At 39.8% G+C, this 144,179-nt stretch overlaps 3 protein-coding genes across 6 annotated transcripts; 1 reads left to right on the forward strand and 2 right to left on the reverse strand.

Annotated features, from left to right (window-relative positions):
• Positions 1-20,217: 20,217 nt before the first annotated feature.
• Positions 20,218-28,234, reverse strand: ZCRB1 (zinc finger CCHC-type and RNA binding motif containing 1). Its single transcript, XM_082000167.1, has 7 exons — positions 28,014-28,234; positions 27,811-27,839; positions 23,805-23,916; positions 23,617-23,724; positions 22,655-22,764; positions 22,476-22,551; positions 20,218-21,040 (listed from the first exon to the last, which is right to left on the reverse strand). Exons 1-7 carry the CDS (start codon positions 28,095-28,097, stop codon positions 20,909-20,911), a joined length of 651 nt encoding a protein of 216 aa, XP_081856293.1. The 5' UTR covers positions 28,098-28,234; the 3' UTR covers positions 20,218-20,908.
• A 12,643-nt stretch (positions 28,235-40,877) lies between these two features.
• On the forward strand, positions 40,878-102,271 carry PPHLN1 (periphilin 1; the record flags this gene model as incomplete). Of its 4 annotated transcripts, none has more annotated exons than XM_082011993.1 (8): positions 40,878-40,973; positions 44,228-44,407; positions 45,313-45,374; positions 63,439-63,695; positions 67,812-67,894; positions 72,044-72,163; positions 74,525-74,665; positions 102,062-102,271. In XM_082011993.1, the coding sequence occupies 8 exons, from the start codon at positions 40,902-40,904 to the stop codon at positions 102,269-102,271; spliced, it is 1,125 nt and encodes a 374-aa protein (XP_081868119.1). The 4 variants fall into 4 exon arrangements, with proteins under 4 accessions (XP_081868119.1, XP_081868120.1, XP_081868117.1 ...); XM_082011994.1 differs by having other exon boundaries at positions 63,532-63,695; XM_082011991.1 differs by having other exon boundaries at positions 40,902-40,973; positions 44,228-44,398.
• Positions 102,272-110,071: 7,800 nt separating this feature from the next.
• Positions 110,072-118,307, reverse strand: PRICKLE1 (prickle planar cell polarity protein 1; the record flags this gene model as incomplete). Its single annotated transcript, XM_081997616.1, has 7 exons — positions 110,072-111,019; positions 112,414-113,277; positions 113,418-113,604; positions 114,161-114,364; positions 114,861-114,998; positions 115,842-115,955; positions 118,176-118,307. The coding sequence occupies 7 exons, from the start codon at positions 118,305-118,307 to the stop codon at positions 110,163-110,165; spliced, it is 2,496 nt and encodes an 831-aa protein (XP_081853742.1). The 3' UTR covers positions 110,072-110,162.
• Positions 118,308-144,179: the final 25,872 nt, after the last annotated feature.

Genomic DNA, 144,179 nt, shown 5'->3' on the forward strand with positions numbered 1-144,179 from the left:
CCTTCATCCCCCAGCCTGGATTGATACTGGGAGTTGCCCCAACCCAGGTGCAGGACCCTGCACTTGGCCTTGTTGAACTTCATGAGGTTCACATGGGCCCATTCCTCAAGCTTGTCCAGGTCCCTCTGAATGGCATCCCATCAGGTGTGACAACCGCATCACTCAGCTTGGTGTCATCTGCAAACTTGCTGAGAGTGCCATTGATCCCACTGTCTATGTCATTGATGAAGATACTAAACAGTACTGGTCTCAGTATGGACCCTTGAGGGACACCACTTGTCACTGATCTCCATCTGGACACTGAGCCATTGACCATGCCACATCCCCGGAAACATTCAAGGTCAAGTTGGACAAGGCTCTGAGCAACCTGATGTAGTTGAAGATGTCCCTGCTCATTGCAGGGGGGTTGGACTAGATGACCTTTAAAGGTCCCTTCCAACCCAAACTATTCTATGATTCTATGATTCTGTTAGAATAACTGCACTGCTGTATTGGGGAAAAAAAAGTTCTTCAGCCTGAAAGCCCAGATATTTTACTCCAGGATACTAGTAACTCTGCAAATGTTTGCACTGAGGTCCCTATAAAAAGATTAAATTATGTTTTCAGAAAAAGGTGTTGCTCCTAGCTTTTATGTATCCAGTAACTCACAGTTATTGTAGCCTCTCGGTGCTTTCAGCAAATGAGCTAAGTTACGTAAGTTCTCGGAGGTGGGTTTTGATTTTTTTTTTTTTTTTGAAGGCTGCGCTTGAAACACCTAGATTCCCAGAATCATGGCAATATTCCCCTTTACTCCAGCCTGGCTTCCTGCTTAACTAGCAGCTAAGCACTGGAGCTTAGTATTCAGTACTCCTCCAGTGCCCCAGCTGAAGAACCTTCTTTTGGTAGTTACTGCCTGAATCGATTCACAGACTTTATTTCAAGAGAGCATTATGTGTTTGCACTGAAATAAACAGTAGGCACAAATTCTTCCTTGTTTAAACCTGCTTCCAGGTTGTTTACATATGTTCCTAACTGAGTCTTGTCTTAAGATTTTGAGTTTTTGTCTTGTCTGTCACTGTAAATCTTCAGTGACCGCTTAAATCCAAGCACTCACTCTGGATTTTAGAGAGGTTTAAATGGATGCAGACTTTTCAGTTTTGTCTTGTTTGGGTTTTTCCCCTTTCTTTTCCACCTGGGAAATAAAGTAAGCAGATGGAATCTCGAGTCTTTTGGGAACAACCGCAGGGAGGAAGTTTTCTGTGGGCGTGCAAAAACAAGCTAGAGGACAATTTGTAGTTTATTTCTGCACTGCTGAGTCTGAAGTAATTGTGTCGCTTCTGAGCAGTCTGAGAAGGCTGCGTGAAAGCACACATTAACATGGGAATGTTACTACAAAAAAGTGCGATATCAAACTGGCTAGTTCCCACAAAAATTGCTGATGTGGATATAACAGAAAAATTGATATTTTTCTGGAAGATGTTAAACTATGTATGGATTAAGTTGCATTAAAAATAAATAAATTTACAGCTTTTCTGGTTAGAAACCTGTGTTAATGGATGTGAATATAACATTAAGAATTATTTGTTTATTGCCAGCCAAAGTATTCTGACATAATTAAAGCACTCCATGGTCTTGCTTAATGGATAGTGTTAATTTTGGAGCCTATCTGGGTTTGCAGAAATTACTCACTGTATTAATAGGTGCCAGCTGTGAGATAAGCCACTGGCAGCTTCTTAAAAATACTGTTGTTCTTTCAGACTGACTTCATGTAAAAATACCATTGCAGTTTTGCATTTGTTGCCGAAAGCAAAAAAGAAAACCACTTCACTTTACTATTGTATATATTCAACTGATGAAGTATAAAATATTCTCCGGCTTGCTCTTGTTCTATGCCAGAAGAAACAGTAATTTTAAAATAATAATTCTTTTCTGTTACATTTGTTTGAGGGGAAAAAAAAAAATACCACAGCCAGGTCTCTTTTACTGATTCAGCAGCTTCACGGGGAATTTCTCCCGGAATTTCCAACGTAAAAACACCTGAAGAAAAATTTTACCGCAAGGGCTTATAAATAGCAAAAGGTGGCTGCTCTCGCAGTTGGCCAACCAGGGTACACAAGCGGGCTGCACAGCCGGGGAGCGCTCCCCGCCCTGCCCGGGAGTCCGTCCCTGCCTCCGCCCGCCTTGGCGGCCCGGCGGCGACGGGCAGGGCACGGCGGGCCGGACCAGCCTGCCGGGCCGCCGGTAGCCGCGCTGCTGGGCTCTCTGCAGAGTTCGTTTTCTCTGCTCTGACCTGTGGGCTAGTCCGGCTCAGCCCACGGCTGTTTGCTTGGAAGCAGCGGGAGCTTGTAACCGGAGGCAAGGAGGAGAGAGCTGGACCGTTCTTTCCAGGCTGCGGCTTCATCGCACACATCGCAAGTCAGCGATATAAAACCAGGTAACCTGAGCAATGAGACAGCGTTGGGGGTTGCACTGAAAATCACTCAAAAACCAGAAATGGTCCTAATGTCAAAGAGGACATGAATCTGACCTATGATGAAAAGACAGAAAAGCCTCCAAACAGGCAACTTACTGGGAAGCAGAAAGCTCTTTGTAGGTTATTGCTTATTTAACAGCAGACATGTAAGTGGCACTTCACTGATAGAGGACTTGGTTCCTGGCACTCACAGTCTAAACCCTTGCCCTGTACATTGCAAGATGGAGGCACAGAGACCAGCCTATGTCACGGGGTTGCAGTCCTGAAGGATCAGGCCCTATATTAAATAATTAAACATGGTAGTGGAGGAACTGACCCAGACAGTGACTAGACACATCTGCATTACATGAATAAAAACTGTACTATCACTGCACAGCTTTCTGACACGGGAAGCCAAGGCCCTGCTTTCCCAGGGTTAATCCTGGACGTGTGGCCCCACCTTTTCCCATTTTCTTGCCTCTGGCACTGTCTGACCCAGGGGTGAGCCAGGTCAGGTCATAAACTAGCTTTCTGCCAGCTCAGCCAGCGGATCCAACAAACTGTGGGGCCATGTGAGCAGAAACAAGGAAGCAGAAAGATTGGCAGAGCGGAAACCATCCTTCTGGGGGGCAGCCAGGCATCCGATTGTCTCAGCTGTAATGGGACCCCCCCAACAGTACTCCAACGCGCTAATTATTTGCATTTGGTTTATAGACCTAGTGACAGTAAACCCATCTCTGGTTATTTTTTACTTTAAAAAAATCTTCGGGTCAGGGGATGATTCAGGTTGGAAGGGATCTCAGGAGGTCTCTAGTCCAATCTCATGCTCAAAGCAGGCTCAGCTTTAAAGTCAGACTGGGCTGCTCAGGGCTTTGTCCTTTCCTGCCTTGAAAAAACATCCTCTATATTTGAGGAGTTGCACAGTTTATATAAAGTTTGTGATATTTTCCAGGGGAAATGCCATTCCTCTGTCACAAGAACATCTAGCGTAGCTTTAGCAGAGAACAAAACTATAAAAAGTGACCACTGTCCTTCTCCTGTTCGTGCTGCTCAGGTGTAGGCAGAAGACCATACTGCAAATGCCTCCGTGCGAACGGCACGCTGGCACACTCATAGCCTTCTCTGTCGGGAGGCACCAGTTCTCAGATACCATTCCTTAGGGTCTGCTGAGAGAGTTACCAACTCCCACCCTGGGACCCTTAACTTTCCCCTAACCATTTCAGTCCCAACGAGGGACGCGAGCAAAGCCTCCTGCTCACCCTGTTTAACCTTGGGCGATTTCACCCCAACCTCGGAGGCGGACGGCAGGCTCAGCCGGCAGGTACCAGGGCACAGGAGTTTTTCTTGGGGAAGGGGCAGGTCACTATGAACCTGCAGGGAGGATAACTCTTCACCCCAGCACAGCTGGGTCTGGAAAAAGGGCATCTGTCCAATAGCCTAGGACACACATGACACGGCTGTATTTTCTTCTTTAAATTAAATTTAAGAGTTTTTTGTAAAAAAGAAGGAAGGAAGCTACTTAAGGAGAACATTCTGTGGGTAGCAAAGTCAGCTACCCAAAAGTTAGAAGATGCCAGCTGACTGTACGACCTTGACTCGGTCCCTTGCGCAAAGTGCATTATGCAGTGTCAGCACGTATTGTTCCTCCGTGGGACCTCTGTCTGGTTAGTGCAGAATACAGATGAAAAAAGAGTAATAAGGGGATTTTAAACTTGCCGCTTTCTAATGTTCAAAAGCTTCACCTTGGACCTTCTATCCCAATTAATATTCCTGTAATGTAGAGGGTTACATGCATTATGCATGATGTGTGTAGACACACCTGTATATACTTTGGACCAGGTTCTCACCTGAAAGAAAAGTAAAAATGCCTTTAGAAAGGCTGAAAAATAAAATTATTAATGATGAGATTTGATTTTATCTCCTTTTACAATTCATGTTAACTTTGGACTTACAAGGTCATGTTAAACAATTTATATAGGAAATAATCAGTTTATCATAGTGGATGTAAAACAAATATGACTGAGTTTGGATGTGACCACGTGACAGTCACACGAGGAGAAAATCCAGGCAGCTGCCTCCAAATAACCATTAATCCTCCCAAAGGCGAACAGACAAGAGAATGGCCTGGGGCCTCTAAGAGCCAGACCCCGTGCGTTTCAAGAAAAGCAACACTGATGAAGCTGGGATGAGGCAGAAAGCTGAGAGGAGAGCTCACATATAACGGCACCGTTTGGTACTAATGCTGCCTTTTTTTCAAACTCTTACTTCCTTCAGCTTTTTTCTTATTTTCCTTTTTTTTTCTCTCTCTTTCCAGAGTCTAAAGTAAATTCCAGAAGACAATACATGCGTAGCATCGGCCACATTAAAAATTTTAGATGTTTAGGAATCAGAGCTATTTTGAGGTAAAATTTCTTATCCTCCTGTGATTCTTGTGAAAGGCCAAGAAATCTGTAGAACGGGCTTAATGGTGGGAAATGTCTGCCATATACTGAGTTCAGCAACCCTATTGTCTAGCCCTCTGTCTCTTTACTGCTTCATGTTGCCTTTGTGGATGAAATATAGGGACCTGATATATTGGCTTTTATTTGGTCTCCTAATTCCTATTAAGAAAATGAGGGAGTTATGTTGGTAGCAACACACATTGGATGAAAAAGTACAGCAGGAAGGTGAACAGGAGGTTTCCCATTGATTTGGTGTGATCGAGATTTACACCACTGTTTTTTTAAAAATACATCCATTTCTAAATGTCCATACAATAAAAGGGCCAAAAGGTGCCTGCATTTAATCAGAAAAACACACAAAAAAGAATCATTGTAAAATATAAAAACCCTTCTGACATAAATAAGGTGTCTTTAAAGGTACTATTTTAATTCAAATCAAGTGTTTGTCAATTAAGAGCATTAACTAGGCATACAGTCATCCTAACTGGCATATGCATTCATTCATGGACATAGCCTGGAGGGGTGGTGATCAATTATTTATCAAGGCATTTTATGCTGCCTCCACCTTTCATAGCACATCATCTGCTAGATTGTGATCAGCAGCAAACGAGAAAACAATTAATATTTCTTGGTTGAAGCTAAGTGAGATTTTAATTCCTCAGTAAAAACTCTCCTCAGTCACTAGGTTATGGAAGATGCATGAGTCCGGCTCCTTCTGTTCTCCAAAAAGAGCTGAGATGGTGGTTTCCCATTCTCCAAATATCCCATATGCTTTAGCATTCCAACCCCTCAGAATTCTGCCTCTTCCATCACATTTATTGCCGTCTCCTCCTCCCCCGGATCCTTGCTGTTGGTCCAGCAGCATATTGATAGAGAACAGCTCTCCCTCTGTGCTTTTCCAGTTCTGAGGCTGCCTAAGACTGCAGACAGAAATGTTGCTCTGGCTAAAGCTGATGGAGGTGAAGAGGTCACTGCTCCACACACTCGTCCGTTTCTTCCCCATCCTCCCCATCTACCTCCAGCTCAGTTCTCTCTCCCAAAGCAAACTATCCCACCAAAACCCTGCTTATTTTCTGTGGGAACGGGGAAGCTGATTCACCCTGAAGTTGCATAATCCCTCGATGTGATGCAAGGAAGAGAACAGGGACACATGTGGGAGTGGGGACATGAAGACAGAAAGACTGCATCTTTGGTGGCAGCCCACAGTTGTACCAGATTAAGTGCAGCATGAACCACTCTCAGAGAAGAATATGTTGACTGCAATCTCTCTACTGGGAAAAATACAACATTATAAGGTAACATAAGCTACGTCCCACTTTTTTTGGCTTTTTTTGTTTGGCTTTCCTTGACTTGCCCCCTCCTCAGGAGCTGGAGTCACAGTCTATGCGCTTCAGAAATGAGGTACATGTAAAGATTACTTCAAACTAAGTTTGTTGGGTTTTTTTTCCTTAAACTATCACTAACACATGCCTGGATGAATCCATGCAGGTCTCTTTCTATACTCATTCTCTCACTTTCTAAGTTATTTATACTTCACATCCTTGCCTTTTAGCACCAAGTAGGCTCTACATATTTTTTATGTGTAGCTAATAGCTTTGTTTGCCTCATAACAGGAGAAACATACCAGAGGTCATTATAAAACAATCAAAATCGTTAATCCTATTCTTCTCCCATGGGAGCTGCTTTGTGTTTCTGTTGCTGCAGGGTATCCATTTCCTAGAAGTGCATATTCACCGTTTTCCCCCTTCTATTTCTTGTTGTCATGGGTAATATCAGGTATGGAGTAGGATGCGTGGGTGAAACTGCAGTATCTCTTCATCTCTCTTGCTCACTCCTAGGAGGTGAGGGATAGGAGCAACATGACTTGGGAGGCAGCATTTCGGTTGATCCTTCCTGTGGGCAATTGTTGTATCTGCATTGTCTAGGTGCATTTGCTTAGGATCTTGAAAAAGCCTATGATGATTCTAAACTGAGGTCAATATTTGGAAAATAAAATGATTTCTAATATGAAATTAAAAGGAACTGGTAGCTCTGTAAGGAGCTCAGTAGCTCTGTAAGAAGTAAACTGTGCCGTTCTTACTTTGGAGTGAATCATCAGACCTAAACCTAAACCTAAATAATCAAACCTATTAGGTAACTAAACTATGTTCTGGGTGGAATTAAACACTAAAAGAAGTAATTCACAAGAAAACATCTTGGTCTTGAAGGTGCCTCAGTATGCCTAGTTTTCACCAAAAAACAGTCACCTAATTTCCAGCATCACTTCAGTCAAATACATACAATCATTGAAAACTGGCAAAGGATGGACAGCTAGGCTGGTTCCATGTCCATCCATTGCCAAAACACTTTCTGATTGTAATAAATAGCTCTGGGTTTGTGCAAAATGTGTGAATGTGTCTGCCACCACTTTAAAAATTGCATCTATGCCTGTTCAGTGGGAAAGGTTTTGGGAGAAGGGGCAAGCAAAAACTAAATGCGTAGTCTCCCAGCCAGCGAGACATGGTCTTGATTAAAGCTTCTGAGGTGGGATGGGCCAGAGAAGGGAGTATCTCAGCTGCAGAAAGGTTGGGGTGCGGGATGAGGGGAGACCTTATCGCTCTCTACAACTACCTGAAAGGAGGTTGTAGTGAGGTGGGTGTTGGTCTCTTCTCCCAAGTAACTAGTGATAGGACTAGAGGAGATGGCCTCAAGTTGCACCCAGGAGAGGTTTAGATTAGATATTAGGAAAAATTTCTTTACAGAGAGAGTGGTCAAGCACTGGAACAGGCTTCACAGGGAGGTGGTGGAGTCACCATCACTGGAGGTGTTCAAAAAGCATGTGGACGTGGCACTTGGGGACATGGTTTAGTGGGCATGGTGGTGCTGGGTTGACGGTTGGCCTTGATGATCTTACAGGTCTTTTCCAACCTTAATGATTCTGTGATTCTATAACTGAGAATACTGGACAGCCCTGCTGAAAACCCTGCTATTTGGCAGTGTGCCCAGAAAGTAAGACTTGCCACGAAAAGGAGGCAAAGCACCTGCAAAGGGGGTTGTCCCTCTTGTTTTGAGCCCCTGTTAGTCTGGGACCTTCTCAAGGGTACCTGGGAACTGAGGAATTCTTGCCTACCTACTGTCCCCCCCATCGCTGCTCTCACAATACTCTGATCAGCATTGATGGATGTCCATCTTCAGAGGAGGGGAAATGGCTCCTACAGAAGGGAGGCTTGGGGCTGTACCACCAAATCCCTGCTGTCCTTGGGAGCTGCATACCTGCTCCCACACCAACTGCAGCCAAGTTCATTCTGCTACAAATGACATCCCCTGGCACTGGACCATATATTAGTATTCTCAGACTTTTTATAGCCCTCTTCAAAGCCTTTATTAGATGCTCCACCAGTCCAGCTACTATTGATTCCTCTCCTTAAGCATGCACAAGGCACTGGCACTGTATTCCTTATCCCTGGCCATTTTGCCAGGGAGGGACTGCTGCACAGCAGCTCCTCTGCAGAGCCTCAGCAGGTCTCTTCTCAGATCCACTTTGATAAGGCTGAAAACAAATGACATTTCTATGGCCTTTGATGGGCTCTACGTGGACGATAGTGCCACTGCTGGCCACTATGGCAATGGCGACCTGTGGTGTAAGGCAAGGTCCAAGGTAAAGGCTGTAGAGATCCAGCTGCAGTACCTGCAGGAAAAGGATTGGCAAGGCTGAGGATGAGGAATTTTTGAGGAATCACCTTTGCTCTTGGGCACAACAGTTCTAAGTGGGCAAAGAACTGACCAAGAAAAGACTTGAGGAGAGATATGGGATGTCCAGTAAAACTCTGGTGAGAAAAGAAAATATGTGATCTGTTGTAAGACGCATCAGCAAACACTTAACACCTTTTGGGAACATTTCACCTTTTGGAGTGACTTTATACCCGATCAATATTTTGTGTTAGGTAGCTGCAGTATTTTGATGGCATTCAAAAGTTGGGCTCAGTGCTTTGCCAGGCCGTGGCCCACAGCCCTTCAGCCCACAGGGCTATGACATCTGCCAGTAGACAGCAGGACGCAGGGACGGCGGGTTGGACCCACAGCCCTGCCTCACCTCTCTGTAAACCACCGTTCCGTTTTCTCTCCTGTATCTTCTACAATAAAACTGTAAAGCACCCTTGTGAAAGGGCGTTATTAAATAAATAAAAGCTGGCGATGAACAGCCTCGTTTTAAGCAGGAAACTGTGTGTCATCGCGCTTCTCGCTTATGTCGGGGAAGAGGAGTGAAGGAGAGGTGATAATGACAGGGGCTGCCTCCAGGGAGGGAGGTGGAGACGGCATTGGAGGGGGTGGAGAGCTCAGATTGTGGCGAAGGGAGAACAGGAATACAGCGTACTCAGCCAGGGAAAAAAAGAACAGGGAGGCTTCGATCTTGTCTGTCTCTCTCTCTAATCTAGCCAGCAGTGTGCCCGTGTTCCCATGCAACGTGACTGTAATTATAAGCTGTGTTCTATCAAAGCAAGACCTGGAAATTTTCATCTTATTGCCCTGCAAACATATGGGGAAGGCTGCCAAATTGTTAAAGCGTTGACTCTTCTCATCGAACCACACTGTTATTTAGCACCATGATTCTATACATAATGAGAGTGGCTGGGTTTCCAGTGAGCAGGGCTTGATAGTATCACACAATTAGATAAGAAATGTAATGATCATGACCAACACCTCACCCAGGTTTACTGTCTCTTGTCTAATGGAAATTGCTTGCAGTTGCCTCCTTTTTAAATGATGATCCCACACAAGGCTCTCTTTCCAATTAAGAAAAAGTCTTGAAGAGTAAGAACACATTTAGAGAGCCCTTTTTCCAGTTTTGTCACTTATTTGTGCTCAAGAGTCTGTTTCTCCTTCTTTCCCCCACATGCTGATAAACTTCATGCTGACAGACTGAAGGGGTTGAACTCAACGGAGCTCTGAAAATTTGTATTTCAGCTTTGGCATTTACTACATGGGCAATGGATGCCTCCCCCAACCACTTCACCAGAGCACCAGCCTCCTGCTCTAAAGGAGTACAAACCCAGGCAAAGCCCTCAGTCTTTCCTCAGTCAGTCCTCCAGATTGCCCTCAGTCTAAGAAAATTGAAGTATTTTATAAATGTGGTATTTGACCTTGTTAGTGATGGGAGGTTGTTGATACTTAGAGAAGCATCACAGCTAGAGGCATAACAGAGCTTGTCTGGGGCTGTGGGAAATACGGTCGATGGCCCCAGGCTTCAACACAGCCTTGAAAGACAGAAGACAGTTATTAGCTTTGAAGATCTTACAACTTGCCTCCAAGGAAGAGAGGGTCTTGTTTTGCCAGACAGGAACTTTGAAGATTTAAAAAAAAAAACAAACCCCAAAACCAAAATGCAACCCCCAAAACAAACACCCCTCCTCCCCAAAACACCACCTCCCCCAGCTTTAAGGGATCTCTTCCTGAAATATTAAAGTTCATGTGAACCAAACATTACCAGAACTACCATTCTCTGGGAAACGGATACAGAATCTACTGAACACTTAGATCAGCCAGGAAAAAATGGTCAGGTGTGTGAAACCAGATTTAGGAGTTTCAGTCCTACTTTTATCTGGAAAGCTTTTATTACAACATTCTGCCTTGGAGATGCACTTTGTTACCAATCATCTTGCTATTCTTCTCATGGGATGAAGACATACATCTCGAGCGCAGGTCAGTTTGGCTGGTGACATTGCAGTGATAAGCAGAGGGCAGAAGCCCATGCCAGCATGGAAGAACCATGGGAAGAAGCAAGGGCTGAGCAGAAGGTGCTCGCAGAGGTCATCGGAGGTAACCGATTAGCTCAGGAACAGCCAGGAAAGGAAAAGCTATTCTTATGCCCATTCAATATTCAGCAGTATCAGATGAAAAGACATCTGGTGTCCTACGTGGTGCTCGTTATTCACAAGTTTTACAAGCATATTTTCTATTCCACCATCCAAGGTTTCAAAGAGACTATTGAACGGTATCACATTTGTGACAGATCTCTGCAGAACCCCACTCAGTACATCTCATCAGTTTGTCTGTGAACCACTGAGAGCAGTTTTCCCCCAAAATTGTCACTCAGGTTACAGTAGTAGCATTTAGACCATGTTGTTACTATGTCACAATATAACAAATCTTAATGAAGTCAAGATAAATTATATCTACCACCTCTCTTTTACATGTAAAATATCTACCCTTATACAGAAAGACATCAGATCAATTACAGTCCATATTGACTTTTACTTCTCACCCTTTTGCTCGATAACTTGTTGCAGGATTTTTTTTTTTAGCCATGGGTCTAAAATTCCTCAGCTCCCATTTTTTAAAACCAGAATCTGAGTGTATACTTGTAAATGCAAATTCTTAAAGACAACTCCAGGGTTTCTACGTACTGTGGGAGGCCCAGACATTTTAACAACACCTAACTAATCCAAGCGCTCCCTACCCCTTTCTTTCCCAGTTGCAGCTTGCACTGGTTGCTAGCATTACAGTTGACTTTTTCAGTGAAGATGGATTCTACCAGGGTTGAAACACCTCTGGTGCTGCCCTGAGGACTCCTCCCCATTGAAGTGTGGATCAGCTTGCTCCCTGGTTTCACCCTTCCTATGAACATACTCCTCTTTTCTTGTTTTTTGTACAACACTCATTACTGTTCCTCATTTGATTTGGCTGATTTTTTGATTTTGCCTCTATATCCTTGTGCTAATTACACTTAGCCAACTGACCTAGGTTCCCTCTTTCTTTTTCTGTTTTAACACTGTTGAAGAGTTCATGGTTTAGTTAAATTGGGCTCTTATTTCACTCCTTATTTTATTCCACTTCGGGGTAGTTGGCGATAATGCCTTTATCACAGCCTCTTTAAGGAACTGCCTTTTTTGCTTTTGCTGCTGCTCATGTGCTCCACGTTCTCATCTCCTACTGCTTCCGTACTGTTGTAACACTTACTTGAAAATTAAGGGGATCAATAGTACTTTTACTAAGTCAAACTTGACCCACCGTCTTTGCATGAGAAAAAATAGGTTGGGAAACCAGTAAGAGTGAATGATCAGTAGTGTGGGATTTCTCCTCAGCGAGGTGGCTGGCTTACTTCATATAAGTTTCCTGTTTCTCAACAAATTTTTCATGCCATGTAAATGATAGCTGCCTACTGAGGCTTCTCCAAGCTTCTCAGTTCCCTCCTGTGATTCTCTGAGTTGAAATGCAGTTTTCCTAAACCAGTATTCAGCTGTAGCAGTACTAGTAAGAAATATGAACATTTGGGAACAGCCTGAGTATGGAACTATGGAAATATGAATCAAAATACGGAATAGCCATCTGCTGGTTGGCTTATTCTTAAAAGAGGCAAACAGCTATTTTTTATTTCTAAATGAATTAACATGTAATAAATGAACTGAAAAACATCAAAGAGATTCCCCATGACACTGTTTTCTATTTTAGAAATAAAGATATGTTTCTAAAGTGAGTGTTTTCCACCAAACATCAGCAGATTTCCACAGTGAACTCGTATTAAACTCTTGAAAAGGAGGGGGAAAGGAAGAAAGAAAAAAACCCCAACTGAATAGCTAGTAAGCCTTTTAAGATAGCAACAGCAAAAAATACTGCCTATCATAATACTGTGGCACAAAATACATCTTTTAAAACTAGTTATCAATGAATAATGCACTTATCACTCAGACTGGAGGCGTGTATGAAACTCATACTTGAGTATTCTCCAAAGGAATAAGTCTAGACATTTGAGGTATAGTTTGTTGGCCTCTCTCATCAGCTGAAGCCTAAGTATGATACATCTGTCATCAAACATGGCAGCGAACATTAGCCTGTGTGATTCATTGCTGTTTTTTGCTATAACTCAGTTAATGATGACCACATATATTTTAATCATCTCGGTGAATTCAGTTTAACTCATTCATAGGAACTGTAACTATTGTAATATACTGCAAGAAGAGAGAGAAACAGAGATGGCAGAGGAAAGTTTCCAGGCAGCAAATTTCTTGTTCCTTATTCATTATTAATGCAAGTAATTTTAGAACAAACCAGAGAAGGAACCTTTATTATTAGTTGCTTGATGGGGTTGTGTCCATTTTTAGACATTTATATTTCTCTGATTAATTAAAAATTAAAAAATACATGGACTATCCCCTCACATTATTAGCAGTTTACGGAAGGAAAAAGAACCTGAATGGGTAAAGTTTCCTTCTGTTGTAGACCTAGTCCCTTATTTAGGTATTAAATTAAGTCAATGATAAACAAAGTGGAAAATCAGTTGGACAGAATAACTAAATGCATGGCATAGCTGGAAACCAATTTAAAAAAAAAAAAAAAGCATCTTGCAGGTAAAGTATAGTTACAATGACACGCCCTGAAGCTGGTCTGCAGATTGGATATCAACACATAAAAAAAACACAGAACAGAAACCTCTCTGTCTGAGAGAGTCAGAAATCTAGGGAGGAAACCTTCACCATAGGCAGAAGAACAAACAGCAGGATATGAACGAGGAAAAAACCCTCAGCGTAAGTCATATCCATGGTGAAGTGAATAGAGACAGGAGGACTTTGTCATCCAGACAGTTGGAAAAACTGGAGAAAGCTCTGAACAGTAACAATCCCATGGGGATGGACAGGAGAGCAGGGAAGTGAGTTTAAGAGACAATGGTTTTCAGTAGCATCTTTAGGTCTTAGAAGTTGTTTATTGGCTAAAGAGCTCTTGAACAAAACTGGTGACACAAAGGATAGACTGGGAAGTCATTTGTGGCTCTATTTTTCAAAAAAAGCTGAGTCGCATCCACCTTTGCCATATTGCTGTGAAGTTTAGCACCTGAGAAAATCAGATAACTCAGTTCAGAGTTAAATGTGAAAAACCAACCTTCACTGCAATATGCAAAATCACTAATTTCCTGTAAAAGCCTTCTTTAAATAGAGGAGAATTAACATAACAGACAATTGTGTCTGTTGGCTTTCAGTCGACCTTTTTTGCTCCCTTTTGCCCCTTATTCTAATGCTGGTCTCTGCTCTATCAATATTCTCAGTCTCACTTGCCAATTTTTTTTTCCCCCACTTCTGAAGTTCTCCCTCCTCTCCTCCCAAGCATAATACATCCTCTTAATTTCCACAAAGTCACTGTGCTGTCTGCATTCAAGCCTCTCATGTCAGAATCTATTTAAATATAACACCTATGTAAAAAATAGTTTACAATAAATAGTTCCACTAACATATAGGTGTCATTGTTCCCCAGGAGAAACCTGTTAAAGCACGAAGATAATTTAACGTGAAGATGTAGCGAGTCCCATTTGCACTAATATAATCCATGCAGTGCTTTTGTTATACTTCTGAAAGTTCCACGACTGAAATCAAGTCTTCGCAGTTAGAATTTACACCTGTGTACTTCAGACTGCCACATAAATTTAGTCCTCAAATTCTGACCTAAAGTACTGCTAAGAGGGGAATCTGTAGAAAGAAACCTGAAAATATTTAGCGTAATTGTTAAACACCAATTCTGGATGGACATTTTGCCTGCCTCCTCTCCTCCTCCTCCGGCTCCCAGTCCTTAGAAGCAGTGAAGTTGCATCCAGAGAACACTTATAACAATTACTGATTGCCTTGTCCTCAAAGGAGCAGAGTAATCTGTGTGCAGTGCTCCTACCACATTCAGATCAAGGGAGCTCCGTGCCTTCCCATCAACCAGTTTGCCATTTCAAAGGTTTAAGTAATGCTTGCACTCCTATGAAATCCCAAGAACACCACACCAAATTTGCAGTGAGTTGGCAGAAGTAATAATAACATATTGTAGCTTGTAGGCTTTTAATATTTAGTGGGCATACAACATGCGTGTAAACATGTACAAAATCCGCCACCCTAGCACAAATAACAGAAGAGTGAAAAAAAGGTAAAAGTTTTTCAAGGGCTACTTTGTTCTGAACTCAAGTACTCCATCACTGGCTAGACTCAAATTGTGCAGCAAATGGAGAGGATTCTGGATATTCTCCAGCAGCTTCAGCTAAATTAAATATGAACATGAATAATGCGCTGGGGCCCTGCATTCTCTGGAATGCCACAGGCATGGAACTTGTAGAGAATCCACCCTTGCTGCAGAACTGTGTTCCAGATTTTAATTGAGTTTCCTCTGTTAAGCTTTTCCTGTGAAAGCCTCCCACAGTAAAAACACTTCTTATAAATGTTATGCTGCAGCAGATTAAAATAAACCTAGCTGTTGAATTCTCAAAAACTTCTTTGAAAGAACATGATTTCAAGGACTACAATCATTCATTCCAGATACACGGTTCATGAAGTCAAAATCATCACGTCCAAGCACTGCATGTTCTCATCTTTCCTAACTGCCATATGCTACTAAGTCATTTCATTTTCTATGCACCCTCATGGCTCCAGGCTTCATGGGCAGATGGCTCTCTGCCACCTAATCGAATTCGCACATCAAGGGCATCCCAAGTAAGATCCTTTGCAGAACTGTATCCCCCTTTAGTTCCTCTTCTTTCCTTGAACGTTTGCACATCGGTACAAACTTGTACTACCAAAAGGTTTTTAATTTTCAGATATAAGACAGTCATTCTTCAATTAAGCACAACATAGTACAAGCAGTTCTATCCCATTCACTCTAAAAATACAATTGACTGCCTTGGAACTTCACAGTGTATCCACACAGTCTTTAATACCCCTTTTGGTTCTATTTTGGGTCTCTCCTTCTTCCATAGCCACATCTGTTCATTGGGTAGAAAGTGTCTATGTCCTCTGCCACCACATATGCAATTACAATGCTGCATCTTTACTCCTGCAACCAAGTGACAGTTTTTGCTGTACTGCACCAAAATTGATGCAGTATCTAAATTTGGATGCCTTCTAATTTTCTTTAACTGCATATTGATAAAACTGAATTTTCATGGATCAGCTCATCTTAACATAAACTTGTGACTGTTGCCTTTGATGGACTCATAATCTCAGAGTTGCATTTGATTCTCTGGAGCATCCTATTAATCAGAGAGGAAATCTCTCATGTTAGTAACTGTGGTATTTCTTCAAGCCACTGTGACCTACATTGCCTTGCCAGGCTGGTTAGATTTTTCACAGATGCTTTTATCACATTTTACTGCCACAATTTCTGTAACTCTTTACTTGCTGCATTACCTATCACATCCATTAAATACTTGTACAATCACACATCTTGTCTGCCTGAATGCACAGCAGGGTCAGGGTTAGCCTGGCACTGACAAAACATTATTTCACGAACCTGTACAATTCTTCAACTTAAAAAAAAAAATATTACTTTCTTTTACATACAGAATCTCCTCAGCTTATCCTTTCTAGGATACTTTTTACAGACACCAGGATAGATACAAGAAACAGGGTCTTGTACCTAAACCCTTCACTTGACACCTCTTTCTCTAAAGAAGGAACAGTGTAGTAATTTTTAATATTGCCATCAGCAGCTACAGAAAAAACTCACCCTGTTAAGATCCATAAGATAAACAAAGTTGTTTAGTATGAACATTTTAAGGACACCTAAAACCAGTTTTGTAATCTATACTAAAAAGAAGCAATCAGCTATCCAATACCAGTTATTTTAAGATAACACATCTAGAAGAGCGTTATTTGAAATATTTTTATAGAAGAGCAATGGTGCAATTGTGAGGGTATATATTATCATGTTGCTGCTGCAGATGCCAAATAGAATAGAAAGCGGAAACAAAGGGGTCTTTGTACTAGTTACATCTAAACATTCATAGTAGCACTTAATAAATCCCATTTTTAAATATCATGTTTTACATCTGGCTTTTCCAAGCAGTTCGATCCTTTGTGCCTCGGAAGACTACAACCAAACAGCATGCACGGCTCACCTTACCATGCTACAGTAAGTCATCTCTGCAGATTAAATAAGGGCTATCCCAGAGAACATGGTGACCCAGAAGCCAAAGATAAAGTGTTTACAATTTGTTCCAGACATCACCTATTTAGCTACACATAGTTCTTTATATTTACAGCCCCTTCTATTGCTCTGCTGAGACTAGTAACTTGAATGTGCCAAGAACATAGCGGGAGCCTGCTAAAGACAGACTAAAATTACTCCAGTGTCTCATAGTTGCAATGGTTTAGCAAGTGCTGCACAGGCACAGTATGACTAATACCATTTATAATCAGTTAAGCTAATCATCCTTATCTCCCTTCCATAGCCCCTTCTTCCCCAAGGACAGATAAAAGTCATCTGCTAGTGGCTTCTGAGACGCTACTTGGTTAGCCATTTCAATAGACAAGAGGTCCCATGACCCAGGAAGCATTATTTTGACAATTTTCAAGCCGTTTGAAAATGCAAAAGACAAAAATCTAGTAAGTGGATGTTTGCACAAAGATCCAAGTTTTTGACGTGATTTTAAAAAAATAAAAATGTCTGCCACAATGTCATTTTCTCCATAATCAGAGCCACATTATATACAGTCTAAAGCCAGCATTCAGCTTGCTAGCCTACGTTAGGTCCCAAAGTACTAAAAAAAAGCCCCAAACCAACACAAAACCCCCATCCACAAACCCCTGTGGTTTTTCTAATAACAGGAAGGTGTTCTACAAGGCGGTTTTCATCCTTCTCTCTTTTGATAACATGACTGCATAGCCTCATCTGTCTGGCCCGGAGCCATGCAGCCACCAAAGCTATTTTCTGCTTCCTGAGCTGGTGCTTCATGATACCAAATCCTGACAAAAGCACCACTCTCTCTCATGTTTTGACAACTAATTGCACACTATTGGCCTGATCTAAATTAGGAGCCTAGTTAACACTCCACCTAGCTTCTCAACACTGATCAGACTCAGAAATTTGAAGACGTGCTGCTTGACGTTAGGCACAAACAGGACCAAATTCCCTTGGTGTTCGACGATCAAAAAGGGACTTAGTTGACAAGTTTTGGCCTTTTTTCAGAATGAAGCAGCTGCAATCAGGGGTTGCTACAAACAACAATTCTGGATTTACGGAAGCAGAACAGGTACTCGTGCTCTCTAACTTAATGGTTATCTAATGCTAGTGTGCTGAATTTATCACCTAGGGATGCTTCATTATCTTGCCAACAAAGAATAGAAACTTAACATGATTCAGGAAACCAAAGTGCAAAAATCCTACTCTTCCTAAGTCCCTCTAGGGCCTGTTTTAGGCACTAGGTGCTTTCTTCTTTACCCTGATCCTAAGCCAAAAACTATAAGCACTGCTAATCAATAAAAGTTCAGAGTTAAGAAAACTGTTAAAGGAAGATTATTTAAGGTAAGGAATTATTGATGCCAATTCTGCACAGAAGCAGGCTCATTTTTATCTATTTCTTTCCCAATGTCACCTACCTCAAGTGATGTTACGCTTGGAACGAAGAGCATGGAGGAACACCACTGGGTCAGTTGCAATAGCCTGGACTGTGCTACCACTCCATGCTGACAAAAGAAAATCCTATAGGGAAAGCAGCGAGGCAGAAGCAGCAGAGTAGAAAGATATATCAACATGCTTCAGCTACTGGAACTTTTGGAAAAAGTACTATATTAGGTCGGAATAAAGGTCAATTTTTGTTTTTATTCTTTCTGGCAAGACACCAGTAGCAAATATGAAACAGTAAAGTGCGTAAGAATAAAACATTCCTACTAGACTGTTAATATCTCTGTATCTTTTACAGCTAAAGGTAGTCAGTAATTTAGGATATTTCTGAATGGGGACTGTATTTAAGCTAACATTTTTAAACAATCACATATAAGTCTAATCCTTTTGACCCTATGACCCTGAAAAAAGTCTCATAGCAGTGAGTTCCACTACTGCATTACACAGTGTAATGAAGTAAAAGTTTGAAACTTGCTCCCTCATCACTTCATTGAAATCTTAATTCCTACAAGCTATCAAACATTCCCAAATCAAAGTCATGGACAACGTCAAACTGATCCTCTGTCACATTTAGTTTTCTATCTTTTTTTAATTACAACATTGAACATGGCATTGGAGAAGAAGACAAACCCTGATTTTAAGTAGTGGCATAATATTTTTCTTTGTTTGTTTTGCTATCCATTTCCGTCGTCTTTCCTTTCTTTTCTTTTTTACTGCCACTGTGCCCTAACCTATCATTTGCAGAGAAGCAAGCTGGCAGCAAGATTTTCTTCCTTAGAGTTTAGAACTCAGTCTTCATTTTACACACATGATGTACAGTGATTTGCATTTATTAACACTAAGTTACACCTGGGACCTTAGCACTGGGCTATCCAGTATGAAGAGATCTTTCCGAAATTCAGTAAAGGAGGCTGCAGATTTAACCAGCCTGAAGACATAGTGCTTTCAGAAGAAAGTCACAAAGTAAGTCTTAAAAGCATTCTCTGGATTACTGAGTCCAAGACTTTCCTATGTACAAAGCCCAATATTGCTCCCCATTCTGTTGCTTGAGTAGTTTGTACAGAAAAAATCTTCCACTTTATTACCTTATTCTTGTTTTTGAATTCTTGTGGCAGTAGCAACAGAAGACCCCAGAATGACCTCCTGAAAGTGACTGTTCAGAGCGTGTCTTCTCTTTGCATCCAGTTATATATTTAAATGTAAACTAGTATTAATTAAAAATATGTAATGGTATATTTGGATTTACATTTTCTGTATTTGGAAGAAACCCAAGTTCTGATGAGCAACAGGAAGAGCTGGAAATAGAAACAGAGGCCAGCTGGTCTCTTCTTCCAAGTGTGAAAGCATGAATGTGTTTTATATTGTGCCTCCTAAAAATGAAAAGTTTGACTACACAAAAGGCCAATATAAAAGGGTTATCACCATCACCATATGTCTAAGGTTTGGGGAGTGATCGCTGCTGCAGAGCTTTGCACCGTTGTCCTAATGTGTCTGTGAGGCTTTTTAGGAGAACGTGACTAGAACCGTACAGAGATTTAAGGATGGAGATTCCATTTAAAAGTTCTGAACAGCTTTAGGTGCAAAATAGGCACCAGCACAGTTCCCTCAGAGACCATGACAGTTCCAAGTACACACGAAAGCTGATTTTTAAGCACATAGGAAACTCTGCGTCCTCTGGATTTTGCCAGCAGGTTCAAATGCCTGAGAAGATAGGACTGTGATCCATGTTAGATACAAGCATATTTAAAAACCTGTGCATTACCATAATTACCATGTTAGACATGTAGACTGCTGTTCGGAGAAACAGCACAGTATAGCAAGAGGCTTTCAACAGAAGATTAGAGCACATTAAAACATATGCACATTCCCATTTTTAAAACATATGTCCATTCCCAATTTTAATACAAGAGCAACAGAACTATCACTCTTAAAAAAATATTAAGTATGAAGATTTCAAAATTGAACTAATTACCACAGAACTTTTACCTTGCATCTCCTATGAAGCCTATATTGCATATAACCTATATAATACTACAAAATGTCCAGCAAGTTACTAAGACTGTGCATAAGGCAGAAGATCATCATCTTAATATCCTTTTGGAAAACAGATATGTATGGTTTAGTCTAAAATGATTTCACAGAACAAGCTTATGTGACTTACAAATTTATTATATTACTGCATGAAGAGTTAAAAGGCTAGCACAATGCTTAAGGCTGAAATTCAACACTATGCAGTAGAACTAGTGCAAGACTGATACACTACAAAAGTACTACAAAAAGCACTGCTTCCAAACAGGCAAGAAACAGACCAATACACAAAGCATCAGTGGTGCTAACAGTGATCCTAAGAGGAACTCCTTTTAGGAAAAAAAAAAAAAAAACTTAGGAAATTCTGTATGAAAGATTTCACTGCCAGGGTTTGGGTCTAGATACTAAACACAAGAAGCATTCTCCCAGATTATTTTCCAGGTTTAAGTGTACAAACACATTGTTTTCTTAAGAAGCTGCCTTGAAGGGTGAAGTTTTGAGACAGAGATATCAAAAAAATGGGAGGTCTGAGGGGCAGGACAGAACTACAACATGATTTTCAGTAAGTGTCTTCAACACCAAAACAAACCTGTATTAGATAACTTTGTAGCACTTTACAAAATGTACATTATATATATATTATATATGCATATAAAACAGTATTATTTCAATCACTAAGTTCTTCCTCATCACTGAAATAAGCACTTTTCTTAATCCGTGGACGTTTTGAATCATCTGAAATTGAAGATTCCCCTGCAGTCTGCGTCCATCTTTGTTGCTCTTCCTCAATTTTGGCTTGCTACAATGGGAGAAAGGAAAAGTATTAGTTAGGCTTAAGAAAAATTGAGATGCATTACAAATAATAATGCTAATTATTAATATGCATTGATTTATTTAGTAAGTTAAAAGAATTCAGAGGGTTTATCTCCATTTCCAGATAAACTGTGTGATGAATGCACCAGAAAACATTTCTGAAAGCAGTTCTAATACAAACAGTAAGTCTTCTGCACCAATGCAGGCCAAGTGGAGTACCTTCTATTTTCAAAGACAGAAACTCTGCACCTGGCAAACTTACAGAACTACAGAGCAGCTTAGATCTGAAGCAAACAATGCACTGTGTTTTAAGTTGACATTATTGAATCAGCTTTGTTCCACTACCAAGTCTTCTATCTGTTGTCTTTTGCAGTCATTCAGTCAGGAAATTAATGTCTTCAGGGATATAAAGGTTATTCAGCTACAGGTTTAAATAGATGCTTCCTGGTTTTACTGAGAAACATGCTATCCCAGTTAAAATCTTTGGATGGTGAGAGAAATGGGAATGTTTTCTGGCTTGTTTACATTTATAGGTTTTATTTCTGATTGTGGAGTTCTCTTCGGGGGGGTGGTGGTGGGTGTATAATTGTGCATATTTGCATCTCTTTTTTGACGACATCATGTAAAAGTTTTGCACTCATTACAATCATACTCAGGACAAAGTTATCTCAGAAACTCTGAGGGGTTTTTTTGGGGGGATAAGGGCACACAGGGGACAGCTGAGGACTAGGAAGCCATGAAATTTGAACTAATAGCAAGAGACTTTCAATATAACATTAGAGAGTATTAAAACATAGGCATATTCCCATTTAAAACATACAGCCAGGTCAGGCTTGCTTTGTGCAGCGAAGCAAAAGCCCGTAAAGAAGTATTAAAGACAACAGTAATACAGCTGTCTGACTATCTAACAAAAAATGCATTAAATACATTTTGAGAGAAAAGGTCTACTAGAGACCACGATGGACTATATTAGGCAAAGGAAGTGCTCCAGAAATAGATGTTGTTCAAGGATATTCTAGTGAGTGAGGGCAGAGAATGTACCTGGTCATTTATACATGACTTTTTCTGGCTGCTCATTTAACAAATTGGGATTTGTGGACCAGAAACCTAACAGAATATCACAGCAGAGATGACCGGAAACTAAGCAGCAAAGGAGCTTGAAGGAAAGAAAGAATTGCAATGCACAAAACACAGCAACAGTGAAACAGGAAAAAAAAAAAAAAAAGACTGAACATGCCTGCAGTGTGAAGAAACCAACTACAGTCACCAACTAGTGACAGGCAAGAGCACCCTGAGTGCTACAGAGCGGGCAGACTTACACTGTATCTCGGAGCTTTTGAAAAGCAGCTAAAAAAAAAAATGAAGTAGAGTTGCATTTAAATAACAATAAATAATTAATATGCAATGCTCTAATTTTGTACCTGAAAAGCTATGGCTTGGCTGAGGCTATCTAGAGCAGGGTCTTCTCCTTCCTCTTCGCTTTCTTCTTCCTCCTCACTTCATTGTGCAGAGAGAGAAAAATACATAGATCTTTATTTTATGCGCTCAGTATGAAAAAGCTGCCTGAAAGAAGTATTAACATGTAAATAAATATACATACATTTCTTCTGGCTCAACTATTTTCTTTCTTTTCTTCTTTTCTTTTTTTTTTGGTGGCTCCCGCTCTCCTAGCATATTTTTAGGACAAGCATAACTTAAATGTCCTGCTTCCTTGGAGAAGAAGAAATATTGCTTAACATAAACCATTACAAACAACTATATGTTGAAACATATCATGAGGAAAGTTAATGTAAGACAGCTCACAGGGGGAAAAAAATGGAAGCAATTAGTAAGACAAATGGAATGCTGAATTAGCATACAGAAGACATACTCTTCTGTATAAGCTTGCCATGGAAACGAAGAGATTGGTGGTGATATGCATGTTTAACTACAAATTGAGAAGAAGCTATGAGCAAAGTAGATTTTCTTCAGCTGCTGCAATAGCTGAATACACTACAGCACAGTTTGTGTTCAACACAAGATATAAACCTCAGCATTAACAGTTTAAGAAATAGGAATGAATCAAATTTTTGCTCTCAAAAGTGTTATGAATATAAGTCAAGTATTTGATGTTAAATACTATCGAAATCTCAATCTCCTATATTATCATATTAAGGAAAATGAGTACTTGCCTTAAATGTAAAACACATTTATTCTGTGTAAAAACAGTTGTTTCCAATATATATTTTACTGCCAACTATATCACAAGCTACCAAAGATATAGCAAAAGCAGGCATTTTGAAGCAATAATTAGGAGGCTTTCTTTCTCATGCAGCTTTATACTGATACTTGTCTCTGTCTTCTCATCAGCATGTTAAGCAGTGATTATAAGCACGTATTCCCCCCCGCCAAAATCCCAAATAAAAGACAAAAGGGGTATTATAATTCTTGAAAATGGCAGAACTGCTATGCAAGTTGATACTATCAACAGAAAAAGTTATTTTAACACCACAGGCAGGATTAGCAAAGGCCAAACTGAAGAAAAAAGATGGAATATAGTACTTAATTTTTGGTTTTACTCACCCCACATTCGTAACACTTAGACTTATCAAAGTAGTTACGCCTGCGAATGAATTCTGCTGCTCTTCCATTATCAATGGCAATACTTGCTTTTATTACTCTTCCAAACAACTACAGCAAATTGGAAAAAAAGGTAAATATTTTGGGGCTGTAAATCCAACCCTCCTACCAAAACAACTTCCACAATTTACCTGTTTGTTATTAAGTGCCCGAGAACAGTTTTGAGCAGATTCTTTATCCAAAAACAAAATAAAGGCAACTCCTTTGCTCTTCCTGGTGTCTTTGTCTTTCATAATAGTAACTCTGAAAACATATAACCATGTTATTGATACACTAAAATTACTGCAGAGATACTTTTTCCTTAAAGATCTCAGTGTGATCTTACCTTTGTTATAAAGCAAAAAAGAAATAAAGTATATTTAACAATAAAACAGCTCATTAAACAGAAATTCAAAGAACAGCTAACCAGGCCATGTGCTTACAGGTAGAGTGGAGATGATTTTAAAAAGTACGTGGGATCTTTTTGGGTCCAGTGTCATTCTTTATTCCCTTAGATGACTTTCAGGACAGAGAACATACTCTTCAGATTTGCAGACAACCTAACTGGAGGGAACTACACATGCTGAGGGTGAAATTAAAATTCAGGAGTAATCTTGATGATTGCTATCCTTGCTGAAAAACAGTGTCTTGAACTGCATACAAACTGAGAATTCCATGTTTCTTTAGGACTAACCAGCCAAACAGGTTCATGAGTGCTCCCTCAGTAAGTTTGCAGATGACATCAAGTTGGGCGGAAGTATTGATCTGCTGGAGGGTAGGAGGGCTCTGCAGAGGGATCTAGACAAGCTGGATCGATGGGCCAAGGTCAACTGGATGAGATTCAACAAGGCCAAGTGCCAGGTCCTGCACTTTGGCCACAACAACCCCATGCAACGCTACAGGCTTGGGGAGGAGTGGCTGCAGAGCTGCCCGGCGGAAAAGGACCTGGGGGTGCTGGTTGACAGCCGGCTGAACATGAGCCAGCAGTGTGCCCACGTGGCCAAGAAGGCCAACAGCATCCTGGCCCGTATCAGAAATAGCGTGGCCAACAGGAGTAGAGAAGTGATTGTGGCCCTGTACTCGGCACTGGTGAGGCCACACCTCGAATCCTGTATTCAGTGTTGGGCCCCTCAGTAAAAGAAGGACGTTGAGGTGCTGGAGCATGTCCAGAGAAGGCAACGAAGCTGGTGAGGGGTCTGGAGCACAAGTCTCATGAGGAGCGGCTGAGGGAACTGAGGTTGTTTAGTCTGGAGAAGAAGAGGCTGAGGGGAGACCTTATTGCTCTCTACAACTACCTGAAAGGGGGTTGTGGTGAGGTGGGTGTTGGTCTCCCAAGTAACCAGCGATAGGACGAGAGGAAATGGCCTCAAGTTGCACCAGGGGAGGTTTAGACTAGATATTAGGAAAAATTTCTTTACTGAGAGAGCAGACAAACATTGGAACAGGCTGCCCAGGGAGGTGGTGGAGTCACCATCACTGGAAGTATTCAAAAAACATGTAGACGTGGCACTTCAGGACATGGATTAGTGGTCATGGTGGTGTTGGATTGATGGTTGGACTTGATGATCTTAAAGGTCTTTTCCAACCTTTGTCTTTCATTCTGATCAGAATCAAATCGATTCTGCGATTCTATGATAGGAAATGATAAGTATATGCAGTATTGTTCTACAAATATCTCCAGCTGGAATCCAAGGAGTTCATGGATGCATGTGTTATTTTACATTACATACAAATTAAATCTTCACTCTAACATTGGAATCAACAGCTCCAGTAGCACATCGAGAAATTCAAGAAAGATTTAGACTGTGTAGAACAACAGACAAAGAAAAAGAATTACAAGAGGTGAAGGGGTGGGACGACACACACCCACACAACCTCAGTTCTGTCAATCATCATGTCAATTATATTTAGCCCTAAAAAACAGTGGGAAACAGGATGCCAGCCTGCATGTAGATAAAAATAAAAATACATGCTAAAAAGTAAGGAATAAACTCCTCTCTGTGTCCACCACAGGCAGAACATGGTTCAGCCATAAGGCAAGCGTAAATTCTAAGAAGCAATAGGACCTTTTTCAAAAAAAAAACAACCAACCCCAAACAAACCCTACTTCAATGCAGAAGGCCTGCCAGAGAACCTGGATAAGTAACAGATTACCTACATAGTAAAAAGTGTATAAAATAGAAGCTCAGTAAAGCAAGCTCAATTTCCCCCCAAATACATGCCCAGAAAGATAGAGCTTAGAGCAGTTTTTCTACTGAAGTGTCATGGACAAGGATGTGTCCAATTGAATGTGTTGAGCTGAAGTGTCAATAGAATTGTTCTAAAGTCAGTTTTATTAATACTTTTGCCAAGATACTCTTCCAAGAGTTCCGATGAAACCTTAATATGACTGTCAGGCTTCTAACTGGGATATTGAATGTACCAGTTAATAACACAGCATAGAAAAAAACAAGAGTGAGAAATCTTCAAAAAGTTGGCAACTTCCCAGAGCCTTACAAAATCTGATTTTTCACTGAATGAACTGAGCTAAAATCATAATAGTCAGGATATAATGGGGTAAGAAGTGCAGTATGGAAGAAAAGTCAGCATGATTTTACAGAGTCAAGACACACTTCAAAAAAAAAAGGTCTAGTAAAGCTTATTTAAGTTACAGCTGACCTAGATGATATGCAAAGTGTTTTAAAGTCCCTGAACAAATACTCTACAGAAATCAAGCTAATATTTGAAAAATATTTTTGTTGGAAATTAATAACTAGTTACAAACTGATCCTTGTTACCCTCAGTTTCACAGTGATGGGAATACCAGTAGAATCCTGCAGTATCTGCACTATTTATACTCAGGTGAGCTTGCAGAGGGGTAAACAGAAAACAAATTTTGCTAGCTACAAAAAAAAAAAGTCATGGTAATATTTTTACTCATGGTATTCTGTGACTCCTTGCATTTGATTTAGCTTCTGGCAGTGACTAGACAAAATGCCTTTAAAATAAGCAATGCATCACACAGCCAATACTTCATACAATTCTCATCCTTCTGTCAAACAAGTTCAAAAGCCAAGACAGTAGACCCCTACTCCTAAACACACAGACTATAGGTACATTACCAAATGACAGCAGGCAGGTCAGAAGTGTCAAATTTATGGAGAACAGGCCCCTCAGTGAGTATTAAATACCAGTGTTACTACAATCTTTGCTCAGGATTTTTCTAAATCAGTAGTTCATCAACCAACTAAAACAGGCCATACACCCCACCCTGAAAACAGTAAGGACTGTAGCTGCCCAGTTGTATTGGTCACTGCATGTCTGCTAGAGCCCTACATATGGGTCTTCCTCTTGGTCAATTTAAAAAATATGTTCTTCTAAAGTTGCAGTTTGGCTTTTTCTGCTATTTGTCACCTGAAACACACTCCTTCAAAAACTTTGAATTTAGATCTGTATCTCACAGATTATTACAGCAACTACTAGAAGTTAGAGTAGATATTTTCTGTTGAAAACTGAACTGAACTCATTGTTCTGACCGGTTAAAAAATAAAGAAACAAAACAAAACAGCAAGTTCCTCACTGTGGCATTTATTTCTATCATTTGAACATAGAGGCAGCTACTCACAAGTACTGTTCATGAACACCACACATACTAAGAGCTGTTACTATGCAGCCTTATGTCTAATCTTAAATATAATACTGAGCAGTCACAATAACAAGTCCCTCTAGAACCACCAATAGAGGAATTGTACATTGCAATTGTGTGAACTAGATGTCACAATTCTCACAAACAGTTCCCACAAGTAGAAGCTCCCACTTTTACACTTATCCACTCATGTCCCAGGTGGTGTTTGGGGGAAGGGGAGCAACGCTTACTAGAAGAATATTGGTTCAACTATTTCAGAGAAAAGACCGTTGGTATATAACAACATTCTACTTGCTCTTAAGAAGGAGTCAGCAAAACCTGTCCCCAACACAAATATTCTTACATTATGCGTGTAACTGCAAGAACTTCCAGTTGTTAATTAAATTTATACTTTATTAAAAATGAACAGGACTTAAATACAGTTCCACATTCATACTTAAATTATGAAAAGCACAAGACTTTCAAGTGAAGCAAAGACATTAAATATTTAAAATGAAAGCTACAAAAATAGCAGGCCATATCAGGTCACTTACTTGACAACTTTCCCATACTTCGAAAATATCTGAAATATAAAACAAAATAAAAAGATTTAACAACAGATAACTGATGAATTTATTACTAATGAAACACAAGACAAACTTTTCTAAGTTTCTAAGAGAGATACATCAGTATTATATTTACAATCAAAATCATTGTCAACAAGTTAATCTGCATAATGCAGGTCTTAAAAACTTACCCTGTATAGATCGTTGTTTGTCAAAGCAAAGGGTAAATTGGACACATACACTGTGCTTTTGCTTGGTGCCAACCCACCACTCATTTTTCTGAAGAAAGGAGAAAGAGAGAAGAGTTAAATTGTATTCAACAGAGCAATCAATTATAAAACAGTTGTGAGACTTTTTAAAAGTTCATTTTCAAACCTAACCCATAATAAAGTCATGATGAAGTTGCAGGAGAGCATAGCCTTCATTTCCTTTTCATCATTTTACATGAAATTAGTGTATGCCTTCATGTGCTACAGAAGACATACATTCCTTCCCCCTCCCCTGGATGCAAAGATATTTTTGCTGTATTGAGAGTCAGTTTGTAAGTCATGAAAAAACAGACAAGTTAGTTTACTTAAAATAAACCTCTGCTGATTTGTGCAGTAAAGAAAGGTCTAGGTCCAGAAAGAAACAAGTAATCTCCATTTATTAAACATTTTGGACAATATGTAAAATTAATTACCTTTGTTCAAGTAGCTGCGTATTCTGACTCTTTATACAATTTTCAGTTCAGCTGCATTCAACACAGAATAAACCACATTCAGTTAAGGGAATGGGGTGGCAGCAAGCTTCCCTAAAGCCGAGTCCTAATTAGTAGGGGCGGGGGGTGGGGGTGGGGGGGAGGTACCTTTCAAAGCCAATGCAATATCTCAGCTGCTAAAGCAGCAAGTATTTCCTCTTGTAGCTATTGCTCAAGCTTCTATACTGCTCTGGAACTGCAAGTGTCCAGAGCTGATCACAGACAGCATCTCCCCTAGAGGCACTCCCCCTCATCCTCCTGATTAAGCAGCTCTATACTGGCAGGAACCAGGGAAATCTCAAAGCCATTTTCATTTCCAATCTCTTTTAAACTCTTGAAACTAAGTAGCCAAGAATATGCCTAGAAACAAGGAATCAATTTAAAAAACCTTGTTATAACTGCATACATATCATCCAATACTTGGTAAAAATTAACTGAACTCACTTGAAAAAGAACAGCCTATGTTCTTCCTCATGTTTGGACATTTCCCAAAATTATGTCTGTGCAAAACACTTGTTCCCTCTGATCCATTCTATAGTCATGGCTTGGTCCAAAAGCTAAGTGAGTAAAATTTAAGATCAGAAAAAAGCACAACCCGTATGAGAAGGCACACCAAATAGTACAGTAGAAACATTCCCTACACAGTCCAATTACTACCTACTTATCCATTTTCCTGCAGCCTTATTCCTGCTTCTTGGCACCTCTAGCCAATTCCTAATTGAGAATCAAGCCATTTCTTCACTGAGACCAATTTCATTTTAAGAATGCAGACAAAAACTGATGAAGGGATAAAAGGAACACAGTATTGCAAGTCAACATCCATCTTAATACACACGGTTTCTTAGGGGACTTTTCGGGTAGTGAGTTTGAGCAGATTGCTTGGCCAAGTGCCAACAGAGTAACTAATATCACACTCTAATCCAGCTGTGGTAATTTTCTGGCATTTCATGATTCAGTCATCTGAAGACCTGACACTCCCAGTAGACACTGATTATCCAAGTGTTTTGCTTCTCCTTCCTCACATACTTACTGTATCACAATTTGAGTGGCAGTTTCCCAGTGACTGAATTTCGAGTTCTTCCATGTTCAGAGACTGTGTTTTTTGGCATGAGCAGAAATGGCAACATAAAGGTTAAGCAAATGAAAACAGAATACATTTGCAATAAAGCCCCACATTGCATCTGGTGTTACGCAGACTGGATTCATTATCCCAAATTCCTTGCTGCTTGGCATCAGTATCCTTGACAAGCCTAACCAGACTGACTTGGCAACATGCCACGCGAATAGATGGCCCAAAGTGCAGTTATCCAGATGTACGGTAGATACAAAGGATTCGGTAAGAGCTACTTTAGTGCTGCATTATGGTATGCTGCCAGAGCTAATATATTGCAACAGTGGGAGAGAAAACAGCAGAGGTGAACCTCAGGTGGCTGTAGGCAGCAATTTAACTCAGCCTAAAAGAAAAGAGAAGCTACAGCACCTTGTAACAGGAGAACAAGCAGGCCCCATATTAATGAACAGACACCCGTGAGAATGGCAGGACTGGAGAGCAGCCAGTTTGAGTATTCCACAACGTTGCAGTGCAAACCTCCAAAGAGAAGGGGATATGTCGTGAAGATTACTACAGGCCTAATAGCTCAGTCGATAGGATATTATTAATGAATGCAAGCTGAAGAACTGCCATTTTCATCTGTACACTACTTTTTCCAGAAGCAAGGTGAAAGAGTTGCACCCTGGAGTGCTGGCTGCTAGACAGCTGAGGTTGAGCTTTGTTTCTAGTCCCCTGGATAAATTTAAGTGAAGCAGTCTTGCTGCTCCAATTGCCCAAATATTCTTAGCAACTTGTATTATTTAGGACTATCAAGCCAGGATTTCTTACTTTTAATGTCTGACTTGCCGGAGAGGCACAATTTTAGTAAATGAGGAAGTACAGTAGCTGTGAGGCTACTGCCGTGCTCATGTTCAAGATGGTAAAGGTTCAAATTTACCAAACCAGGAAAGAATATTTCCCCAGATCTGCAGGAGAACTTCCTCTTCTAAATACTAAGGGGTCATTGAAATAGTTTATAAATTTATATTATATATTTAAGCCAGCAGATACACTGACAGGTTTACACAATGGCAACATTTGGGCCATCCGTCTACGTAAAAGCCTCGTTGTCCTTACTAAGTCTTCTGCAGAACACTGAAAAACAATATTCTACCAAAAGCAATCTCTCTAAAAGCTTGAGCATGTTAAAATAAAGATTCTTGGTTATCTATTCTGAATACAGTGGTGTAAATACAGTTTTAGATCCAACTACTGGCACAATTCTTCCTACCCCGATAAACCTTAACAAAACATCATGTGTAATTTTTAAATCTGCTGTAACTAATCCATTAGGTTGGTTTTGTGGTTTTATTGTGTTTTTCTGTTTGGTTTTTTTTGTTTGTTTGTTTTTCTGTTTTGTTTTTAAACCAAGTGCCAACACCATATAAACAATAGCGCTTTTTTTCCTCCCTTCATTTATGGATACCAACCTTGCCATACTAGTTTCACATTTATTGGTCTGATGTTTTCTAGCTGAGTGGGGTGAGTGGTAAAAAAAGTCAAATCCAGCTTTAAGCTAACTCTCTAGATAACCCTCCAGATGAGATGCGTCTCACCCTTACAAGGCTCAGAGTCCTTTTACTTCAGGAACTTTCTAACTTCATAGAAACGTCCAACATAAGTTTAACATTTTTATCACATTCTTTCTCCTTGCCCACCAGTCTCTCTGCTTTATAGGTTTTTACTTCACAGACTGACAGAAAAACAAAAGCCTCCCAAAACCATCTGCGCTTTCTTCTTGCTGCAGGGGACTCGCTTGAGTGTCATGTACAACCTAGCTTCTATATCCTGCTAGATCTCCCCAACAAATCAAAACATTTCTGTTTTATACCGAATGCTTTTATGGGGCTTCCCTGATCTTACCTGGTTACTTAACCTCAAAGCATGAGCTGGAAGCCAGTACATTATCTCCATGGGGTTGAGCACAACTCCCATTAATGTAACAGCCTCTCTGTAATACTAATGCCTTCTTCATTTGTAATTTTCACATATTAACTTTCAGGATGGAGTTGTCTCTCATTACTATGACTTCTTGAATTAAATCTTTTCTTTTTTTTTCCAACAACTTGAACTAAAAGAGGCCATTCTTTGACAAGAGCCATCTGCCAGCAATGGTTAAGTCTCCTGCAAAATGTATCAGGTACACAAGTATGTTTTGCTTGAATACAATATGCTTAATGCAGCACCTGTCACTCATGTTGAGAACACCACAAGAGAAGACAATGATTAATTTCCGCAACCGACTTTTCTACCCTGTCTAAAGACACCACCAAAATAGTTCAGATGCCTCTGAAGCATCAAATGGAGTCTGAATTTACTGGCATTTTCATGACTTAATATCAACATTACAACTTAAGCAAACTTTTCTATTTGTTTTTAAGTATGCAGCAGTAAGGTCAGACTTGTGATTTAATCAATTAAAGGATATATAAATGATCTGTGGATAAGTTACTCAAGACATGCTCACTCAGGCCAACTCATCTGAGTTCTTCTATTTTGATCCTTAAAACACCATATTTTATTTTTTGACTTAACAGTATCAACAGAGTTTAGACACAAATCAACAAACCATTAGTTGTGGTAGGAGCTTGGCTCAAGCTTCTAATCAAAGTCTGTGGTAAAGCAGAAAACAGAACCCATCTTCTCCTTGGTCGCTGACATGGCTGTCAACCACTTGCTACAATTCTGTCCTACACAAGGGGCATGTAATAAGCTACCAGTGCATAAAGTGTTTTATTTCTACATAGTCACTTAAATAGTACAAGGCAAATATTAAACAGGATCAGAATTTGGTGAATAAAGTTGACGCTGTCAGTGGAAAGAGTACAAGAGTCTTTCAATCTGCCCAACCCAAAGACACACATGAAAAGGATCCATTGTTTGAATCACACACTTCTTATGTGCTAAGCTAACTACAAAAACTTTGGGACAATAAGACTGGGCAACCAGACCACCAGCAGGGACTACATCAAGAGCTTTAACAACAGTTTCTTTTTAAAGGGATTTCCACCATAGTCAAGATGGGAGAAGAGCTACTTGGTTCAATCGCATCTAGTCTCACATAGAACTTGACCCAGGAGGGGCAGATCCAGCTAACTCACTTAGTGACGGCCCCTCCTCCTAAAAACCCCATCTGAGATGAGCAATTCCACTCCAGAGCTCCGTACGCGCAAACCAACTTTAAGGCAAGAGAACGACACACTACTCGGAGGCTTCCACACGTTGTATGAAAACCTTCCGCGGTGAGTAACATCATCCTGCGGTTCCTCGGCCACGGCGCGGCCCCGATCAGCTGCTCAGTTCGCTTTGCCCGGCTGCCGCGCGATGCCGAGCGGCCCTTTCCCCGGCACACAAGACCCTTCCCACAACCACGGAAGCCAGAAGCGAGGCGAACCGCCTTCCCGGCTGTAAACAAGCCCTCCAGCCACCCGCGGTGCCCTCGGTCCGGCCGCCACCGAACGACGGCGGGGCCGGGCCGGCGCCGCTCCCCCGCGCCTACTTCCCTCAAGGAGACGCGTTCCGCGGCCTCGCAATGGCCCCCCCAGCCGCCCCGGCCTACCCGTCACGGCGGGGCTCAGCCCACGTGGGTGCCCATGGTGCGACGCGACACCGGACGACGCGCAGACCCCGGCGAGACACGACACACCCCTCCCGCACCGCCACCGCTCCAACCGTCTTCCTAGAGCGGCGGTACTCTTCCGCCGCCGCGCGGTGACCGGCGCGCTTCTCGGCCAATAGACCGTGGCGATGGTGGAAGGAAGGCGGGTGTTTCCGTCAACGTCTGGAGAGCGCCGGAAGCGGCGGGAAGCGGTGAGGCGCGAGGTAGGGGGGCTGACTGTTGCACCGCGGGAGCGGGAAGGGGAGGCGGGTGAGCGGCGGGGCCGGGCCCGGGCCCGGGCCCGGGCCCGACCCGGGCTGGGGGCGCGGGGCGGCGGTGTGTGCTTGCGGGGGGCTGGTGCGGAGATGGTTGCCTGACCTCCTTCTTCCGCGGAGTGAGCATGACACTTCATCGTGTCAGAGCCGATCGCGTGGCCCTCCGCTTCGGCCCGCGGGCTCTGGCGGGCTTTGCCGTGCCGCTCCGTGGTGGGGTGGCGTGGCGTGGAAAGGGGCCTGCCTTCCCTCCCGGCTGCGCCCCGCCGAAGCGTCTGTGAGGCCCGTCCTGGGAGACGGCACCGCCGGAGGCTTTGGGAGCGGGCGTCCACCGTCCTGGGCGCCTGTGGGGAGCCCGTGTCTTGGGACCAGAGCCTTTGTTTCCCCGGGTTTCTCGGAAGTTGGAGTGAATGAAAATGGCGGGGCAGGAGGGATGGAAGGATAGCCTCCTCTGGGCAGGCCGCCGTTGTGTCAGCAGCGAGAGTGGATTTTGTAAACCTTCTCTTTTCGTCCTTTTTAAAACCCATGCGTGACGGAAGGCTTTGATTTTCAGTGTAATTTGTGTTTTTATTTTGAGGGAAGGGTGATACTACTTCTGCATACTTCAGAGAGTTATTTTAAACTTTAATAACTAGTAAGAAATGTTTGCAGGCTATATAAATCCTGTTCTAAACGCTTTCAGTAATGTGTCTTTGTGGGTATGATGGTGCAGCATCAGTATCTTTATGTTTCTAGAGGGATAAATAAGTCATGAGTGTGTCACATGTGATTTCCTTAGAAGTACTAGAATAAATCTTTCTGCTTAACAACAGGATGTCCTGTAATATATATAAAGTCTTTATTAGTATTTAAAGACTTTAACTCTGCTTTCCATGGTTCTTTGTTCTCACTGATACGCCTTAAGTAGGCTCTTTACTATCCATTAGACTTTTCATGGATAGTCTTATAGTAATTCTTTATCTGAGGTGCCTGGGGCTTCAGAGGAACAAAGACTGTCAGAAACACACAAAAAGATGTGGAAACCCCCAGAATCTGTGCAAGCAATGAATAGGGTTTGATATGTTGATTCTCCCTGGGTGAATTGTTCAGAGTTGGTTGGCACTTCGAAGTGTAAGTGTTGAAGGCATTGATGGTTTGACTTGTTAAGATAACAGTATGGTGAGTTGACATATTTTGTTGTCAAAATGTTGGTGCTGCAAGACGGAAAGTCACAGTGGAGGCAATGATCCATACAGTTGTTTGCATTGACGTAGCTAGTGTAGCAGCCCCATCACAGCCTGGTAGAATATTCTTTTCGTAGCATTGACACTGGTGAAGGATGGGGCATTGGTAACTGCAAATGTTGAGGCAAAGATAAGCGCTAGTGCATCAGTCATTGTATTAATACAACCCCCAATGCATTGCCTTCATTTCTCTTGCTCCTAGTGGTTTTTTAGAAAAATGTGGTAAGAAAACTGAACCAGTGGGATTGTAAATCCTCATCAGAATGCTGCTGCTGTTAATAATTTTATTCAGCTTAAACGTTTCTGGTTTTTTTCCCTTTGGAGGTGGGAGTTAATTTGACTGTTGGGGTCAGTGCTCTTTTTTTTTTTTTTTTTTTTTTCAAAATTATTGTGAACAGGTCAGGAAAGACTGGAAGAAAGCCTCTTCCTTCAGGGTATTTGATATCTAGGTTGAATATGCCTAGACTTATTGCAGTCATGCTTCTAATTGCTTTTGAAAATCTTATAGCCTAATATTTGTTATTAGGAAAAGATGGATTCTCTTTGTATCCCTGTTTTTTCTCAATGCCTCCCTCACAGTATTTTTTGTACTGTTGTGGTGAATTTTTCCCTCTGCTCTTACATTTCTGCTTTTTCATCTTACCAATAGAGGACTCTGTCTATTCAGTGTTTTCTGCCTGTCCCAAGTATGGAGGGAGGAGGAGAAAGTTACTTTATTTTTTTTCCCAAACTCAGTTTTACCTGTCTTGCCTCCTGTCTAGGTAGGAGATACGGGGATATCTTTGAAGCACATTCTAATTGTTGGAAGAAAAAGCTGTGTTTTCTATCTTTGTGTCCTCCAACCAACAATTGTTGCAAAATTGGCCATGATATTTCCAATAAGTTACAATTCTCTAAGCATCTTTCCTGGGTTTTCTCTAAGCATCTTTTCCTACTTGTACAAAAGCATCCAAGCTTTTTTTGAGAGCTTTCCAAAGTGGATGAGAGACAGAACTGTTCCACATTTGTCAATCTCTGCTGTTTGTCAAAGTAACAGTATAAAACCAGATAATATCCCAGCAGCAGCAGAGATACTGCATCTGCCTGCCTCTGCATTTACAGCACAGCATTGGTTTTATGCTTTGTTCACATATGGCAAGATGTAGCCATCTGGGTTAAAACACTCTATGTTTCTGAGTCAAAAATGTCGATTCTGCAGAAGGTTGGTAGCACACACCAGGGAATTACAGATCCTGGAGAAGTAGGTATTTCTAGCCAGGATGAAAATTGATGTCTTAAGTAAGTGTAAACAGACAAGAATTGTGTACAAAATACTGGAGTGCTTTTGCCAATGTGTCTGTCTTTTTTTTTTTTTTTTAGTGTATATTGTTCAGAAAGCAAAAAAGAATAAAAAATTAATGATTGATCGATAAAGAAAACCCAGTTGTGCAAAAAATCCAAATTTTAAGTGACCCGTGTAATCTGCTTGATGAAGAAACCCTTTTTGTACTACATCAGTTGTACTAGCGCAGAGCGAGACATAGTGCTGTGATAATTGGAGCAAAGCCATTCTTGGCAGCTGGCCACAGTGGAGCAGCTTGTGCTGCGTTAATAGAATGGCTTCTGCGTACGCTGGAGTGTCTTTATTGGAAAAAAATAAAGACCTTGCTTTAGGGAAAACAGTCACCTCTGATCAAAAATAGGAAAAGGTTGTTTAAATTAATAGAGCAAGTGATTATATGTTATGATATTAAAGAAATATCAACTACCTTTGCTGGATGTGCTAATAGAAAATAGTCATTATGAGTGACTGTGGTGTTAGGTCTGAAACAAAAATAGAATTTTAATTTTTTTTTAATCTTTGTTTTAGCACAACTTTGTATTGAGAGAACAGATGAATCTGAATACAGCACAGTAAACTCGAGGTTTGATCTCTTGATCCTTGTTAATGAAATCTTCTCATATTGATCCTAAGAGTTTAGTCTCTTGATGGTTATTATTAAAGCTGTGTTAGGTGACATCATTAGGTCAAGAAATGGAATTTTTTTTGCTATAGAAACAGATGAAGTATGCTCAGGATGCTGGGAAATGCATTTTCCTCTCTTTAAATTGTTTTTTTTTCTTTCTTTCTGGTATTTTCAAATGCATCCTTACTTTATCTCATTGGTCCCAGGTAAAATTTGTCTGTTCTTCTATGTAAAATTGATCTCCTACTTTTCTTCCTTACCAGCATTTTGAGCAATGTACTTGATGGTTGATTCTATCTGATTAATTTTCTTCATTTTATTCCTCTGAATGCAAAATAGTCTCACTTCTGAGATTTTTCTTCCACCTCCATAATTCTTGTGTGATGTAATCTGGTTTGGTTTTGTTTTTTTCCTGGTCCATTGGCTTTTGTGATAGAATATCTCTACCTTTTTTCCAGCTTGTGTTTTCGCTTTGTCAAAATACTGGTGATGATTTTTGCTAGTTTCAGTGAGATCCATCAACAGTGATAAAAATGGGAGTGTTTTTATCAGCCTTGCTTCTTGATAATATAACAGAGTGTGTATGTGAATGTCGGTGCCTGCTGCCAGTGATGTGTGTTGGGACGTTGGAGGTGGCTTGACTGAGTGTGGCATGATGTGAAAGCTTGCACCTAGCTTCACTGGCACTTACCTGAAATTTGTTGCTTTTTGAACATTGTGTTCAGTTAACAATTCCAGCAACTGCTGCAGGCAGCAGGCTGTGGACACTACTGTATTTGTTAAAATGCAAAAAGAGCCACTTGAAAACCTGATCTGAATCCAGCTTCTGATATTTGCTGTTGGTCTAAAAGCTGAGCGAGGCTCGCCATCAGGTACCAAAGTCTATAAGCTTGTGAGAGGTCAATGGGCTGTGGACGAGCAGGGGCGGGAGCAGGTGCCACAGGAGACTCGGGTGCTCTGCAGTGGGTACAGACAGAAGGAATGGTCCACCCTGGGGCAAGGGCTGGGCATGAGGGACCAGCAGTAAAGTGTTTTGAGAAACAGCGACATGTGCTGTCCTGGCATAATGATTTTGTCTTGCCTCAGCTAATTCTGTCCCTCCTGCTACATGTAAGACACAGGAGTGTTCAGGTGCTGTTCTAGGTACAAAGAAAAGAGGATTGTGGGGACAGTGTAAGAGCAGATAGAGCACCTTCCCGCTGACGTGAGAAGGAAAGGGCACAGGGTTGGCCTAAGACCAGCTAATGCATGTGTAGCCCCTGGTATGAAGTTCTAAGGCTTTAGCAAAAGTCCCTGAAGTAGAGAATGAAGAAAAGTTGAGGCATTTACTGTGGAAGTGCCAGGAAGGTGCTTCCGATGGATATGCTAACCAACGAATACAGCAATATGAGCAGTGGTTTCAGAATTAGCAACTATTACGTAGAGTACTCTGGCGAGGGCAGGGACAACAGACCCTCCAGCTTTTACCCCTGCCAAAACCAGGACCAACCAAACTGTTGGTTTAGTCGGCTTTTGACTCTGTTGGTTTAGTCAACTTTTGATTTCTAATCTGTGGCTACATCAGGCTAGTCCTGTGTCTTGGTTATGGAACGTACTTAAGGTCAAGTCTGTTACAAAATGGCACAAAGTTTTAAGGAGATACTCTGGTTAATTTGTACCAATGGTAGGGTCATAATCTCTGAATATCAAGGCTTATTACAGTTGAGGAAAGAGCTACTTCATCAGGATTTACTGTCTGTTACCAAAGGAAAAGCATTTGTTAAACTTTTCAGTAACCTCTCATCGCGTGCAACTGAGTCTTATTTTTCTCTACTTCATGATATTGAAAGACACTTATATAAGTTAATATATTTAAGATTTTTCTGAATGTTTTTAAGAATGCAGTTACAGTAGTTTCCAAAAGCTTTTGCTAACAAATGGAAGAAACCTTGAGACTTGAAATAGTGAGTAAAAGATGATAAAAGAGAAAGAAAACTCTGGAATTTATTAGGAAACTGTTTTATCTGTAATAATTTGTCACGGGAAGTTTTTTGATATTGAGAATTCAGCTGAGTAGTTCATATTCTTCCTTAATTGAGTGTAGTGGGTTACTCTGTATTAATTCAGACATCATGGGGGATGGGTGGTCAAAAGATTTAGATTTTAAATGTCTTGTTTACTTGAAAGAAAAAAATGTACTTATGAATATAATATATATGCATTTTTTTTCTTATTTCAGTTTCTTTTTTTGTAGGTAATTGAATGGGTCTTCAGAAGCAGAGTTGCTAAACCCGACAAAAGTAAGTATGCGAGTGTTCAAGTTTTTCACTGAAATACATGTCTGATTTAGTGCTACTTCTGTTTACAGTTAATAAACCCTTTTGTCATGTTAATTCTTAACATGTGTAATAATAAATATTTTTACATAGCCTTATAAGTCTATTTCCAGTTAAGTGTTTTTATTTTATGAAAGTAGATACTGTTATCTATTTCTCCTTCTGAATATGTCCTGCTATTTCTTTATATTATTGATTATTTTTAATAGCTAGAACTACCATTGTGAGGGTAAACTTTGAAAAATAGAATTCTAGCAATTTCTTATCTATTTTCAGCTATGTGTAGTATATAATTTGTCACTTTTGTAATCATGAGAAAGGTTTCAGTTCCTCAAGTTTGTGTTGTCTAACGTAGCAACACTAGACTCTCTTATGGTGATGGGTTATGTCAACTTGTATTTAGTTCATAATTTTGACTTTGAAAGTCATCTTTCTCTGGAAAGAGGTATTTTTGTATTCTGCTGGCTCCCAATTTAAAACAGGGAAAATCTGCATGTGAAGAATGCATTTCATTCATGTATTCAAAACGTGGAGCTTTGCACTAACTGAATGATGTGTTGTGTTTTATAGAATCATAGAATCTTTGAGTTGAAAGGAACCTTTTAAGGTAATCTAGCCTAACCCCCCCTGCAATGAGCAGAGACATCTTCAACTAGATCAGGTTGTTCAGAGCCCCATCCAGCCTAACCTTGAAAGTTCCCAGGAATGGGGCATCTACCGCCTCTCTGGGCAACCTGTGCCCGTGTTTCACCACCCTCATTGGGGAAAATGTCTTCCTTGTATCTAGTCTAAATCTACCGTCTTTTACTTTAAAACCATTACCCCTTGTCCTATCACAACAGGCCCTGCTAAAAAGTCTGTCACCATCTTTCTTATAAGCCCCCTTTAAGTACTGGAAGGCTCCAATAAGCTCTTCTCTTCTCCAGGTTGAACAACCCCAACTCTCTCAGCCTGTCCTCACAGGAGAGGTGTTTCATCCCTCTGATCATTTCTGTGGCCTCTTCTGGACCTGCTCCAACAGGTCCATGTCTTTCCTGTGCTGAGGGCTCCAGAGCTGGACGCAGGTCTCCAGGTGGGGTCTCATCAGAGCGGAGTAGAGGCGCAGAATCCCCTCCCTCGACCTGCTGCCCACGCTGCTTTGGATGCAGCCCAGGAAACGTCCTTCTGGGCTGCGAGTGCCCATTGCTGGCTCATGTCCAGCTTGTCATCCCCCGGTACCCCCAAGTCCTTCTCGTCAGGGCTGCTCTCAATCCCTTCATCCCCCAGCCTGCATTGATACTGGGGGTTGCCTAGATCCAGGTGCAGAACTCTGCACTTGGCCTTGTTGAACTTCATGAGGTTCGCATGGGCCCATGCCTCTTATTTAATCTCTTTCAAGATGGTTGAGGTGATGAAATAATTCAGTCAAAGTTATTATATTATATAAAAAAAGTAGAAAATCTTCAGTCTAATAAATCTAATAAATAGGAGCTGAAGTCTTTAAAAATAAGTGCTTTATTTTTAGTAGAGCAATATCAAAATTGCTGTAAGGTATGTGTGTATGAATTTGTATGTACAGCTGGTATTTGCAGTAGGCATATATTTCAATAGTATCTAGAAGTCCTGTAATTATACCGATTATACTGCACTATTTTCCAGTTGTTCAGTCCTTGCACATACTGTGAATTGCTTTTGCTTGAAGTTCATTAATTACTTTCTATAACTAGATAGACTTACTTTTAAAAGGGCTTATTAAAAAAAAAAAGGAATATGTACAGAGCTTGTGGATATACATTATATTGGAAGAAATCAGAGAACCTTTATTTCTGCGCTTACTATGCTTTCATCTATTCATAATGAGTCTGGTTTTGGCTAATTGAATTTTTATTGTCTTTAGTGGCATATCGAAGAGATGAAATGTGGTCTGAAGGGCGATATGACTATGAAAGAGTTCCAAGAGAACGTCTCCCTCCAAGGATTCATCCTGATGTAAGTGTATAGTATGTTTCTTTAGCATTATACCGCTATATTATACCTTTCTACCAAGGCTTGTACCGTAAGGGTTGGATTTTTGTACATATTTAAGTTCCTAGTATACGCCAAATTATGTTCTGTTCTTGTTCATTTAAGCCAGCAATCTAGAGATAATAAGATGCCTATGAAATTAAATCTTGTATTTTATTTTTTTTTCAAATCTATTGAAAGTGTTCTAGAATATTTGTATTTTGATAAATTGATTTTTTTGTGTGTAATTCTGTGTTGTTAAACACAGGATTTTTAATAACTTCTGAAGAACCAAAGGCCATACTGTATTATATTTTTCCCCAGACTTTTTTTTCCATGTTAATACATCTTTGAAGTGCCTCGAGGTGGTAAAATGACTGGTTTTAGTATTGTTCTTGTCACTGATACAGGTTTCTTATTATGATGCTGAAATTATAGAAGGGAGTGTTTATAACAAATATTTGCAAAGATTTTTTTTCAAAGAAATTGTGTTTTGGAACCTTGTAAGGAAAATGCTTATCAAGAAGAGTGTAGATGGAAATCTACTTGGTAGGCATGGAGACTTCTACTGTGTGTTATGCTTGTAAAAGCAAATGGAGAAGCTATGCTTACTCTGATGTAGAATAACTTTAGAATGCTTTTAGAAAATCTCTGTGCCAAAGAGTTGGGAAAATTTTTTTTTGCTTTCCTCCTGTGTCTGAAGTCTCTAAAGAAGAAAGAAAACAGGTTGTAGATTTGTCTTTTGAGCTGTTACACCATAAATAGAACTTTAAGAATACTTTTTGATATTTCTGTTTATATGCTGTGCAATGTACATTTGGCGAAACAGAATTTCAGCTACCTGTGCCTGTTGTCTGGCTTTTCTTTTAATTCTTTTAAAAGTTGGAATAATAGCAGAGGTTTAGCATGCTTCCTGGGTTCCCTCTACCATATTTTCAGCTTGTTGTTTTGGAAGCATACCAGTGTTGGTAACTAGTTATGTACTCTTCTCTATTGAGTAGCGTATTAGTGTTTGGCTGCGCTGTGACCTTTTTAACTCTCTTTACAGGCAACAACAAAATTTCTGCATTTTCAGCAAACTGGAAATCAGATAAGTTTGCACAGGGTATTTAGTCAGCTGCTTCTCAAAAGTATTTATCAGCAACAGGACATGAGGAAAGGCAGAATTTTTGCAGATTTCTTTTTTTTTTTAATCAACGTTTGACTTGATTAACACATTGCTAATTTAATTTAACCATTGCAACAGTGACATTCCTAAATTTTTCTAGTCTCTTAAGCTGTCCAGGAAACAATGCATGGCCTATGCATTATGAAAATTTACTTTACAATTTAGAAGATGTGATGCAAGAATTAACTAGATAGTTCAGTGCTAGCTTTATATTACTTGTGTTTGGAACTGGGGATGAAGGGACTAGCAGAGTACGCTCATTTATCACAATTAATACTACCCATCTGCACCAAAACAACACCCCCCGTAGCTGGGCAAACCAAGACCTGGTGTCTCTCTGCCTTACTGAAAGATGGATACGAAACTCCTTCTCACACAGCTCTGCTGATTCAAGATACTTGTGAGGCAGTTTCTGTCCTAGGAAGCCTGTGCCATTGTATCTGGGTCCACGTATAGAGGTCTGACTTAATTTTGACTAGACAAGTAAACTGGAATTAATTTATTCAATCTATGAACATGCTTAGCGTTTGCTTATGAGTCAGTGCATTGTAACTGAGACATGCTAATGACACATAATGAAGTATCTCTTGTTGGAGAGAACAAGAGACTTGTCCTAATCTAAACCGGGTGCCCGTTATATATCAAGTATAGATTGTAGTACAAAAACATGCTTTCAGATCCTGGTAAACAGCATGAAGTTGCAAGCACTTGGCACAATTAACCATAGGTGGGTACACCTTGAGCTTTCATGTAACTATCCTTCTGTATGTCAGTGTAGTTATGTGATGGAGACTTCTGGGTGAGGTTTAAAGCATGGAGCTGTTTTAGCTTCAGAGCACATCTTCTTTGTAAGAGACCAAACTAAAAAAAAAAAACCACACAAACTTATGGAGGATGTTAATTGAGGTAAGGGTAGATCAAGCGTTGTGGCTGCATATGAATGTGTATGTATTGTCTACTTTGCATCGGTATGGCTGTAGGCTGGCTTTGGATTGCCCTCTAGTGAATTTGCTGGGTGATCTCTGAATTCAGAACTAACTTTTTTTTGCATGACGATATTTAGCAGTTTGTAAATTTAATGTATTTGTCTACAAAAACTATTGGTACATTAAATTGTGACTTCTACTGCTATTAAAAAAAAATAGTTTATCTCCCCCCCCATTGCACATGCTAACTCAAGTTTCTGCATTTATAGCTTGTGTTTTCAAAGTGCATACAAAAAAACCTTGCTGAAGGAAGAAGACTTAAAATACAAGGTCTTTGCATTCACATTTTCGTTTGGTTTTTATTTGGAGTTGGCTTATATAATACTTGGTTCTAGAAAATTGAGTTTATATCTTTTGCAACTGTGCAATTTGCACTTAATAAATAAAGGATTTATTTAATTGGTAAACGTTGTATGACATTTTATTTGAAGGAAATACAATAAATTAATCTTGTATTCTAGAAAAAACTATCCAAAACTTGCATTAGAAGAAAAATGGAGAGTGTTAAAACTCTCTCTTGTCACTTGAATCCTCAGACCACCTGCTGCATTGTATTGAGAAGGTGCTTATCTATTCAGATTATGAAGCAAGGACTGTCTTCACTGTAATTTCCATAGTGTGAAGGATGTTATTGATGTTAAGAAAATTCATAGTATTTTCAAATGGGTTATTTTTTTTACAGGCATTACAGGTATAACTTTCTTTATTGCATTCCTAAGTTAACATAAAAGTCTTTCAGAAATGTATGTAGCTAATGCTTAAAAAAAAAAAAGTAGCTGATGCTTAGAAAGTAGCTAATGCTACTGCTCTAAACTCTCAAAAGAAGTTTAAGCCATGTTGAAAATTTTCCCTCTATAATTAAACTTTAATGCTTAAGGATTGCATCTGAATGGTGTCCGATTAGATTTAATAAGTTATTCCACCATCAGACTGGCATGATTTTTAATGTGCTGTTTCAGCTTTAAGATTATTATAGTCCCTTATTTCTAAATAACTTGTTGGTTTTACTGTTGTAAAATTGTAAAAAAACCCTACAGATTTCCAGTGGTTAAAAACAGTATGATTTTGTTTGTTTTGCGGTTTAGGATGATTACCATAGAGTAGTAAACATTGTGCCCAAGAAACCACCACTGCTCGAAAGACCTGGGGATGGGAATTACAGTCGGTATGATGATTACAGTCATGCTGAGTACAGAGACTATGAAGAGGGTCGCAGTTTTGCCCATGACCGAAGAAGTGGCCCTCCACACCGAGGTGTACGTAAGGTGATTCTCACGTATTTATGAAGTTTATCTTCTCATTGCTACTTGAATATTGAACAATTAAAATAGTATTTGAGACAGAGCATTGATGTTACTGCTGTTCTTGTAAACTGAAATAGAATGAATAGAAAAAACATGCAGGTTTTGTTAATTGGTGCTTTTTTGCAGTTACTGTGCTTCTAAGACTCTTGTGATTATATGGTAATACCTGTTTGCTGCTTCTTATGGCTCCTAGCTACTCTATTGACCTAGAAAAGAGCCCTTGTCCAGCACTGTGTAAAGCTTACAGTCTGAACCGGGAAAACAAAAGTGGCCAAAAGTTCTCTCTTTAATGCAGTGCGAAGTTATCTGGAAGAATATGAGAATGATTGCAAAATCTTTCTGTTAACAAGTCCTTGCACACACAACTTGTTGAATGTTGTCTACCTATCAATCTAATTTGTGCAGTTCACTTACTGAAATCCTGTCATGTTGAATTAATTTTTTCCCCGGTAGCTACACTTAAATACAAAATCGATGGTCCCTTTGAAAGGTCTGTTGCCTCCACCAACCTAAATGTTTGAAATTCTGTAATTTCAAGCTATTGATGATAATTTACATTTCAATGAGGAAAAATTTCTTTTTTTAAGCCAGGGCCTATGTATATAGTTTGGAAATTTTTGTAGTTTTTGTGTTTTGTACAGCATTTCAAAGTTGCTCTCTTTTAGTATTGATAGAGGAAGAAAATAAGAGGATTGGGGTAGAGTGAATAAAATGAGAGGAACCTTGCTGCGAATGATTAATACTTTCTTTTAGCTCATTTAATCCTTTGGTTTTGCAGTAAATAAGTACCATTTGGCGACTAACTGTATCTGACATCTGATGCTGAGATATACATGCAAAACAATTGTGTGATGTGTGTTTTCCAGGATGAATCAGGATACAGATGGCCAAGGGATGATCATCCTATAAGTCGACAGCCTGAATACAGGTATTTTATAAGACTTTACAGTTGTGCCATGCATTGGCGGGGACTATTCAGGACATTTTTCTTTGTTATCAAAACACTTTGTAGAGCAAAGCGGTGAAATGGTGGGGATGTGGGAAAGGACACCTATTGAAGTAAAAGACAATAGTGGAAAAGTGGTTTCTAGTTGTATTGTTTGAAATACAAATTAAATAAATGGTATGACATGAAAGTCTCTATTTTAGTAATTGTTTAGTAAGGACAGGAGGCATAATGATAGCATCTTTAGGGTGTCAGCCTGGGACTGTAAGTAATTTAGTGCATCTCCCTGATCAGTCGTGCTTTTTACGTGACTTCAGAGAATTCCTTGGTCCAATATTTGCTTCTGTGACTGCAGTACAATACAGTGGAAAGATACCTGCATCATTGTAAAGGTTGGTGGGGTGGATAATAGGATTATGAAGCTCACCATAGCCTTGTTCTGACCTCTGTTTTCTCAGCTGGACTGATGAATAGATATTTCCATCATTCATTACATTAATTTCTGTGAGCACTTCCTAATCTGTACCTCAGGTTCCCATCTGTGAAATGTAAGGAATAGTATTAAACAGTAGGTCTGTAGCATACATATGCCTGCAATGATGTTTGATATGGGATTATCTGATATGATAAATAAAGTGCACTGGATAGCGTTGCACTCAAAATTTATGGACCAGGATGAAACTAACCTTAAATATTCTGACAAGAATTGATAGTATAACTGAAATATTAACAGTCTAATTTAAGAATGTCATCTCATGGCTGTACTTTTATATGCCACATCCTGTGTTTCCACTTCTCAGGGTGTCTGCTATTGTGCCAGGCCTGTATTTCTATATACTGCATAATGGTGTTAGTCATAAATATCTCATTCTACATAGAATAACTCTTTGTTACTGCTATCTGTATAAAACTATGGTTGTACCATACAAAGTTCAACAAAAGTAAACCAAGTAATCTACAGACACGTGGTCAGTTAGAAAAATTGCAGTTAAACCTGCACCAAGTTAAAAAAAAAACCAACTTCAGGCAGGTCAGGAAGAGCTCAGACAGGGCAAACCTGACAAGCTTGCTCAAAGCCTCAGTCATGAGGCCTTGCAAACTCGGTACAAAGCTGTTAGTAGGAATGGCAATACAGTGCTGCAGGGCTACACAGTTGCCATAGATATCTATTCCTTTGAATGTGATTATTTAGACATAGCATAACTAGGTTATTACATAACTTCACCATAAAAAAAAATCCTTCATATGCCATAAGGGTCTGCGTGCACTAGACTTCTCTCAAAATTGCATTTTTGGGGCTAGAAGCAACAGTAAAGGGTTTTTAAAACTAGTAAGTGTTTTACAGAAACTTGTGTGAAAATTCTTGCATCTTTTTCTCCTGCTTTAGAAGAATCAGAGTTGTTTAAAGTTGGGAGGAAAAAAAGACTAGGAAGACTGAGTTCGTGCCAGGCAGTTTATTTTACATAGAACAAGAGTGGCACCCAGTGGTCAAAAAGGATTGTCTTAAATGTATCCTGATTTCTTCCATTTTAATTGTGAGGATAAAATGTCAGCTCGTTTTATTGAAGGCTTTAAAAATGTGTTGCGTGGTAGATGATAGTCCCATCTGAGTATTATTTGTTTCAGAATATGTAACTTATACAAGTGCAATAGCACTATGGAAGAACTTCATAAAGATACTTGGTTCTGTTGAGGGTATGGGATTTGCATCTGAATGAAGCTCTGCTGGTTTATTATATAAATACGCATTAGCATGTCAGAAGTCTGATTGTACAGAAGAGCACAGAAATAGTAAATAACCTTGGATGTAAAATCCTGTGATCAGACTGCTAAACACTTGTAGCATTACATGCTTTGTAATAAACTTAATTGTGATTTTTTTCCATATTGCTCACTATTGAGCTGTGTAGTAGATCTCATCAGAGGAAATCAAAGTGCGGTACTTAGTATATGTTGTCTCCTGTGGTGAAAATGCTAGCTACTTTCTATTTCAAAGAAATTTGCATTATAAAACATGAGATTAAAAAATGATTATATGTGAAAATGGTTTCTCTTTAGATATGATGGAAGTTATTTTGGGTCAGTTCTTCTGTAGTACATATAAACAATTTTTTTTCTTTGAAGTAGTAGAAGGAGATTTAAGGTCACTTTAACAAGAAGTACTTTTTTAAAAATTGCATGGAATGTGGCTAAAACACAGTACAAAGTTAGATTTGTGAAGCTAAAGGCACTCAGGAGACTTGTAAAGTTAACAGGTTTTTGTAGTCAGTACAGTGACTACAAATTCTAAAAAGAAAAGCTCTTTTATTGGTATAAATAATCAGTTTTCTTGAGTATTTTTTAAAACTCATTCAGCAGCTAAAATGTGCTGTAAGAAGTTGTTGTCAATATTATGGTTAGCATTTCCTCTTAAGCATTAATCATTCACATTTTCCTGCTTTGATTTTTGGCAACTTAACTGTCAAAAAGTAGTTTCTGATCTCTCACTCTTTCCATTTTTGTTCCCCTTAACTTTCTTTCGAATGCTAAAAAACATTACTTGAGATTCTCCCAAAGTAAAAGCTGCTGCTTATCTGGAATACCAAAATTCCTTAAATGATGCAGGAGTTTTGGGGGTGGAAGTTTCCTATGTTGAAGAAACCAGCTGTTAGGATTTTTGGAGATTTGGCTTTTTTTTGTTGCTGCTGTTTCTTTTGTGGATTTTTTTTTTTTAATCTTCTTGCCTTTTTCTTAAAAATATGGAATTCATGCTTACTCAGCAGTTGCATAGCTGTGGCTTGAGCTGTGATGTGTCCGCTGACCACCAGCAATTCTCCATGAGTGACGAGAGGATTGTTGAGGTTCTACCACTTGGCTTGGATGTCTGTCTTTTTTTTTTTTTTTTTTGTTTTGTTTTGTTATTCTTGCCTCCTTTCTTCTTACAGAATTAAGCTCCAGTTTCCAAGCAGCTGTCATTTGCCAATAGTCTACCATTGGGCAGAGTATTACTAATCCTTCTGCTCTTTCCTGGACCACTCAATTCTTGGGAGTTGTTAGCCCTGTTTTATACTGTGCTCAGTGAACATATCTCACCCTGACTATGACTTCTTTACGGTAATATCATATTTTATATGTAAAAAATAAAGCCATTCGAAGATGTACTGGGCATAGATTTCAAAATGAATTCCCAGCCCTTTTTTTCTTGTTCTGACTGACCTAAGGGATTCTTGCTGGATTTCTGAACTCCAGGAACTGATGTTAATTGTGTAACCTTACAGTCATAGCTAGGTTTGAAGTGCATCTTGATTCAAGCCTAGTTGGCATGTATAAAGCATTGCACATCAAAGCAGAATCTCTTAGTCTGCAGAACAGAAAATTTTCTGCACGTATGATGACGGTTTTAAAGTCTTGGTCGCTGATGCTATGAGAATTGTGAAACTTGGAAATTATGAGAGTAGTAGAGATCAAATAACACATGACTTCTGTGTACATTTATCTTTTACTAATGTTGATCACCTCTGGGCATGTGTTGCTACTTGTCTTTAGTATATAACAAACTCATTTATTCAAAGTACTCAAATTATTTTATGCATGTTAGATTTTTTGAAAAACTGCAGGGAACTATGCTGGTTTATGTTGAAGAACTCCAATTTTACAGTACTTGTGTATGGGCCTCATAGCAATGGATTTTGCATACAAGTTCGTTTTTATAAAGTCAGATGAACTTTTCAGTGTGAAATGCTTTAGAAGATTGTTAGCTGCCGTTCACTTTAGTCATACCAAATTTTAATCCTTTTGAGTGCACAGAGCATTACTTCGTTCTTTTTTCAGCCAAACTGAGTTCATAGGATGTGAAATATGCGAAACTTGGCAACTTAAGATGGGTAAGACTCATCTTCAAAGAGAAATTGCAAAATGACGCACTTCTAAATCCCAGCTATACATGCATTAGCTTTTATCCTGAAAATTATCTGAGGTCCAGATTTTTGTAAAATAGGGATTGCTGTAGATGAAGTACTCTGTGTTAGTAGTAATGTTGGTTTATATAATGTATACTCCTGAGAAGTGGCTAACATAGGACATTTTTGATGTCTCAAGTTGTTGATACGAGTAAGTTTTCCTTTGCTAATGAAGGAAGCTTGCTGCTACTACATGTGTTGTTTTGTTCATTGGTTGTTGGTTGCTTTTTTACCATGTCCTGTGTGAAATTGGGAAGTAGTCTTAGTCCGGTCTTTAATACTAATGCATTTCTCTGTATAAAACAGGTCTGCTTATCTGTGGAGTGCACAGGAAATATTTGTAACAAATAGAAATAATAAAGTAATTTTGGTGCTAGAAATGAAGGAAAACTGGCAAAATGTTGAAACTTAATTTTAAACAACTGGTGATTTCTGAACCACTAAGATTCATTACTGAGGTCTATATTTTGTTTTGGAAATCTTTTAAATCAATGGCACATTGCCTTTCCTCTGAAAATTTGATGTGGCTTTCTGACCATTAAACCTACAGTTACCTCTTTAGGGTGGTAAAGCATAACATACCCCAATTTTTGTAGATGCATAAACCTTCACAGTGAGATTACTGAAGGCCATGGAGAAAACTGGTAGCAAAGTGGGAGATAGAAGCCCAGCAATCCTGGCTTTCTGATCTCTGCTTGAACTACCCTTCCATTTGGTGATTAACCCCTTGCAGGTGCAGTGTGTGATGACAGGATGTTCTAGAGGAGTGATCTGATGATTGTACATTAGGAAGAAAATTGTTCTTTGGCAAGAATGGTTATTTTAAATAAAAACCATTAATGACAGAGACTCCAGATAGAAATTAAGGGTCACTGACTCGTATCTCAATAAAGCGGGATTTAATATTGAGGGTTCAGATGTATCACAGGCCAAGGCAGTTCTTTACATTATCACTGTGCAATCACTTTTGAATTACAGGGTGTAGCTTGTTTCTTACTTTCCCCCTTACCTGTATGTATGCCTTAATGAATGAAAAAGTGAGTTTAAGTATTTTATACTAATTTAAAACAGCATATTATATTGTGGGAGGTCTTTAGGGTTTGGATTTAAACTTTCTTGTAATGTAAACTGATCTTTGTCTTGCTTACAGAAGAGAAACTTAGCCAAAGGGATTTATGAGATGGTGCTAAAAATGTACATAAGTCTGCTGTTCTGTTGCAATATTTGACAGGTCTTAAGGGACACCATACAAGAACCTCATTCTTTATTAAAACACATGTGTGGAGGGAAATAAATATGGCAGTCATCCAAAGAAAATGGTCTTGCTTTTGACAGAGATTGATAAGCACAGTTCTAATCATATTCATTAGCACATGCCTTTTCTAAAAAAGAAATAAATAAAATCTGTGCCAGAACATTGAACCTCTCTGGTATTCACACGAACTACTAGAGTAACTTGTTTATTCATATACAAAATTACAGTTTCCTTATAATAGGTCATTGTGGTAGATTCGTTATACCTGTCTATGACTCCAGGCAAGGACTTGTCTGTTGAAATCTTTAGTTCAGAAGACCCATTGTATTTGGCTGCTAACTAAATTAGTTTACTTTGGCTTATAATATTTTGGTGGGGCGGAGGGGGGAATTAAAACTTTTTGGAACAAGATAATAGGTAATAGATAACTTAAAAGTGGATTCTGGTTTACACTAGATATTTAATGACTTCATATTATACTTCATGTCTTATGTAGCAGTCTTATTGATTCAGGAGTGGCTACTTTTTTTTTTTTTTTTTTTGAGGGCTGTTTTCTTCTCCACCACCTCTTTAGCTCTTTTGTGCTTGGGACAACCAATTTGTTTGCAAGCTGAGATTTATGTTTTATAATTTGATTTTTGTTACTTGGCCAAAATTATAAATGTCTAATTGTATTCCTGATGCTTTGCATTTCTTTGGACCATGGGCTTTTATTTGGAATGGATTTTAAGAACTCAAATCTTGTCATGCAGATACCACTTAACGTTTTAAAACTGCCCTGTACTGAAGGCTACGTATAATTAAGAAAAGTTCAGAACTGTCTGCTATTGCAGGTCAATGCAATCTAAAGTTAAAAAAAAAAAGTTTCAATTAAGACAAGTCTGTGTGTGTTTGTTGCTGTGATGAAGCTCTTTCCTCTATTTAACTTAGAACCCAGAGACTTAAAACTAGGTACGTGAATGATGGCTATTTTCTTACTAAGAATATTCTGTTAAACTGGGTTTCTGCTGTTATTTATGTTGGTGGGACCTGCTTTGTTTACGTTTAGAATTATACTAGAAACTTAATTCAGAGCAATACTGCTGTCACCCCACTTCTGAAATATTTGTAACTTGAGAGAATGGGGAGAAGAGGAGAAACTGGTGGACAGGGTTTAAATTGTAGAATTCTTTTGCCCCCACACTATAATGTGAAAATATGGTGAGGAGGTAAAAATTCCTCTTATTTTCAACTCTATTTTTTTGCATGATTCAGCTAATTATGGGTTATTCTGAAGGTCAATGTAGCTTTCCTGGATAGCTAGCTGTAGTTGTTGAGGGATTGCTTTTAACTTTAAAATATTTTTATTTGCATAACAATTGACTGTGATCTTTCTGCAAGGCTTATTTTCTTTTATTTCTTTGTGGAATTTCTCATTCCAATCCTAAAAAACCATGTCTGCTTTCAAAAATTGCTTACTGAATAATTTTGATCCTTTTAGAGGGTCTTGCAGAAATCTGTTTTAATTGCTTATGCAGTTTCCATCTCAGGTTGAGGGGAAGGAGTTGTTTAAACTTTAAAGTCATAATATATGCTGTATTGATAACTTAATTTCTTTTTCTTATAATCATTTCTCCTGATGAGCTTCTGAGGTCAGTGCCAGTACTCCTGCCATTCAGCTGGAACCCTGGAATCTCCACATAAGGCTGAGCTGCGATTCTCTCTCTCTCTCTTTTTTTTTTTTCCTTCTTCCTAGCGGGTGGGAGACTCCTTTGGCTGTTGTTGGTTATAGAGGGTTCTGGCTGTTCTAATTCATTTCAGAATGTTGTCATGGAAGCTTTGTTTTTCTAATCAAAACATCTCAAAGTTTCTCATATATGGGAATTGTCAAATTAGCAGAACTTCCCACTACCTGATATTTTTAAATTTTTTTTTGCCTTGCTGAGCTTGTAAATATACAGCCTCTTGAAGTAGAGCTTATCCTTTTTATGAAACATAGAACGGTTCTAAATCTTGGTTTTAATTCCTGCTGAGACCCATGAGAGAAAACTGGGTGAGCTTGTTTTTGAAAAGCATCATTACAAATAGGTAATTTCAATCTGGTTCTGTGTATGGTATTTCTTATACTTTGGTCCTTTGAAATGTTTCAGTTACATTTAAATATGGTCTCTATGTTGTGACTCTAAAGGATTGACAAAGTATTCTTTGGACTAAAGATAGGTAGTTATAATCTTCTCAAAGACCATTTTGATATTCTTAATAACCCAGCCTCAATTATTGTTGAATAAGGAGCAGCTAGGTTGTAAGTTGACTTGTAAGTATTTATTTGACAACAATTACAATAAACGCACCAAATTTTGTAACAAAAACCCTAGAAGTTCTCATCTTGGCAGTTCTTAACTGCTTTCATGTGTTTATTCAACTTACTTTTTATCCAAAACTATGTATGTTTTAAGGATCTATGGCTTTTTGTGTGTACAACTGTTTCCCACTGCAGTTTTTGCAAGGTTGTAAGTTGTCATATGAAATGGGTGTTACTGTTGGATTTTTTTAACAGCGGTTATTGCATGAGAACTGTTTACTACAGCTATTCGTATGTTATGATATACATGTAAGGAAAAATTCAGTAGCGTGTGCAAATTCAGTTAAATTTTGTAATAACGCTTTTTTTTTTTGCTTAAAACTAAGTCATGTTTTGGGAAAATGGTTAATTTCTTCTTATCAATGATGTTTACATAATGCTAATAAACCGTAAGTACATCCTCTGTTTAAAATGTATGATAGGGCAACATGCCAAAAGATAAGATTATGTACCTTTACACTGTAACAACTTGGCTAACACCTCACTTTAAAGAAGACTTTAAAAAGCAAGCTCGTCTGGTCCAATTTTATAACTAGCATTATAATCAGGTGGTAGATGGCATCAAACTAGCAAGTTAATGCTGTATTGGGAAATAATGAGACAAACTCCCATGGGTAGCACTTGGTTATTCTGGAAAGGTTTCCTAACAAATATGTTGAAAAACAGCTAGGTACTGAGAGACAATGGGGAGGGGTAGACAAGGGAGTCTCCTTTCGAGTCCAAACAACTACTGTTAAGATGGCATCTAACTCATCTCAACAACCAGCCAATGAATTGGCTTAATGAATGTAGTCATGGCTTTCTCAGGATGGGGAGTATTGTCACAGAGGACTTGTACATAATTTCCCTTAGGAAGATAAATCTTTCATCTCTTAGGTTCCAGGGACTTGTTTGTTATATTTTGAATATACTAAACATCTCGGAGAATTTAATTCCCCTTGAGAGAGGGTGGGAATACTAGGATACAGTAAAGGAGAGGAAAAAGTTTGGTGTTATTGACAGTGTAGGCATCCTTTTGTTAAGCATTGTGCTGCAAAGAGATTTTTGATATGCCATTTCGACTTATTGCTGCATTTGAGTGTCTTATGATCGACATCTGAGGAAAAATTCATAAAGTAATTCCATGATCTCATGCTGCTGGTATTATTTTTAAAAGGTGGTGCTATTTTTGCATACTGATGAATTATTCTTAATGTTAGTTTTGACATTTATTCATTATATATATTTGCATAACCATACAAGGGTCTTTCCCTTGTATACAAAGCTTTGTAGAGTATTAGTTTGTGAGTTGAAAGCAAATGCTTTTGTCTAAGTGGAACTGAATATTGATACCATGACACGCAACAGTGTTGTGTCAGCCAGCTGTGGGAATGTCCTTCTCTTCTGAAATCTGACTTAACTGCATGTGTTAAATTAAGTCCTACCTTACCTAGTCTAATATGCCTAATTATTTTTGGAAATTATGTTTGAGAGTGTGTTTATGCGACCTGGATGTAGAATGGAAAAGGTACTTTAATGTGTTGACTTACAGAATCATAGAATATTTTGGGTTGGAAGGGACCTTTAAAGGCCATCTAGTCCAACACCCCTGCAATGGGCAGGGAAATCTTCAACTAGATCAGGTTGCTTAGAGCCCCATCCAGCCTGACCTTGAAAGTTCGCAGGAATGGGGCATCTACCACCTCTCTGGGCAACCTGTGCCCGTGTTTCACCACCCTCATTGGGGAAAATGTCTTCCTTGTATCTAGTCTAAACCTACCGTCTTTTACTTTAAAACCATTACCCCTTGTCCTATCATAACAGGCCCTGCTAAAAAGTCTGTCACCATCTTTCTTATAAGCCCCTTTTAAGTACTGGAAGGCTCCAATAAGCTCTTCCCTGGAGGCTTCTCTTCTCCGGGTTGAACAACCCCAACTCTCTCAGCCTGTCCTCATAGGAGAGGTGTTTCATCCCGCTGATCATTTCTGTGGCCTCTTCTGGACCTGCTCCAACAGGTCCATGTCTTTCCTGTGCTGAGGGCTCCAGAGCTGGACACAGGACTCCAGGTGGGGTCTCAGCAGGGCAGAGTAGAGGAACGAACCAATTCAGGTTTGATGAGGTAGTAAACTCAGTATGCATTCTATGTTTTTTATCTTACTAGATGCATTTTTGGGAGGAGTTTTGTACAAGTATTATGTAAGTAAGGGAAAGGGTTATGTTAACAGAGGAGCTCGAAGTGACAAGCAACGAATGATCTTCCGAAATTTTCTTCAGCTACTGTTAATTTTATCCTGTACTAAAACTTGTCTCTGTTAAACAATATTCTGTTGAAAAATTTGTCTTTGACTGAGAGTAATAAATGTAGATTCAAAATAGTGTGTTTTCAGTGTTGCTTGGATATGTATGTCTATTCTTTTTAGAAAAAAAACAAAAGCATTACTACTTTGAGTCTTACTGATGCTAGCTTTAACTACTCTAAAACTTTTCCCAAGTTTTTATTTATCATAAATAAAAGTCATGAATGTAGTAAAGAGACTGATCTGTCTACTACTGGAAATACTACTGTTATTTCCACAGCAGTTTAAACCAATCTAAGCTGATTCCTTTCCAGTTCTTTCCTTTCCTGGTACTGTTTCAGGTGTTTGTACCCTTCAGTTAAATACTTATCTACAGTTTGGTTATCAATGCCAGGTTAGGCATGGAGTGGGAATATGGATTCAAGGAAGGTTGAGAAGATTAGGATTGTAGCAGCACCAGTCTGAAATGGTATGACTTGTTGTGGACCTACACTTTGAAGTTAGCTGTCATTAAATCACTGATATAACTGAAGGCATACAGTAGTTGCAAAAGAATTTTTAGTAAGGAATTTACTCAAGTACCATGTCTTTGCCCTGTGTTGAATATGTTCAAGTAAGTGCTATTTGTAATATATAGGGAATGGCCTAAAAAAAAGGGGGCAAGAGACATTAATGTGTATTATAGTGATTGAAACTTTAATCAAAGTGAAAGGAAAAAGCAAACTGGAAAAAAAAATGCAGCTATATGGCTGAATAATTTATAAGACAGGCATTTCTTCTTAACTTGGGGCTTTCTGATTTTGAACAAACTATGTATTTGACAGGAAGGAAAGAGATCAAATAAAGAAAAACCCCATTATGTACAATAAATTTTTTCTTCATATAGTGTCTTTTGTCTTGAGAAATCCAAAAGCAGAGGTGGTTTGCTAGCTTTTATTTAAATTTGCTCTGCACTATTACAAAACTTTGGAGCATAAAGCAAATGAAACGTGTTTGACCTAATTGCTTCAAATCTCACTTCAATCTAAGAATAAAAACTTAGTTATTTGTGGAGCATTTTTCTGATATAGAGAAAAATGGAGTGCTTTTCTGATTTATAGATCTCATTAAGGGATTTGAAAAGAGAAGAAAACTAAATATAATAAAGGTATTGTGTGTCGGTATTACTGACATAAGGTATTACTGTTTACAAACCTGTTCCACAACTTGCTCTTTCCTTTTGCAGCTTTTTATTAATAGGGTAAGAAAGTCAGCCACAATGGTTGCTCAAATCAGCATATACTACTACAGTACACTACTTGTTGCTTTCTCTTAAGTATCAGGGAACTAACGGCGTTCTGCGGCATACTGATGAAAAGCTTTAAGAGCTCCTTTAGCAGGTATTTCATGGTTTCTGGGTTCTTCTATTTAAGAATTTTAAATGTAGCCTTTGGGAAAAAGAGTAATAGCTTGCTGAACATAAAATTCACTTATGTCCCTAAAAATATAGTGCAAAAATATTTCCTTCTTTCTTTCAGGTACTTACAGCATGTATTAGACAACTGCTTGCCTACATTGAATTGCTTGGCAAGCACTGACTGTGAAGTAAAAACCAAAACAAACCCAAAAAACCCCAAAGAAAACCTACAAACAAACAAAACAAAAAATCCCACAAAAAAACCACAAAACACCCCCCCCCCAACAAAACAAAGAACCCCAGCTCTAAACCTTTTTGTTTACAAATTTGGCAATATAAAGTAGTGTGACTCTAAACAGCACGTATTTTTCCTCTGCAGTTTAATGTAATTTCCCACCCTAATTTGGAAGATCATTAAAAAATAAAATTATTTTTAAATTTTCATAGAACTGTTTACTTGTGTTTATAGTACAGTACTGTCCACAGATGCTTGTTCTTCATACCTTTATGCTTGCTTTGGGTGGTACTTGGGGAATTTTTTCCATCTTCTACCCCATCAACTCCACGTTCTTTGGTACCACAGGGAAACTTTTAGAAGTTCTTTCCCATGTGCAGGAAACACAACAGCCAACAGCGTCCTGGCCTGTATCAGAAATAGTGTGGCCAGCAGGAGTAGGGAAGTGATTGTGCCCGTGTACTCGGCGCTGGTGAGGCCGCACCTTGAATACTGTGTTCAGTTTTGGGCCCCTCACTACAAGAAGGATGCTGAGGTGCTGGAGCGTGTCCAGAGAAGGGCAACGAAGCTGGTGCGGGGTCTGGAGCACAAGTCTTATGAGGAGCGGCTGAGGGCACTGGGGTTGTTTAGTCTGGAGAAGAGGAGGCTGAGAGGAGACCTTATTGCTCTCTACAACTACCTGAAAGGGGGTTGTGGTGATGAGGGTGTTGGTCTCTTCTCCCAAGTAACTAGTGATAGGACAAGAGGAAATGGCCTCAAGTTGCGCCAGGGGAGTTTTAGATTGGATATTAGGAAAAATTTCTTCACTGAGAGGGTGGTCAGGCATTGGAACAGGCTGCCCAGGGAGGTGGTGGAGTCGCCATCCCTGGAAGTGTTCAAAAAACGTGTGGATGTGGCGCTTCAGGACATGGTTTAGGGGACATGGTGGTGCTGGATTAATGGTTGGACTTGATGATCTTGAAGGCCCTTTCCAACCTAGTGATTCTGTGATTCTGTGAAATTGCAGGTACTTCCTAAGTCCTTGTTTTTGAAAAGAAGAGAAGCCAAGATCACATGCATTTGAATGCAGTTATTTTGTCTAATTTGCTCTTGATTTGTCTAATGAACATATTTTGTCTTTATTCTGCATAGAGTTGTATAAACCTGTTTGTTCTTAATTCTTTGGAAATTAAATCTGTGTTTTTTCTGGGCTCTAACTCCTTATTTGTTTCTTGTTCCTCTGTCCTTATCTGTATGCTTGACCGTAGTTTCTCTCTGTCAGATAATAGAAAGAGAGTTTGAGTTTAAATATAGTTTTATTGTGTGGGCTTGTCTTCCGGCAAGTTTAATAAAGTACATTATCAATGACAGTAGAGAAGAGAGTACTCTTCACTAAGGATAGATGGAAGTGTAATCTGATTTCCAGTTTCAGCTGAAGTGCATAGCTTCACTATTTAGTTAAAGGACATAGAGGCATTTCTCTCTAATGTTGCTATTATATTCAAGTTGTCTTAGTTTTTATTCCCTGATCTGTCATGACATCCCGAGGTGGAGGGGGCAGATGAATTCAGTAGCTTTGGTATTGAGTGAGGTGGACAAGTGGCATAAGTGTGGGGTTTTGATGTTTGCATATGATGACTTCAGTAGTACTACATGCAGCATAAAAATCCTGAAGCATTTATATTATTTTTAATTTTCTGTTGTACATTTGGTATGTCTAGTTATCCTTCTCTACATAAGATTTTCCACTGTTTTGCAATGCCTATTTCCTTTTACCTTCATGAAAAAGCTGTTAATAAGATTACATTGACTAGCCCTAATTACGTTAATTTCATTTAAAGCAAATGCAAATATCATTTACAAGTACTGCAGTTACTGGCTTAGTCAGAAAACATTGAAAACTAGTTGTCATAAGGAATCTGTCATCATTTCAAATGTTCAAATGAAAGCTGATGAAACCAGATGCAATTACTTATATCTACAAGGGTGTAATTCACTATTGTTTAGGCTTATGATAAATCAGTGTAAAGACCTTTGGACAATAACAAGAGATTATAGGAAGTTTCTAAAGCAGAACTAAAGTAAATTGTTGGTTTGTTGCACAAACATGTACTGCGTACTTTGTAAAGAAAGAGAATGAGTTCTGGGAGAGGATGGTGGCTGGAATCTTCAACCACCTATATGTACTTTGAAGTTGTTAAAAGTAGAGGTGTTCTTGACTCTTTGTTTGTTTTTTGGATGTTTAACACAGCAGATCTTTTGAGAAACTTAGAGGTTGGGGATATAGTATATTTATTAAAAGTTTTCAGCATCATCTGAATCATGTTGGTAGCTCTATTAGCCCCTGCAGTGTCCTGACAAGGAAGGCAAAAGGATTTTTTATTTGTGTTTCACTCTTCCTCCCCCTTCCCCTTGCCTGTGTATTCTGAGACAGAGTAAGTGTATTGACTTAAGCATGGTTGAAGTCTTGTCTGTTTTATCTCTTTGCACTGATTTCTTGTGTCTAAGGAGCTATGTATAATTTATTCAATTTATTTATAAAATTGTGTGAGTTACTTTCAGGCAAGCTTAGTAATCAAAGCCAAGCCTATAAATGGAATGTCTAACCTCTTTGACAATAAAAATAACCTTTCTCAGATGGAAGGGATCACATAAATGTCTCTGACTTTTTTTCTAGGTGATAGACTACACTCACCTGTGAGTTTCTGAAAGAACCTACAACTTTGGCTCCACAGCAATATGCTGTTGAGTTGCCAATCTCCTCAGTGCGGTATCAAAAGTGTTAGTTGTGTCCTCTGTGGCTGGACCACATTATAGGTTAATGTTTTCGTTGAAAAGGTGGACACCTGTATTGGGATGTAGAAGTCCAAGAGAACAGTAAGCATGAAGTATTGTATACAGTTGCCCAGTAGCATGAATTCAACAAGAGCAAACTGAGATTCCTCTTACAGACAAAACCTTTTCCTGTATTGCATGTGATGTGCTTTCATGTACCCAAGCACACCTCATCCCCAGGCATTTCACGTCTAGCAACCGATTGAATTTTGCCTTTATGTACTCTTAAAATATAAAAACTGACACACCAGTTTGTGTTAGTCTTTGTTTCACATAGCTTAAGATGTACTGCTCCCTTTTGTAAACTAGAAGGCTTCCCGTAGCCCCCCAGTTTCCCACAGCATTGCTGCTGAATGTTTTTCTGGGCTTAAAATGGTAAGGAGGGATGAGACCAGGAGTACTCAGTGTGGTAGTGACAGCTTAGGAAAGGTGGTGTCTCTATCCTTTGGCAACCAAAAAGCTGTCCTGTGTTGTATTCCCTTGGTCTCCTGCTATGCAGAAAGCCGTGCCTTTGCCTATTCTGTATTTTTGTTTTTTCCTCCATGATACTGGAACTGATGGTTAACTGAAATAACTCTCAGGCTTGTGCTCTTCCCTCAGCTGCCTTTGGTGGATGGTATATCAGGGTATGGCTGTTTACTTACAAAACTTCAGGCACTCATCTAAGATTATCAGCTTTAGTAAGAATTAAGAGCAGTAGTTCTATTTTAAAGTTACAGCCAAGCGCAAAATTTTGCATCACTATTAAATATTGTCCCTGCTCAATAAACCTTTTGAGTATGTGTTGGAATCTGAAGCATGTGCTTAACTGCTTTGCTGAATTGGGGCCTTCATTACCAAATTGCAGGTGTATGTTAGCTTAAGTATTTAAGGAAAAAAAAAAAGGTAAAACAATGCTTATTTTGTTCCGTTCAGTGTAGTTTGTTACATTAATGGAAAACATCAGAAATGCTGTGCTGTTGCTATGCTGTCTGAAACAGATTTAATATAGTTAATGGCTTGAGTGTTCAGTATTAGATAGGGTCCAGTTAAGAATTAACATGGAGTGATGAAATGAAAATTTAAAAAATGAAAGTGAGATTCTACTTTTTTGTGCATAATATTATTGTAGAATGAGGCTTTTAAATGTTTTCCTGTTTAAAAGTGTGTTTCAATGATATTTTATAAATTCTTATGTGGATATTGGAGCATTTATTATATCCGTGCAATAGCTGGGGCTCTGTAAACATTTCCATAATAAACTTCTCTGTATACTAGGGCTTAATAACTTGCTCATAAAACGTGCTTTGGGCATAAAAGTGGTGTACTGGTCTGCCAGAAAGCTTGTGCTTTAAAAGTAAATAAGTTTATTTAAAGAGAGAATTTTAGACGGAAACTGAAGAAAAAATGTGCTGTACCTAACTCACTCCTGATAAATATTCGATCAATATGCTCTTTAACAAATAAAAAAACCACTTAACTGGACAAACTAGTTCAATGCTGAGCTAGTCTTTCTAGTATTCTTAAAGTCTGGACTTTTATTCTATTCCTACATAAAATGTTCATGCATGTAATTTAAATAAGGCGTTAGTTCCCTATTTTCAGCAATGTCTCATAGGTTTGAGAACTTGCTTGACTTCTTTAGATTTCTTTTTGCTAAATTCAAGTGGACAAAGGGGTTTGAGTATTTCTTCGTTAAACGTGTTTTCTCAGTCTCTGATAATTTCAGAGCTTCTGGAAAAGCTCCCGTTAATCTACACATTTCCTAAAGAGTAGTGTCCAAAGGTGGGCACATTGCTTTTAGGCCTTTGAAGAAAGCAGGAGGGTTATCCTTGTGTGTGTTCTGGGGTCATTCATTCTTTGATGTAAGTATCTATACAATGGCTACTGTATAGAGGATATTAAATAAAGTACTATTTAACAATTCCTTAATTGTTTCTTTTGCTGGCTTGCTTGGGAAGAAGAAAGTGTCACAATAAACAGAAGAAGAAAAGATGTTTAGAAAGGAAATTAATATTGGTTTTTAGCATATCTGTTAGATATAAATTTGTGTAATACTGTCTTGTATCAGTTTTGGTACGCAGACGTGTAAAATATGCTTCTTTGTAAGGTAAGATACCTATAAAAGGCCTGTGATCGGATAACAGTGAAATAATTATTTAACTGTAAAACCTGGCTTACTTCACTGGCGTTTTACTGAAAACCAGGGTGGCTGAGAACTGTTGATTCATATTTTAGTTTTCTATGAAAATTTTCAAAATAAAGATTTGTTTTATTTTCCTGGTACTTCATTCCATCTGGAATTGGAGAAATAAGCTGAGGATTATCTGTATTTTTACTAGCTGTGCCCCCGCCCCCATGATTTTTCTGTTGCAGATTAACCTCAATGTTGCTTGTGGGATGTGTGCTCTCTGAAGCAGAACCACTCATACAGGTTTGCTTTCCATGCAAAAAGCAAATCAGCACTGTATAAAACACATCAGTGTTGCAGGGTTTGTATTGCTGTCATGCTACCTGTGTAGTTTCACTAGTTCAAAACACCTTTGGCACACTGAAGTTCTTTGTTACCTGTTGCAAATGTGGGCCTATAACATGCTATAAGAATCGTACACTAGAGGGCTTTTTTCCTTTGCTCTACCAACATAAAATTAGCTATAGCTACGTTGTGCTAAATGAGACCACCAGATCTTTGCTTGTCTCTGTGAGACATTCCCTTACTTAAAATATTGGGCTATAACAAGAAATAGGAGAGAAAAACAGTGAAATAAGGTACATTCTGGCTTGCTATAAATGCTATGAAATCTTTTTTTTTTTTACTTAGCAATACTGTGGAGGAGCTGAGAGGTTCTTGCTTCTCAAGGCAAATGTCAGAAGCCTAGATTCAGTATGTGTTTGCTTGTATGTTTGTTAGCTTTGAGATTCTTTAGGAAAAGTTCGATTTGATACTGGTTTTTTGACCTTTACATATATATGTATATTAATATAATAGCAGGTAACGAGGACATTTGGAGTATGGTCTGGAGTAACAATATATAAATTTAATAGAAAGTTTTGGTGTTTACTAGATTATGGTTTCAAATCAGTTGGGTTTCATGTAATACTGAGTGTGTTTGTGGCATTTTACAGTGAAGATCAAAATGAATATTGTGTGTTGTGAAAGACATACACTTTTTAGTAGGTATAAATCTTCATACTTTCGTATTGACCTTGGGTGGATAGATAGGCACAAGGATAGATATTCTGCAGTGTTCTTTTTGTCTTTGCTGTATATAAACTGAAATCCCTCAATGATATTTCCCATAGCAAGGTGTGTGAAATCAAATGAGAGACATAGTCCCTTGAAAATAAGGGTAAGAGAAAAACAGAGTTGAAAACCAGCCAAATAGTGTGAGCAATATTTGCATATACATTTTTAGCTATTGTAAATTAAAGCTTAATTTCCAGGTGAAGTGGAGTGAATCTGAAGAAATAAAATGTGAGAGTCCAAATTTCCTGAATATCTCTTTCTCTTATATTTTAGCTGCATTATCGAGAAATAGAAAGCAATTGGCTTCTAGCGATGAAGTAGTTGAATGAAATCTGAAAGAAAATACATATACATTACATGTACATATTTTCTTTCTACTTTCCTACTTTTTTTTTATTCATTACCTAGTACTCTAACAATGCTGAAAATTTCATATGTTCTGCAGATGACCGCGAACCTATTTGTATTTACCAGACATAAAATGTTGCCATTGTATTATTTAGTGGTGTTCCACAAACATTGGAAGAATAACCAAGTAACTTTTCTTTTTCTGTTGTCTTCAAAGGGACATCAGAGATGGCTTCAGAAGAAAAAGCTTCTATCCTTCTCATTATATGAGAGAGCGATCCCCTCATAAGAGGGACTCTCCTTTCTTCAGGGAATCGCCAGGGAGCCGAAGGGATTCTCCACACAGCAGATCTGGCTCTAGTGTCAGCAGCAGGAGCTACTCTCCTGAAAGAAGCAAAGCCTATACTTTCCATCAGTCCCAGCATAGCAGAAGTATGTCATCTTTACATAAAAGAAATATTTCTTCTCAGCAAGGTAATGCTGGATTAATGACGAGAACTGGTTAGTGAGGTGAAACTGCAACTCACTGCATAAGCTCTTTTTCTTTACACGTTGTCTTTTACAATGAGAAAACTAGACATTTGTACCAATTATGTGTTGTCTGCTCTTCGGTTGTTTCACTGTACTTGCTGTTCCCTTATGTATGTCTTGTGGGACATTGTCGGTGTTATTTCAGTAGCAGCTCTAGACTGACTGTAGGAGTTTCAGCTGCACAGCTTTTTCTAGTATCATATGTTATTTTCCTTTTAGCATCAACTGCTTCTGTTACTTTTTTATGTTCTTCATTGGATTCCCTTACAGGAAACTTTGCTGTCATCTATAGCAGATGAAAACTTTTTTTTCTGCAACCAGGGGAAAAAAGGGATTAAAAATATTGGAAAAAGTAAAGTACACACTGCTACTTTTTACATGTTCTGAAAATGTTCTTCGAACTGTATTATCAGGGTTTTGAAGCTGGTTGTTTTTTAGCAATTTCATCTCATCGTTGGGTTCTCTCAAATCTTGCTTTCTTCAAAGAAATGTGAAATATATCTCAGTTAAGTCTATTCTGTGTATGTTCTGCCTTTTAAAGGCTTGGCTGTTAATCTTTCCCAGAAATCTAATGAATCATAGGTTCTGAAAATATTTAAAGTTTTCCTATTTAAATAATTTGCAAAAAAAGGCAAAATTGCTTTTTTTTTAGTATACTACAATTTTAGCCACTACTGTTTGTACAGCTTATGTAGATTAATCCTATTTGATTTCCCTTTCTGCAAATGCTTTCTAGCGAACTATACAAACCTACTGTTGATTTTGGCAGCTTTTAAGAAATTAATCAATTTTTTTTTTTTAATTCACTGATAGGCATATTGTGTGCTTCCAGAGTGGCACACTCAACCATTATGTAGCACTTTTTGCAAAAAAAAAAAAATCTTGTGGAATTTAGTTAACATTGTTTAAATGTAGAGGAATCATTTCCCTCACAACACATTCACTTGTAGAATACAAATTATCTTTCTAGCTCATTATTGCAATTCTTTTAACGTTTTGTGTCAATACACAGTGAATATCAACTCCTATAAGTGTAGGAGAGAAGAGAAAAGTGTGATATTCAGCTAAACTTGTAGATGTGTTGTAGATGTGCAAATCATAATTATCAGGAACAGGAAAAAATTGCTGTGAGAAACCATATAAAATTTTGGAATGTTTCAGGGTTTTCCTAAAATTTTGAGCTGACTTCTGTCACCTTTGTAGTATATATAATTACTCGAACAGTAGTGGAGGTAGTGAAGTAGAAGCAGACATCTTCACAAACCAGAAAAGATGCTTTTGGGATCTTTTTCCAATTTCATGGTTAAACACCTCTGCCAATCATCTTTACATCAGTTTTAAGAGACCAGATGGTTTGTACATCGGACTATTTCTTTATAACTGCCTGTTCGATGGAAAATAGTACTACTGTCCCTCTAGGTGACTGAATTAAAATGGCCTATTTGCAAAGTATAAATGACTTAAATAATACTTTGAGTCGTATTTGAATATGATCTGTCTTAGGTAAGCTCATGTATTACATATTTAAAAGGAACTTAAAGTGGGACATATTTCCTATAGGTAAGCGGTACATTTTAGTCTGTACTTAAATGGATTTACAACATGTGAAGTGTATACTATTTCAAGTGGAACTTATAATACGTCATCTTTTTAAATATCATAATACTGTTTAAAGTCATGCTGTCTGCATGTTTGGCCTCATGACTTCCACTGAAGGAGGAATATCCCATGCTCTCCAGCCCTTCATAAATTAGGATAAATACAGGATTTGAACAAAGAAAACTGGGGGGACGTACAGAAGATGGTAACGGGAGGGAAAGGGCTGATGGGAAGGGACAGGCGTTTGGCCGTGGTGGGAGGGCATGGAGAGAAGCAGCGTGGTATTCCTTCACCAGGCTGGTCGCTAAGGAGTCTGTAGTGTGGTATGCTGAGGAGATGCAAGAAGGCAGGTAGTGGTGCTTGGAAAGCGTCATGTTTGATTGTACAGGTAGGGCTTGTGGGTTCAACATAAACACACACATTCAGAAAAAAATGGCCTAATAATGTCTCCAAATTAAATGGTGGTTTCTCTCTCTGCCTAACTTTGAATAATTTACTGCCTGAAATCAGCTTATTTCATCTATTCAAGTGCAAACATATAATCCACTCAACTGAGATAATCTTTAAGGAATCCACTGTGATGAAGAAGGCATGTAGGAGGCAGAGGTGGAATAGTTTGTAAATTTAAAAGGAGGTGGCTCACCCATGGGGCTGAAAAGCAGGTGTCACAGGAGCTAAACTTCTGTGTTACTTGGTGATGTCGAGACATTCTGTGCTTTGGGGACTGTGGCAGATTAAAGACATGATTATTTCTATCTTCATGTTTTTGGTTTTGTCATATACTTTGTATTTATAGGAACTCTTAATTTTTCACAGTTTTTCTTCTTGCTATTTCTTTTCATTGTTAAAGAGCTTTTTTAGTTAAAGGTGATTTGTAATTCATCTTTTGTTTTGTGACTACTAGAAATTCTTAAATAAGGCTGCTTGCTGTGTTTTTAAGTATGCTCTCCATTTAGTATCATCTTCAAATCGAGGGTTAAGGTGCAATTTGGAACATTTGCTTTTGCCAGAGTAACTTCCCCAAGTATTTTCAATAGCATTTTTGAAAGACCCATCAGTAGCTGTGAAGATTTTTGCATGAATTAGTAGGCCTTCAACATTGTAGCAGTAACTCACTTGCCTTTAACAATGTGGAGAGATGAGCAGGTCTTTGCTTTGCATTAAGTGTACACAGTACATACAGTATGAAAGTGTGGGGAAAGAGTAGAAGTCAAACTTTTCAAATACCTCTTAAACATTTCCTATTGTTAAAAGTATGCATTTTGCGTAGACTTTTCCTTACAGTTTTTGTGTAGGTAGTGGTATTTCAAAATACACAACACAATGCAGTCTTATTTTATGGCATTGAGTAAAAAAAGAAAATTGCACAGCTATTAGGAGTGAGATGCCATGTTTGGTCTTCATTGCTTCGATTCTTCAAAATAAAGCCATTTTTGTTTATAATGCTACTAAAGTAATTTATTTCCTAATTTTCATAAATATATGACAGACTTTTTAATTCATCCCTTTCTTAATTGTATTGAAACACTGGCACAGTGGTAGATACCCCATCCCTGGGAACTTTGAAGGTCAGGTTGGACGGGGCTCTGAGCAACCTGATCGAGTTGAAGGTGTCCCTGCTCATTGCAGGGGGGTTGGACTAGATGGCCTTTAAAGGTCCCTTCCAACCCAGAGATTCTATGATTCTGTGATACAAATTTAATGGAAGCTAAGGTAAGTCTATATTGTTTTCCATTTGTGAACAGTCAACCATTTCCCAGTGCATGTGAATAGTCTAGTTAATTTAGGCCTACTGACAGCACATTTGCTTTTTGTGTTTACCTTTTGCGGATCCCTTAGATGTAATATGTGGACCACAGGTTGAAAAGCAGTATTTTACTGCAACCAGTTCTACTGCTGTGGCTTACCTGTAACTGGTCTGTGGCAAGGCTATGCACAGGCTGTGATTAGCACAGTGCATTTGAATTGTGATTTTGTCGATTTTAAGTCTTACAGGAAAAACACTGATAATACAAAGAGCATCTAGCCTGTGGTTGATACAATCCAGGACTGTTTCCCATGGCAGGGCTTGTTAACACACTGTGGCCTGCTAAACCAGTTCCTACACTGACTGGTTTCCTGGAGTGATTGACTGGTGTCTATATTTTACCTGTTTATATTATTACAGGAATATTAAAAAGTAAAACCACATCATCTTGCCAAATCATATTGATACTCCCTTTCAGTTACTGTTGGAAAAAAGGACAACAGGTTTTCATAAATATGTGAAATAATATAGCTATAGCTCTTCGCTCTTTGTAAGGGGAAGAAAGTGTTATCAGTATTTATCAGATGGAGGAGCGTGTAGATTTCGTGTCTGACCTGAGCAAATTTCGCTGCAATTTTTCTAAGCCAGTAACTATATTTGCAACATATATCTTTAATGTAATTTTACAGTTGTTAATTTTTTCTTCACTGTAGGTAAAGAGAGGATGTCAGTTCAATCAATGAAAACCTCAAGAGATGCATCACCTTCAGGTTCCACAGCAGTACCCTCATCAAAGGTGAATTTTCTCTTTGAGTACTTCTCACCATGGTTTCGGATTGCTCATTGTTGGACTTTTTCCTTAGTTGGAAGCTGTTAACGAAAGGAGCACCCTGAATTGCTCTGCAATCCAGCAGAGGATAGGTTTCCCTCATGTGACAGGAGGGTGGTGATAATGCTGAGTATTTAATGATGACACCGACAAACCTTTTTATTCTGTATTCATTGTCTCGTTTTAGGAGAAAGGGAGTTTTGAATGTATTTAAAATTGTCATTTTCCAAAGTCCAGAGTGTGCTAGAAAAGGAATGGCACAAAGAAAAATGGGGAAGTAGTTTTTAGGAGCAACACATCAATTGGACAAGCCTGTACTTGCACTGAACTCCATCCTTCAATGATTCCTAAGCTGTGACTGGATTTGGAAACAGTGTGGTGAAGTGTCTGACTGACCAGGAAGATAATGTGAATAGCAGAGTTGTCTTGGAAGCAGGGCTGCTTGAGGATGTTGCAAGAATGATAGCATTTACTTGGGAAGGGAGCCACATTGCAAGATAGTTTGGTAAATGCCATTTTATATTCGAAATGATGTTGTTTAATTTCCCGTTGGAAAAAATCTTGTGGCCTGAGCACCAACTACATGATCTTGCTAATTAGTTAAATGGACAGGCTAATAAACATTAATGAACAATCAGCATTCAGTATTGTTCTGGCTGTCGTGTGGCAGCAAAACCATTTTCACATCACAGACTGCTTGCCTGTAAATTATATTTGAGGTTAAAATTTCTCTGAATTGTTGAGAAATATGTTAATGAGAAATAAAGAAACAATACATTATATTGTTCTAAGTGAATAAGATCCTATTAAAAAGTTGCATTTGCCCTAAGAAGCATGGTGTACTGGCAGGGTTCTTGAGGTCTTTTTAATAAAAGCAGTGGAATGGTTAAAAAAAAAAAAAGGAAGAAAGAAAGGTACTTTCTGTCGTGAGAAGGTGAGACTGAAGGAAATAATTAAGTGGGGAAAAAATCAGGCTTTGATTGTGCTATGTCATTCTAAGTACGTATCCCTTATGCAGCTCTTTTAGAACTGCTGTGCTAGGCATTAGCTAATTGCCAATGTCCTTAAGGGGGAAGCAAGTGATATATTTTCAGCAATGTAAATAAGGAAAGTAAGATAAAAGCTGTTATGCACGAGTTACACTGATCTGGATTATAAAATAAACTTTATAATTAGTTCACCTATTTTGCTTACAGACTCAGCATGCTACAGCTTAATATCAAATCCTTGCTTAATACAAACCTTTGGGAACGAGGAGGCATTGCAAAATCTCTTGCTCTTGTATTAATATGCAGTGTGAACTTGAACTATAAAGTATTCTTTAAATGTTTTGCTTTCTTCTTCAGTCAGGTCTGATCTATGCTGTATTGGGTTTTTTTGCCAGCAGTTTGTGTATATCTGCTGGCAGTGGATATCCACTTGATGTAAGCTACACAAAATGAAACTTTCTGTTTGATGGTAATCATTTCCCCAGACAACACAAATATTTATTGGATATACATCAGCTGCAGAAATGGAAGTATTTTAGTGACCTTTTATTGCTTTTCTCTTGAAGTCCTGACATCTCCTTGTAATGTACTGTCTTGTGTCAGCGGAGCCTCTTGGGATGATGGCTGGATTACACTGACCAGTTAAGTTATATAAGTGCTTCGTTGACATAGAAATATCGACACAGAAAGTTGTGGCAAAACATGACGAACATCTCTAGGGCCAGGGTCTTACAGTCTACTTAGACTTGAGAAATGAATGATATACTTTATTTTCTAGATTAAATGAGAAGATTTTCAATGCTCTAAGTTACAATTTAGCTTTGAAATACTTACAAAGGTATATGCTTCCGCAGCAATATCGCTTTTCACTGTAGTAACTATATGCAAATCTGAAAAGGTATTCTTATCCGTCTTATTTTTTACATATTCGTGCGTGTGAAGTAATACATGTCAGTATTATCTGATCTTAACCACCTGTTTAATTGACTATAGCATGAAATCTTTTGTGTTTTTCTTTAATAGCTGTCTGGACTGCAAGCCTTGGAGGCTGTATCCAACATAATTAGAGCAAAAAGCAGATGTGTGAGACAGGGAAAGCTTCCCAGCAAAGATAGCAGAAAACTGACAGGGTTTTGTTGTTCTTATGTTATGCATAAGGTAAAAAAAGAAAGGACGCTTCTGTTTGAGGCAGAGGGGGCATGTTTGGGTTTTTTTTACGAGATCTACTAGGTGGATTATTCCTTGCAAGTTTCCAGGTGAAGTGAATATGTTCCTGTTCTTCAGTTGTAGTGTCCCTGTGGAAATACCATTATTTTATTACATAAAATGCACTGAGGATTTTTTAATACGTATTTATTGACGTGACCTATAGAATTAAATTTACTGAAATTAAGTTAAACATATTCTCTTTGCTGTATTCCAGTAGATACAGTAGATCTTTATGGCTTGTGGAAATATTGTAAGTCATGTGAGATTTTATTTATCTTCATTTCATGCAAAGCTAGACTGTTGGTGACAAAGATACCAGTCTTGTCTTTTGTTAGTATTGGCCAGAGCTATATTTGAGGAAGGGGAGAGATTCATAATAGTACCACAACACAAGATTTTTTGGTAGCTAGGGAAAAGTCAGGTTAAAGGTAAAAATCAAGCATACTGTGGGGAATGAGAACATGGGGGGAAAAAACCTTGGCAGCAGATAGTTTGTAGTGAAACTAGTGTAAGAATAATTTTGTATTTTGGAAAGGTGAGCTGGGCTAAGTATTCTATGAATTGCATTACCCCTTTCTTTTAAGAACCCTCTTTGTACCCCTCCATATTGAACTTTGTCACCTCCTGACTTCACTGGTTGTAATTCTGTAATTTACAATTATAGAAAAGAGGGATTCCTATTTGAACATTGTGTTGCACTTCTCTTCTGGATTCAGATAAAGGTGGTGTCTTTATGACACAGAATCCTGGAAGGATTCTGTGAATTGTATACTTACGCCATACTACAGCACAAAGAATTGTTTGGATAATATTTTATTTGAGGTAAGCACAAAAGGTCCGAAGATGAAGCAGTCTTATTACAGGTCACAGTATTTGCTTCCTCTGTCCATTTATGTAATTTGGAATGAACTAATGGTAAGGGGGGGGGAGTGATTCTTTTTGTCATTTGTTTTTTATTTGCTTTTTTAAATTATTATTTGCTAAGATGGAACAGGCATTGGGTAGAAATTGTGACAACCTTTTTTAGGCAGTAGGATTTTTGTGTCTCTTCTAGATATCCGCCTTAGTGTTGCAGTTTTTAATATTAGAGTTGTATAGATTCTTGGATGGATGCTTCTATACATACAGTTGAATCAAATAAAATACCCATATAGTGGTAACAAGATTTATAAAGCTAGCTATTGCTAAAATGGTTTTGGTACATGGGTATTTGTCATTGTCTGTTCTTTGCTCAGTTAGTAAAAGCCAAATCATGTTCTTAGAGAGAAATCAGTTTAAAAATATTATTTATATGACTATTTCCATCTGAAAAGGTAGATTAAAAGGCCATAAAGCCATGACTGACTCTATTATAAATTATCAACATTCCCCCCAAATAAAAAATAATGAATTTTAATGGAAGCAGCTCTGATCATTTAAAATATGTATAAAATACTTTTTGTCCCTAATTAGTTAGGTTTTATACCCTACGCAGTATTTAATAGTTTAGCTTAAATTTGTTACAACCTTTTATGTCTGAAAATCACATTGAATTATTAGATCACTCCACACTTGCATCGGACTTCTTAGTGCCTGTTTGATCTATGTCTCTCTAAACTCAACTGGTCTCAAATAATTTTTCTGTTATCTCTGTCCCATGAATTTAATAAAACTGATTCTGAAAGTGTTTTTAACATTTTACTGAACTTAACTGTTTTATCTTTTTTCTGCTCTCTCTTTTTTTCTTTTTTCTGTTCTCTCCCCACCTACTTTTCTTTTTAAGGAAATCAGTCAGCAAATGAAATAGCTTCGGCTTCCTCATTTCCTATTTTAAAATGTTTTAGGTATCTGAATAACTGTTTATTTTACTTTTGAAAATATTTTGCCATGTGTAAATATATTTCATGTTAAATCTTGACATCAAAATGTTTTTGTACAGGCCTTGGATAAGAGCAACAGACTATCAGAAAAGGAACTTGCAGAAGCTGCAAGCAAGTGGGCAGCTGAAAAGTCAGAGAAGGCCGATGAAAGCAATTTACCTGAAATAACAGAGTATGATGTAAGACAGGAGTATTAATCGATTTATTTTAAAGTGTTATAACAATAGACTCTTGTTTTTCTGTACTCTCCTAAAAGGCACATTTTGTAACTTACTCCTGAATTTGTCTGCCTATGCTATTAAATGTTTGTTGAAAGGGGATGAGAGGGAGACTGAAGCCTTATGATTTAATTATTCATCTATTTCTTTATTTTTAAAAATACACAAAACCAGAGTAGGTTTTGTTAGTATAATTTGAATTCATGTTGAGCTACAACTGACAAAATAAGGCTCTAGATCTCCCAGGGATTCTCCAAGGATCTCTTGCACTAGTGTAAGTATGTATGCCTACTGAAGTCCTTAAAATTAGCAGGGGACTTCTGAGTCAAAATACAAGTGTATGTGTAAAACATAAGACTGGAAGAGAAATTCTGCTTTACTGAGTTCAGTTCCATGCCGTGTCAGCCTGCCATGTCATGTATTCCTTTTCAGAAAGCAGTCCTCCTCTATATTAAAAATTATGTTTTTGCCTTGACACTGAAGTGATAGATTTCCCCCCCCAAAACATTTACTTCATTAATAGTCAACATTTATTAATTGCCAGTTTATACCCATCTGTTCTTGCCCCTCCTTGTCTTCTACCCCTTGCTATATTGAAGTGTGATTATAGCCCTTTTCAGTCTTTGTTATGCTGCTCTTGGATAGGATGTAAATAATTTGAGGGAAAATAATAGCATCTTGGGAAGCACCAGATTTCCTCCTTGTATTTCACTCTTGTGGAACCTAAGGGCTAGATCAGAGAGCTAAACTCACTGGATCCATGCTTATCTGAACTTTTAAGTCCTGTCAATTGATGTAACAGCTTCTTTATACTGCACAGGAAGATCCAGTTGGATAAATAAACTGTTCATTTCCCTCTAGGAAAAAGAAATTTGAAAAAGGCGGGGGGGGGGTGGGGGCGGAGTAAGGAAAAAGAAGCAGCAAAGTGATGCAAGCATGGATGCCATATGGAGGAGAATATATGCATGGACATTCCTGCGAGGTTCAGGAGAGTAACAATGAAGAGAAATGTCATTCTTGTTCTTGATGAGGGGAAGGTAATGCAAGGGAGGAAAGAAAAGAGTAGGCCATATGGAGAAGAGTTGTTTAAAGCTTTCTCTCTGCCTCTGAGAAAATTGCAGTGGCAAAAAGATTCAAAATAAAGAAAGACTCAAAATTAAACAGTTGCAGTTGATTATGGCAGCATCTGAGACTAAGAAAGTGTGCTACAGGAATGCTGATGAAGGAGGTGAGGCATCTCATTCTGAGTCCTGGAAGAAAGGATACTTCTCACCCTGATGAGTAGCCTGCCATGTATGAATTGCAAGAGTTTCTAACTTTTTCCAGTTTATCTTGCATAGTGCTTAATAGTTGAAATTTGTGTTGCACTGAACTTTTCAGCAGCCTTTACTCCCACTTGGGCATTTCACGATTTATTGCAGTAATGAGATTTGGGATGCAATCTTAATGGTTTATATCGCTCTAGTGGTCATAGGACCACTTAAACTTCCTTTTTTTGTCTAATGTTTTTCACATTAGTTAAGTCTTAAGATTCTTCACTTCCTTTTTTTTTTGAATAGTAGAAAATACTTTTATGCATCTTACTCAATTCTCAAATCTTATTTTAAAAAAAACCCCAACTATTCTACAAATCTGTTCCATAGTATTGCATTTAAATATGCTGTAGTAATTTCTTCTCTTTTTGCATCGTCTATATAGACTCCTTGAAGTGGGAGTCTGTTTTCTTTGGGGCAGGGATACTGTCTTAATCTCTGTTTTGGAGAGGAGTTTATACAATTTTGGTACTTCAGTAAGATTTATCATATTATCAGGAATCATCTAAGCCCATGTTTGCTTTTGCTATACAGTAGGTATCTCTGTTCCTTTAATATTTAACCTGCGGCCCTGAGTGCTGCAAGAGTTCTTTCTGACAGCATTTTGATTTTGTCATTGCCTATTTACCTTTGATTTTTTTACTTTTATCCTTCCCCAGAAAGCTAATCCCACTTTCATCGTGGATTTCTTGCTAGCTGGTGTTATAAATGTCATGTATACAAGCTCCTTCTCAGCAGAAGGGCAGGTAAAAGGTTATCTGACATCGTTGCCTTTACACAGTTAAGACAGAGTCACAGGGTTTTTTTATGATGCCACATTTTCTACATGTTTAATATCCATATTTCTGTATGTGTTAGATTGTAGCAATAATACTTCACTAATAGTCTTGATGAGCAAAATCATATCTAACTGAATGACTGTGTTTGGGTTTTTACTTTTGCTCTCACACTTTGAGGTTTTTATTTTGCTCTCAAAACTCTGAAAATTCTTCCCCCCCGCCCCGCCAAGGCTGGATCTTCAGCTCCATTATATGTCGAACAAACAGAGGAAACAGAAGCAAATATAACGGATAGTACGGAATTATATGAGGATGGACAGCTTCTTGGCCGCTCAAAAGCAATTGCAACTAAGACGAAGGAGATTGAACAGGTGAGTCCTTGGAATTTCGTCACTGATACAGTACCTGTGTAATGGTTTGATCTGCTAGAAATATGTTGATTTATATTTTTCCTCCTTGGAGCGTAATATGAATGTAATCTGATTTCTTGAGATGATATGATGATAACATCTCCATCTATTTAATCCTGTGCATTACTGAAGAAGCATAGCATTTATCTGCATGAGGGAATTAGTGGTAGTTTTCTGTAACTTACATGCAACACCTGCTATTTTGCAAGCCAATAAAATGACTGCTTCTTTGAGTAATTGTTTCAAAATCAAATATAATACAGATAATTTCAAATGTCATTAAGAAATAAGGTTTTACATGAGATCAAATTATCAAAAATTACTTTTACACTGTAATTTCCTTAAGTATTTGCGGTTCAACACTAGAAGCTGGCCGTTGTATTTTGGGTGGGCTTTTTTTTTGTTTTTTGGGGGGGGCTTGTTTTGTTAGGGTTTTGTGTTTGGATTTTTTTAAATCAGCTTTGAATCTCAATGCGTTTGTCATTCTCTGAAGATTAAGAACCTTTAAGATTTGCTTTGACTACAGTGTTTTATAGCTGGATGAGGGAGGGATATTCTGCTCAAAATTTGTATTATTTTGTCTTTTGCGTTGAGTACTTGGGGATTGATTTAATATGAAACAAGATTCCTGTTACTCTTGTAATGAGTTTTTGAGGAGGTTCAATGGAATTTTATTGAGGTATTCATCTTCAATATCATGTCACTTCACAGTAAGGAAATTATCTACAATAACCTCTTCAATTTTATTTGTCATAAACAATCAAAGCGTTTTTTTTCCATAGTTTGTTTTTTTAAATGGGGAGTTTGGAGATTTTTCTCACTTGGTCTTTCTGATGTAAATGCAGCTCTGCCCAACTCTGGAAATTGCATTTAAACTTTATAATTTGGGTGGGAGAAAGAGATGACTTTCTTCAAACTTGCTCTGATTTACAGTGTCTTCAGTGTGTGCCTGGGATGAGTGGAAGGGAAATACAAATCACTTTTCCCCCTCATGATTATCTCATAATACCATCTTCAAGAAAATAGGTCTCTGGTCTTGTTCGAGATAAGCTTATCCTAGGTGTTCATTTTCCATCTTATTTCTAGTGGCCTTTGTCCTGTTGCCTGTGAGCCCATTTCCTGTACTGTAACACTGTTGTTCCTTTTTTTTCTTGACACTTGAAAAACAACTTTCTACTCAATTGGTTTGGGGTTTTGGTTTTTTTTTTTGATGTTGACTTTGCATAATCATGTTCCTGGTGAGCATGGCTTTAACATGTGTGCTGAGTCTGGCTGGGATGGAGTTAACCACAGCATGCTGTAACTGTGAGGGTCTTGACGCAGTTTGTTTATCCCTGTGTGTTTGATCACCAGGTTATACATGGCCTAAATCAGCTACTACCAAATACATAAACTCATGACTATTTAAAAATGACAGACTGAAAAACTGAGAAGACTAGGAGCAGGTTTTTTTTTAAAAAAAACAATGTGTGTGTTTAGCCTGATGCTGGTGAATCTGTGATTGGCTTATTTCCCATGAAGATCTGCCCCTAGGTCCTAAGGACAGGCTTACAGTGAATACAGATGAAAATTTGGGCATAAAAAAACAAATGCTGTTTTCAATATGATCTAATGTTATTATGTTTGGTAGAGTTTGCACTTATCTCACGAAATCTAGATTATGTTCTGTAAAACAGAGCACTTTTAGGAACTTAGCTCAGAAAAGCCTCAGGAATAACTGAGCCCTTCCATCCTGGTGTTTCTTTCTTTTCCGTCTTTGCGCTGAAAATTCTGCAGCATTAATGTGTGTCTCCTGTATTAATATATTCTGTGAAGTAGGGTCTAGATCCGTGATGTGGTGTTTGATGTTCTATTGGTAAGCAATCAGAAACTAAAGAATTTTTAAAAGCAAAAATAGAGAGTTAGGTAGCCTTCTGGGTTGTTTTTTGGGTTTTTGTTTGATCTAGGTGTTCCCTTATGCCTTTGAACATGCCTTTCCCTCTTTCCTCCACAATTAAAGTTTTGAAATTTGGTGTTATGTGTTGTCTGAGCATGGTGGGGTAGAAGCCCATTAAATAGGTGTTTAAAAAATTCGTCTGGGTACTTGAGGTCAATGAATATTCATAGGTTGCTGATGTAACAATTTCATGCACTTTTTTATATTTTTGCATTTAATAACATGCAATATGCATTAAAATATTGTTTTGCATTTGTTTAGTTTCTGTTTTTATATAGTTAAGAATCAGCTTATGCTTTTAGCACATAATGTGCTGAAGTGTGGTTTTTTTCGGAAGTGATGACAAATAGGTCCCTGGTGTTAAATTCACAGCTGGAGCAATTCAGTGTTGGTGTTACACAAAAGGCTATCTATCTCTTTGTTGTTCCTTTATGAGCATGAGTAGCAGGGATTCTTGAAACATCTTATCTTGTCTAGACATCAAGTCTGCAACACTGTGTTAATTAGTCCATTATTATGTGTCCAGTTTCTTAAATGTTGCATATGCAAGTTGAAGTGACATGGGTTACCTCTGAAAATCTATTATTTTCTGAAGACTAATTTTGCCAAATGAGCCAAGTACCCTCCTTGATTTTGGCAAAAAATCAAGCCTCTAAGTTTCTGAATGAGGGTTGACACTCAGACCTCAATTTGTCTATTACCACAGAGCTCTGGCATCTCAGAAGGAAGCATATGAATGAATGAATGAATGAATTCATGAATGCCTTAATTGAATTACTGGTTAACTAGATGCTTTCAGTTCAACAATATTTTTAAATGTTCAGCAGAATAATGTTTTTAAGTGTTCAAACATTTGGATTAATTGCTTGTTTGCCTGCCTTTCTAAATTAATATTACTTGCTAACAGCCCTCAGTAGTATTAATGAACTGTTACCCTTATTGGACAGCCTTCTTGCTGGAAGATGCTGAAAGTCACAGATTTTTTTCTAAATCTTGCATTTGAAACTTCATAGATATGGTGCATGGAAAGAAATTAAAATGGGTGTGTGACTGGGTCAACAGGCTGTCCAGATTGTGTTTCCAGATCTGCTGTCTAACAGCTTTTCATTTTTAGGTAAATTACTTAAATCTCTGGCCTAGAAGTTACAGTTAAGTAATAAAAACAGTTAGGCTTTAGTAATTGTAGTGTGTATAGTTTCAGAAGAACTGTTTCTTGTTCTTCTGCTTTGTCAGATCTCTTGTTCTGGTAAGATCTATATAGCAATAACTGAATTGTCTTTGTGTGTATTTAACACTTTTTAATGGCCTCTGGAGGTGCTGCTCTGAGAGAAGACTGACAGCTTACAAAGTGAAACTTTAGATTGTGAGGATTCAAGAAAACTTTGGTTTTAATATCAGATCATAGAAAAAAAAAATACAGGCATTTCTGTTATGGTAAAATAGTTACAATTTCTGTAATGTATGGAAGCCTACTGCATGCCTTCCCCCCTTCCCCGTCCTGTGTCCACTGCTAGTTCTGTTTTGCTTCAGCCAAAACTGTTTTACAGTGCTTCAACAGTGTAAAGGTGAAAGAGGATGTAAATACGAGGTAGCTTCCACATCTTGGCTAGGAATAAGCTAATGAGAAACCATGGTAAGTATATCAGAAAAGTTTTATAAGTTTGGGGTATGTTAAATTAAACATTTAAATTTTAGCAGTTGTAGTAAAATAAATAAATCAGTAAATTGGACTAATGGGAATCCAGGAAGAAAGGAGGCTGTCAAAGCTGGCCTTGGATCATAGAATCACAGACTGGTTTGGGTTGGAGGGGACCTTAAAGATCATCTAGTGCCAACGCCCTGCCATGGGCCAGGGACACCTTCCACTAGACCAGGTTGCTCAAAGCCCCATCCATCCTGGCCTTGAACACTTCCAAGGATGAGGCATCCACTTCTCTGGACAACCTGTTTCAGTGTTTCACCACCCTCATTGTGAAAAATTTCTTCCTTAGATCTAGTTTAAATCTACCCTCTTTTAGTTTAAAGCCACTACCCCTTGTCCTATCACTACATGCCCTTTTAAAAGAAGTCCATCTCCAGCTTTCTTGCGGGCCCCCTTTAAGTACTGGAAGGCTGCAATAAGGTCTCGCCAGAGCTTTCTCTTCTCCAGGCTGAACAACCCCAACTCTCAGCCAGTCTTCATAGGAGAGGTGTTCCATGCCTCTGATCGTCTTTGTGGCCCTCCTCTGGACTCGCTCCAACAGGTCCGTGCCCTTCTTATGTTGAGAGCCCCAGATGTACCTTTTCCTTTGACTTCAGCTGAGCCAGGGAAGGAGCTTACTGTTTCCTTAGATGAGCTTGTTGGTCTTGTTTGTGCTGTTGCTCATTTCAAGCAAAATTACCTAGGACACAAAATATCCTCAAATTAAAATATGAGTTAAGAGGTGGGTAAGTTGAGTGAAACTGAGGGAACTGGAACAGCAGTTAGAGAACACATTAAAGGATTATTTCTGATTAGGGATGAGGTCAGAAATGCTTTGTTTCTGATGGGAGTAGAACAGACGAGAGTAACAGGCCAGATGAGAGTAAAAGATGGGGAAGCTCTAGATTTTGGTTCCCTCCTAGCTTTTCTGTTGTCCTTCAAACCTTGTGTACAGGTTTGAATACACAGCAGCAAGGCCTTAATGACGTACTCATCATCATCAATCTAATTTTGTTGGTAGCATAGTATGTATCATGCCTCCTCTGAAGTTATGTTTATTTTATTTAAACATAAGGTGTAATTAAGTGTGTTAATTTATTTTTTCCTAATCACGAAAACATTTATCTAGGTTTTGGTATTTTGCCTTAGGCTTCTCAGAAAAATTGGTGACAATTCCTTTACTTAATGATATCACCTGCCTATGATCTTATTACATCCTTTTGTGGTTTATTAGTTTCCTTTTATCAGTGTCCCTGTCCTTATATACAAGGCAAGTTATTTATACTTTTTACATATTCTTAGGCATTTTTTCTTCCATATTAATTCTGACTTGCTGATTTTTCTAGAGTCTTTTAACATGCATTTTAGACCTCCCTAATTTTTACCATTACAAAATCAAATCAATTAAGTTGTTATGCTTATTTGCATCTTTATAGTTCACATTTGTCTTAAGACTTTTTTTTTGTGCTGGGATCTTTCAGTTTTCTAAATGTGAGCTGTTCATTAGAAGTCTATATTTCAAGTTTATGAAACTGCAAGATGGAGAACATAAAAGCTTTTGGTCAGTATCTTCATAGTATCATTGATTCTTCTTACAAATACATTGACTTAAAGGAGGTTACTTGTAAAAGGATGTGAAAACTTTAGTTACTTTCTTTTTCTTGTCTTTGGGTCACCATGCTTTAAAACTTGCAGTCTTTCACTTTCCATTTTTTTAGCTATGTTCTCTTCCCTTTCCATGGACATTAATGGGTTATTTGGTATGCACTGCAGTGTTCATAATTACAAACTGCTGCATATGCAAAATCAGTGCAACTCTCATTTTACTTCAGCACCTGAAGGTATAGTTTAATATGGAAATGTATGACCACATTTCAGCTTTTTGCCAGCAGCTTTTTTCATTGGAAAACTGATAAAAAGTGCTATTTAATATGCGATGCTCATAGGGCAATACTTTTAAGAGAAGTTAACACCAGAAACGTATGCATGTATACAGTAGCAGTAGGGTATTTTCATTCTCAGAGAGACTTGAATACATTAGGTAGAATTCACCCTTAGCTTTCTGTCACTACCTATCGATGGAAGATTTTGTGTTTGACAGTGTATTTTGCCTTACTTTTTTTAATGTAAACAGGTTTTGGCCTGTGCTGACCACAGTATTTTGAAGTTGGTGAATCCTAGGGACTCAACCTGTTGACAAATCTAGTCATTGATACTGTTTTTTGATGTAGTGGCGCTTAATTTATGTGATCAGGCAGTACAAGCAGTACTGCAAATTCTAAGAACTCAAAGGGGACTGTTTGCTTACAGACAGTCTTAAAGGGGATTGTTTGCAGATGTACTAATTTGCTGGCAGATCTCTGGAAGACTTAAATGAGAGTGTTAGTAGTTAGGTATTTGATAAAATTGCTGGATTTAGTTAAAAACCAAGAAAGAAGGTTGTACCTATTTCACTCGGTGCCTGGCTGTTCAAATCTGAAAGACAAGATCACTTCTTGGTCAAATAAAGTGAAAATCTAAGGATTTGTCCATTAAAGAAGAGTATTTTATTTTTTTCAGTCAACAGCTAGCAGTGATGTTTCATTTAAAATTTCTTGTTCTGCCATGAGAAACCAGAAGAACTTAACACAGGGTGAAAGAAGATTTGGAAACTATACTACTGAGTAGACTAGGAAGATGAAAGATTAGTTTCAAGAGATGATTGGTGTAAATAGGATTGGAAAAGGCATTAGGAAGAGAAGAAACTCTCTAAAAATGTGTGGGCCTTGATATGTAATTAGGAACTAATTATGTGAAATTGCCTACTGAAAAAAATTTTCAGAAGTTAAGATGCTTGGAAGGATAAGCAGAACTGACACTGACGAACCTCCTGAGAAAGCTGAAGGACGGAACCAGAAATGATGAATAGTCTGAGCCTTGATAAAGTAGTTTCTGTGGGAGTGGGGGTTGTTTTTGTGTGTGCGTGGATGTGTGGGTTTTTTGTTGGTGGTGTGTTTTTTTTTGTTGTTGATTTTAATGACTTGAATTTAATTTAGAGGATAGAGAGAGCCTCGTCTCCAACTTTGTCTTTAGCTTATCTTGCTTTGACATAGAGGCATTGGTGGACTTGAGAGGTGGTTTTAGCAGTGTTGCTTGATTTTATTTTTGAACTGTTTTAAGAGTGGAAGATAAAATTCTCTCTTAGTTGGCTCAATGCACTGAGGCTTAAAGTTTTAACTTTTTTGTATTTTTCTTTCTTATAACTTACTGTCTCTTGAACAAGGCATCTTTTTGAATTTCAGAGGGCTATTTCAGCATTGCTGCTGGGGAAACCCACTGCTTCCTGGCTTGAAACAGAATGAGAATAGGATCAGTTCCATATACCTAATAATTAGATCCAGAAATTTGAATTGCCTCAGAAGTAGCCCTAGCTCAAAGAGCTACTGTCTAGCATCTATTCCCTGTGCCCCCACACTGATTTCACATCAGCTCTATTCCTGATACAGTCTAAGCGTTGATCTTCTGAAAGACTTGGAGATGAAACAGGAATCCAAGTAGTGCTTAAAACAGGCTGAATGTCGGGCAAACGGGGAAGAGTGTCATAAGGGAAAGGTTTCATAAAACTGTATGAGATGATGGGAAGGTGGTAACTGAGCAAACATGCAAAAACCCCTGGTAAGTGGCAAATGAAATATAGTGGCAGGAAGGTAGGTGACAGCAGGGACTTGATGTTTGGCATGGAAGCTGGTTTCTATTTCTGCTGCACTGACAAGAGCTTTCAGGCCTCAGGAGGCTGGAGTAGACAGTGACAGAAGAGTATCACACAGACACCCTGTAGGCAGGGGAAATCGGCTGAAGTATGAATATAGAGTTTTACTTTTTTTTTTGGTGTGACTTTTACAGACTGCAGGGCTGATCTTAATATAATAGAAAGTTGGTTTGTAGGTGACAGTTTTGCTGGTGCATGTAGTTTAATCCTCTAATCCATTTGTAATCTTATTTGTACGCAGTGCTGATTCATGTGTAAATGTGGGATCATCTGTGACCAAAGACACTGTGGTGACAGGTTGCATTTGTCACCTGGTTCTTAAGTTTCTATTTCTCTTTATATTCTGTATCTCAGTGCCTAGCCTGATGTCTTCTTTCTCCTGGCATTTGTTTCACTGAGCAGGTTAAACTCAGTATGTTTTAAAGATGGGTAGGCCACACATTTAATAACTTGCTCTTTTCTGTGAGCATTAGTGATTTGACAGCCATTAATTGGAAAGAAAACAAATTATTTAAAATGAAAAAGCTACAATTTGCAGAGGACTGTTCTATGGTTTTTCCTCAAATTATTTTGAGTGCACATAGTACTTATATAGGTTTGTATCTTAAAAGCTTGACGTAGAAAGTATTCATTTGCTCTGACTTCAAAATATGAGGTAACCTTATAGTTCTTTTTAGTTTAATTTTTTTTTTATTTTTAGAAAGATAATTCCAAAAGGCATCAGAATTGGGAGCTTAGTTTCCTAAATGATATGGGAAACCAATCTTTTGTTGCATAAGCTGCTTATTTGTGTGTTTCTTCTGTAAGTTAAGATTGTAAAAACATTAGATTTTTATCTTGGGGTGTAAATGACTAATGCACATCATCATTTATCACCAACCCACAAGGATCACTTTCCTGTGTTGTTTGTTTCTCATTTGCACTGATGTTGCGACTTTCAGTCCTCAGTGATTGTCTGGACATACACTAGTATGGATATCACAACTTTTAATGGCACACTTCACAAAATTTGGCAGAGAAACAAGGGCCAAGGTTCCCCCCAGGACAGTTATAGTGTGCCTGTTTTACCTTGGTACTTTGACTTTGAAAGGCTAATAGAGTCAACTTGACCTAGAAAATCACAGAAGTTAAATACTTGACAGAATCAAGTGGGTCATGTTGTTCATGGTTCTTTAGCTTCTCATGCTTCTTGAGAAGGACTGTATACATTAATTTTCTGAACTATTGAACTTTGCGTATTGCTCTGAATGACACTAATAACCTTTAATAGATGGGTTTGATACTGTTTCTCCATGGTTTAATTAGCTTGCTAGCAATCTTTCCCCTTCTGCCTGCCCCCCGGATAGCTTAAATACTTGGTTTCCTTACAACATGAAATGTTGTATTTACATGGGTACTGTGTATACTTACTTGACCATAATTACTCCCCACAAACAGCTCACTACCTTAGTATAGTAGATAATTAATACATAATCTTTTTTGATCACGTGCTACCTAAATAAAAAAATCTCCACATAAGCATTTTTAAACCCAAAATCAGAATAGATTAGGGTATGCTGACACAAGCTTTTCAGTGATCATCTTCAACTGGAAATTTGTCCATTTTATTACTTTTTTTTAAAACTTGGTTTCCTGAAGAAACTAGCTTAAGCAATTGCAGAGTATCTGTGCTGTGTATCTCTTGACTCTATTGTCAGGTTTCAACTAAATTCAATTTAGGCATAAACCAAGATGATTAGTTGTTACAAGCTTTATGAAAACAGGCAGTAGCAGAAACCATACGAGTTCAGTGGAGAAAGACCATAATACATTTGCATCTCAATATACATCAGAAAGTCCTTTTAAGTAAGTGCTGCAGTTATTTTCAAAAATAAAACAAAAAAAACAACTTGTACCATTACAGACCTCAGCTGTACATTACAAAGAGTTTGGTGGGAACCATTGTTTAAGAAATTATATGCCTCTGCTGTACTGTCCTCTGCTGGCACAGTAGTCTTTGTGGGGCCTGGCTGTGCATCAGATCGGGAAAAAGACTGAAAAGTTTGCAGGTATTTCTTATTCCTTATTCATAGCATGGCTCCGTAAATGTGCCTGCTGCCACAAGTGAGTACCCACACTGTGTTGTGTGTCGAGCCACTACTGCTCTGAACATTTAGTATCTTGAAAACACTGCCTTAGACACTCAAAGTTATTTAGTAATGAGGGAGAAATGTATAGAAAGCGATAGTCTTTGGTAGTTTTGGCGTTTGCATAGTAACTGGGGTTTTTTTTGTCATAGAGAAGATAAAACTTTAAAAAATATTTCTGTTAAATTTCTAGCTAAAGCTGCCATGACCACAACTCTCTTCTTCCTTTAGGACACATCACTATCTTTTTAATAGCCTTGATTCTACATATTTTGGAGAATTTACTGATTTGGGAGCACTAATGCATAGACAGACACCCTCATAACAGCTTCTTCCAGCTGGCTTGTTGGAGCCAAACTTTTAGTTGTGAACAAAGCCAGTACCCAACTGCTCCAGTCCCTAAAATTCTTGAGTAGATCTTGAGAGGAAAGAGCAGTCACAATAACCAGTAGTTTTGGTAGTGAGATAACTCAGTTTTGTGAACTAATTAACGTGTCCCTTTGAATTCAAACTCTAACCTCTTACAGGTTGTTAAAGTGCTTGTACTTTTAGGAAAATTAAGATCAAAAGATTTCTGAGTGGTTTACGTATTTATTGCCTGTCAGCTAATGTGATGAAGAACTGGAACTGCGCAATTACAGAGAAATGTTCCCGCACCAAGGCACAACTTGCTGTGAAGTAAAGCTGAATGCCCTTTTCAACATCTCTTACCTGTCATTGAACAGGGAAGTTGCAACAAAGACTCTGTTACGGTTTAAGATAAAGACGTCTCTGTTCCTTTGGGGGGACCTGTGAGCTGAATGCAGCCTTCTTGAAACCTGCAATTAGATTACTTCTAGTAGTGCGGGAGTCTTGCCCACAGTCGTCCTGGCAAGGGGTTGGAGACTGTACCTTCACCACCTCTTGGTGATGACTGGTGCATGCTTCCACCCCCAACAAAAATGCAGGTTTTTTTACACAGCTGAAAGGAGAGAAGCCAGTGTAGGAAGGCATGTGAATGTCAAGTTAGGAGTCTTCCTGTCAAAATTCCTTCTCTATGGAGAGAGGTGGACGATGCCAAAGGGAAGATGCAAGGAGGACTAGATGCAGGAGAGGATCCATAAGGCGGGGGCAAAAGGATGCAAGAGTTTCGGAGCAAGAGGCAGCATGGAACTATGTCTAACTGAGGGATGAGGTGACCTCTGAATTGGAGGGTGGATGAAATCTGGAAGAGATGAAAGGATTTGTGGTGACAGGACAGGTAGGGTTGGGAATTGAGAGTGTGGGAAGCAATAAACGAGGGTGGGACTGGACTTGCACTTGAAAAAAAAAAAAAGATTTGTGCCAAGATCAGGACCTGCAGCCAAGAGGGTGGGGAAAAGAAAGAGATGGGGAACAAGAGGAACATGGGAGGAGATGGGAATTAATTCCACAGAAGCTGTGAAGCCCATGGGCAAATGCAGTGGAGTTTCTCCCTGGCTGGAGGGTGGAGACGCTACATCATACAAGAAAACTCGTTGCTATTTCTGGTGCCAGAAACAAGTGGGGAGCAGTCAGGTGCTTCCAGCTTGGTGTCTTCCTGTCTGGATGCCCTCGAGGCGTCTGCAGGAAGCTACAATGGTAAGGCAGGAAATGCAGCGTTCCTGCATCCAGTACCTGAAATTGCTTACTGAAGAATTTGATAAACATGTCAGTCACTACTGCTGATCGTTCTGTTGTCCATTTGGTTCACTTTACTGTATTTCTCATGAACTAAAAATAAAACCAATATGAATATGGTTTTAAATGAAACTATTCTGCTTACTCTTGGGTTACGCTCAATTAATCTCAGTAATTAATAACTCAATAATTAATAATTCTAGCCATAACTCAAAAATGCCCTGATTAATTTTTAAATACAATTTCTTTTTTTTTTTTTTTTTTTACTTTTTTCTCTGGTTTACTATTAGGGATAACTACAACTCACTGTACAATTTTCCTTTTTCTTACATTGCTGTTGAAGGATGTTTTCTTGCAACTATGTTTTCACTAAAATCAGAAGCAAAGATAAACTCTGATATTCTGTTTCCTGTTTCACTGAGGTCAGTTAATGATTTTTTTTGTCCTTTGATTTTTCTAGTAACAGGATACCTAAATGTTTAACACTGAGCTCTGGAAAGCTCTCTGACTCACCCTTCATTTGGTTTAGGCTATTGGTTTCTTGAGCCCATGTATAAGTGGCATGTGCTTTTAATAACACAGTGAAATGTTTCATAATAAATACAACAAAATTATTGATCTTTTTATTCTTGCAATCTCCTTTTGGATCAAAAATTACATCTGCACTCCAAATGTGACAATTATCATCTGTACACTAGTAAATATACAGCAAAATCGTTATAGTATTGAGTCATTAACATACCTAATCCAGATGTGATCAATCTAAAATTGCGAATTTATATGTGGTTTGATACGACAGACTTTTAAAAAATGAGTTAAATACAATATGCATTCTTGGTGTGTGAATATTCTACATAACGTGTCAGCCAGTATTTGGGGAATGGGGGATGGTCAAAAAAATCAAGTTTGTAGTAATTATATGGTCTCTCATGACCCAGATAACTTACCAAAGAAACTCTGTTTTAAGAGTGTTCCTTTCTATTTTAAGCAGGGTGGGCTTTTTGCTACCAAGAAGGCAGGTATCATTATAATGAGCTGGCTCTGTAGCCCTTTAATCTGTGTAGGTGTTATTCGTGTCACAGTAAGCAGCCAGAGCAGTGATCTAAATAGAAGTATCTCATCTACTGTAAAGATTATTCTCTCCTTGTTCATCTATATTGATCCAAACATATTTTTTATTGATGGGAAAAACATAATTTTTGCATGTGTTTATTTCTGACAGTGCAGTGAAAAAGTAAGGTAACTCCTTGCTTGTCTTAGACCTGTGTTATACATTAGGGACTTCCAAGAATGTAGACTCTGCTTTGCAGCACAATCTGTCTTTACTCTGTGTATGGACCAGTTTGTTCACTTTTTGAATCATGACATTTATAATAAAAATTATCTTTTCTACTTTAGGAAAAGCAAGATTTGATCACTTATAATGCTTTTGTAAAAATGATACTGGGTATTTTTGAAAGTCTAATGCCTTTATAGTAACTTGGCTCATGTCTTACTTCTTTATCTCAGGCTTCAGTTTCTCTTCAGTCCGTTGCTGTTTGACTAAGTGTTTCTGTACAGTAAGACTAAGTATTCTTGGAAAATATATGTGCCTGTTGCTGAAGAATTATATTAACATGTGTGGAGGTCTGTTAGGGATGAAGTGCTAAGTTTGGTTTTGTCCGTAGTGGATCGACTAAGATGTTAAGAGGCAAGGTCTTTTAACATGTTAACTGAGTATGAATGCTCAATGTCTAGTGTCAGGTAAAGTTTTATGCATATAAAGGTATGAGCTTTCATTGATATGCTTGCAATTCATTTCAATATGAATTGCTCAGCATATATGTGTAACTGGTAAGGAAGTAACTTTTTACTGTATTCCTTAAAGCTGCTGTATTATATATTATATTAAAGCTCTGAAAGAACATGGGTGCATATGTATGTAACGTGTACAGTGGGCAGTGTTTTCTTCTGTTCTTTAAATAATGTTTCCATTTAGTCATGAAACATATCTTGCTTATGTCTTCATATTTGATAGAAATGCATGAAATGTAAATGCATTTATGTCACAAGGTAATACAAAGATGCTCAGATAATTCAACTGACATGAAATATTTTTCCATGAATTTTTGATTTTTCAGAGAGCTAGGTTGTATGACAGCTTGAGTGAAGACTTGCTGAGGGAACGAGGCGGACTTGGATAAAATTATGGTAGCAGAAGTGAAGGTAGTCTGAGGTAGTAGTGGTTCCTTTATTATGTATGTATTGGCCAACTGCAGGTTCTTTGGAGTGGGAAGAGTGTTTTGGCTTTGCCCACTGTGTAGTTTCCTGAGCAGTGGAGACCTAAGGTGAACAAGTGAAAAAGAGGTTAATGCAATGTTGAGGTAAGATGAAGTGAGTCAATGGGTCATATTAAAACGAAGCAGTAGTTCTAAGATCTAGTTTCAGTGCATTGCAGCCAACAAATAGAAAGTGTTAGTCATATTTTCTTCATTAAGAATGTAAGCTACTGACTTACCCTGTAGAAGGCAATTTTTTTTTTTATGAAACAGTTACGTTATCATTCTACACAGTCCATGGTACTCTTAAATAAATAAATGAAATAATCCTTTGTTTAGCATGTAAATCAATTCTTTGTGGATACTAATCCTTGAAATAACAAAATGCCTTACCTGCTGATTTGAAAATAGAAAGTTTGCAATGTTTATACCTGTATGTGATTAAAAAAAAAAAAAAAAAAAAGCCCACTGGAATTTCTAAATGAAATGAGAAAATGTCATTCATTTTCATTGTGTCTTTTTATTTAATTTGGCTTGGTCTATTCTAAATACTTAATTTTTTTCTCCTCATTTAATTCTGTTTCCAGACAGTGTAGTTCAGCCAAATCTTTATTAGCATGAACTGTTTTGTTTAAAAAAAAAAAAAAAAAAAAGTCTGGAAGGCTGGATGAAGGGAGGAATGCCTTATTTTTCAGGATATGTTTGTACGAATAACCCGTGTCTATTCTGTATCTTTGAGAGCACATGGTAATCTTGTATGGAGTAAGGTTAAAAGGTAAATGGCATGGTACTGTTTCTTTTGGCTATTGCATTAAAGTGTTTGACCTTTAGCAACCTATTTTTATCTTAGGCAGTAAACTGCTTAGTTCTGCTTATCAAAAGAGACTTCACTGCTCTCTTTCCATGCTGTTCTTATCCAAAACACACTGTATCAATCCAGCATCAGTAGACTTCACCAGCAACAGCTATTATTCTGCTTGGAGATACAGCATAAAACAGTTATTTATATTGCAACAGCACATTTTATTCAATAAAAACTTTAATGTATAGTTATGTGGTTTCCAGTTTCATTATCTAGTTCAGATCTTCTTTTGTATTACCTCCATATTAGCTTACTCTATCTGAGATTGTAGCTGTTTGACTTGAAATTATTTGTTTTGGTGTCTCCTTTAAAGTGAATTATTTTAGACTATTCAAACAATAGGCTATGTATCTCTAAAAATAAGATTAATATGGCAAAGTAAGTGTGTTTGCAGATATTAACAGATTTCCTAATTATTTGAAGATATCTTCAAATCATCAAAGTGTTGGGTGTAATTTGAAATTTTATGAAGTGTTCAGTTGCAGAGTCAACCCCGCCATATCTTTAGTTGTCTGTGCGACTTGTCAGAGTGAAGATCTATACATTGGAGTGTCGGTTAGAGGCAGAACTTTTTGCATCTTTGAAGTGGCCACAGTTCATAATGCTGCTGGTGATACTCAACAAATCTTTAACCTGCAGGAAGTTGACTGAGTTGCTGGGCAGCTGCTAATTTGTTCTGGCTTTAATTTTTTTGACTGACTTGTTAATTTACATGATGCTTTACCATCATTACTAGTAAACAAATACTGTACCATAATCAGCCTCCCTGTTTTATGGTTAGAATAAATAAGATATTTCATGAAATAAATTCAAGAGGACTGAGTATCCTGATACTAGAGTATCTTTGTGTAAGTTTTGTCTCTTGAGTACTAGAAATATTTCTGGGGTTTTTTTTACTTGGTGAATTTGTTGCATTGTGCCATTTTCACAATTTATAGGTGTCAGGGATCACAGAAAGCTGTTCTAAGCCATCTGAAGAATACAGAGCTAAAGCTCTCAAAAAACAAAAAACAACCCCACCCCAGAAAAACCCAACCCACCAAACCAAACCCAAAAAACCCCAGCACAAACCAATATTTGATGTTCCCAGTTTTCTTCTGTTGGTCATAACAGTTTTTGTAAGGACTGACTGAAGCCAGACGCTAAAAGAATCAAAGCTTTTCAGTGGATGCCAGAATCTGAAGACAAGCGAACACTTCAGAAAGTCATGAGTGTGTTCACATATCTTGCCAAGTTAATTCCAAATCTGTCCTCTGTCAGTTCACCCCATCAGACAACTTCTGGAAAATGTTCAGTGACACTGGGTTGAACAGGGCAGACATTCCTTTAATGAGTTTGATAGGTAACAGTTCTTGTGCTGAAATGCTGCAGCATTGCTTAACTATCTCATTAATAAAGACTTGTGACGAGGAAATAGAAAGCTGATGTTCTTGGTCTCAGAACATGCTTTTAAATACAAATTAGGCGTGTTTTTCACATGGAAGAATAGTTCATGTTGAAAAAACAGTGATTCCCAAGCTTTTTGATCCAGCTAATCACAGTGATTCTTCAATATTACTTACGACCTATAAACCAAACTTATCAAATAACTAAGTCCAAGTACTGTGGGATACAGTCAGTGGTGTATCCACTGAGTAAATGCAGAATTCCTACTACGTTCCCTTGGAACCACAATTGGTAATCGCTGCCTTAAAACATATGATTTACTAACCATAAAAGACAATCTCTACTCCTTGTGGCTTTCTCTTTGGGGAGAGACATGCTTTGTATTTTTACTAATTTTTGGATCGGATTTCTGATTCCAAACTGAAGTGGAAATAGCTAGAATTGTGGGAACAGATCAGGAGGAGCAATAGTTTGGGTGTTGAATGCTAAATGGAATGAATATATTTGCAGTGAGAAATGAGGCTTCATCATACAGCTTTTCGGACCTGCTCCACCTCCAGACATTATGCTGCCTTTATGTTCTGTATCTTCTTTCTGACAAAAGGTACATGCTAAAATACGTAGTTGTTTAAACACAGATCCTGTGTGCTTTGTTTGTCTGGGTTAGGTAGCAGTTGTATGAATAGTCCCGGGTAGGCTCAAAGAGACTGGACACATACGTAAGGCTATAGATAAATGTCCTCTTTAGATGTCATCTACAGGTGCTCATCACCTTCTGACCCAGAATAGGTGATTCCTCCCCACAGCCCAACGGATGTGCTAGTCTGTGACCTAATCAGGCCCATTTTGCCTAAAAATGAGTTTTAGGAGTAGTCCTGTATATTGCTGGCTCACACAAACAAGTGGGGTGATGATTTCTGGCATGAGGAGGGTGACAGCTGGGAAGAGGGAATAGTCTTTTCAGCCGTCACAGCTGCATGTGGAAAAAGATACCCATCCACAAGCTAGGGAAAGCTTACAGAAGTTTTCAAAAACATGGCCCTAATTTCCTTTTTCCTTTATTGGTTTTATATGTGAAATGAGTACTTAAAGTAAATGATGAGAGTGACTAGATGGTAGAGACAGGACCATGACTTGGACATGAAAAAAATTTGATCCATTTTTGAGGCACTAATAAAACTGATTTGTGGGGCTAATATAACGTGTGAAGTAATTCTAAACTTTCAGAAACCTTAAGGTTTAACATAAACTAAGTAATAAAATGTTAGTAATCTAAGTAATCGTTTTTCTTCTTGCAGCTGTTGCTTTTCTTTTCTGAAAAGTTGTCCATTACATACAGTACTTGACTTATTTTGTGTAGTATTTTCTTTATGTTGCACATGTGATTAAAAACCCTAACCTTTGGCATGCATATCCAAACCTGCTTTAGCATTTTTTTTAACCATTAAAGAAGAAAAAAAAAAAGTTTCTCTTAAGGCAGTGATGGTGAGAAACCCTTCTCATTTAAGAGCTGGTTCTTAAACTCATTGATCCATTAGCTTTCAGTTTACAATAACAATGCTGCTGCCAGTTAATCATGCAACTGATCTGCTGGGAGTTGCTCTTAATTGGAAAAGGAATATTTATTTTTTTTGTTTTCTTCTCTTGCTGCTTGTTTACATTGTGCCATTGAAAATATAGGTGATCCATACCTCAGGATAAAATTCTGTCTTGCCTGTTAACACAAAAAAAATGCAGAATGTTGAATCTGAGAATATTTGTAGCTGAGGATATTTGTTGAAATTGAAAGGTGAAGACTTTTGTCGAGAGAAAAATAAATCACCACAAGTCACTTTTTGGTAAAAGCTCATGTACAATTGCTGATTTTGACTGCAACACACTCTGTGTATTTGGATTTTAAACTACTCTTCTTTCTGGACAAAAATATTTGTGTGTTTTTACAACAAATTTGTGTTTTTACAACAAAGATGATTGGTTTGTCATGTAATTGTTGCCATTAATATACGGCCCATTCTGATGAAGTTTAAATGAATATCGCTTTCCTTTATGGTCAGTGGACATAAATGAAAGCTATTAAAGCATTTTTAACAAGAGATTTAACATAGGCAGAGTCTTTTGTAGATAAACTTCACCCTTCCTGTTTTGGATGGAGCAATAAGTTTACCATGGAGCAGATTTAGGAAATAGCTTTCCATCAATTCAGAATTTTATAAATAAAAAGTTGCAGGGTGAGGTCCTTCCTTTGGCATAAAGCTGATTATTTCCTGTTTAATCCTGAACTGGTGCATTTCAAGCAATGGGATTTTTTCAGCATCCGTCAGAGGGGAGAGATTTTAGGATTTTGTTTTCATTTATGGTCCTATGAAAATGCAGTTTCTAGACTTGAAGATCAGTGAAGAACAAAAGGAAATTAATGGATATCTAAATTGTTGTTCTTTCAGACAATTTCTGACTTAGCTGCACAGTTGTTTGTAGCGAGACATTCTTAAACATGTAGCTGGATTGTCTTACATGTGAGCTGAAAAGGTGTCGATAAATCTTTTAAGAGATTATCAGTACTTCTAGTTAGGTTTAGGAACTGATGAATTGTAATGGCTATGGATTATTTGAATTCAGATTTATCATCTGCTTGCAGAAGGCACATGCATTCTGTAAGAAGAATATGTGAGAGGTAGAACTTAACCAATGCTGCTGTTTTACCTAAGGAACACACAAGTTAGTATGTGAAGTAACACTACCCTCATCCAACACATCTGTTGTAAAGAAGCCTATGAAATCTAGGCCACACACAAACTGGTCTCCAAGGGCCTGTAGTTGGTGTTAGAATGCTGTTATTATGTGGTCTGATTGGTTTAGCAAAGAATTATCTCCAGTAAAACCACGTAACATAATAGTCCATGCTCTCCCACATGGGAGCTACTTCTGCTTGACTGCACAAGACATTTCTTGAAGAAGTAATAATGCACTTGCTCTTGCCAAAATGTAACATTAAATTAAGTGTATCATCATGTACATTTTTGTAGTGTATCAATTCTTGTTCATTTAAACATTCATTTAAGTTCTTCCACTGTAGTATTAAAAATTATTAAAGTAAATACATGGATTTCCTAGCAATATATTTTAAGTAAACTTCTTGCTTCATATTGAAAACTTATTTGTAGTAATTTTAAGGCAATGGGGAACTATTTGGATAATGTAAGTTTTCATAAATGAAACTATTGCTGAACTTTCCGAGGTACTAACTTAATTACCAGGCAGTACAAGTCAGAGCAGTTTAAGGTTTATTCTTTTACTGTGCTGAGCACTTTGGATATGACTCTTTCCCTGTTCACTTTGACTTAATAGAGTTAGGACAGTTCAATAGTTCTCTTCAGATTTCTAAATGGCACCAACTCAGTTGCCTTTTGCTATAATTGGTCAGAACTATATAGCTTTGGTCTGCTATAGTCTTGCTGTGTAACTGCAGCTGTAGCCTTGTGTAACTGGACCTATAAGCACTACCATTGTTGAGGATTTGTCTTCTTAATTCCTTTTTATTTATTTTCATTATTTTTGGCTCTGCTCAACAGACTCGTACAAAAGCTCTATGTTCCATCTTTAGATTGATATAAGCATTGAGTAAATGCACAGGAAAGTGTAAATTTTGTTTGGATGGTGAAGGGAAGAAGAGTTGAGGAGGGATGGCACTCCTCTACAGAGATGGTGATTTCAAGTGTTATTACTGAGGGGCAGAGCCCTGCACAACAGCAGTCATCGGAAGTTGAGGCTGACGTGCTGAAGACAAGGCAGCGTGGCTTTGTTCGGGCACTCCTGCAGTCATTGCACGCCCAAGACAGTCATAGGCTCCCCGTGAGCTGCAATGGACTCCACCCCGTGCAAACGCCGTGACCTCACTGTAATTGCAGAGGTGTCACCAGGGGAATGATTTGAAGCAAAGGAGTATCCAGATGATGTCTTGAGCTTAAACTGTAGACAATGGTTTCATGTAAGGAAATAATTTGGCCTGCATGTTTTCTTCCCAGTGTATTTACACAGCATGGAAAAGACCAGAGTTGTGTATCTGGGCCCAAGCCAACTCTTCAGGGTTTTCAGCCTAAAACTTTGTGTAAATTCAGCAGAGTTTTTGTTACTATAGCCACATACACCCACCCCCCCAATTTTATAGAGCACTTTTCATCTCTTTTCGTAGTGGAGTTCTGCTTCAAAATGGAGCAGGAAGCCTTGCAGTGGCATTGTTTTAGACTGTATCTTCCTCTTTCAAATTAGTTTAATCAAAGGAATAAATAAAAATGCAGGCAGGAGATGCTGCGTCCTTGAAGCAAGATGCTGTAGATCAGCCGAACAGAAACACGGTGGCCCTGTGTGGAGGAGCCCTGTGCAGGGAGGAGCGACCGGCTGCTGGAGAGTTGAGAGCCGGGTGGTCTCAGCTGCCTCTCCCAGGGGCCGGCTCCCAGCGCCCGTCGCTGCCGCGCTGCGCTCACACGCCGCCCCCCGCGTTGCAGTCCCAGTCCTTAAGGGGAACGCAGAGTTCACATCGAAATTCACGCTTCTTTTCAAAATGATGGTTGTATCAGCATCTGTTCCACATGAGGGACCTCCAGCAGACCTTTCAGTCAGGTAGTTAGATGCTGAAAATGGTGGGCTTGCATTCTGAAAGCTGATTATTAAACCAGGTGCTTGAAACTTTCAATGGAAAGGGAGGCAAAAATGCATTTAAGTGCAAATAACTTTAATATTTTGCATATCTTCAGTAAGTAGCAAATTAACATGAAATTGTGCATTATTACATAGTAGCTTAAATTACTTGTTTCCCGCAATTTGCATTTCAATGAATAGCTAATTGGTCTATAAACACATTGATTAATGGGTGTAGAAATTATTACATAGATTGAAGGCAAAATTCTTAGTGCATTTTTAAGAAAAGAATAAACTTGTTGATATTTTATAATTTAAAATTGTATAAATTTTTATTGTATAAATAACAAATATTAAATTTGTTGTACGTTAATTGAGCTTTTTGTAACCATGAAAAATAGTTCATCTCAGTTGAAAACCAATTTTAAATGTCTTGATCATGGGAATTGTCTGCAAGTGGTTTAATGACAGTTTTGAGCATTCTTTACACTGTGGAGCTATAAATTTATATATTGTTCTCATAAACATAGCAGTACAATTACATTGCCACTGCAGTAATGAAAATTTCTCTGTACCCTTTCAGTGGAGGATTAGTTTATTGTACTTGAGGAGAGTAAATAAAGGTTAATAAAGTCTTAATTTCCATGAGTGAGAAAAATCCAAGATAGTATGTAAATAAATCAAGAAGTAGTGATTTGGGGAGAGGTAATAATTCCTTTTAAAAACTGTCTTTGGCAAGGAAAATACTTCGATACCAACAACACTGAAGTCATTGGATGTACAGTAGTTTCCCAATTTGCTAGAGCTTACATGCACAATTATAATGCAAAATCTTACTGCATATGGCATCAGCTTAGAGCTAGGTCTACATTATAAAATCTTTTAGCATATCTCTTAGTTTGGGAGTACAAGAAAAATTCTATCTCATAGTCTGTCTACCCATGCCAGAAAACCTGGCATAGATGTGGCTGTGTTAACAGAAGAGTACTTTGTCAGGCTTATTTTAGGCCTGCTGAGGAGGGGAAATAAGAAGCTGGCTTAAACTACCAGAAGCCTATACAAACCTGGCTATCGTGGTTTAGCTGGGGGAACAAAAGCTGTTACCTCTGTCTGGTGCGGAGGAGCCCTGGGGCATCATTGAAGCAAGAAAGATTTCAGGCGGTTGGCTTTTTGATTAATGGGGTGTCTGGAGGGGATGTGGTATGGCTTCCAAACTTGTGCTATATTTGTGCTCTGCAAGTTCAAGCTCTGCCTTTGTCAGAAATCGAACAACTACTAGCGAGCATGTTGCTGCTTTCCTCCTTGCATGGGGTATTTGATATTTGTGGGAATTGTGCCCTTAGTAAATGAAAAGTTTCTGTCTTCTGAAAGATAATATATTAAATGAATACTTGCATGAATCACAGATACAAGATTGTGATTGCTGGGCATGTTGGATCTTCTCAAGGGTTAGTTAGTATCTAAGGGTTGCAGGCTGTTTAACGTGGTTTCTGAGCCACAACCCGACTCCTTTCCCTGTGTGAACTGAGCCTTGAGGGTCTTTGGCCTTCTGGATGAAGAGCTGAGAACAGGCATCTCTGAAGATTAGGACTGACTCACAAGCACTGATGGTGGGCTGTATATGTGTGGTGCAGAGCTGCGCCGAGAGCCCAGAGTTGCGTTGTGTTGCAGGGAAGCAGTAATGCTGGTGGAGGTGAGAGGGCATTAGATGAATCTGTAAATGTATGGAATGATAAGAATACTCAAAAATGCAGGAAAGATTGTGATGAAAAAGAGCAATGGATTGGAAATTACAGATTAAATAATGGGCATCAATTTAGCTTACTAAATTGTCACATCTATGGTCCTCCTCATGCCTGGTGGTCCTGCTTATGTTTGTGAGCAGAAGTACCACCTTCTGCATTGAAATTACTTTGTCCATCTTTTGCATAAAGCTGCTTGAGACTTGGCATGCCAAGTCTCTTGATTCCTACTCAAGAAGGTATTCCTACTCCTACACTTTTACATGTACATAAAGCCAAGAGCATTAAAAAAGTCATATTCATTCAAGAAGATAGTGTTGTCTACCATTATATAAAATAAAGCACATTCATTAGAACAGTTCTCCCAGAAGTGAGAAGTGAAGGTTCAGCTGAGTGCTTTTTGAGGTGGAGAGGAGAAATTTGCGTCTCCCATTTGTTACTTGGTTGTACTTTCTACCAGCTGTGGATGTGGGAGATACAGAGGCTAACTTGTTGCCTGGTAGGACTAGTCTTCCTGAGGGTCTTTCCAATTATCAGGGAATTTCTCTTATTTCCCTCTTCTTCAAAGGCTGCTTAGAGCAGAAGCTGTAGTTTTAGCTGTTCTGAATTGCCTTGAGAAGTTAAAAAGCCTTTCTTGGCACAGACTATAGAGCTATGCTGGGGAAGCCACTGTGGGTTAAAATAAAGGTTGCAAATATTTCCATTTTAACTTCTCTAGTTTTCCTGGCCTTATCCCCTTTGAATATTGTGTCTACTCTCACTGTTGAAATGAAGCTGCTTTTTTGCCAGGTATGGAAGACTTTGAGACCAAAATGACAACGTTTCTGACTCATCGGCAGACTGTAGTCACTTGCAGGGGAGGACATCTTATGTTCTAGGTTTTGTTCTCATTACTATTTATGTTGTCCAACAACTGTTAGGCAAAAGGCATGGAGGGGCTCCAGAACGATTTTGGAGAAAAACATGGGGCTGTGCTAGGCAGAGAAAGGAAATGATGCAGATTTTGTCAGTGAGTAGTACACATACCATCAAGATACTCCCTAGCTAGGTATCGTTTCATCCATGGACAGAGTTCAGATGTACAACAAAGTTTTGGTGATGGTGTTTTCCACCAATCAGCTGAGCCATTCACTAGGTTTTCTTTGGTTTAAGCCACGACCATTTTTAGATGATCATTGCAGGAGGAATATAGCAATCTAAGACATGAGCAGTTCCCTCATGCTTGCTTCTGCCCCTCTTTCTCCCCCATCAGAGGTTAATGTCCCAAAGCTGAGCTGGAAGAAAAGAATGTGTAGTATGCTTCATCTCTTTCAAGTCACTGTGATGGCGCTTTGAGGTTAACTGTGAAAACTTTGGACAGACGCAGATTAGGAAGTTCTCAAAAGTTTCATTCTGCCTGGTGAGTTCTAGGGCTTGATCACCTCCAACCTGGGGGACCAACACCTCTATTGCTTTAGCTAGATCTGGAAGTAAATGTCTATTAGGTATATTTAAACAGTCCTAAGAGCAAATGTTGGTTTAGTTTTCCAAATATGAGTGTTCACTAACATGTTGCAGGTGTATCACACCTTTACATTTGCATGTAGACAAAGCCTAAGTGCTGATACAGAGATGAGCACAGTGGAGAGTTGATCTCAGCCAGAGCTTCTATACTATTATCATGTAAGAATAAAAAGAGCTAAAATGCTATGAGGATAATATAGAAGTAGGTGTATTTGTGATCCTCTGACCTCACAGATGCCAGATGTGCTGATTTTGGAAAACTCTTCGACCAGAACCTGAATTCAGCTTATAGACTTCTCATTTGTAGGAAAATCAAGGCTATATATATATTTTTTGTGTGCGTGTATATAAAATAAATAAATATATAAATATATATTTTTATATATAAATTTATATTTGGGAGTAGAACAGCTGTTTCTGCTTCTCCTTCATCTGCTTACTAAAGCGTTACACATTCTTTCCATTATGCTGGTGCTGTAGCTTAGGTCAGAGAATAAAAGTATGCTATGGCCTTGCTAAATGATCACCCTATGGCTTTAGCTGTTTTCAAGATTACCTGACATGTATATCAGACAGAATAATCATGTCATTGGTATCATTCCCTTTCTTGTTTTTCAATATAAAAACGTTATTTCTTCTTTCCCCACACATGGAATCATTTTCAGTTTTTAGTTCCAGATGTTTACAGATGAGCTTTCCACGGTCTGAGCTCAAAATCAGTATCAGCTGGAATTTTAAACACAGGAATATTTTCAAACCTTGTTGGGTCACAAGTTCTTCCAGTATTATTCTGCAACAGAGAGCTTTTTTTCTTGTTTGGAGTCTTTTCTGCAGTTTTCTTTCTTCCGTAAACATCCCATTCTCTGCTTGTTTTCCAGAAATAGCTGCCACCTCTTCTGTGGAGAAGATGGATTTTAATATGCCATGCCACCATCCTTTTTTTTTTTTTTTTTTCCAAAAGCTTTGAGTGCTTTCATATTTTTTTCAAATAGTTGATTGTGTTTTTTGAAGTAGTTGATTAAGATGTAATTAATATTCTTCTGTAATTTATATTCTTGTAATTGATCACTTCTACTCCCTTCAGCAAAGCATAGTAATGTCTCTCTGAGCATTGGTAGTCATGCACTGGCTTCAGATATAAACTGGTTTTTGAAGTTATTTCCACTTCATGACTGTGGCTCACAGTTCGTTCAGTTGTGCTGATGCATCTGGTTTTAGAATTGAATGACTGAAGCACATTAATTGGGGGAGAAGTAATTTTAAAAGGGATCAACTCGGTGATGCAATTTGGGTTGCAGCTATACAAATAGGTTTATCAGCACAATTGAGAAGGAGGCAGATTGCACCAGGAGGATCAGAATTAGCAGCTGGGGTAGAAAGCTTGTTGAGGGAAAATTGCTCAATTGTTGTTAGAGGAGCTGAGCTGTTTCCTTTGTTTTCTGTTGTTAGAACTGCCTTCCTGCTCCGCCTTCGCCCTCTTCCCCTGTTTTAGGTCAGTTCTATTTTTTTTTTAAAGTCTTTTGTCAGAAAGTATTGAAAATTTTCATATCGTGTATGAAGGTGTTCAGTTCCAGATTGTTGTGACAGCAAAGTGACTTCTGACTCCAAACGCCGTGACAACGATGGCTTTCTTGATTCCTCTCCAGGTCTTCTTTTGTGGAAGTTTTGAAGAAAGATATGCTTAGATGGAGCTAATATTTCTTTGCTAAGGGTCAGAGAATTTCATCTGGGTTAGCTCTTTGTGGTGTGTGAGAGAAATAGCAGATAGCACTATTTGCCATTAATTTGAAGACCAATTAAAAGTAGAGCATTTCCTTCAGTTGTAGCTCTGGGTGCCTTCCTGGGTAGAAGACGGGGTGATGTGTCTGTGTTCTCTATTAGGGTCAGGGTTTCACTTGTACCGGTGTTGCACAGCATCCTCTGCAAACTGACAGTTACCAGGTTCGTTTACCTGTGGAAGATCATTGACACATCCTTGGTCTGACCACTTCAAAGATGATAAAATAGGACAAATAGACTAGAGGGAAGGAAAAAAAAAAGTTTGGAACAATTTCCCCAAAAACATAATGGCTCCAGGGAGGAAAAAAAACCTTTCAGAATCTGTGGAGGTGCTAGCAAGCATGCTGCAAGTACTTGAAAGGCACAAGTTATCCAAAGTGAAATACCATCTGTCTGTCATATGGCTAATCAGAGACAGCAATTCTTCCTGAGCTTTTTCCTTGAAAAGAGTCAGAAAAAAAGAAACCCAAATTTGCTCTGTTTTAAGTTGTCTCAGCAAGTACCATGTTTTACTTGCTATGGAACATGAACTTTGAGAGTCTGGGTTTCGTGCTGATCTCTTACACACAAAGCAGGAAACAACCCCCCTTTCAGTAAAAAGGCCATGTGCGCACCGTTTCCACACTTCAGATGTTTCGCTTCAGTTTGTTTCGGGCTGCACTCTTCTTTTTGACTTCTTGATGTCTGTTGAAAATGAGTTTCTTCCAAAAGGTTTTCTTTTATTTGCCAACCAGTGTTTGAAAAGTGTCTTGTTTTAAAATATTACTATATAATATAGCATCAAACATTTGAGAACTGTCTTTATTAAAGGTATCATGTTAAATCATTGTGTTTCTGTGAATAGTTTAATTTGTGTGCAGAATGTTGTGGGGTTTTTTTCTGCTCCTCTGACATGAATATGCTTGAGCTGCCCTTGGACTGGTCCTTATGAATAAAACAGCATGGTGGTGTTTGGCTGTGGGGGTGGGTGTTTGTTTTTTTCTTCCTTTTTTATTAATGGGGAATTGCTTATATACAGTTGTATCATTTGTGTCCACAATATATATAAATGTGGGAGGAAAGGGTCACACATCTCTGTAAAAAACAAGTTCTGACACAAGCGCACAATCCTAAAAGGTAATCATACTTTGAGGAATATCAATGTTTCAGCTTTTTTTTCTCCTAAAAAAATGTACTTTTCTTCATTCAAAAAGCCAGTGTATTGGCTTTAAACAGAATTGTAAATGGAAATTGGCCAGAGAAGTGTGAAAATTAACTGCATCTGGCAGTTGGAAGAATTTGACAATTCAAAAAGTACCTTTTTAGTGGGTGTTTAGATTAATAACCTTAGCTGGAATTTGGGGAAAAAAAGAAAATTTGTAAAGCCACTGACTCACTTTGAAAAGTGCCTAAGACAATAGTCAGATGTTTGTTTGAAAACCAATTGCAGTGATAATGAGAAGTTACTTGCAAACTCCTCATTCCCTGCAGTAGATGATCAGATGGGTTCATGTAAACCGCTGCCTGGATTTCTCTTATCCTTAGTGGTTGAATCACCAATGCAGTTAAACTGATTCAAGTCATATTTGTTAAGGACTTCCACGAGAAACAGATACGCAACAATCAAACATGGTTTGGTGAAATTATTTAAATGTAACTTGTATTTAAAGTAGGAGGAAATATTGCAGACCACGTTGTTGTTGCTTTGTATAAAGATTGAGATTGCTGGCGTGCCACGGTTAATTTTACATACAATTGCAATGAAAATCTGGTTTAACATTTGCACCTTGATCTGCCATTATTTATTAAATATTGCTGCAAGAGGAACTTAATCTCTCTTTTTAAGGCATTTCTTCCAATAAGAGTTATTTCTTGTATCCAGATAGTTCTGAACTAGTTACGTTTGTATTAGCACAGGTCAGAAGAGAGGAAAAGGCAAGTATGTCTTACAGTTGAGACTCGTGTTAAATCCAATATTCTTTGTTTGATTTGATCTGCAGTAGCACCTAAATCAGTGAGAGCTGTTGGTGTGCTAATGTAGAGAGTCTTGCATTTATTTATTTTCTAAAATGTGTTGTTTCTAGGTCTACAGACAAGACTGTGAAACCTTTGGCATGGTAGTGAAGATGCTGATTGATAAAGATCCTTCATTAGAGACATCCATTCAATTTGCCCTGAGGCAGAATTTGCATGAAATAGGTGAGCGATGCATTGAAGAACTCAAACATTTCATTGCTCAGTACGATGCTGCCAATCAAGATCTATCAGAATCCTTCAAAGAGGGCTCATACTAAGGACAAAAATACGCTTTTAGATCCTCTGTGTTATTTATGCCATAATACATAAATCTGCTTTTTGCGGCAAAAGAGGAGATCTTGTTGGAGATTTGAACCCAAGGCCTGTGCTCCTTATAGCTTGGGTGGCTATATCTTGTTCACTGTGGTCTCCACAATTGTATTCTTCCTACCTGTACTTGTTGACATATATTCCTTTGAAAGGATGTTCTTTGCAAAAATGCTGTAAAGTAACAAACTATTTTTGAAACATTTACACAGTTACCTAGGAAAAAATGTTCAGTCCGATGTATGTACACTTATGTTTTGATGTTTATAAGTGTGACTTCAAACACTGTATTTTTTATTAAAATAACAAGCAGCAGCTCTTCATTCCTCAATTTATGCAGAAATATGTCCTGTTTTCATATATACTATAGGAAGGGAAGACTTGCAAAATTGTTCCTAACTATGATTTAAATTATTTATTATAGTTTAATTTTAAACTTCAGATTCATTCTGTGAAATTACATTAGGGATTATCTCTAGTCTCTGATTGCCAGAGCAACTCTAACTACTTGGTAGAAGTGCTGTATTTTTGTTCTAATTGCAGGTTCTGCAAATGCCTTTTCAATTTTGGTGTTTTTCATGTCATGAGTCATTACTAGTAAGCAGTATTATGTAGGATTAATTCCATTTTTTTGTTACTATTTGCTACTAAACGTTTCCTTTGTTATGTTTTTGACTACACCTTACAGAGAGTAATAGCAGGCAGCCACTGAGCAGGGAAAGGTCCCATCTACTGCTCTCTTCCCTCTCCCCCTTTACACTTTCTCACCACATTTCATCCATCAGTTTTAACAATTAGGAGGCTGTGTGTAATCTTTATTTCCAGCATCAAGAAGGAGCAGGAATTTGGGGTGGCAAGGTGGGGCAAGGAAAGCAAGCAGGACTGTCTCCTTAGTAACTCCCAAGTTGCTTTGGATTAGGTATAACATGAAGTTGATCCCCAAGGCTCCAAATGTGTCATCATTTCAAACCTAGCTGTTTCTGTGTAATGTCTGGAGCCAATTTTGACTTGATAGAGTGACTTGTAGTTGGGGAACAGTGGTTGCAGAGAGGCAAGAAGCTGCCAGTGCTGCGTGATTACTTTTTGGAGATTAAAAATATTTAGGACTCATTGGTGGTATCCTGACTATTGGATTATGTAAAGCTTTACATTTAATAAGGTGCTGGTTTTTATGAAGGTTTTAGGAAAGGGATAATTTGAGTCATAATCACACAGAGGTAAGTATAAGCATGATTATTTTGTATACATTTGCATTTAGAAACACGTGAAACTCTGTAAAAGGACTAATCACTGAAGTTCATGGTTTCCAAAGTCCACAGTATTTTTAAATTAAAAAGTGAGTGGATTCAGCCCCCTTGTCAAGATACCTTCTCAGATTTCATCAGAATACTGTGTAGAAAAGTAAATTAAATAGCAATGATTTTGCATGTACAAGGTACTGTATGTATCACAGCATCTTACACATGCAAATCTTGATACGGAATATTAAATATGTATTGCATCAGATTCCTGAGATGCCTGATTATTTTTAATGTCAGTAGGGTGTGGTTTTGCAGTTGGCTTTTGTTGGTTTCTAAGAGTTCACGTTACTCAAAGGAGATGACCTGCAACTTACCTTGTTGGTACCTGGGATTGTGTGGGCTGCACCGTGAGTGGGAATCGGCTCACAGATCCTATGGAATGCTAATTTGGGGAGGGAGAGAGGGGAAGAGAGGCAACCTGTTGTGGCACAGTAGCTAGACCTGACCTGCCACTTCTGGCAGCAACCTGGTTTACGGAGATCAGTCATGAAACCACAGGCACAGTCTTCTCTGAGGAAAAAGTGTAGCTACAGCGCTTCACTACTTGCCTACAGGACTGAAAGCCTTTAGGGTGTTACATCAGAGTTTCTGCTTTGGGTTAGAAATGCTGATGAAAAAAATACTGAAATCATGTTTAATATATTTTTGATTTAAAATATCCATTATTTACTGTACAGTTTGTTAGGAATCTCCTTTGTTAGAAGCCTCATTAAATTTATTATGCTAAAATTATCTGATTTTTCCAGTGTTTTTCTGTAAAGTAAGACCCAAACTTACAATCATAGAATCATAGAATATCGAGTTGGAAAGGACTCATAAGGATTATCGAGTCCAAATCCCTGCTCCTCGCAGGACTACCTGAGACTAAACCATGTGACTAAGGGTGTCATCCGGATGCTCCTTGAATTCTGACAGTCTTGGTGCCGTGACCAGTTCCCTGGGGAGCCTGTTCCAGTGACCGACCACCCTCTCGGTGAAGAATCTTTTTCTAATGTCCAATCTGAACTTCCTCTGACACAGCTTCATTACATTTCCTTGTGTCCTGTTGCTGGTCACCAGAGAGAGGAGATCAGCACCTCCTCCTCTTCTGCTGCCCCCCTTGCGGAAGTTGTAGGCTGCGATGAGGTCACCCCTCAACTTTCTCTTCTCCAGGCTGAACAAGCCAAGTGACCTCAGCCGCTCCTCCTAAGTCTTGCCCTCGAGACCTTTTACCGTCTTGGTTGCCCTCCTCTGGACACACTTTAGCAGTCTGATGTCCTCCTTATATTGAGGCGCCCAAAACTGCACACAGTACTCGAGGTTGGGGCCACACCAGTGCAGTGTGGAGTGGGACAATAACCTCCCTCGACCACCTAGTTAATGCTGTGCTTGATGCACCCCAGGACATAGTTGGCCCTTTCTGCTAATGGGGCACACTGTTGACTCACATTCAACTTGCCGTCAACCCAAACCTCTAGATCTCTTTCCACGGGGCTGCTCTCCAGCCTCTTGTCTCCCAGTTTGTACATATAACCAGGATTAGCCCATCCCAGGTGGAGAATCCAGCACTTGCTCTTGTTAAACTTCATCCTGTTAGCGATTGCCCAGCTCTCTGCCGTCCAGATCTCTCTGCCAGGCCTCTCTACCGTCGAGGGAGTCTACAGCTCCTCCAGGTTTAGTATTGTCGGCAAACTTAGTGTATATTTGACTCCTGTGTCTGTATCACTGGCCCTAAAATTGAGCTCTGGGGAACCCCACTGGTGACTGGCCACCAGCCTGATGTAACCCCATTTACTGTAACTCTTTGAGCCTGACGCGTCAGGCAATATTATTGGGGTTTTCAGATTAGCTAATAGGTTAGTAAGATTTTTCAAAAGTTTGTTAGGTTGTCCTTAGCTTAATCAGGCTTTTTTGTTCAAATGGATTAAATTTTACTTAGGAATTAAGGAGCCTTTTGAGTTTTTTATAAGTGCTATTTCTGTGAAACGTTTAATTCACGTTCATGAGTGATAGGTAATTGATTTTCCATTTAATACTTGTCATCATGTTGAATGTTCACATTCAGCCTTTTGTGATGTATGTTTTCTGTTGATGTGCCAATCCCTTAACTTAAGCAAAAAACATGGCTGTTAGTCTTGCTTCCTGTAGAAACAAACATCTACTTTGGATGTAAAAAATACAGTTGGTGTAAAAAGTTGTCCTTGGTCTGGACAGCCTCGATGGGCTCCTGGAAGGGGATGGGAAGAGCACTGGCAGAAGGAGCGAGATGCTGTACTGGAGGAACTTTTTTCTGCGTCACCTTAAGAGTTCCTAAAAAAACCCTTACTCCTAGTGCTCATTCATGTGCAGATACCATTAAAAGAATAAAAATGGAAAAGGAAGGAAAGGAGTGTGGAAATTCAGTGCTACCTGCTGAGGCTGGAGTGGTTCTGAACAGATCTGTAACCTCACTGGGTGAGTTGGCAGCTTTGAGCGACAATGTAAGTGGTTAGGGTGAAAGTCAGCAACAAAACCACTACGGATACAACGGGAGCCAATGCCACGTATCAGAGGAGGACTGGTTCCTTCTGACCCTGCCTGTGTGCAAGCTTTCCTCTTTTGATGAGGATGAGGATAATCTGTTGCCCTACTATTTCCCACTGTCATGGAGGTTGTACTGGGTTTGGCTGGGATAAGAGTTAATTTTCTTCATAGTAGCTGGTACAGTGGTGCTACGCTTTGGCAAGAAAATCAGGGCCGGGGGTTTAGTTTGCCAGGGCTGCTATGGCTCAAGGGCGGGCTGGATATTGTTGGCTAGTGGAGAAAACTGGGTTTTTTTCTATCATTTGGGATTATTTGTTTTGTTTTGTTTTATTTACTAAACCGTCTTTTTCTCAACCCATGAGTTTTCTGACTTTTACCCTTCTGATTCTCTTCCCCCATCCTGCTGGAGGGGAGTGAGTGAGCGGCTGGGTGGTGCTTAGGTACCTACCAGGGTAGAAGCTGCCCTTGGAATACAGGTCCTACTTCTAATAACACAAAACAGAACTTACAGCTTTGGTGACTGTATGAGTCTTGTGCTGGTAGCAGACGCTATATTACATACCATTCTTTCTTATTATATGTAAGGTAGAAGGGTCAATTAGAAGGGTCAAAATCAATTGCTCCTAAGAAGTGATCAAAAATAATGGAGAAATCTTGTACGTCAAGCTGAAAAAACTCAAGTTGTATAGCCATCTTTAAACTTGGTGTATAATTTTTAAAGTGGATAGAAATACAACCTAGCCCCTCTTTCATTAAGTCTGCTTACATTACCTGTTACCCTTTCCCTGACATGAGCGTCTCTTAGCAGCCCATACCTCAGCAAAAAAAGCTAAATGTTCTCTAACGCTCGGAATAATTACTCGCGGTCCTGCAGCCTCTAGCACAGGTAAGGGAGATGTTACGTGCCTCAGAGCAGCGGTATCTACAGGAGCTCTGAACAAGCTGCTCAGCCACGGGAAGGCAACATTGCCGGAGCCCGGCTGCCCCAGGCAGCGCGCTCGGCAGAGCCCGCCTGCCTTCCTCGGCTGCTCGCCGGGCAGAACAGCTCACAGCTCCTGCCCCGGGCTGGGCGAATCGCTGCCGCGTAGCGGAGAGCAGCACTACGTACCGGAAGTTTCTTACCCCCTTGCACGGACAAACGTGCCTCCCAGTCGTTTTCGGGGTAAAATGGAGGAGAAGGAAAGTCCTCCATCCGCTGCCAGAGCTTCCAGCTGGAAAATAACAATATAAACGGTGATGGTGGGAGGGGGGGGAGCGTTGTTACTTACATCACTCCTTTCGAAGTCCCCAGAGCCCCTGCAGGAGCAGAGAGGACACAGTGCCCCAGCAATGACACCAGTAGCCCTGAGTTGTCCTTGGGTTTTGTATAAGGGCATGGGGAAGAGAGACATCTTTCAACTCATTTATTTTGAGGCTTAGAGGGAGGCAATGTGAAAGTTAACTCTGAAGGTAGTAAATGACATTAGAGCGTGTCATTTAGTGAGATCTGTGTCGACTAATTTGGGATTTTTTAAATTAAAAAAATCCTAAGAAGCAACTAACAATCTGTTGAGAATGTTTATCATCTGATACTCCGAAAGACATTGCACTTTGGGAGAGTACATGTACTCTGAGTACATGCTGTGCCTCAGGAGATGGTGTAAGATCAGAACTGGTGGAGATGTTTCTCCATGAGAGTGATTTGCTCCATAAGGGCACAGCAGCAGCAAGCGGAGCGAGCATTTCATTTCTGAGGCTCCCGGTTCCCCACATTTGGAAATGCGGGTAAGAACAGAAGGCCCCAATCACTGTTTTGAGCAAGTTAGCGTCTCTCCTCGAGTCCCTAAGTCCTGTTGTAAGACACTGAAGCACAACAGGCGCTTGGCTGCTAGGAAAGCACATAGTGCCTAAGCCGCCACCCCGGCAGCCCGCCAGCTGGAAGCCTCCCACGAGCCGCCCATTGGCCCGAGCCATGGAGCATGATACCACTTTGATCAGCTTTCATGTACACAAGGCTTGTTTGTACTAGAAAAGTGACTTATATGGTGAATACCACCTCTGGGAGTAAAGGATCTTTTGCTTATTTTACCCTGAAAAATACAAGCAAGTAACTGCTAGTTGGATTTAACCTTAGCAATAGCTTCTTTTTCTTTGGTGTAAGCCAATACCCATGTGTCCATCCCCCCCCTTCTAGCTGCTTTTATTCCAAAACTTCTCCATCCTCCAGAATGACAAGCTTAGTTCAATTTGCCAGGCTTTTTTGGTAAGCATCTGTTATTTCATTAATTACCTTTCTTCAGGTGGTCAGAAAGCCAATGGCTTTAGCATTATCTTAATTGGTGGGTGCCACTGTTAATTCAAGTAATAAATTTCCGCCCTTTATTTAAAACATTGGAAGTTTATTATAACTTAAAATAGCTCCTGCTCCACATACGAGTTCAAGGCAACTTTTGAGATTACCCCCTTACTTTATAGTTTTTTGCCAGATGGCCTTCTAGAACCACCCAGCATCTCTCCTCCTCTGTGTACTCCAGAAACTATTTTTGGGAAAGGAACAATAATAATAATAATAAAAAAAAAATCCACATCCACAGGAGTTGCATATTTGTTGTACTGATATATTCCAGGCTTGTGTGGCTTTTACATTTATATAGTTTACATTTTGCTTGACCCATAAATAACACTTGCAAGATTAAGAGGGCCATAGTTTAGAGAGTATTTACATAGCCCCACCATGCATACAGAGCTTTTAATATCTAGTAGACAAAATTAAGCTGTTTTGCACTAAACATTTTTCAGTACTTTTTCAACTTAAAACCCCTGACTAAAATACAAGCAATATTTCATCCATAATGCTGCTGTTAAACCCCTAACAAATCTAGTTTGATACTGTAACAAACTTCTTCAAATTCAGGGATATAAAAATATTCAGCTTTTAAAATTTTAACTGTACAATATGTACATTAGTATTTGCACTGTTAAATTATGAATACATTTAAGCCTATGAAATACTACATTATAAATATCAACGATTTTTGATTTAAAATTGCAGCTAATACATTTTAAAACCTGGATAATGCATTTGAAAAGACACGATTCTGGAGCCTAATCCTTTAAGCCCTTATGAAAGTATTTGTTATGTAAGTAGATTCATTGACTTAAACGGGGTTACGTGCCTGAGCAAAGGACTCCAGCAGTTGTACCTCTCTCTCTCACTGCTGAGGGGTGGGGGGCACAGCATAAAAACCATCACCACTCATTGGCAGCTAAGTCCAATTCCAGCTGCTGAATTAATGACTTCCTTTAAACAGGCACACCCCCCCCCCCAAAAAAACCCCAACCAAAACCAACCCTTACAGAGGGATGGAATTAAAAAAAAAAACAAACCACAAAAAAACCACCAACCCAAAAACCACATGTGGAGGGAAAAACATGAAAGTTAAATGTATAAACTGTTTCCTGCTGCTTTAGGGTGTATCAATGCCTCAAGCATTTCAGTTCTGATTCTTGCCTCCTTAATAGTGGACTCTTTAGAAAAGGAGCATTTTCCCAAATTAAAAAAAAAATCCAGTTTTTGTAGGGAAACTCAAAGGAGGAAGAGTGAGCTTTATCAATGAAGAAAGGGCACAGTATAGAGCCTTCTTTTTCTTGGCGATAAGAGGAAAAAGTCAAAAATCACCCTGTGTGGATACAGCTACAGCACAGGACTGATGACCTCATTTATTGATTTCTGTTGAATCCCCTCCCTCAGATAATTCAACATAGGTGAATAACGAGCATAAAATAAAATGTCTACAAGTCTGTATCAAGAACTGCAGTAACAGTATTTTGACAGCTGAAACCTAATATGTAAACCTAGCAATATCTGAGCAGATCATCATTTGGCATAGTGACATTTCTGAATGTTACTTGTACAATGTAAACTCTCGCAGGGTTATAATTTACACTGGCAAAGCATTAAGAACCTTAGCAACTTGCCTAAGTACAATTATTCATATAAAAAGATGTGGTTCAAACTGTAGCTACAGAGTTGACTGGTCTTCCCAACTGTTAAAACAAATTAAGAAATGATGCAATTTTTTCCTTTGTGTCCCCTCTTCTTCTTTGATTTGGTTGTCCTTTGCCCAAACTGAGCGCTAGATAACGCAGTAGTTGGACCAGAAAGGTCATCTGTATAGTATGGATATCTGAGTGATCGTGGCTGTGGAATTGGCTGTCCTAGGAAATATCCTTCCTCTTCAGAATCGGATGATGAGGATGAAGTTGAACACCAGGAGTCATCTTCCTCACCATACAATCCAAAAAATTTATCAACCACCTGGTTCCGCAGTGCATAATCAGACCTAGTATGGGCATATTGTCCATACAGCTCCGCATTTTGAATATATGCCCGAATCTCACGTGAGCTTCTACTTTGAATAAATTTTTCGTGATCCTGAGGGGAGTAATAACGAAATCTCTCTCTTGGAGAGCATCTTCTTTCCGCAGCCAAGTTAAGTGCGTTATCTGAACGAGACTTCCTACTTCTTCTACGATGATGAGAAGGCCGATTTCCACGCTCTTCAAAATGGTAAACACGCCTACGAGTCCTTTCACTCATTGGAGGCTGACGTATTTCAACATTCTCGTAACTTCCATTATCAATAACATCATCTGAAAACTTCACTTGCTGTGGTCTAGACTGGGATTTAGACCTTCTCAGTACCGGCATGTGCACTGGCTTCTCCTCTGGTAAGACCTTTTCCTGACACAACTCTGAGCTCAGACTTTTCAAGGACTCTGTGCTCCGGTGGAGCATTGAAGAATTCAGAGTTCCCATGTTGCTCATTTTCTCACAGTCCTCTACCTCCAGTTCTTGGAAAGTTTGCAAAGAATAGAGAGATGGCCGTGGCTTGCCTTCTCCATCCATTGAAGCCCCTATGGTATGAGTGGAGAAAGGAGGAAAAGGAAAATGAGAGGTCTGTTGAAGAGATAAGTATAATAACAAAATACTAAACATTTCTTTTCAGTAAAGTAGACCTTATTAGTGTTTTTTGGAACTATTACCAAAAGGAGAGTAGAAGCTAGCTTCATAGAAGAATAAGCTTTGTTTTGACTTAAAACATTTAAGTATTAGCTCTGATTACCAAAGAACTAGCTAACATTAGGACATCAAGAGGGGAAGAAGTTCAATGAATTTGAAATATTTAAACAGCTCTAACATGCATACAGCTAGGCCTCTAAGGAAAAAAAAAAATTACTCAAAATTATTCTACAGTTCGTGCTTGCCATTTTTAAGGATAAAATATTTCATGTTTCGGGTATCACTGAATTCAATATTCCACCTGTTGCTCCAGGAAAGTCAGGCTTACTGCCTTGGAAAAAAGGATCCTTAGCCTCCAAAAATCAGCAGCAGTAAGCTGGCCTGGTTCACTCCAGGTTTGTGTCCAATGACCCTTCATTCCCAAAACAGCAGCATCATCTGCCCTGTGATGCTCCCAGGTGCAGTACCTCTAGTTCCCCCTCCTCCCGTGCCCCCTGAGCCAAGCTCCCCTCCTCATCTCCTTCGTTGCTGCTTGGGCAATGCAGCACACGGTCAGGCCTGAGCTACACAGGTAGCAACAATAATTCAGGATACAGAAGGAAAGGAATGGAGGAGAGGACACGGGCAAATTTTAAAAGGGGTCACATACCTAACTCTCAGGTTTGGGGTTTTTGTAGGGAAATAGGAACGAAAGGTTAACACACACACAGAGACACTTGCACATCTGACTTTTATCCCTTTGGCTAATTTCAATCTCGTTTGACAAGGAGGTTCACAGAAGTGGATTATCAGTTTCTCTTTAGTCAATGGAGAAAGACAACCTCATAAACCTCATTTCCTAAGGCAAAGGTTAGCATCCTTTCAGATTTTCTACATATTTTTACAAGCAAATCAGGAAATTACCTGAAGTGTTTTGCAGATTATCTTTAATATTATCCTAGTATATAATGCAACTTCTTGTACTTAAGGTATGGAAAAAAAATAATATTCACTTGCTTAAAGCAGTGGTTTGTATATAACAAACGCATGGTTCAAGACCATTCTTACTCTGTTTAACATTATGGAAAGAGAATTCAAAAGGAAAGGAGAAGAACTTAAATAGAATTTAAGTAGCAGAAATGTATCTTGTGGAAGAATATGCACTTGATAAAAGCTATTGCCTACTTTACACGCATCCCGTGCTACTAAAGCTTTTTAGAAATCACAGATACGGAAAGTTCAAAATACCCCAACGTGGATGCTTTGGTTGACCTCTCCATCAAAACCAGTCATTTTCCCCCCCCATTACCTGTTATGTTAGACAAAGCCAAAGAATCCATTGAGTCCCGAACACTTTGTTCTTGCTGTTTCAGGTCAGACAAACATTCAAGTGAACCTCCATACCATGGTGTCTGGTCGTGTTTGTATCCTGATGCCCCATGTTCCATGTCTAGCTCCTGGATTTTCCTGCTGCTGGCAGGGCCTGGGTGGCTGCCATAGGCAGAGTCACCCAAGCCGTCTTGTGACTGGGCCCAGTACATGTCTGATTGATACTTCTTACTTGCTAGGCTTGGATTATTTTTTTTCAAGTCCAATTTGCTCTTGACCATGCTATCAGAAATCCAGTGTTCACTTGATCTAATGTCCACTTCAGCGGGCTGCTGGAAGAGGCTTTTATCACCAAACTTCAGAAGAAGTTGAGTCATGTAGTCTTCATGTTCAGCCCATTCTTCAGGGTCTTCAGGCATCTCTTGCTCTACTCTTCCTTTCCAGAAGTCTTCGTTAACAAAGCTTGCCTCTTCCCTTGAAAGGCTTAAGTCATCCAGCTTACGAGAAAGAGTATCATCAGCATTGCCTGAAAGACCAGGAAATTTGTAATTGAGAGCCGGCGACAGGAGGAGAGACTGGCGACACTGGTCAGCTGATCGGCTGCTTTTTCCCATACGAACACTCCTCCTGGAATCTCTGGATCGAGCAGACTGAAATGCAGAATCAGAAGAGTCGGAGGCATGAACATCCTCGCCCAAGCTGCAGGTTTTTGAACAGTAAATCTGTCCTTGCTTTGGAAGGAAAGGGCAGCCAAGCAAAGACATCTTGCACTGAGCACAAGAAAAGCAAGTCTCTGTGGCATGCCAGTGCTGTCCGTCATAGGTCATCTGAGCATGGTCAACACCTAGAATGGGAGAAAAAGCAATGCTTTGGGTTTCTCTAGAAAAATCACTTGCACAATCGACACTTCTGGGATATGAAATGATTTCATAACTTGGCTTTCCCTTAATTTGTAAGTTTAATGCTCAAGAAGGACATACTTACCAATGTGTTCCCCACAGGTCTCACAGTATTCTGCGTAAAGAGATTCAAAACAGTTACAGCAGAACGGTCGCCCATCCTTCATGATGTATCTCTGTCCACCCAGGATTGTTTCACACTCGAGGCAACAGAAGTGCTTCATGTGCCAGTGGCGACCCTCAGCTTCTGTACATTCATCAGCAAAAATGATCTTTTCAGAGATAAAAAATAAACTTTTAGTTAAAGTGGCCAAAACCTCACCTTGGGACTTCGAACAAGCAAAACATCCTACTTGTGCAGTTCACACGCTAAATTTATTTTTTATTTATCTGCCTTTTGAATACAAAGGTAGAGACAACAATCTCCCATAACAACTGCAGCATTTCCTTAAACAGGAAAAAATTAAGAAAAACTGTACTTTTTAAAGGAATTAAATGAGAACATAAGAACTCAACAATTAAAGAAGCTGCTATCAGGATGATATTTTGGAATATTTTTACAGATCCTTTTTCTAATTTAATCTACGAGATTCAATTCTAAATACAAACAGGCATGTGCTCTCTAAATACCATCACCTTGCTTGTGATATTGCCGATTTGACAAGAAATTAAACACTTCTCAGCTTTCAAACACATCTATCTATGCACCAGGGTCCTTACTTTTTAAGTGAATGCTGATGAAGTTAGTAATTGCCCAAATAAGCGATGCAGCCTGTTAATGGAACAACAGTAGCCATGTAGATTGTCCGTAAAATGTGAATTATTTACCTCATCACAGGCTGAACATCGAGGTTTGAGAAGTTCAGCGTGGTGTCTGCCACAGTGAATTTTTCCATCTTGGTAGAAGTAGATAAGGTCAACGAGTAGCTCATTACACGTGAAACACACAAAACACGAGGGATGCCAGCACACACCAGGCCCAGCTCTCGAGGCAAAAACTGCAACTTCACCGCCGTTTACTTTCATACCACACTAGGAACAAAACCAGAAAGTGAACACACTTCCCATCCCAAGCTACTAGCTTCTACCATTTAAACTAAGTTAAAATACCAAACCCAATATGCAGATTTTATTCCAAAATTCTGACAAGAGGGAAAAAAATATTCTCAATTTTGGTCTAGACAAACTCAAAATCATCAAAAATATTTTTGTGAATAGAAGTTTATATTCTACATAATAACATTTTTAAGCATATGCCTGTTTTTCATTTGTCCTTACTTTACTACAAGTCAGCAACAGGTTTTATTGAGTAGAAAATATATCAAAGATTCAGTTCATTCCTAATATCAAAGCTTGTGTTTTGCTTAAGCAAGCACCACCTTCTTTCTACTTACATGCAGTTTCAAAAATATTCCTGGGTTATTTTTGTGTTCAGACATAGACAGAGATAAGCTTACATGGAATTTTGAGATACTGTAGTTTTACATTACTCAGCCTGCTAGTTGGCTTGTGGCACCAGCAGTATTACCTGTTCACAAACCGCATGCATCACTGCTCTTGAGAGTAGTTTAATGGTGCCTCGGCCAAGTGCCTCCTTTTTGCGCTGAGAACTGAACATCTGCAATTCCTTCTTTTCTTCTTCACTTAAAGACTGGCAGTATCTCACCTTCCAGTGAAAACGCAGAACTTATTTTAGATACTGAGCTTTTAAAGTAACAGATTAATAAGTAAATGCATATGTGCAAGAACTTCATCAGGCATGCTGGCAATCATCATTAAACTTTACAACTTGTCTTGTCAACCATCTTAATATTTAGCTAATATGGCATAAAACAAAAGTAGTCTGGAGAGAGATTTTGCATTACAGGGAAGAAAAAAAACCCCACCATGCTACACTAAGAAGTTGTCTAGAAAAGAAGTAAGATTTTAAAAAGCCAAACCAAAACCTGCTGTTCTCCTAAAATAATGGAATGAACTTCAATCAGCCGTAACATTGTCCTTTAGATTTATGGTTAAGTGCCCACAACTAAGTATTGCAGTATACACAAGATCTTAAGTATTGACACCCCCGCCCCCTTTCCTTACAAAGAGCTTGTTTGTTATTTCCACTTCTACTCCAAATTACACCGCATATCTGAGATGCAAACCTTTTACTATCACAAAGCATCCTTTCTGTGCGCTACAATGCAATTCCAGGAATTCGTAGGTTCCTGGTAATTGGTGGGTGGCTGCAAACACTGTAAAACCAACTTGTGTTAAGTTTATTGCAGTGACAGCAGCCTCCCCAACAAGCAAAGGCAGCGTCCTCCCAGACAGCCCTTATCTGCACCCAAGCCAGCCGGACAGCTGAACAATGGACGCGGTGCACGCACCGCGCTGCTTTACAGGTCAGATGCCACCGTAGGCCACGCTTTAGGCTTGCAATAAATACACAGGTAGGTAAACCCTCCACATAAAAGCCGCCAGGGAGTCCCAAGCCCTGCCAGCACATCCTAAATTCTGTCTTTACCTCATTATCGTGGGGTGGCAGCTGGTAGAGCAGTTGTTTAATTCGGTGTTTCTCTCCAGGGCTGTTAACGTAAGGGACCTTCTCCTCCGGCAAGCAGGCAAAATACAGCTGGACCTGACCAGGAGGAACGCAGAGTTCAGATCGAGGGACACATGCCACCCAAGCACCGCAAGCGTCCTTCAGCTACTGCTTTATCTCAGGTCTCACTTACGAAGGAAGAAGGTTACGCTACATTAGACCCGTGACAGGGTTTGTGCTGAAAATACGAGACCCAGCTCAGCAAACCTGAATTGTCTCTGATAAAACTAGCACCCAGCTGCTGAATTGCTTTTCTGGAATGCAATTTGCAGTGACAATTGGGGGGTATCATAAATTATGCACATTTAATGTTCTCATTATTCCCACCCCCTTCAGGGCTGGTCAACAGCCCCGTGGAAATTCCAAGTTTCCCTCTGCAATTTACCACACAAGGCATGAAGCTTTCCAGAAAACAGCCACTATATAAACAAATTTAATTTGCTCTCTGCGTTTTACACATTGTTGAGACAAAAGCTGTTTTGTAGTCTCCTGCTGATCAGGTTCACCCACAGCATCAGCTTTCATTGCTTCCATGTGGGCTTTGGTAAGAAGGTGGAAACATCCTTCCCTTGGGAGGAGGCTGAATCCAGCCACATTTCAATCAGATGCAAATTAACTATGAAATTTTCACAGGCTGCACGTTTTTGATAAAGAAATCAGTATTAGGTGTACACACCTATCAATCTTCACTCCCCCCCCCCGAAAAAAATTATGACAGGAAAGCTGTAATGAACACTATGACAAAACCCAATGGCAAAAAATATTTTTGTGGAACAGCTACAGATTTATTGTTTTTCCTATGCAGTTTCCAGCTTGTCACAAGGCCTGGGGCTGTAAATAAGAGCCGACTATTGGCAAAAATATTACTTGCCATCCAGATTTAAATAATACTCAGGTCAACAGCTTATTACTGTGCAAGACAGATGAAAAAGAAGCAGTAATCAGTCACTGGACTCGGGAAGCAATCAAAATTATATAGGAAAAGTTGTACAAAACACGACTTGGTCTTCATTTAACCAAAATTTAAACATCAGAAGTGAACTGTAAGCCCACTACTGACTACTTCAAGAAGCTGCAGGGAAAGATAACAACATGCAGTAAGAAGTGAAGCTTGCCTTTTTCACAAGTTTATTGCGCTGTTCTCAAAAGAAGTCATTCTTGGAAAAAAATATTTAGTGAGTTTGAGCCAGCTGCTTTATGAGGATATTTTAGGGCATTTGATTGTTCTGGCAGAACGTTAGCTTGCTGTTTGCCTTTAGGTCTGATTCATCAGGATTCTTATATATGCTTAAGTAAGTGATAAGATTTTCCCTAAAAATAGCTCATTATTTGCCATTCCTGATGACTTGTTACTTTATTGCTGATTAAGAAATCTCTGCGTAGCAAAAAGGAGGTAGCTTCTGCACCTTTCTAAGTATGGACTGTACTAGCTTGCCAGCTGAAGGAGGGTTGCTCTGCCTCCGTTAGCAGATGCCACAAAGCCACTCTGTCCATTTAACACTGAAGTCTGAGTTTGGGATATTACCAAGTACACAGCTTCAGAACAGTTGCAATCAAATAAATGAATACCAAGAGAGGTTCATTTTGATCTCCCATAGCAACTTGCTCATCAATAGTTTCACTTTTATTTCCGTTACCATAATAGCAGATGAAGAAGAAAGGGGAGAAGGGAAGGAAGAGCCCAACCAACCCACGACCGTCAGCTCCAGAGGCCATACAAGAGAAATCCTGGCATGAACAAATGGCAGCCATACAACTATTTAAACAAGCGTAAAATACATTACTACTTGTCACAGTGACAGAACACTTTTGTTTATGTGCGCTGTAGTAACATACATGTTCTAGATGTCAAATGCCTAATTATTTAAAGAGTTGTACAAGTGCAGTGAAGTACTGGCCAAGTAGCACAATGCCACGAGGTATGCCGTAAGCCTTAACTTAACCTAATAACTTATTTCAGAAGGAAATAAAATTTCTATGCTGCTTTTAGACTTAATAATACATACCTCTGTGGCATGTATTTATTGAAAAATCTTGACTGGGAACTTTTTTTGGAACATAAAACTCCTTGGTGTTGAGAATTTTAAGCTCCCTAAACACAGCCTCATTGGAATAGGAAACAAAACAAGAAGTGTTCTAGACCAGTTTAAGTTTTATGCGTTATAAGAATTTAATGAGACTTGCAGAGGAAGTGTATCGCTCCCTTAAACAGTCCTTATACGGCTTATTTTAAAAACGCAGAAGCACAGTTGGTACCTGCTCTGGTCTGAGGCCTGGGGGGACCCAGGCGTATTCTTCCAAGGCACAGCCAGAGTCATCATCAGATGTTGAGCTTCGCTGGCATCCAAAAACGAGATTGTTGGCTTTGGGCTCCATCTCCAATGGCATAAGTGTGAAGTGTTAAATATTTCAGCCGCAGCTCATCAAGCAATTGATCTGGAGGAAGAGATTAACAGAGCTTTAACAAAATTTGAACATGCAACAACTAATTATCAGTTTAAATGATCTTACAACAGTTTAGTATTTTTTGAGTTGCCCAGAACAGTAAATGATTGAAGTGTCATTAAAACTTGCTACAAGCAATTCAAAAGTGCTTAAAAGAGTTATGAAAATAAAACTACTCAAGAAAAAGATAACTAGACACACACTACCATGTTTGGCAACCACAGTGTATTTCAATATTAACACTTGCCAGCTTTTACACTTCTGCTTGTTTCACATCACAGGTTATACGTAGGCATATCTAGGAGAGACTCACTGAACAGATATTAACAAAAGGAACAACAGCTGCTCCTCCTGAAGTCATTACTACCACCAATCTAGTAACACAAAAGACATGACAACCGCTTGTCAAAAACTAAAGAAATTGTTGGGGAAAGACTGTTGTGCAAGTAGCATCCTGTTTTTCACAAGGTAGGCACAGAGCAGTGAGTGTGTGCTGGATTCCTCCGAGAACTTTGTTTTAGCTGTCTCGGAGTGGAAGGGCGTTGGTCCAGTTGAATATCTGAAATCCAATTGTGCCAGATTAGGCTCTGTAAAATACATCATGATTGTTCTGTTAATTTAAAACCCTACAGGGAGATGCTTCTGTTGATTCATGAAGCCTGCAAAGCTTAGTATCAGCGGGATCATTTTGAGTCACAACTGGCAAAGAAGGCTCTCACCAACATCCATAGCATTCTGCAGTAAAAAGCTTATGAAGATAAGTATCTTACATTAATTCTAGCAGATTCTTCAGTAATTCAGACCATGAATGTCAGTGAAATACAGATAACCAAAAGCAGAGAGGGTGTATCCTACCGTGACAGACATCCTGACCACTGGGGTTAGAAACAAGCTTGGGTTTTTACAGTACAACATTACACATGAACAGTGCTTTCCCCTTTTTAGGCAGTTCTTTCACCTCTTCATCTAAACACAGATTAAATTTTGTCAGTGGTAGATCTGAGCTGTAGAAAATGCTAATCTCCTTGACATATAACCTTGCTGGTGGGTCTAAAGGGGAGAGCAATTGAAAAACTTCTGGTGGGTCCCACATGACATTTCCAGTCTCATCACCATCATATTAGAGAAAACAAGTTGCTGCTAGATCACAGGTGGAAGAAAGATTTAAGACCGCGTACCCAAGTATTCTGCTAGTTCCTCAACAGGAGTTTCTCCTCCTTCAAGCATGAGGCACTGGTTAGTGCCAGGGTCTGTTGATTCAGTATGTAAACCCAAACCTGCTCCATAAAAAGTGGCCACATGCATCCAAAGCTACCAACTCGGAGAAATGACGATATTCAGTATTACACAGTATATCTATCCCTGTTTTCAATACGTCTATACATTCCCACACCCAATAAAAAGAGATGGGATTACTTAACTCTTCCAGTGGGCTAGTGCTCAAAAAAGTTACTTTGTTTGTTAACTTTACCCCAAAAACTTCTGGCTCAAAAACATACACTATTTTTGCTGCACTGCTAAGATGCCAACACGCTTCTATTGCACTGCATAGCTGCACTACAGTGATGATGAAAGGTTCATTTAATATTTGCTGGGGCAAGCAAACCTGCCAACCTCCTCTTTGAGGACAGGCTATTTCTACAAAGCTTGTGAGTTGTCAGGCAAATTTCTGAAATCCTACTCTATCTGAACAACTAACTTTTGTGAGCAAAACAGCTTCCGAGCTCAGCATCACCCTATTACAATCTCTGTCAAGGAAGGTGAGTAAAACCAAACTCAATCCTAAAAGCTCAATCCTATATGTTTAAAATAGAAAGACAGACATCTTGGTGCATATTAGATCCCTTGAATTAGTTTCCTTCAGAAACAAATGGTAAGACAAATGATACAAAACTGTTTCCCCTCTCCATGTACTAGTGGAAATGAAGTCAAGCGTCAGGTGTGTTTCTGTTATTGCTTCTATAAAACTGGGGTGCGAGGAAGGAGGAACAGAGGAATACTGTGATGCAGCTAAGAAATTATTCCTGCAAAAAAAGGCAGCAGTGCTCACTGTCGCAGACGGATGGGGATGCTCAAGTTGGCAGCTTGTCCCTCGCATCTTAAGTATAAAATCACTACGAGTATCACGGAGAAGCCCAAATCCTTCCAGGATGATCTTAGCAGCAGATGAACTGTTTTGTAATTTCCCTTCAGAAAGAGGTAGGTATCTGGTTTATAACAATGTACCACTCACCGACGCCTAAGCTGGTATTTCTAATTCTTACAGCATTGCAACACAAGAACCTGTGTTCGTCAAATTGTCACTTTTCAAGAACCCAACCTCAACCGCACCGTGGAAAGCAGATCTGAAATGCAATTTAAGGCAAAGAGACAGGTTCAGCTCTGGCTGGGCACTGGAGCAGGGTGTACCCCTGACTCGCTCACACGACACCCAGCACTCATAAGCACACAGGTAATTGAGTGATTGCTTCATATTGATTGCTCAAAAACCTAAGATCAAAGATTGTTCTCACTAAGATCAAAGATTAACTTCTCTTGACTTACTTTCTTCTCTTGAAAGACAAGGAAACAACCCAAAATCTGGCGAATGACAACGTGTTAACTCTTCTGAGGATTTCTGAACGCTAAAGCTACAATGCTACCTCTACATGGCAAAAAGCAGTGCTGGGTAATGTTGGGATTTCAAGTATAGCAAAGGTACATAAGTACAGGAGCATTGCCTTATTCCAAAGGAAGACAAGGCACTGGTAGGAGAGAGACCACGCTGCTTTTCCACGGAGGCTGATCCTGCCTAGGTCACCTTTAACCCATCCATTTCAGACAGCATGTACTCCAGCTCCCACAGGAAAAAACCACAGACCCACAGGCCCATTTTCCTGGTGATACAGGGCAGGTTGAAAGTATGACTGGTAGAAAACAAAGGAAAAATACACCTTTACCCCCAACTTTACAGTCAGGGTGCTTTTCCCAGGTTAGGCAATTGGAAATGTTTAAAGCGAGGTTCATAAATCTCAATGAACCAAGATTACTCAAAGGACAGCATTCACTTTAAAAGAAAAACACTACCATAAAGCTAATGTTAAGCCAGCTATAAAATGACTGACAGTACACCATATATTGATATGGCCATGTCACAAACACTGTGGCATTGCTGAGGGTGAGGTTTCTAAACCAGCCCAGCTTAACAGCAGGCTATCTGCAGAACTAGTTTAGCAATTACTTGTTTAGGAGTTTCTCCTTCCTCTCCCGCTCAAGTGTAATTTGGGTTGCATTTTAAAACTACAGGGTTCTTCCTTCCCTCCTCCCCACCGCACTCATCCTTCAAAGTGATCTGTTTAAAATGATTACATCCTAAGGAGGATTCAAATGAACATAAACAACAGCTGAAAAAATAAATGCTTTCTAAGGGATGAGCAGAAAGGTGGTCTTTCTACTCCTGCCATGATGTCCACAAAACACAGCAAGAATGTTTTGTTTTGCTTTCTTAAAGTTGGTGGAACATTTTGAGATTTCGGCTCTGTTCAAATACTACCTCTCAAAAAAAGCTTCATAGCCTACAAGGAGGTATTTCACTGGCAGCTTGACAACTATGAATAACATAATTGAATTAAACAGCTAAATTTGATTTTAAAAGAAAAGCAATTAATATTTTTTTTCCACTGATGTATTAAAAAGACTGCATTATGACAAAGTTCTTAAAAGCCAAGACAAACTACACTCCTAATTAGAAACCTATCGGTACACAAAATATCAGGATATCAGACTTAGAGCAAAGCTGTTGTTGAACCCCATATGAAGGTTATGCCCCTGCTAGGATTTCCAGCTCACTGATTATTATGTTCACCCCTGACCAGATAGAAGAGGTCATGATTTGTGAGCACAGTTAGAACAAACATCTCCTTGCCCATCCCCTGCTGTTTTACTCTGTCCTGCAGGGCAAATTGTTTAACAACTTTTTTGTTAGAAGGCTTGTTAACAAGGCTATAGGGGATACAAGATGCATATCACATGCATCCATTCACAAAGAAGGCTCAACGAGTTCAGATTAGCATGGCCAGCCCATTCACCTTCTTATTTAATCCCTGGTGCATGATAACTACATTAGAAGAGGAAGGGTGTAATACAGCAGCAATAAACCACCATAAAATAACCATTAATAATTTAAAGGCTGTTTCCAATGTGTATTACACGAATGATCTGAACGTCCCGTTCCCTAGCTAGAGTACAAGTAACGTATTTACAGACAGCTCTGTACTTGGGAAATCTGGACCCAGAGCTGATGGGCAAAATTTCTGTCAGCACCAGCGCAACACCCACTTCTTCAGCTGTTGGGTCCTTTGCGTGACGAACCGGCCAGAGCAGTGGTGGAAGGAATGAAGTCTGTATACTTGTTCATTCAACAGAAAAAGGTTTATGGACCCTAGAAGCAAGAACTTTTTTTCCCTGTCGTCAGCCAGTGTACAAGGACCAGCAGAAGAGTTAACCGCTTTCCTCCTCTAGCATCTTAGCGCAAAGATCACTTTTCCAACTGGAAGTCGGAGGATCCATCTCAGGGTATTTTCTTTTGGCCGGCCACACCGCAAAGAGAGGCGACCTGCGTGAGGGAAAGGAGGAAGCGCTGTGACAAAGCATCGCCCCCCCGCCAGCGCATCGCGACGTACTGTGGTTGGCGCTGCGTAGCGCTGATGGAAAGAGGAGCGCACGCTGCAGCCAGGCAAGCGCCAGGGCTCCGGCCGAGGAAGCGGCATTCTCACGGCTGCTGCCCCCCCGCCTTAAGAGGGTGTACAGATTTAGAAAGAAAGAAATCTTGCCTTTTACAGTCTTCCATTGATTTTTTTTTTAAATTCTATTTTAAACAGCAGCCAGACTTTACTCCAACGTACACATATACTCAGGTTTCACCCCGTCACCTGTTGGCTCCCGAACAACACCCTTCTTTGTTAGGGCTCACAGCCCTCATTTGAGACAACTTTCCAGAGAAAACACTTCAAGAAAGTGTTCAATAAGTCACAAGACCGGCGTTGTAAAAACAAAATCCCGCGCATAGCCTGGTTTGTTCGGACAGACGTGCTGAGCCGTACGCACTCAGCTCAGGGGAGCCGGAGACGACGCCTTCTTCAGCAGGCAGAGCTCTCTGAAGCACCGGTGGGGTTTTTCCCCCTCTCCTGCCCAAGTCTGCAGGACGTTACGGAGGGTCAGAGGTGCCCCCAGCCCCGCGGCCGCCCCCCCCCCCCGCCCGCTCCGGGGCCGGCTCCGCGAAGGCACCGCCGGGCACCCTCAGACTCTCCCGGGAGAGCGGGTACAAGCAGCCCCGAATTACCTCTTAGCAGCGCCCGAGCAGTGGCAAGGCTGCCGGCCGAGCCGGGAGAGCAGGCGCGGGAGGGGCGATCCCCGCTGCAGACCCAACCCCGCGCCCCCTCGCTGCGCTCCCTGTTTGAAACCGAGCCCTTTGCCCCGCTTCCCCCCGGGGCTGCTACAGAGCCACAGAGCCGCCGGGGCGGCCGTGGGGCGCAGCACCCCCGGCGCGCTGCTCACCTCAGCTCCCCTCCCTGGGCGGGTCCGGAGGGGCGGCCAGCGCCAGGCGCAGCCCCGACGGGGAAAGGGGCGGCGGGGGGGGGGTCCTCTTGCCCTGCCCGCTCTGCTCTGCCCTCCCCTGCCTGCTCTGCAGCCTCCCCTCCTCGTCCCGCCTGCCGGGAGAGCTACCTGCGCCGCCCCCCCCACCGCGGACCCCCCGCCTCCCTCCCTCGGGGCTGCAAGCCGGGGCGGGGGGACGCACACACAGCCCCCCGAGCGCTCCTCCCCGAACGCACCCCGCACCGGCAGCGCCTCCCACCTGCTGCCCTCCCCGCGGGGGGGGGGGTGTCCCTGCGGCGGGGGCAGGCCCCGGCGCCGTGCGCCCCTCACCGCTCCGTCAAGCGGCGGGAGGAGCTTCTCCCACCAGCGATCTTGCCCTCCCAAGTGCTTCCCAAAAAGTGGGAGGGAAGGGGGGCCGCTCCTGCCGCCGACCCCTCAGGGGAGCAGGCGTTTGCAGAAGTGATGCGTTTCTGCGCTCGGGACACGGAGGGACAAGGCTTTAGCGACGGCGCTTGTCTTCGTGTTGAAGCCCGAAATAGGTTTCCTACCCCACCCTCCGCCGTGCTCTGGCCTGACCCGGCCCGGGCATCGCAGCGCACGGAGAAATTAAAGACTCGGGTAAGGACGGGAAAACATTTATGCTAGATGGCTGCGTATAAATAAAAAATAATAAAAAACAATCAATCTGAAGCTGAGGACGACAGCGAGCGGAGGTCCATCACTGCCTCCCCTGGCAGACTTCAAGTGAGAAGGAGGCGCCCGAGCCCTAGCTGATGGACAGAAAAGTAACACCCGAGCTACTGGGGCGTTTTCTAGATGCCCCTGGACAAACAACTGCCAGCCCTCCCTCCCTTTTACCCCCCCCCCCCCAGCGTGGGCATCAAAAGCCCCGAGAGGCGGGTGGTTTGACCTCAAAGGCCGGCGGGCAGCTGCCCCCTGCGGCACCCTGGGTGTAGCCGTGAACGCCGCGCTCGGATTTCCTCTTCCCTCTCCCCTCCCGCTCTTTGTCTCCCGTGGGAAGTCATTGTCAAGCGGCGAGCCCCCCCTCCCCTCGCTGCGAGGGGCACCGAGCGGCAGCGACCCAGGCCCCCTCTTCCCGGATCCCGGCGCCGGGGCCGCGTTATCTGCCCGGGCCGGCCGTGGGGACGGCGACGGAGCAGTTCGCAGACACTTATCGCTTCCCCTAGGAACCAAATTTGCATGAATTTAAATTCTTTCTTCTCCATTGGAATGACTTTGCCCGCAGGGCGCTAAGGGGCGCCGGCCCTGAAGGCCGGGCAGAGGCGCTCAGAGAAGCATCCCTGTCCCCACCCCTGTCGCCCCCGTGGGCCGCCCCACACGCGAATTTGAAGGCGTGCCAGGGAAGAGCCCCCAGCCGCCCTCCCTTGTGCCGAGGAGCACCGCCAGCCGCAGCCAGGCAGAAAGCCGGGCTGCTGGAGCGGGACCGGTGCGGAGGTAGCTCATCTCAAGTCGCAAAGCCTGGCTTAACGCCGCTAAAAAACAGCCGATCCCGGTCACAAAACTGTGCCACGAGGCCTGACAGTTACGCTTGTAACCGTCGCTGAATGAAGCACGGATCCCACTCCATGAAATCAAAGCTGCACTCTGCCGCAGCGGAAGAAACCTGCTGAAACCCCAGCAAATTAACCAGCACCAATCCTTCCACACCCCATTTCACTTCCATAAGCAGTTTCACTGGTTGTACTACCGCCGTTTGTAAACTGCTAAGTTGTTTTGAGGTCAGAGTTGGCGCATCACTTGGATGAACTAGAGATTTTGTCAGAGCTTTTGTCAGGGCTGGCTTTATAAGACCCAGACTGTTTCTACTCTGTTTGTGGACTGAGCAGACCCCCATCTGGTGGCCAGCTGAACATCTGCCAACTCCATTCATCATTAATCAAAAATGGGAATGTCAGGAATAATGTTTATTCTTCCCCACTACACGACTGAATTAAATACCAACAATTTGCATAAATTGTCTACTCCTTTTCCAGGGGTGCCTGACCTTTTCCTAGTAGCTCCCCGCAGCGAGGGCTCACCGCGTCTGCACAGCACATTGCAAAAAGGAGAATCTCATTTGGGGCCTTCTGCAATGCAACTAACTCAATGGCTGCAGTTAAGTATGCAATGTTTCCTGACCGAGAACCTACCGAAGCCCAAAAAGACTTACTTCACTGGGCAGTCAAACTGCCCCCGATCTTGCTAACACTTTCCCTGACACCAAAGTGTTTGAGGGCCTACAGAGATTGCTGGCTGCACTGCTCTTTTTTTCCCCTCCTGGACTTTTCTGGCTCGAGCACAGAAACGACTATATTGTTCTGGGCAATGCACTTAAAGATTATCAGGCCAAAACCAACCAGTGATGATCTAGCCTGAATTCATGTGGTTATAAGATTTTCCTAAAATTACTGTCTGCATGAACAAAACATTTGATTCCGATTTAAAAGTACCAGCAATGAAAAACCCACTACAAATCCTGTTAAATCCACTGCAGCCCTTTGTTAAATTGTTTCAAGTAGTCAATTATTTTTAACTTTACTTTTTTTTATCTCAGATCCCTGTTCTTCAGCGTTGAAATGCTGGATCCCAGATCGTATCATACGCTTGAATGTTAGGGTAAAGAACCAGCTATCATAACTCCCCCTAGGCATTTGCAAATTGTGAAAGTCATTCCTTAACTACTTCTTTTGATTCAGGCAGCTTCCACAAGAACAAATGTGTTGCTACGGTTCTTTTCTATTATTTTTACACAACAAATGCGACAGTATACGTACTTGTTATGTGAAGCATAAACTATGCTACAGAAGTTGCCTAAAAGATATTAAAAAAAAAAGCTAAAAAAAAGCTAAAAAAAACAAGACAGGCACAAACTGACTCGCCCTTTAAGGCACGTTCCACATTCTTGACTGCGGCTGGGTAGAGCTGATCCTTCAAACAACCGGATGCTTCAAGGGACCTGTAATGGATATGGAGCCTTTTGCCCTAAGGTATTAGCAGAAATTTAGTCTGGGTAACAACTTTCTTGTACTACTGACCAGGCCAGGGGTGTTCTCTGGCCTGTAAGAAATTCGCTAAGCGTATCAGTGTGGTTTCCCAGTTCGCAATTATCCACATCAGGGAACATCCCCTGAGATAACACTGGTAATTGCTACCTTTGTTGGCAGTCACAGAAGAGAGACCAAGGAGCAGAAAACGAATTAACCTCTTGTGCTTCAGAGGCGGCTTCTCGGGGTAGGGCAGTGGCATGACACCCACCTCTCAAGCCCGATTAGTTCTGTGGATAAACAGAGGAGTTCACCCTCTACATCATCACCCTTTAATGATCACCACCTCCAGTCCAAGAGTTTTAATTAAGCATCATCTCACCTGTTCATTTAAAATCAAAAGTCACAAGTCAGCTACGAAAGGTGAAAGTATGCAGTAAGGTGAATGGAAGCTAGAACAAAAAAAAAGTATCTGTGAGTAATAATTCTTTCAGAGAAGTCAACGAGAAAACTATTTAAAATAAGCCAGGTTTCGTGTTTTGAAACAAAACAAACCGAGAAAGTTTTTGCATGTTTCTGACAGCACAGGAGTCCACCGAGCAGGAATTACAGCTGCTCCCCAAGCGGTTATGCACAAATCAAAGCCCGTGCCTGACGCAGGCGGGAATGCCCTTCAGGAATTTTAGGGACTGTGACTCGACCATGTATGGTCCTGCCTGCAGGCTACAGCACAGGGAGCTCTAGGACATGTTTACAGCACCAAGATCCTTTTCCACCTTCAGTGGCCCCAGGTCTATGCCCCAAGGGAGCGAAGAGGCCAGAGCAAGGGAAGTGGTTCCTCTACACTCTGAGTTGATCTACTGGAAAACCCAACCCAGTGAAAAAATGCTGGTATGGTTTCCTGGACCTGCCTTAGCACAAGGTAAAACCAGGGCCAGCTCCTGTGAGGCTGGACTGTCGTGGAGCTGCAGGCTCAGTTGTCACCCTCACTGCCTCTCTCTTCAGGGAAAACTGTGAGTCATGGGTCTTGCAAGCACAAGAGCGTCTTGCTCAGTCGGTGCATAAACAGCCTGACCTCCAAGACCACTTTACATGACGCTCAAATACAAGTGAAATTTAACTGTGTTTGCCTTGGTGTGTTCAGAAACCCCTGTGGGCATCCACCTGCATCTCTAGATACTTGAACATCTTGTCAAACCTGGCCCTAAGCCTCCTCTCACAGGTTAAGAACATGAGTATGGAAGTACACCTTTGTAGGTGGGAACAGTTTGCACAATTTTCCACTATATATGATCACTAGGAGACACTTGACATGCTGGATGCCCTTGAAGTAAAACTGAAGCCTAATGGGCCACCAAAGCAAGGCCACCCCTCTTTGTGCCTACAGGCATAGGTGAAACCTCCTTGTGCTCTCTCTGTTCAACATGCTTCCTCCTGCCCACCCAAACAGGGCACTTTGATATGGATCACCACGTGCTGCTGGGAGCAGAGGCAGACCAGTGCTGGTACTGATGTACTGGGGCCTCTCGACTGTGTCGCTGACTGGTGTCTTCCTGTATTTTCTTTTTTGAGGCTGCAAAGAAAGGGCATGGAGGCAGTACCTCGTGAGTTCTGATGGCTCCAAAGTCTGCATCTTTGTCAATTTTTAAATAACATTTAAAAATACAGAGAAAACCAGCTCTGTAGGAGACATGCAGGTAAAAGACAAGAGATGATACACAGCAGAGAGGGAGAAATACGGGGATTAAAAGGAAGTGTGCGTGTGAAATGCAACAAGTTAAAAAAATAAGACAACTTTCGCCCAGCACAGGTTCATGACTGAGTCAGGGTGCTCAGTTCCCACTATCCTCTTTGGTGCATTCCCTGTGATCCTAACAGTCTGCCCTCTCCCTGCCTCAGTGTCGACAGAGTGGGAACAAAGCCCCAAACAACTTCAGAAAGTAAGTGAAAACATCCAATGGAAATATTAACATCAGATAACAAATCAGGAGAATATCAAGTAGCACTAGACAAATAAACAGTAATAAAAAAAATACTAATTTTTATTTTCACTCGCTAAACGATGGCACAGGGAGCTGCCGAGGCACCCGGCAACCAGGCATCAAGGGGGGAAACAGCACCTGAACAGCTTGCTACGGAGAGCTACACTAGCTACCGCTGGCCTGCGGACTGGCCGGCATCAGCTACTGCGTGTTGGGAACGCATGTCTAAGAGACGTTTATTTTATTTCCTTTTCTTAATGCTCTCAGAGTTGAAGACCAACACACCTTTTAAAACCACGATCCTACTTTGCTTCAGCAGCAAAGAATTAAAGTTTCATTAAAAAGCCCTTCCTTGTTGGATCGGGCTAGGACTTGCTCCTGAACCAACAGGTCTGTTGCCGTATCTGGAAACTCTTAACCCCACAGGCTTTTCTGAAGACAGTAATCTTGATTTTATCGTAATTGGCTCCGTGCAGCCCACAGTCACACAGGGCAGAGGTAACCGCCCGGATGCCCACAATACCGCCGCAACCACCGGCTGACGGGTGCGAGCGGGGCTCTCCTACCCACATTGACACCCTCGGTTAATTAGCGCCCCGTTTCCCAGGCTGCACAAGGCACAACAAAGTGCGTTGCAACAACACGCGCCCGCAACGCTTTGCCGGTAGCAGAGGCTGACGCAGGGTGGAATCGCTGCCTGGGTTTTTAATAACACCCCAGCGCAAACACCATTATGCAACGGGAAGGTGTTGCAGAGCCGGTGCTAATGTGCTGTTTGCTTATTGAGGGACTTTTCAGCCAAGTATTGTGCCAAAACCTGTGTAGATGATGAATGATGTCACTCTTACCTGTGTCAAGCTCTGTTCTCAGGCCTTGTCTCCAAAGAACTCCTCGCAATTTGTCTAAATTGGTTTGGAAATTGATTTAGATTAAAAAAGGAAATGGTGCAAACTCCGTGTAGCTGTTCTACTATGGTCAACACACATACACACATGCGAAGGGAGACTCACTCCAGGGGTAAAGAAACCACCCACGTAAAGAAACTAATATTTAAATAAATATTTAAACTAGTATTTAAAAACAAATTTCAAACCCTTTGTGAGTAGTTTTGTTGTGTGACTAATGCCCCGGTTACACTCAGTCTGCCCTGTCGCTGGTGATGCTTTTCAACAATCCAAACTTAGGAAAAAAAAACATGTGATTGAGTTTAAGTGAAGGCAAAGTTTGACGTGGAGGATTACTACTGCTGCTGCAGCATTGTATCCAGAGAAAATGAATCTCAGTTTTAAGCCAAAAAATGAGATTTGCAAAGGTTTGTGGTAACCTCCTCCTCCTTAAAATCCACAGGAGGAGGGAAATTTAGCAGTCACTGAAACAGGTACCCAGCAGTGTGCTATGTTGCTATTTTCCAGAAGCCATATCCACAGCACACTACAAATACAGGGGAGAGAGCAATGCTTAGATCAACTATTAGTTTATTTTACCAAGTTAACCTCACAGGCCATCCTTAAGGCAGACAGTAATGCCAAAGAGGATGTATAAAGTGTCAGGTGGATAACAAGATGCATTAGACCTTTATTAGCTTTCTTTAGTACAGCAGCTGCAAGAGGAAAGAGAGACTACCGGATTGATGAGCTGTCAAGACTGAAGGCCACAAAACTCTACCAAAAGGCATCACCAAAAAAGATATGTGTTCCAGTCTTTTGCATAGAAAGATCAACGGCTAAATAATTACCCCAGCAAGGTAAGCCTGGGAACAGTCCTCCCACTTCTTGCTCGGCAAACAAAAAAAACCCCGTCTCAAAGCTGGGCAGGTTTCTACCTCAGGAGAGGTTAATCTCTTTTCTATCCAGCCAGCTCATGCTCTCTGCCACTACTGTTACTGTAGCTTCCTTGATTTTTATAAGGTTTCTTTTTTTTTCATGCTTAAGAAAGCTTGTCGTGGGCTAGGGGCAGCATCCAAATGACATCCTGACTCCAGACGCTAATGCATAGTTTTACAATGAGTTTCCATGCTTTGTGGCTGACTTAGAAACGATACTCAAGTCTCCTCCTTCTCCTTCTGATTCTCTCCTACCCTGAAAAAAAAAAAGGGAGGAATAAGAGAAAGTCCTCCACCTAACAGAAGTTCCTTCTATGAGAGCCATGAAGGTTTCCCCCTCACTCCCATGTCTTTCTTGAATGCGTTACAAATCTCCATAAGCTGGCATCTTGCTAAAAAAATTCTCACTGTCTTGTTTTCCAATGGAAGTGCTGTAATGTAACCCATTACCTCAAAATGGGTGCCAAACCAGCCCCCATTTACATGCCTCGGCAAATAAAAATCAGTGTTAAGGGGTTTTTGCCCTTAGTACAAACTTCACTTTACTAACTTCAATCTAACTGCGTATGACCAGATAAGATGTGGGGTAAACATGCAAGGTTTAAGCTTGCTGTCTCATTTCCTAGGAGGGTTATGATTCAGCACGTTTTCTGAGAAACCCAAACAGGCTTTCCGCTTAACAGAGCGAGGAATGCCAATTTGGGAGATTACATCCTTTTTTTTTTTTTTTTTTTTTTTTTTTTTTTCCTTCTCTAAGTATGATTAGTTTTTCTCTGCTGGTTTAGCTCCCAGAACTGGTTTACTGCAGGATGAGTTGAGTGCAATTGTCAGTATTAGGGAGGGGATGGGAGGAAAGCCCAGAGGGATGGTCTCACTCCTGGTCAGTATCTGGCTATTGTAACTACGACGATACATCAAAACCACATCAAAAGGCAGCCAGGGAAGATGGCTTCACCAGCTCTTCTCCTGGTTGCCTGTCAAGTGCCCTTGGGATTATGGACATACAGGTATGAACTGAGGAGAAAGATTAGGCAAGAAGTGCTAGATCAGTAAATACCCCAGACCCAGCAGCAACACAGTACAAAGACATTTGAAAGAGTCAAATTTTTCCTCCAAGTATTCCCTTCACCACAGAGCTAGATGCTTAGGATCGGCTGGTTGGAGATATAAAAGTGCTCCTTTCCTTCTCTTCATCTCCACTGCACTTGAAGTTCAAGGTCGAGTGGGCAGGCAGTGCTTGTTCAAGATGCGAGTTATGCCTGGTTTTCAGTAGGACAATAGTGACGATCTCAGTTAAACAAATATTCAAATAGAAATCCAGTTAATTATGTTCCTTCGCTAGCAGTCATTACCCTTTCCACACCAATTGGCAACACATTTAATTGTAACTACAACAGGGAAAAATCAGTTTAAGTCCCCTAAATATTAAGCTTCACCTCATTACCAACATGACATTACTATAGACAAGTCTGGAGCCTCCAATACATATGTATTTCCTTAAATGTATTTATAGAAATGCTTGCAAACTCTTAAGAATATATAAGCATATTTTCAGAGTAGAAGATTTTAGATTATTCATCATAATGAAAATCCTTATGTATGAAGCACACAGTACAAATTAAGACTGTTTTAAGAACACTCAGCTAGTACCCTTGTCATGAGTGACCTTTGTACAAGCATCCATTTATCCTTAAGTCCTTACGGTACTGTCAGCTGCTGAAACAGCAACTGCTTGACAATACCTGACACCTAATACTCAGCTGGCAGCCTCTGAGCTTTAAGCTACACCTACCTGGGCTTGCCAGTATGTCCCAGCTTTTCTTACCAGCTTGCTCAGGAGGATGGATTCCTTCGGATGTGTAGCCTTGAAGTAATAATGCCTAGCTGTGAAAGAGTACCAGAATTCAATGGAAGTGAACAAGTGCAAATGCAATCTATGGCCACAGACAACTCATGCTTCCAGAACAGACAACCTCCACCCCCATTTTTAAGGATACTTTTACATTCAGCCACTATGAAATGAAGCACTTCACCATTGCTATGAGTTCAACCTCAGAGGTTGAGGGAATCTGCTCAAGTGTCAGGCCACTTTCACAAAGATAGTTCAAGATTAATTCCTGCACTTCTGCAGTTTCTAAGGAAAAAGTTCAATCATTTTCAGGATGAGACAGCAGAAAAACATCTAACCTTTCCACTACATAATGCTTCAATATCTTTTAAACAGGTTTTGAAAGCAAGTATTTGAGATAGAAATGTGAACTCAAGGCAAAACCTTAAATTTCAACACATCAGGTTTTGTTAAGTAAAACCTGTGAATATCAGAGCTGCTTGATACGACTTCAGATACATCTGACAGGTGATTTGTCAAGACATGGCATTTTCACAGGTCTGAGAAATGGCAATCATCACTTACAGAGACTATAAAAAGTCCTGAGAATAATCATGTATGTTTAGTGTTAAAGTTTTCGACTATGTAGTACCTTTGAACTTGCATATTTTCCTGACTTGCTTTCTTGTCTACAACAATTATTGCTGAGACAAGATTAACTCTCAGACAATTAGTAAGCAGAGGAAAGATGAGAATAAATGTTTCACAACAGCCATATACACATGACTCTCCAGCTTGATGTAATCTTTGGATTTTTGTGCTATACACACATCCCTCCCTCCTCAGTCATCATCTACTTTCTCTTCAGTGGTACTCCTTCATAATTCTCCTTCCCTGATATGCAGAAGTAATGAGTCAGTGATAATTCAGTGATAATTACATTGTTTTTGTAAATGCAATCGATTGACAGCTGGCCTGGACTTTACTTCCACATCGTAACAAGAACTTATGTCTTCTGAAGGTACACTGAACCTTGCAATGGGCAAGTTTTAAAGCAATAAACACTTTACCAACAAACAGCAGGGTGAATATTTGTGCAAGAATCACCTTTTAGTTTTGGACAACTGGCTTTCATCAGCAGATATACCCCTCACACCTCCAGACTGGTGTAAGCTCCATTCACAGAAGGAGGACCTTAACAGGTTACTAATGGGCGCATTAAAGAAAAGAGAAAAAAAAAAAAAGATAAAAGGTTTAAAAAGACAATCTAGTTAAATTAGCTACAGTTTCATTAAGAAGACTTCAGTTACAGAATGGAGAATCCTGACCTTGTTTTGAGCAGTGCCACTGCTTTCTCAACCAACTTGGTGCTATTATGCAGTTGGATTAGAAAGTCCTTCCTCAATCAATTCTTGGTGTGCTGATCTGATAATATCTAAAATTTGGCAAGACTTAGTTACCATGCAAAGGTCCAGAGAGGTGCCTGCTCAGCAGGAGTGAAACTAGCTCTCGCAGAATTTTATGTAGGTAGTTTGCACCACATTAAACTACAGAAAATAAGGAATGCCCATACCAACCCAGACTGGCTCTGTGTTGGGACCACAGAGCCTCAAGTGTTACTCAGCCTCCTCGTTTACAAGAGATTAAGGCTGGATTTAATTCTTCAGTATGCATCACACCAGGAAGACTACTCTTGGAAAAATCTGCATAGCCAAAACCAGGTCATAGTGTAGGGTCAGAAGGATGCACTGGCACTGTCTGAAGTACCCAAGTAGATGATGACTTGTTAAAATTGCAGCTAGATCAACTCCTGCTTGATACCATTAGACTATGCCACCATAACTGATTGATTCTTCAAAACATGAATGTTCAAGTGGCATCAGCTGTGCCACTGGGATGACACACTGTGCGAGGAAAAACAGACTTCATGAATGAGGAAGAATGCTGGGGAAAAGGGAAGAAGGCAGCTAGTACTTTACAGCTTAGATGCTAAAATAAGACCTTCGTTCCTAATTAACGATCTTATGACTCAGCTGCCACAACTGCAATGGACAGGTTGCCTCCCCTCGATTTCTCTGATCTACAGAAGACAGTAGAGTTAGTGTAAAAGGGTAAAAAACCTGAATCAATACACTGATCCTCCCAGCAGTGGATTTTCAATAGAGATCCGTTACCACACAGTGAAAATGACTGAGGTAAGTTTAGAAGATGCAATTATCTGTAGCTTTTCCCCATTAAGCCTTGTAACTCTCTCAATGAGAATTTAAGAGCATGCATCAACTTCTGTGTGAAGTTAATAACTTCACAAGAGACAAACGGAGGAACAAGCCGTTCACATTTTGTACTATCAACAAATAAATGCCGGAGAGCAAGTTTTTGGATCCAGCTATTACCTCTAATTACACCTATCTCTATGAATAAATGAAAACTAGTTTGCATTTTTTCCCTCATCATTAGCCTCATTTACAGAAGTGTTACAAGGCCAGTTCTTTATCCATTAGTGTGAATTAAGCGATACCCTGCTGGGCGCAGGACTGTTCAGACATGCTGACTGCGGAGCAGCTGCTCTCCTGCTTTGGTATTGAATGTTGATTAGCATCATAGCACATGACACACTGCAGGGCATATCATGTGTCACACTACGGCATACAACATTTAATGAGAACCCAAAGCAAATCCCATGGTTTAGAAAGCCAGTCTCTGCTCTGAGCAGCAAGGCAATAGTTAAGCACACGGTCTGTTTTGGGAAAGACCAAATCCCTCAAACAGTGGGCATGCGTTTTCTGGGACAATTCTGACTACCTGAGGCAGAGCTGTAGTTTTCTTAGTTATTCTAAGCAGTAGCAAGGCACCCACTGCCAAATAATCAAATCTAGTCATATTTTCCAGCGAGACACTTGTACATTATCCTTTCAATCCTGAGCTATGATACCGAATGCAGCTTTTGTATCATTAGACCTATACAGAACATTTGAAGAAAGACACGGCAGCTATGAAAACAGAGTGCACAATACAAACTCAACTCCTCAAATACTGGTCAAGGTTTAGTATCACCTTCCTGTGACTAGTAACAGATCTCCAGCAGAACCTTTACATTCTTTGTCAGCTTTCTTCATCTGAAAGATGGGTTGACACCACCTTGTCTTGCAAAGATTCATTACGTACTTCAATGCTATTTTGACAATACTGTAAAACAGCGCATCATTGTATTATCAACATTTCACTACTGTGACACTATTAAATGGAGGCAAAGAAAAGCTTTTCACACAAGTGGAGAAATTAATGTCACACCGTTCAAATTTATGGAGAAATTCTGTTTATTTTATAAGAAAACATGTTTCATGATAAGGGGTAACAATGCAAGAATGTTGAAAGCACTGCTGCCTTCACTCATCCACGAAGCAGCATCCATGAAATAGTGACAATTAGATCAGTTTGTTCTGAATGACTGGAACTTGATTAGGAAAGGTTTCAGCATGCACATCTTTTCTCTTAGAAGACCAGAGCAGCAACAGAATTCACTTCTCCAGCTAAATTACATGTTTTGCTTTGCATGGCACTCTCTTGCTTCTAGGCACTGATGTAAGCAAAACAGGAGAATCCCTCTGGGGAGCGCGGGCCAAGTTTGGTCACTGGAGTTGATCTAATTACCATCATAGTTGTACATCTGTTTCAAAGAGCAGAGCCAGAACCTTCGTAAGAGGTGTTAGAAGAAATTAGACACTATTAATCAGAAGAATGATGAAGAAGCATAAAACAACCTGCTGGTTTTTCTGTGCTGTTCACAATACAGTCACATTGTAAGAGAGTATCATAGCATTAACAACAAGGGGTCAAAAAAATTTACATCCACAGCTCAGTCCATGGAAACAGATAAGAAGGGATATACAAGGGACAAGTCACTTCTCTATTTTAAAAGATAAAGGGAAAAAAAAAATCACAAAAGGTATCCAAATTTCATGCTCTCTTCTTCTCCTCCCACAACTCCAGGGCTCAAAGACATTTTTCAGATTTGGTAGAGAAAAGCTACTTCAGAGGCTGGGTTTTGTATTAAAAGGGGTCTTGTCTTTTAAACTGAGAACAGACCTGGGCTATGCCATAGATCTTTACAAACTAGGTTCCTGGTTTTGATGGCATCAGCCTCCCTCCCCATGACCTCAATGAGACTCTCTGCTAGAATGCTTCAGTAAAGAGTTAGAGACGACGCTACCTCTGCAACAATACTGTAAGGCAGCGGTGCTCAACTTTTTGTCTGGACAGTGATCTCCATTCAGCCTCAGAAAGTGCTACCCATCATAGCACCTCCTCATTCTGGGTCTTCTTTTTACAGCCCAGATTAGTTTCTCACATACTGTGTATGCACAATAATCTTAAGTACATAGTTATCTCGTAGGTGCAGAATGGTGTTCTGGGGACTCCTGACCCACTGTCCCCAGAGAGGACAGTCACCAGAAAGGAAGCGCCCAGGAGCAGACTGGATGGACAGCTGTAGTGTGCAGGTCACACTGAGCACTTTGCTAGAGGACAGTGCTGAGAGCCTTCAGCCCCCAGCCCAGGGGGCACTGGAGAGCCCTCACGTTGGAGCATGGGTTGGGAAGACCAGCAAGACATGAGCCACGAGCCTTTGGTGCAGCTGCAGCCTGCGCAGTGCCAAATACACCCAGCAACTACAACCAAGAGGCACTTGGAGTACCTCGACCCTCCTTCAATGGGAAGGACACTCCAGCATCTCTGCACTAATAAATAAAAACAGGGCCAGGGCACAAGCTCAAGCACTAGCCTTCAGTCACCTACACCATCTCACTGGTGGTACGCTTCATGGTGTGGTTTTGAGTAACGGGACACAGAGCGTGGGATACAGGAAAGGCCACAGACCATTCCTACCAGACGGGCCAGAAAAGAGTTGGGTTTGGGTTTCTCCACCCTCCCCCCCAGTCCTCAAGCTCTAGCTCAAAGAGGCTTTGAACCACTCAGCCCATGCTATCATGTAGCACCCCAATGCATGCAACACACAGTCTCAGCTCCCTTATGAGTATTTCAGAGACACTGAAGGGAAAAAAAGACAATCCAGCAAAGACCAATGCCTCTACAAAGGGCATGTGTGTGGTGGGGTGCACAGAGCAGCGCAACTACAGGCAAGGGCTACGCAACATGGATTTGGGCAGTCTGGCCTCTGGTCTCAGGGTCAGGGGACCGGTTAGTGCTAAATGAAACACTGCCCACTTCTTGGGCTTCTGAGAAGTCCTCCACTAACTTTAATAAGCAAGTTTAAGATGTGGAATAGCAGAATAACTGCTGCCTTCCCACAATTTTTAGGCTTACATAAGCTTCCCTATAAAACAAAATTTTGGAACAATGATTTACTCCAACCTGAGTGCTGGTTGTAGTAGTTACAAACTTCAATGCAAAAGATCTATGTTATAAGATACTTTTAAAAACTCCTCCATCATTTGAAAATTTTTTGATAGAATCCAATTTGTAATGAAAATAGCTTTTAGCTATAAACATTTGAGAAGCAAATGCAGAAAGACCATTGTTACAAGACTGAAAAGAAAACAAAATTAGAGAGATTTGAAACTACTTGTTGGAGTTAGGATGATTTTTTTAATGCATTTTATACTTATAAATGAACTCTAGTGTAGAGTAAATGCAAAGAAGCAAAGAGACTTTCAATGTCATTCACACAGACATTAATTTCAGAGGATACTGCTGTTTTCAATCATGTTCAACAGCGTAAATTTTTTCTCATTATCAGCAGAATAAAAAAAGTACATGCTGAGGATAAGGAAACAGTTTTGTTTATCTTCAAAATCATGTGCTTACCAGAACTAAAGCATGTATTTGCCGTATGTCAGCCGCTGCCCCCCCTTCTTTAAATTACAAATTCATTAATATAGCACAGTGGTGCTATATTGTTAGCAAGGAATAAAGCACATTTTAAAGAGCAATTAAGTGGGATAAAACTACTTGGAGAGAAAGGTTTTCCACTGCAGCAGTGTCTTAGGGAGACCAAAGGGGAAACCTGACACGAAGGAATGTCAGCCTGAACTTGATTAATTTGGACTCAGAGCAATATGTCCTGTCCCCCCCAAACGACAGGAGCTTCCCACATTGCTTTGAAATACCCTTTCCTTACAGTTTCCTTTTGTTCTATGGAAGGTTGTCCACGAGACAGATCTGTTCAGATCGGTATATTTAATAAAGCCATAGCCTTCTGTTATTGTCTCAAACTTTGGGAACTCAAACCATCTGTATTCGATGCGTAGCCTGCCAGAGACGGCTGCTTTGCCAAACAGATTGCACGGGCTGAATCTGCAACGTCCCGGTCCGGAGCACGTGAAGCCGACTCAAATACTCCCACGGACGACAGCAGCCTTTCCACAAGACCTGCTGTGGTTTCCTAGGGTGGTCAAACTGGAGATATCAATAGCTCAGTCCAGGCACACAAGGCTTAAAACCAGGTCAAGTCCGAATTTTAGCCTCCTTCTCTGCTGTTTTGGTACTGGGACTTGAGACAAGAAGTCTAATGGCTCTGTTTTATGGTTTAGAAAGAAAAGTCTTGAAAAGCTTGATCCCTGCTTTAAATGAAAGCAGATTCTCACTGGCACAGAAGAAACCTAGAGCCTGACAATGTTTTTGCTTGCAAATGTTGTTATGTTGTTGAGACAAATGTTAATCATTTTAGAGACAGATGTATCTATGAGGTTTAATGTAGAAGAGAGCATTTATTTCTGTAGTGAAATGAAAAAAGTTCATAAATATATTTCCTAATTATTTTTTTAAAAAGGTAATAGTGAAAAAAACTTTTTATCTGTCCTATAAAGATGCTAAGACTACCCTCAGAACTCCTCTCCTTTCCCTTGGGAGTAAGGACGCTCAGCAAGTTTGGCTCTTAAATCAACATATGTTTGTTATTTAAGTTATATTGTCATTGATTCCCTTCTGTTCTCATGAGAGCGCATGGCATGGCTATTCCTTCCAAGCCTGGAAGCAGTGTCTTTAAAGTATGAATATTACATTACCCACACACGTACCAGAACTAGAGAGAAAACACTTGTGCTGTATAGAAAGACTGGCAACTCTAAACATGCTACAATAAAAAGCAAGACCTGATAAAAATTCCATTACTTGCTTATCTGGAGGGATTCTTCCCAGTTCAAAGGGTCAATTTCCCAGCAGGGCACCAGCACTTATCAGCTAGCTCTGCTGAGCCTTTCAATTGCAAAGAGAAGTGTTGCCTCCAACTGGCATGACAATGGCACTATTAAACAGGCACTTCAAAGATATAGATGTTGTAAATGCTTTGATTTTGCCAAGTTTTCTATGCCATCGCTATCCAACAGACTTCTTCATGCAGAGGTCAGAGTCTTCACTAGGCAAATGAAAAGCAGGTAATAAAATAAGTCATGTGAAATGCGGCAAATCCATCATGCCTCCACTCCCAAAGCAGGTCCCCACATTTTCCCAGGTACAGAGAAGCCTGTAGCTGACTGAGAAACAGGGCTACTATAGGATAAAGTTCAATTAACTTGCTGTAGCAGGGAGCCAGATGCAGTAGGACGTGCTCATATCCCACAAACCTGCAACCCTTCTTCCTGCAGGAGAAAACATGCGGACAGTAATATTACTGAGGAGAACTTGCAGGAGTGGACATTCACATGACCAGATCTATTGATTAGCTGCTTGTCTGACACACCAGCCTGTATTTATTTTAAGCTGGCTGCGTAAGCAGGAGAACCAGTACTTCCTCAGATGGGAGAGAGACATGGGGTTTGTTCGTTATCTTGCTATATGGAATGAAGTCGAGGAGACTGGGCACAGTCAGCATGGACTGACTGGCCATTCTCAGAGGATCATGTCATAAAGATTACACATGTTAAGGAATATATGTGATCATTCAACATCTGCCAGTTTGCATCAGCACTGGATACACGTACCTTTATCTAGATCTTAGGCAACCAGCCTCAAACCTCACCCAGCATTTGATCTGCGACCTTTCCTTGCACATAAACCATATGTTTTGCGTAAAACTCTCCTGCTCTGAGAGCAAGAAGTCTGCATGTCATTCATCTTTTAAAATTCCTTTTCACTTAGCTCTCTCCCCACTTTCTTTGGAGCAACATACCAGAGTCCCAGCCTTGTTTTTTCAGGCCAACCATCTGCTTGGATGGAGCAGCATCCTTTGGAAAGAGCTCTGCAATCTCTTTTGAACGTCTGCAGTGCCATTCCCTCAACCTGTTAGCTCCCAAGCCTTGGGACACCGGTAACAAGATGTGCCAGAAAAGATTGCAACAGCAAGAAGCTTCATTTTCACATGAATGAGGACATGACAGGAAGCTTCTCAACCAAAACCATTTCCTGGCTGATCAACAAGCCACAGTTTACACATAGGAGTAAACATGTGACCCACAGCAAACTAAGGCCATCTACTCTAAAACGTGTCTGTTGAAAGCACAAATAGACTATGATTAAATTAAGTTTTAATTCTAGCAAGCAACTTAAACTCAGATAGGGGTTAGATTCAATCTTCACTGACAGAATTACCCTTTTCTAGTTACTCTGGTTCCCTTCAGAAGGGAAAAGGAAACTTTCACTTGGACCTCCCTTGTTTGGTTTATGCAGCCATGGTTAAGAAGAGCACGGGATGCAAATGAAAGCTGTTATATTATTGCATCCCAGCAAGTTACACCACACCAGCAGAGCCCCACATACTTTCACCTGTCCCAGCAGCAAAGTTATAAGAGCAGTTTACATCAACGCATGACACCTTGCAGAGGCTGCAATTCCCTTGGCTTAGCCAACAGGCAGCAACACAAGCATTCCCCAGTGCATGCCCATAACACAAAAGACATTTGTATTTTTAATAAAATCGACTAGGGTAAAATAAAACCCTGATCTCCACTCTTGACAGGCTGACGTGGATGTAACACGCAAGTTATAAACAGTTTTGTCTTAGGGCTTTATTCCATCTCAGCTAACATACATTTATATAGCCTCTCCTTCCATGCCCCTGGCAGCAAATATGTACAGCTTGTGCCCGTGTCTTGCACCCACATAGTCTCTCTTCCTGTCTTTTATTCTTTCCCTCCTACCTCCCTTCTACTGCATTATCTTTCAATTAGTCACAGGAATACAGCAAAACACACAGTTCTCTGATCTCTTAGACAATCTTTTATCTATAAACATTAGCACCTGCCTTCTCTCTCGGAGGAGCAATCTTTCCAGAAAGAACATGCTTTTTGGAGAAGAAGAATAAAGAGAAGATTGGAGGAATTAGGTAGGAGATATTTTAAATATTTATGCTAGCAACCCCTAATAAAAACACTGGTCTTATTTCCATCAAATACATTCATAAAGGACTCTCTCAAAGCTTAAAGGCAACTGGTTGTGCGTAAGTCTACCAGGTGAGTACTGGTATGCTTACACAACCAACATGTGCACCAGCAGTCCCTCCTCCAGAGCTGCCCAGTTTCTTTAGTCCTCAGCATTTGAGTGTCAGAAGCAACCTGTAGAGATAAGTCTTTGTGCCTCTGTAAACATGTTGTTTTAGGGGCACACACTTTGAAATAGAAAGCATTTCAATACCAAGCCACATATCTTGTCCCCATCAGCGGTACTTCCCCAGCCACCCACTACAGCACTCTGCCAGAGGAAGCTCTAAACCTGTGCTCGAGGAAGGGTTTATTACTCCAGCAGTTGCCAGGGACCATCCAGCTGTTTCCCTCCATTAGCAATTAGATGCAACATAGAATTTCTTCTAGAGGGAGAAATTAATAAGTCAGTATTACTGAAAAATGGTCCATGATCCTCAGGGACCTAACAATGTTTAGTAGGCTTTAGAGGAAGAAGAAAGTTAGTGTTAAGACTTCAAGTTTAGTAAGTACTACATGGACTCCAGAGCTATGAGTTTCCACCTATATTGCACACATCTGTTTAAAACAAGTCATATACAGGGCATTTAATCATCATGCCATTGTGCACTGGTTTTGGCAAGTTTTATAGTAGAAAACTATGGGACAGCAGGCTAAGATGCATGTGCAATTTTTAATTCATGGAGAACAGTTAATTTAATGCCACTCTCTCAACGCATACATAAGCAGGGACCTGACTGACAAAAGAGCTCTATGGTGAAAAGCTAAGTTAAGATCTCATCAGTTAATATCTGTATGGCTCTCCTTGGTAACACTGCTTTAACCACAATGCAACTTGTCATTTTGTAACTTTACTTGCGGAAAAAGAAACAAAACACTGAAATAAGAAACAAGGTTTTGTAATGTTCAACTTATCCTGAAACACCTCTTTATTGGACCAAGATACAGGAATAAGTATTTATTAAAAATACCACATGCCTAACATTATAGTGCAACATATAAGCAAGCCAGGATAGCCCTGGGAACTGAACAAAGCAAGACTGAGTATATAAAGGTTTATTAGAAACTGATGGATTAGGTTTTCTAAAACAGGTATTACCGATCTAGAAGAGCTGATCTTTTCATTAATGCCATTATCTTAAGTTACTCCATCATCACTCATTTGGCTTTTCTCATGTTGCTCGTCACCTTCTAAGCACACCTCCCTAAGAAAAGTCTTGCTGGAAAGTTCATTTCATGGTGTTAGTAAGAAGGAAGTTTTACATCCTCCTTTGCAGTTTAGGGTTCACAGTTGCCCACTTGTTTCCTGGGAGAGTGCTTCAAAGTGGAAGACCAGGCCAGCCCATCCAAAAATCTGGAGCGTTCAAAACTCAGGTATGGCTCCAAATGGAGTTAGTGAAGAGAATAAGGCATTAGGCAACACACTGTTTGCCAGATAACTGCTGGGCTCCTTGCCAGTCATAGCTCAAGAACCAGTACTTGAAATGGTAAGATACAAAGAGTTACAACCATCTCACACTAGACCCCTGAGCGCATGCATCTGCAAGGACATGTGTGCCTACACCAAGCGACAGATCAGAAGCAGAGGTTCATGAGCTAGTGGAGACTCATGCTCATAAATACACATGATGCAGCACAGCTGGATATTCAGCTTGGGCCAGCAGCGATACAGCTGCATTTACATAGCTCTTGTGTCGCTGAACTTGGATCTCTCTATCGTGTTCCCCACAGCTTCTTCCAAGGAAGTGCAGCCAATCTGGGAACAGACATCTGGGGTCTAGAAATGCTCCACGTCAAAGCTGACAGGATGAATCACCACCTTCCTGCCAGCTAAAGATGGAAGAGATTTAACAACCAACCTCCTTCCCCATCCCCCATCCTAACAAGCAGCTGCGATACCCAGGAGCAGAAGGGGGGATTCAGGTGAACAGAAGAGATAATCCAGGCAGTCTGGATCTGGGAACGGATGCTCACCGAAGAAAAAGAGATACCAGAGAAAAAAAAGAAAACGTTAGAAGTGCAAAGCTGTTTTAAGGGTAAATGTCACATAGGACTTCAGTCCTTGACAAAAATCAGACTAAACTCACCAAGGATTGTTGCTTTCAGTTAAACCTTTGCCCATCGGCGAGACTATGACACCTTTAGATGCAAACAACACTGACCTACCGCATAGCCTAAATATGATACTGAAGCTTTACTTTAATGATGTCCAAGGGGATAAATAAGCAGCACAGTCGGCACTGGCAGCGTTGGG

This window comes from Phaethon aethereus (genome assembly GCF_964289735.1).
Source record: "Phaethon aethereus genome assembly, chromosome: 1".
Classification (NCBI taxonomy): domain Eukaryota; kingdom Metazoa; phylum Chordata; class Aves; order Phaethontiformes; family Phaethontidae; genus Phaethon; species Phaethon aethereus.

Coding starts and splice junctions, on each gene's coding strand:
- ZCRB1 (XM_082000167.1), bottom strand. CDS start 28,097: ATGAGTGGTGGGTTGGCACCAAGCAAAAGCACAGTGTATGTGTCCAAT. Junction 22,765..23,616: donor CTAAGTGTTACGAATGTGGG/GTGAGTAAAACC, acceptor TTCTTCTCCAAG/GAAGCAGGACATTTAAGTTA. Junction 22,552..22,654: donor ATAGTTGAGCCAGAAGAAAT/GTATGTATATTT, acceptor TGCACAATGAAG/TGAGGAGGAAGAAGAAAGCG.